The sequence below is a fragment of the Hippoglossus hippoglossus genome, chromosome 7 (genome assembly GCF_009819705.1).
Source record: "Hippoglossus hippoglossus isolate fHipHip1 chromosome 7, fHipHip1.pri, whole genome shotgun sequence".
NCBI lineage: Eukaryota > Metazoa > Chordata > Actinopteri > Pleuronectiformes > Pleuronectidae > Hippoglossus > Hippoglossus hippoglossus.
In genome coordinates this window covers 3,510,826-3,655,004 of record NC_047157.1, presented here as the reverse complement: position 1 = coordinate 3,655,004, position 144,179 = coordinate 3,510,826, and the positions used below count along the sequence as shown (strand labels likewise).

General features: G+C 41.0%; 4 protein-coding genes across 6 annotated transcripts; 3 read left to right on the top strand and 1 right to left on the bottom strand.

Annotated features, from left to right (window-relative positions):
* Positions 1 to 29,665: 29,665 nt before the first annotated feature.
* rbbp8l (retinoblastoma binding protein 8-like) lies at positions 29,666 to 40,562 on the top strand. Of its 3 annotated transcripts, XM_034589632.1 has the most exons (15): positions 29,752 to 29,879; positions 32,043 to 32,136; positions 32,290 to 32,332; positions 33,818 to 33,913; positions 35,265 to 35,377; positions 35,634 to 35,709; positions 35,879 to 36,060; positions 36,131 to 36,189; positions 36,635 to 36,720; positions 37,014 to 37,579; positions 37,694 to 37,737; positions 37,840 to 37,939; positions 38,040 to 38,104; positions 38,579 to 38,690; positions 39,498 to 40,562. In XM_034589632.1, exons 2-15 carry the CDS (start codon positions 32,076 to 32,078, stop codon positions 39,557 to 39,559), a joined length of 1,665 nt encoding a protein of 554 aa, XP_034445523.1. In that variant the 5' UTR covers positions 29,752 to 29,879; positions 32,043 to 32,075; the 3' UTR covers positions 39,560 to 40,562. The 3 variants fall into 3 exon arrangements, with proteins under 3 accessions (XP_034445524.1, XP_034445523.1, XP_034445522.1); XM_034589633.1 differs by having other exon boundaries at positions 29,666 to 29,879; positions 37,014 to 37,737; XM_034589631.1 differs by having other exon boundaries at positions 36,146 to 36,189; positions 37,014 to 37,737.
* A 3,878-nt stretch (positions 40,563 to 44,440) lies between these two features.
* On the top strand, positions 44,441 to 60,390 carry hck (HCK proto-oncogene, Src family tyrosine kinase). Its single transcript, XM_034589634.1, has 13 exons — positions 44,441 to 44,637; positions 49,725 to 49,858; positions 51,639 to 51,663; positions 52,142 to 52,238; positions 52,379 to 52,474; positions 52,790 to 52,893; positions 55,024 to 55,167; positions 55,812 to 55,964; positions 56,058 to 56,240; positions 56,944 to 57,020; positions 57,891 to 58,044; positions 58,381 to 58,512; positions 59,821 to 60,390. The coding sequence occupies exons 2-13, from the start codon at positions 49,730 to 49,732 to the stop codon at positions 60,021 to 60,023; spliced, it is 1,497 nt and encodes a 498-aa protein (XP_034445525.1). The 5' UTR covers positions 44,441 to 44,637; positions 49,725 to 49,729; the 3' UTR covers positions 60,024 to 60,390.
* Positions 60,391 to 66,511: 6,121 nt separating this feature from the next.
* On the top strand, positions 66,512 to 89,024 carry tm9sf4 (transmembrane 9 superfamily protein member 4). Its single transcript, XM_034589630.1, has 18 exons — positions 66,512 to 66,636; positions 71,025 to 71,135; positions 72,795 to 72,894; positions 73,066 to 73,222; positions 74,668 to 74,818; positions 75,551 to 75,674; positions 75,807 to 75,928; positions 76,429 to 76,540; positions 77,115 to 77,185; positions 78,193 to 78,325; positions 78,640 to 78,721; positions 78,839 to 78,914; positions 81,611 to 81,694; positions 82,061 to 82,236; positions 82,365 to 82,428; positions 83,760 to 83,879; positions 84,994 to 85,083; positions 85,967 to 89,024. The coding sequence occupies exons 1-18, from the start codon at positions 66,619 to 66,621 to the stop codon at positions 86,114 to 86,116; spliced, it is 1,941 nt and encodes a 646-aa protein (XP_034445521.1). The 5' UTR covers positions 66,512 to 66,618; the 3' UTR covers positions 86,117 to 89,024.
* A 9,976-nt stretch (positions 89,025 to 99,000) lies between these two features.
* Positions 99,001 to 102,778, bottom strand: plagl2 (pleiomorphic adenoma gene-like 2). The gene is made up of 2 exons (XM_034590442.1): positions 102,397 to 102,778; positions 99,001 to 101,175 (listed from the first exon to the last, which is right to left on the bottom strand). The coding sequence occupies exons 1-2, from the start codon at positions 102,741 to 102,743 to the stop codon at positions 99,723 to 99,725; spliced, it is 1,800 nt and encodes a 599-aa protein (XP_034446333.1). The 5' UTR covers positions 102,744 to 102,778; the 3' UTR covers positions 99,001 to 99,722.
* Positions 102,779 to 144,179: the final 41,401 nt, after the last annotated feature.

The window sequence follows — 144,179 nt, the reverse complement described above, 5'->3', positions numbered from 1 at the left end:
AGAGCATGAAGCAAAGAAAAGAAACACCAATACTGTATCTATTTTCACTCAGGTCATTTTTTTGTGTATTGAAACCCACTCCGATGGCAGACGAGGGATTCATAATCTCAAGATGCTTTCAGACATTTTTTAATTGTTTTGAATTGTGGAAATCTGCATTCCAGAGGCTCGGGACTTTCTCTGGACTTTCTCCCACTAGCCCCCTGGAGAATGCCAAATGAGCCCATGTGAGAACACAGTAGGAGATCTTCCGCAGGCTGAAAAAGTCTGCCTCTCTCTCCTGAACCACCCTTACCTGAACACTCTGCGGATTTCTGTGTTTTTGTGAAGGTGTCTGAGCGAGGAATCCCCTGCTGTGTTGTTCATGTGTGAAAGGTAAACTCAGAAAGTCCACACCCAATTCTCTGGACATCTCCCAGAGTTCATGTCTGAAAAGAAACTGATAGAGAAAGAGAATGTGGAGTGGATGAAGTAAGCATTTGTCTTCATCATGGTTTGAACTGTTTGACTTTTGATAGGAGAGAAAAACACGTCGCTCATCTGAGATACCATTGAGATGACTGGGAAAAAAAGAAGAAATCAGTTTAACACAAATACAATTCAAGCATTGAAGTATGACGGAAAAGAAAAATCATAAAGCAGCTATAACCAGTACTTTTTATGATAATGATGATACTAAAACAACATGACAGTATGAAAGAGGTCACTCAGAGTGATGAACCCACAGAGAATAATCAGCTGAATGGGCGTCTCCCCTCTGCTTTATGTAGCCTTACAGTGAGATTCACTGATCCAGACCAAGCAACTTTGAACTTTAGCTGCTGAACATCCACAACTCAATTTAACAGAATGGTTGGATTTTGTATTGGGGCACATATTTAAAAACTGAAACGTTTAACACTGAGGTAATCCTTATTTACGACATAGAATTTAAGTTATTGTTTTTACAGTGTATAGTACAAGTGCAGAGTAAATGCTTTACTGTCAGAGGCATTAGTCATATTCACATGCACACGCTGTCTAAGATGCACTGTGATGCAAAGACAAATGGATTTAGTTGCAGGCGCCCAAATGGACATCCATTACATGATCATATCTCCCATTTACAAAACTGAGTGTGTGTGTGTGTGTGTGTGTGTGTGTGTGTGTGTGTGTGTGTGTGTGTGTGTGTGTGATTGTGTGTGTGTGTGTGTGTGTGTGTGTGTGTGTGCGTGCGTGCGCGCGTGTGCATGTGTGGGTGTGGGTGTTTCAGTTTCAGTCTGTTTTAAACTTAATACAGGGATGAGTGCTATCTGCACTTTACGCGTAGGAGTGGTAAAAAGAGGTCACTCTTATTTGTGTGTGAATGTATAATGGTGGGTGACTGTGCATGAATGTGAGTGTGTGTGTGTGTGTGTGTGTGTGTGTGTGTGTGTGTGTGTGTGTGTGTGTGTGTGTGTGTCTTTCCATCCGTCATTGGCCCAGGCTGGAGAGGAGACTACTCGGAGCCCAGAAAGCAGGGGTCAAGTCCAGGCTTACTCAACCCCCACATACCCTCCCTCTCCCTTCTCTCGCCTCTCTCCATCACGCTCAGATGAGGGACGAGGGGGGTGGGGGGTTACGGAAGAGGTAAGGGGGAGGATCTGTGGAATGGAATGGGTGAAGACAAAAGTTGATGAGAGGAGGAGGAGGAGGTCTATGAACAGAGAGGGAGCCATAAAAAGGGAGCGAAAGGGGAGGGTTGAGAAATGGAAGGTTTGGGGATTATTCTTGGTGAGAGGAGCAGATATATGGGGAGAGAGAGAGAGAGAGAGAGAGAGAGAGAGAGAGAGAGAGAGAGAGAGAGAGATGTTACCTGAGCAGTGATGAAGAATTGGGAGAAAGAGACAGCAAATCATCAGGGACTTCTTTTTTTTTTAATCAGGTAACCAGGCTGATACCAACTGTTACATGACTCAAAAATAACACTCCAAAAGACACATAAAGACACATAATGTGAAACCTGAGCTCAGTTCAACAGAAACTGAACTCGCTGAGCTGTATAATTTAATGTGACTGTGGGATTTAAAAGGATAGAGGGTCCTTTAAAATAGGTTTTAGTGGAGGCCACAAGACGCATCCAAGAGGAGACGAGAGAGTAAATGTAGGGTAAAGTTGTAGTGTTGAGAGAAGAGTCCATTACTATCCTTTCAACACAGTTTATGGTATCCAGTTATTTATTTTCAAAGTGTGCCAGATGACATGATGTAGCATCATGTAATATTGTTGTATAGCATTTCCTTGCAGACCCTAAATAAAAATATAAGAGAAGGATTCTTTAAAAAAAAATGTATGGAGTGATGTATCCTGGTGATGTTTATTAGAATTTTTTTTTTTTTAAAGAGCAGGCCAATGTACTCCTCAGCAAACGATATTGAAACAGATGAATTTGTTGGGGACTATTTTCAGCCACAAATCAACATTCATTTGGTGCTTTGGTGATTATTTGGGGCAGCTAGATATGGAGTTTCCTATTTTTATTCGAGAGTGTAGTCTTTAAAACTCTGCCCTCTTTCACATAGCCCCTGCAACTGGAGCTCTATCGTCACGGGTTATTCAGGTGGGACGTCATTCTGAGGGCCAAGCTCCGAGGTATAATGGAACGCGGCATTACATCTGAGCTGACTAGACTCTAAACTGTCATGTTGCTTGTATAAGAAACTCTTATAGGGATCTGAAGCTATCAGTTTATCTGTCAAGTTCCTGATGCTTATAGGTGTCATTGTGGTCAGTAAATTATTCTAGACGTTAGCATTTCCAGTAACATAGTGAAAGCTGCTTAAATATATTAACAAGGCCAGCTCTTGGTAAATCATCCAAGCTTGTGTGTGTGTGTGTGTGTGTGTGTGTGTGTGTGTGTGTGTGAGTGTGTGTGTGTGTGTGTGTGTGTGTGTGTGTGTGTGTGTGTGTGTGTGTGTGTGTGTGTGTGTGTGTGTGTGTGTGTGTGTGTGTGTTAAAAATGCCAGCAGATCCTTGGAGCCTGCGTGCTAGCTATCGCTGACGCCACCCTGACATCGACTCTGAGGTGGTGCTCTGAGAACAGCGATGACGCCGACTCTGGAGGGCTGTACCTGGCACACATCACTCTGCACCTCTCTCACTCTCTCACACACACACACACACACGGATGAAGACACGCACACATATACTATCACCTCCTGTTTGGCCTGCAGGTCACTAACTCATCAGAGAGGGAATACCGATTAATACAGAGGACAGTGTTTCTCAAGAGTAAGAAGTGTTTTGAAAAAAAAACATTGGAAAAAACGTGTCAAAGCTCCAAAAATACTTCGACTGTTTTATTCCAACATGTTTAAAAATTTAAAATAAAGCTGTTGCCTGATGTTTATTTCTTGGTTCTTTTCAGTATACTGATATAGTAGTATTATTCTAATAAAATAGTTTAATCAAAATTTACGTCTGTAATTTGTCTTGATGTGGCTTTAGTGTATAATATCAAATTTTGGAATAAAACTCTAAAGAAAGAAAGTACCTTGTGCTTGTATGAGTCTGATATTAACAGGAAAGAGTCGTGAAAATATCTTGGCTATATATCTTGAACCTCCCCATCTTGGCTCGTAATCTCAACCGTCTTTTGACTCAGCACAGACCCAGAGTTGTACTTTTATGTACATTAGTTCTCAGCTGGGAAGTGAACTTGCATGTAAAGGTCTTGTAGAAAAATGTTTCTGTCATGTGAAGACTCGAAATTGAAAAGTGAAATAGTCCAGGCTGTTGACTCTAAAAGCACAGTCACAGTTTAAGTGCATAGTTAAAACAATTCTGTTGTTTAAACCTAAAACAAAGCTGTAAGGCTAAAACTGATACAAAACGCTTGCGTGGACAGAGATCGTTTTAGTTTGAAAACACAGTTTTCGAAAAAGAAAGGGCTGCCCGAAAGGGCAGGTTCTCTCACATCCATAATAATTTATGTAGCAGTTTATGTAGAAATTGAACCATACTGTCATTAATGCAGAAATAAGGGAAATAATAAAGCACATCACAAAAAGCTCCCTAACCCTATAAATCTAATATTCAATCCAACGTCTTTATCAGCAGTCACAACAAGCAGAAGCAACCACAGTGGAACTGGTGCAGATAATCTAGAACAGTCAAGTCCTTTCTTCTTTCCAAATGGTTATTTTAATTCATGGCTTCACTGTTTATACTGCTGGTTAAAACAAATCTTATCTGATACCCAACGTGTCAACTTTAGCCAACGCTGTTCCTTTGAGCTGCATTTCTTGTATGAAAGGTGCAATACAAATACAAAAGTTTTGTATTATTAATATTATTATTATTAACAACAGCTGAAGTGATGCAAGTTCTTCTGAGATACACTCAGACCCATAGTCTGATTATACAACACAGTCCTGTTCTTGTTAAAGTTTATGCAACAAAAGACAGAACAGCGTGATGAATGTTTGTCATGGGTCGGTGCTCAGAGTGCTTCTTGGCCAAGGTCAATGAATGATGATGTTTTCAGTAAAATGTTGATAGATCTCGGTGCTTGCTAAAGCTATTAACACAGTTTAGCTCTTTTGTTGTGTGCTGCACAATACACAAGGCTGTGGTATTACCCGTCCTGTGCTCCACTCCCACTTTGAAGATACATCAGTGGAGTTGAGCTGAGTGTGTGTCGTGTGTGTTGTGCGGCTCGGACAGGCACTCTGTTTGATCTTCTGATGAAGCCCCAGTTGGTGAAGTCATCCCTGCTGCAGCCACCGCCCCTGCACCTAAGCGCTGCACTAAATAATGATTATTATAGCCATTGTGAAGCACAGTCCTCTCTCCCCTTCGGCCCCTCTTCTTTTCTTTCATTTCATCTGCCCCCTCCTTCTTTATATCTATATCTGCTGTCAGAGATGACTTGTATTCCCCTCAGAGCAGGTAAACACATGATTTTAGTGGTTTCCTTTTCTGTTGTGCTTACTGTGTATCTCATGCTACACACTGTCTGTCTGTCTGTGGTTGTGTCAATATTTGGTGAGTTCCTTTTCGGATTGATATCAATTTTTTAATTGCACCCCTTTGTTGTTTCGAGTTCACCTCCTGGTCTTGCTTTCTCCACTCCTTTAACTTCATCTGTTTCTCTCTCCCCCGCCTGCTGTCTGCTGTTTCCTCCATCTCTCCCTCTCGCTCTAACTTCCCCGTCTCCACCTCCATCTGTCATTCTGGCTCATCTGTTTCTGTCTGAGCTTCTGAATGTGCACTCTGGATAACCCGCAGAGCAGCCTCCCCTCTGTTTCCTGCACCAAGATGCACCCTATTTATTTCATTGATTTTCATGAGCGAAAGAATGCACAGACCAAAGACTGACTGGCTGCGGAGGGTTTAGCCAAGTCAAGCCCTCGGGTTACTCAGGGAGGGAGAGAGTGGAGGATTGAATCTAGACTGAAACCATACTCACTTCTCAGAGCTGTTATTGTAACGCATTTGCACGTTGTTAATGGTTTATGGCAGGATTGGTAGTTTTCATTTGAGATTGAGTAAAAGAAAGACAGAACAGCTGAGTGTGTTGGTTTCGTTGAACCACAAGAGAACCTGCTTCTCTGAGATATATTTTTAATCCTGATTTATTTGATTAGATGGAGTCTCTCAGTGTGCTCACATTGCATCTGGGATCAAGAGTTCACAGAAACACCGAAATAATTTAGTGGGTGTTCAGTCCTGTATCAGAGTGTGTGAGGGTGGGGGGGGGGGGCTGGGAGTGTACAGGTTTTCACCAAACTTGGTCGGAATATTACTTTAGGGGATTCTCCAGATGATCAAGCTGATTGGTCAAAGTCGACTAAATGTTGGTCCAAAGCTGGCGAGGAAATTTAAAGCTCATATTGATCAGTGAGTTGTTTCCAATCATATGATGTCATAGGTTAAGTGACATCAAGAAGACGTCTCAAAGATGTAATGTCAAAAAAAGTCACAATGAAGAGTATTACATCCTCCACTAGTCATAAACATGCAGTAGCATCACCTGATTCGGGGAGGGGCACCAGCCCTATAGCATCAGGTATGCATAGGATGAGCATATATGCAGGAGATGCATTCCAAAATGCCAGGGCGAATATATACCAGGTGCACATGTGACACAGATTTAGGTTGTGTGTTATTTGTGTCCCCTTTTTGAGTAGTGATTCCAACCTGCCACTCTTTTACAGCTACCTATGAGACCACAGTTGTGTGTGCACTGTCTTGCAGTGTTTGTGTTGATTGAAGAAGAACTGTACACCAGAATAACTGGGAAGGCTGCCCACCAAAAAAAAAAAACAGGGTCACATAACCATGATGATGATGCTCCCGAACCTTAACAAATAGGCAATGTGACCCAAGCCACGATCTTCCCTTGAAGCTAACCAAGTTGTTTCTGTATCTGAACCCTGCTAAACATCAACCGTAGTGTTGCTACATCATAAAAAACGAAACTGATTCGTGACGGGGTTTGAGAGGCAGAGAGAGATGAAGTTGTCCTGCCAATGTTGGCGTGTGACCAGAAAATACTTCTCAGTGTTGTCGAGACTTGTAATGAAGGAGAAGCTTGGTTTGTTCATCATTTTACTGAATCTTTCACCACAACTATATGTAGTGGTAGGAATATTCCATTTCCCTATATACTTGTTGTCTCTGTATTTTTGTCTCTTTGCTGCACAACAAACTTCCCCTTGTGGGACAAGAAAGATAACCTAAACCTAAAGTGCAGTCTAAATCCTGCAGTGATTCAAACATTTTCAGACATAAGATGCAATTTTTTGATTTTAAACTTCCTACGGACCCACAATAATCTGCCTCCTGCAACAGCTCAGGCCAGCCAGTGAAGGCTGAGAGCACACACACGCATTCAGGGTCACGAGGGATGATGACCTGCTCAGTCATGTAATCACTGACTGGTGAAGGACCATAAAACGAACACAAAGGAACCAACAGAAGTCTGACTTTGTTTTGCGATCATCATCACCTCTTTTCCTCCCCCCTCCTCTTCATCATCCTCCTTCCTCTGCGAAATTAAGGACACACTCGACAGAACCTTGATGCAACACGTGCACATATGCATACAGATATTACATTTACTGTAAAATCCGTGGCATATCTTCTTTATACCAGTAAACAAAAGCAGACGGATAAGGCACGCACACAGAACCCAGCATCCCACCTCCTCGTAGCTGACACAGAAACAAAGGCTTATTGCTGCATTCTTCTCAGACATCAGTTAAACAAACAGATAAGTGACTTTACAGCAGCCAAGGGAGGCAGAAATAAATAGTTCCAGGCAGCTCGGCCAGAACAAGAGACGGGGCAGTCCAAGGAATTTGGCCTAATTATGCCAAACTAATTATTTCCTACAATTATTCATAAGTTGGTTACGTGTTGATTACGAAACCTCAGCTGCAAAGTGCACAAGAAAGAAAGACAAATCCCCACGGTGGTGGAGTTTTAATGTTGTGGCTTTATTTATGTGGATCAGCAGCTTGTTGGTTTGCAGGCCGTCGTCTTTCGTTGTGAATGCACTTGTGAGAAAAAAATCTTACTTTGTCACCCGTCTGTTTGTGAGAAGACAGAGTTATCACACTGGATACGTGTGATTTTTCATGTTTTATATAACACCCTTTGGTAACAAATACGTTGGAAAACCCTGTTATAAAGAAGGAATCTAATTTTATAAGACAAACTCAAAATCAGTCATAGATGACACACATCGAAAACCTTTTCCCTCCCTGTGTTAAGTAACTAAAGCTGAGGCAGAATGTGATGACTGATTGGTATTAATGCCTACATGGGGTGAAGTATGAGCAGAGCGTGCGCAGGGCAGAGCGGAGGAAACTCTGTGTAATGAGGGAGGTCGGGTATCAAAATACAAGCAGCCTGTCCATCTGTGCGTGCGTGCATGTGTGTGTGTGTGTGTGTGTGTGTGTGTGTGTGTGTGTGTGTGTGTGTGTGTGCGTGCCCATGCTGGGATTCCTCACGCCTGTCTCATTGTCCTGGGCCCTGTAAGACAAAGGGTCAAGTAAATGTTTGGAGAAGATAAGGCCACTCACCCTGACAGGCAGCAGGCTCCACTGCCCAGGAGGACCCAGACCCAAATACATCACACACACACACACACACACACACACACACACACACACACACACACACACACACACACACACACACACACACACACACACACGTATTACAATCCATCCCTCCTTCTCGCTCTCTCTCTCTCTTTAATACACACACCTTTATATTTATCTCCTGGAATTACCATTCTCTCCGCACCCAGTAAATCACCTGCTGAGTGTTTGATGTTTGACGTGCAGCAGTGTACGAGCCAGCGGAGAGTGTTCGGTGGGTAGAAGCCCGTCAGTTTCTGTCTCCAGCAGCTAGTCTGGTGAGCACAAGGCGCTCTTCTCTGCTTTTCATGTCCCACTGTGAGGGTTTTAGTGTTCGGAGCTCAGCTTTACATCACAGGTCTCTGATAAGGTCTATTAGGGGGCTGTGGGCTTACATTGTGGTGGAGGATCATGAATCCTTGAACTTTGATGTCGGTTTGAGTAATGTCCACTGAATATTCGTGTGGCGCAGGATTGTCCCGAGCCCTTCTGTCTGACTTCTGTGTATTCCAACAGGACCAGCTGATTCCAGATGTTTCTCACTTTAAATTCTTTATCGTTCATATTCTGCAACATAGAAACATGATGATATTGTAGACAATTTTACAGTAGGCTACTATAGGCTAAAATCACTTTAAATATTTTGCAGATGAGGGTGAATCAGAGCTGAAAATATGCCATTACTGCAATTTGGAACCTAATATTGCACCAATAAGTTAGTTAAATTCAACTAACATTGAATTAATATTAAAAATAATATATTATATATAATATTGGATATGTCAGATTACTACCTGTTTGCCATATTGTCTTTAACAAAACTAAGTTTTTTTTCCAAGTGCAATTTCTTTGACATTTTTGAAAGACCTACATATTCTTATTCAGATGCTCATCCTTCATCCTGAATAAGAGAGTAATGTGGGAGAGTGTCTTGTGTGTCTAAACCCTAGAGGACTTTCAACAGTGATCATCCCACTTTGCACATCTCACACATCATGGGGACAATTTATGCAAGTACTTGTGAGAATGTGTCCATGTGTTTCAAGGGGGGGAAAGCTGAGACCCCCAGAGGCTACTTTGATTTTGCGGATATTTTATTAATTTCAACCTAATCCATTTGCAACTGGGGACTTCAAGAATTACATATTAATTTAGGAATATGTTCCACTACAGCACAATATCTTATTAAATGAAATGAGGACCATTTTTACCAAATTGTGGGGCTGTCTCTGTTAGAGGGATCCTATGTCCAAGACTGTCCAATACAGTGGGGCCATAAAGGGGCCACAATTTACACAGAGTGGCCAAATATATGACCAATATCCATGCAATACTTCAGTAAGGTGAACATTTAAGACATTCCTTCTTTACTGTTAGCTCTACAATTATTGTTTTTGTTATTGTCAGAAAGTGACTTGGGGGCACTTCAGGGGCCAATCAGATTTCAGCTGGGCCACTGCCCCCCTGGCCCCACCCCTGGATCCATCCCTGATACAAAACGTATAATGATATATAATAACCGTACAATAGTTTACAATTCATTAAGCAGTAAATTATCATCATCACTTGAACAATTCAACTGACAAATGTAGTGTGAACGAACACTACATGAAAAGTTCCCTTGAGAACATTGTTGATGGCACAAGCTGTCGACATTTAACTCCAACACTCATGCATCGCACTATGTCAATATTAGGGACAGACTTCTGGAACTGCCAACATTTAGTATTAATATATTTTTATTATTTTACATTATACAATATGATTTGAATGAACTATTTGCTTTATTTTCTATAAGTGCTAGTTGGTTACATGGAGCTCTGGTCAAAATATGCTGATATTTATAGTCTGTGCCCTGGATGAATTGTACAATACGTGTATACACATTGCATAGAGAGTGCAAGGAACAGACTTTAAGACTTACCTTTATGAATACAAAAGAAGAAATACTAATGTTCGTGACCAAAAAGCCTTTTTAGCTTCTCTTTTCTTAGAGGACACGGGTCTCTGGAAACCTAGGGTTTAAAATCACTGACTGCATGTATGAGCTACAAGGCTCAGGATGACGGATGGTCCATTAATAAACGTCACACTTTGCGTGGCTTTTAGTGGCTGTTGCAGTGATGTACAGGCCCTCTGCAGCCATGGAGGGCATTTTGGTATATAGAGAGACGTTTCGCTTTTGTAACAAATTAGCCATTCAGATAAACAGTTCATTTAAGCCACGCTGCAGACATGTAGAGCCGTCAAACAGTTTACAGACCCCCATTCTTTCACTGCTCACACTGGTGAGAGAACAGAAGCTGAGAGAGACAAGCGCCATAGGCATGGAAACCACAGAAAAAGGAGCTGCTTGTCAGATTTCTCTCAACTGGCTTGAGTTATCAGATAATATTGCTATAAGGTATTAAACAAAGTAGATATTAAATGTCCCCTTTCTGAGATTGTGTTTTCTTTATGGTATGGTTACCAGCTTAGTGCTTGGGATAAAAGCTTGGAGACACCAGTGTATAAAACAGGAAAATAACTTGGTACCTGTTTATCACAGGAGACCACTGATTGTTTCACGTTACCAAACAGCAGTTAAGTTGTTCGTCTTTTTTAAATCAGGACCACAATTGTTCCTTGTTTTAACCACCAATAAGGAGACCCCCAACAGTTTTTAAAGGGATAGTTCACCGAATGGAAGGATGGACGAAGTGTTTGAGTCCACAAACAAAAACAACAGAAAAAAGGCTCCATACTGCTGCTTTGGTGTCATCCAAGTGTCCGCAAGTCCTGACATTCAAATTCGACTCGAAAAAGTGTCACTTATTCCTTGTTTGAAGAAGTGGTCGCCATTTACTTCAATTGTATTGGATTTGGCTGCAACGCTGTTTAGCCCTGAGACTCCAAAAGTATTTTGTGGAGACAAACACTTCACCCACCCCTCCATTGGAATAGTGGTGAGCAGATAATGAGTGGATTTTTTATTTTTCGGTAAACTATCCCTTTAAAGTCCTTCTTTTAAACTACCTGTGATCTCTCCCTAAACCTAACATGGTCACTTTAATCTCAACCTAACCAAACCTCTAGAGTGAGGTAGCCATTTTTGAGGACACAATGCTGTCGTCCTTCCAGTAACTGATGTGGTATTTGAGAGGGCCCAGAAAAACAACAGATTTTGTTATCAAATTGAGAGGATTTTAGTTCACGTCTCCAGACAGAGTGCAAACATTTATGGTAGCTTAGCTACAATATGACATAGCTTTTAGACTAATGTCATGAATCACAGACCATATATAAAAATGGACATGATGACAGCGCCCATAAGTGAAGCAAAAATATCTTGATTGCTTTCTGGTGGCTAGCTGTAGTGTTGGTCATAAACCTTGCTTCCTCCATGTTAGTAGATGGGACAAAAAGTCAATGAACAGGTCAAATACATTTTCGTCAAAGATGGTTTCTGTCATTTTAGGTAGTTAGTTCTTATCACACTATAACTACTGAAGATACTGCATATAAACATGGTTAATATATTAGCTTCTTTTACTGATTCTGTGTTGACTTTGTCTCTGCTCCACAACCTCTGCACTAAAGAAAGCGTTTGCTTGCACTTGTTGATTATGTTCAATAAAAAGAACATAAATGTCACTACTTTGAGGTCAATTATTGATCATTAATAACTTCAATAATGCACCATAGTAGAGGATTTCTTGTATCCTTTAAACCATCATGTAATCTCTGTTATGCTCAAGCAGAATTGGGATTGTAAGTGTAATGTCCCTAACCAAATTAATATTAAATCAACTCGAATGTGATCAAGGCCAATCATATAAATCAATAAATCCATTTAAATTGGAACTTTGTGAGTTGGATTTGGATCAATTCATCATTCGTGACACCCAACCCCATCACCAAGCCTGGTATATTTTGTGAAAATGAGTGAATTACTTTCAGTAGAGTCTTACTGATACCTGATGGCCTCTTTTGAAAATGAAGTGTGCCAAACATGTGAGTTCAGATGACTAATGTCCTGCAATTTACTGTCAAAACATTGCTGCAGAAGCGCCCACACTTGTCCAAGCCAATTACACAAGGCATCTGCATCAGTGGACGCCCGTTCCCTCAGACCATCTAATCACCTCGCAGATGATCCGTCTTCCCAGAATATGAGCTCACCCCCCCCCAATCGAAATAACACACCAGCCTCCCTGTTACAATGGAGGGCAGCAGAAGCAGACAGCTGTATTAAACAATGCCACCCACCCTCTGTGGAACCACTGCGAGCTTGCTCATTAGTGACCACTGATAGCTGAGGACTGGGAGTTTGTGGGTCTCCCCGGCTCTGCCTCTCTCTCTCTCTCTCTCTCTCTCTCTCTCTCTCTCTCTCTCTCTCTCTCTCTCTCTCTCTCTCAGCCTTTCCCTCTCTCTCCCTCCCTCCCTGCTGGGCTTTATCAGTGGACCTGGTCAATGTCCTACTGTCAAGTCTTGATGTGATTTATGTCATGGGCTGTGAAGTCGACTTATCTCCCTCCTCTCTAAATCCAACCCCCCATCCCCTCCTCCACTTTCCCCACCTCCTTCACCGCCCTCAGCCAGCCTGGCTCCTCCAGCAGGGACAGGGAGGAGAGGTGCGGGGGGAGGTGAGACATTAGAGGTGCGAGAGGAAAATTCCTTTGCTGACATCCACCTGTCCTGTAAATTATAGGCATTTTACTGACCCTCAGTACAACTTGTTAGTGTCCTGTGTGTGTGTGTGTGTGTGTGTGTGTGTGTGTGTGTGTGTGTGTGTGTGTGTGTGTGTGTGTGTGTGCGGGCTTGTTTCTAAGCCTGCCAGTGAATGTCCCCCTTTGTAAAACTGTCGGGAAAGGGGCTTTAAGTTTGTAAATGGTTGACAAAGATTTCTAGAAAAACAATGAGAATGTTGACACAAAAATGATGCAAGGCCATTGAAATATTAATTGTATGGTTACGTACACACACAGTTGTTCCCTTTTTGCCGTTTTCAGACATGAACCCCGGAGGATGTCCACAATATTGGGTCCAGAGTTTGCCTTTCACACATGGACAACACAGCAGGAGATTCTCTGCTCAGACGCATTCACAACAACACAGAACTCTCTGGGTGCAGGAGGTAACAGTACGTGTTTTTTCTGTTAACAGCACATCAACACCAGCGTCGGCTCTTATCCACAAAAACTCTCTTGATATCTTTGTGGGTGTCCTCCATCCTGAGATATTTGTATTCTTTTGTTTGTTTTTTCAGTTTTGAATCTGTCGCATGTTAGAAAAGTGATCAACTTGCTGTTTTCTCACATTGGCTCACTTGGACATTCTCCACAGTTTTTACGAGGGGGGCTGGCAGGAGAAACTCCGGAGCCTCTCACTCACATTCACTGACATTCAGCCACTCTGGAGAATGTCGGGAGATTCTCTGGAGTTCAGTGCATGTCTGAAAGCGGCTTATGATATCCAGGCTCAGTCCTGAAGAGTAATTGACATCTCACATTACTTATTATATATTTCCATTTGAACATTCTCTATATGTTTCTACTTTTACTTTCAGTGTATACATTTCCATTATCATAGTCATTACAAGTGACTTACTTTCTCTTTCTTAACTGCTTGTTATGCAACTGTTACAATTGCATAACAAATAATCTCCCTTCTGGGATTATTTAAGTTTTGCTGATTCGGATTCAGTTTTAAGTGCTGGTTACCATAGAAACAAGAAGTGTGTTATACTGACTGAGCTACCAAACAAACTCATGAGTTCTGAATAAAAATAGTCCTGATTTCATGTTGCAAACAGGCAATTAATTAACAGCAGGACACAGTTAGTGTGTAGCCTGCAGCTTTTCCTCAAACAACTCGAAGCTCCTGACTCTTTCATAACTGTAAAAAAAAAAATACAATTTGAAAATAGAAAAACTGAAATAAAGCAAGAGATTAAAACGAGGTGGTCTTATTTTACAGATGCAGTTTTGGTGTAACATCGAGACCAATTCCTGGCGCTTCCTGTGACTGCTTCACAATAAAAGCCACCACAATGCAACAGCTGCAGTAGGAAATGTAGGGTCAGCAGTAACTTTTACCACTGACAGAGCTGAAGGCGGCCGAACAGTAGACGGTGAAGCTGAAATCAGTGAGACATGAACCTGAGCTCGATCCAATCGCTCGTGCTCAGGAAGTATCCACTGTGAGAAAAGCCAACTCCACCAGCAACATTTAATACTATTATATGAGGAGGACATTTCCGAATGTAAATAAACTGATTGTATGAAAAAAGCAGAATAATGCCAACTATAAATAGTATCACGAAAACCTTCTGGACTAACCAAAGGGTGATAAATATAAGTGTGTGTGTCCCATCATTCGTCCACATTTCCCATCCTCATGCCTCTCCTCCCTGCGCCTTTGATGTGCTTTTAAAGTGGCCCGTGCTCCCTCTGCTTTCCCTCTGACTTGACAATTGTTTATTAGTTTTGAAATGGTCTTAGAGGATCTTATGTGTCTCTCAATGACATACTTAAAGAGAGAATAACTGGCTCGGAAACAAAGAGACAGTCAAACGATAGGAAGTGGAGGAGAGGCAAAAAATGAGGGAGCACTTTGGAAAACTGTTTATGACTTTTATCTGGGTTACTATGATGGAGCTTGCTAGTTGGACAGGCATCCTTACGAAAAGGAAAGACTGAGAAGGCAGGAGGGAAGGAAGAGAAATCAGTACGTGAGAGTGTGAAAGAGAGAAGGAGCGATGAAGAACAGAGGAGGAAAAGAAAGACATACAAGGAGAGAATGGGTGAGAGAGATGCAAGACCACCCAGGTGTCCTGCTCTTCGCGGCTGTTACAGTAGACTGACGGTTTCTGGTTGGTCCATCGCCAGCTTCAGGTTTGATCCTGTAACACAGCATCTGCAGCACCATGACTCTGCACATCTAACCTGGATAATTGTGTTCTCGTGATGGTGGATCTGAGTTAAGTGGTTGGATCTCTAGTATTTGTTACATAAAAATGAAGCGAGGAATCCAGCAACATGGAATGGAGAGTTATTTGGGAGACTCAGATGGTAAAATGGACCAAAGATTATTACTTTGCTGAAGTAAAACACAATCCAGTGGTCCTGCATGGGGATGCACTCAGTGACTAAAAGGGGCAATGTAGAGCTGGAAATGTGCTAAAGTTGTTGATTTGCAAGGACACATTCTCTTGGATTAGGTTGGTGGTGGGCTCATCAAACAGCTTTCACAAGACCACTAGCGGTGTGGGCACAGGAATAAAGAATACGAAAAGTACTGGAAGTTAAATAACAATTCCTGAGGTGATACTATTGAACAAACAGTGTAGAATAATTCAGTGGAATTATTTAAATTTAAAATTGTCGAGTGATTTGGCTGATTTGACCTCAGCTCTGGTCTTTTTTTGGTGGAGCCATGTTGGTTTTAATGTGAGCTCATAAAACTACGTGCACTAGCAAGAGTGAACAAGTTTGAATTCCCATTGCAATTTAGGTGCAACACGACTGCAACTAACAGTGATTGACATTCACTGGTTCTACACAGGCGTGACCAAAGTGGGTGGATCATGGGTGAGCAAACCTTTAATACATTAAACTTAACCAAAATGCAATGTGCACTGCAGTAACTGGGACTACAGTTAGTTGCTAATACTCCTTTAGCATCTGATCAATGTGGCGTCATGAGCAGCTATATTTTACGTGAGGTGGGACAGTTTTGTTCCTCAATTCAAAGTATCCTGTACATTTCAGTGGATGTTAATTGCTCTGAGGAAACAAATGTCCTTCAGTTCTTAAGCATGTAACCTCTTACTTTACACATACTTCTTCCCTGACCATCCTTCTTCCTTTACTTTCTCCTGACAGCCCCTCTCTAAACTCTTTCCCTCACTTTCTCCGACCTCTTCCCTCTTCTTTGCTGTCTGCCCCTCTTTTCCTTTTGCTCCCTCTCTTATCCCACCGCCCACCCCTCTTCCCTCCCCATTCCTCTTCTCTGCCATCTTCCACAGGTCCTTCCACTGATCGTTTTTCAGCTCGGCCTCAGCCGAGGCGGCAGCTGTCCCTTATCGGCCCTCGAAGAGCCTAAGAAAACAGCATGATGTGGGATCCTTATAGGACTAGATGGTGTAATTGCCTAATTGCTTTTTTTCTCCCGTCGAGGAGTTCTGCTTTTTGTCAGGCAGGCAGGAGCCCATAAACAGCGGCCAGCTATTCCCAGCATCTCCCTCAATGTCACCATTTTGTGCAGTTTGATTGGTTTAACTCCAAGCCAGGGCCTATCGCTCATTGGCTCCTCCCAGGATGAATGTCCCCGCTGACAGCCAATGGGGCCACAGCGGGGTAAGAAGGGTGAGTGAGAGAGTAAACAGCATTTTTCTGGAGTCAGGGACGTTTTTTATTTTATGTTGTTGGGAATTCCAACTAATGTTTCCAGTTTTGGTTCCCAGGGAACCAAAAGGCATTCATAATTGTAACGAAACAATGCAATAGTTAACCATTAATGGTAAAAACAGCTAGATCTGAGCACTTTGTACACACTCAAGTTGAGGGCAAAGCATCCACTGCTGGTTCACTCATGCACAAGAGTGATATGTTTTAGTACATTTTAAATAACAATTACTCCTTGAACTTTACAAAAGACGGTGAGATTGGAAGTTGTGGGGTGTTACTTGAAGGCCATGGCCTAGAAACAGGGCATAAATCAGGGCAAAGTCTCTGCGTCTCTCTATCTCCCTCCTCCAACGCTCCCTCTCTCCGAGCACACTCACTCCATCCAAGGCCAAGCAATTTGTCTGCAGAGGCACAGAGGGCCGAGTGAGAGAGGAGCTCGCGGTAGAAACATTTGAGAGAAGAATGCGTAATACTGGTCATCTCAAAACCATCCTTTACCCCCTACTCTCAGTCTGTCTCCAGTCCACAGGTCTGGCAGGAAACCCTCATGTGATAGATGCTCTCCGTCTCTCTCAGACCCTCTGTCCTCTGTCCATATCTATTAGCTTCAATGAAGATAGATGTGGACATTGTATATGTTCACACGGCCATCAATTTCAAACCATTCCGTTGGTGGCGGCAGCGGTGTGCAGGACTGAAAATGAAGTCGGATAGTGACGAAACAGACAGAATGTAAAACAGAAATAGACCTCTATGTTTTTATCAGCAGAGCCACACACTAATCCAGGGGAGGAAGCCCGGCATCCTGTCATGGACGCACACAGGAAACAGGCTGGTATAGACAGGAAGCCAATGGCAACACAACAACATGGCTCACACTGACCAGCCAAAAAATTGCTTATTGTAAACTACGGATACACAAACAAACAAATCAACTGAAAGACAGGAGTGCATTTGTGTGTCTGCCTGTCTGTCTGGCAGTGAGTCTATAAACTGTTAACAGGACGTAAATCTCTACATGAGGTCAGACGACCAATATTGATACGTTTTATTTCAAAGAACATCAGTTTAACATGCCAGGGATTTGATATTGTGCTAGGGAAGTTTGTTTTGCAGAAGAATAAAAATACACACAAAAAGTTTAATAAATCGATTCAAAATAATAGGGACCACATATAATGGTTCTATCAGTGTCAGTAACAGAATAGGGAAGCTCATGAGGGGCTTCAGCTTCAGCTGTAATAGACCTTTCCATTAATTCCATTAAGTTTTACATCAGTAATAGACATTTTGACACCTCATGACAAAAAGCCATAGGTGCAGTGCTTAAATTAAGTTTTACTGGAGGTTAATGCCCTGTCCCAATTCACCCCTTAGCCCTACCACTTGGCCCTAACCCTTTGTTTTGTGTGTGGCAAAACTATGTGATGAGGGGTAGTGGCCATCAAGCCTTTCAAACATTCCTTCAAACATAGTGGATTCAGGACCCCCTAAAACTGAAGGGGTAGACAGAAATTCCTGAATGCTCAACGAACAGACGAAGCAAATCAAGATGGCGACTGCTGTCCGTAAAATGCTCATAAATGTAAGTACGAAATCTTGCTAAATAACAATGAATTTCTTTTGAAATCCAGTGGAATATCTTAGTTTAATCCAGTAGCAAATGAAAAGGGGATTGAATCGTGTTACAAGCGTAGGGAGTGGTGTCCCCATTCCTATAGGGGAAGATTTTTTAGCCCTCTCCCTTTGTGGCTCCGTTTGGAGGAGGACACTCCCAGCGAAGGGCCTAGGGAAGAAGAATTGGGACAGGGTCTAAAAGTCAAAAATATATCCTTTCATCTGTCATTAACTATTCTGACAGTGTCTTTATTGATGCTGCTTTTACAAAGAAACTTTACAAAGCCTGTTAAACTTGCACACTTAATGCTGGCTTAGCTACATGTCCTTGTAGCCTATAAGTCGATTCTTTCCTCTGCACTGATGTTTCCAATTCAATGAATTCAATAATTAAAAACACAAACTACTTCTGTTCATTCGCCTGTATTCCTTAATGTTATGATACCTGATAACCTGTGACATTCATCCAACCTCTCATTTCCTCAACATTATGAAACTATTCAGTCAGTTTATAACTCATCATGTGCTCAGACAGTTGATTAATGTCTCTAAGGTTGACACTGCAGGAACATTGGTTATGTAACCTTTGAAATGAGCCACAACTTAAAGCTTACAGTATTATGCACCTGCACAGTGTTTTATTGTGTGCGTAGCGACTGTGTGTTTGTGTTTGTGTGTGTGTAACAGGATGTCTTTTAAGCCACATGATGAAATTCTCAAATTTCGCTCTACTACACTCAACACTGGTCTGGTCTGTGAGCTGCCCTTGTCAAAACCCTGAGTAGCTGACCTGTAATGTGTGTCTTTGATCCTTCTGGAGTTGTACGATTTAATTTTCCAAACAACTAACTTAGTAAGTTAAGTATGCTTAGAATAAAAAGAATGTTAGGTTAGTCTCACTTCAAATAAAAAGGAAACCGAGGTCCATGTGTTTCATGATTTTAAGCTTTGCTGTATGTTGATATAATTTATTTGTGTTACCCAACATATACACTAAACATAATGTTCTATGGTTCCTGGTTGCCTGCCTTCAAGTAAAACAACTGATTAATTTATTCTACAGTTAAAAAGATGCTAAATACTTTCCGGCAAACATTTAGCCTCAAAACTATTACTCTTATTGTGGGGACATTGATCTGTTTAGACAGTTTGTGTGTGTGTGTGTGTGTGTGTGTGTGTGTGTGTGTGTGTGTGTGTGTGTGTGTGTGTGTGTGTGTGTGTGTGTCACACAAGGAATGAGGCATCCTGAAACTCCTGGGTTCTTTCCTGTATTGTTACTGTATACACCCTTAAATTGATAGCTGCATATAATAAAAACAAAAATCACCCTGACACACACACACACACACATATCCGCCCTACTTACTGAATATCAAGATTTGTACCACAAAACTGGTAACGGAGACAGACTCACCCTCTTAAATACACAGACTCCTGTGTACACACAGTAACACATTCTGCACACACAAACTCAATGACACTTTCTTCCTCTTCCTCACTTTATTCTTGCTTTTTTATTTCACGCACCCTCCCTTTGACCAAAGCCTGTTCAATTTCTCTTCTGTCTTGCTTAGGTTTGAAGTATTTATCCTACCTCTCTTCTTGTTTGACGTCCCAGGTTTACTCATCGCTCTGGGTGGCCTGCATCGCACTGCCAGCCCCTGACGTTCTCTGGCTCAGCTATAGAGAGGACTCATTATTCTCAGTCACAGTAATATGTTCACCGACATCAGTGCTTTTTACACTTTGTTAAGCAATACAAGGAGATTTGAATCACTTGGGGCGTATGTTGCTCGTCATCAGCAGGGTGGATGTTCCTCCTTCCCAAATGGAGGACAAAGAGGTCCAGTGGCCACACACACACACACACACGCCGTTTTCAGATACTATCTTCGGAAATTCCCGCACAGTGGGGTCTGGACTTAGCGAAAATAGTCGCATTCGTTGAATGCAGCAGGAGCCTCTCTGGTCAGAACCATTCATTACAATAGAGAAGTCTCTGCAGCGTTCAGCTGAGGGGTGGTTCAGCAGGCAGAGGCAGGATGTAATAAATGAATGCCGCTGCAGAGATCTCTTTTTTTTTTACTGCACATCGACTCTGACCCTTATCATTAAAAGATCTCAAATCTCAGTGTGACGTAGACGTCAGTGATGTAAGGCACCTCTTTTTCATCCCTGAGATATTTGTCCATGGCGTCATCAAATCACCGATTTGCTGGTGCTGAATCCGCAGCAACTGACTTGGACATTTGTGATACATACAGCCCCTCCGAACAATTTCAGGACATTATCAGTGCACGTCTGAAAGCAGCGATACACACAAACACACACACAACGAATTTATTTTTTTCTATTCCTTTTATCATTTGGATTCATGCATGGTGTGCTACAGGACCCACTTCTTTTTAGTTGTGTCCATATGAGCTCAATTATCAATATAATTAAAAGTATTTTTTTCTGTTTGGGTAATTACATTTTTTTATAAATCTTATATAAACGGATGTAGACCTCGTCATAATATAATCCAGGAGCTGTTGATTTGCAGGCCAAGCTATAAAAAGTAACAGTTACACATCTGTTCCTTTTAATATGATCACCTCATGTCTCTCCTTCATCATCTCTTCTGCAAGTCTCCCACTCCTTCCTGACATTTTAAACCTCAGTTGAGATCGTCCTAATGGAGCAAATAATCATAACAACTCTTCCAAATCAATTTGAATGGGCCTGATAAAAATAATATGACGTGTGTTTTATTTAATTGTATCACAATCAAAATTATGTTTTTAATATTAATACAAAAAGTTTCTCTAATCTTTTTTTTGCAACGGTGTCACTATTCTGCTCATGGTTTTGGTCTTTCTGTTTGGTTCAGTCACACTGGACTTATCAGAGAAAAACCTCTAATAAAGAGAATAAATGGTGGAGAATATAGCAGCTAAAGTGTCTGATATTTTCCTCAGTCCAAAAATTACCTAGAATTATATTAAATAAAATGTTAATATGAAGTGATAATATTGTCTTTTTTTCCTTTGCCCTTAATTGGCCCAAAAAATCATTATTGCAGGTTCAGTGTTTAATTTCCACCACATCTCTGATTTTCAAAAGAAACTTGTATGAACTCAAAAGGGGATTAAAAAAAGAGCAAGAGAGGAAATCGGAGTCAAAATCTTTTCATGACTGCACCTGTTTACAGTTTTAGTTCCCTCTCTGTGTTCAAAGGTGAAGTGTTGTACCTTTGTTTTTTAGAGTGCACTTAAATCTGTGAGTGTGTGTGTGTGTGTGTGTGTGTGTGTGTGTGTGTGTGTGTGTGTGTGTGTGTGTGTGTCCTGGGCTAGTCTACAGTGTGTATCTGAACACGGGCATGGGTCCAGCAGACATACTGTAGTAGCCACATAGCACTAATGCCCCACCCTCTGGTCAATGCCCTGTTGTCCCACACCCACACAGTGTCCTTTTATCCAGGTTTAGTGACACATGCGAAAATGAAAACACCCACTCACACACACATGCACACGGTATGAATGGGCACATGTAGAGTGGGAAGTATGAGGCTGGTAGTGCAGTGGTTCTCAGTCAGAATTTACTGCAGGCACATGCATGCACGATGCAACGCTATCAGGCGATCAACAAGAGGACTGGCTGGCAGAGTTACTCCACACAGCCTTGTTTGATGTGATGGTTATCCACCACAGCCTGAGATGGGGCTGGCACCTGGGATGGTTGGTCATTCATATTCAAGAATAATGTATTTAGCAGATTTGTGGGCTCTGGTGTTAACTGTGCTTATGCAGTAATGGGATGAATCCACAGCTGTCAGTATATGTACATGGACATGGTCTTTATGGTTATAACAGAAACAAAACCTCCCAGGGTGGCACTGTGTAATTATAGATGTTTGATGGACACTCCCACTAAAGCTGCCTGCATTGTCTGTGAACTGTCTTATAGCAGTAGTGCACATCTTTTTTGTCATGACGACCACAGGACCAGTGTGCATTACTGGCCCACGACTGCCTGCAGTCAAAGGTCTGCAGAGCACACCTGTCAAAGCCACTGGGCCTTCATAAACAGGACCGATTTACAGCGTCAGCCATTTAAAGCAATTACAGTGCCTCCCTCACAGAGATGCAAACGGTTCGTCAGATTCACCGAGAGCCGCTCATTTCCACAGTGTCTGGTCTCGCGCTGCTCACCCATGCTCTCCTCCCCCTAGTGCCTGACATGGAGAGAGCTGCATAAACATTTATGCAGCAGTATTTTTTAAAGGCCCTCTGCAACGTCTTGTAAATCTGCCTGCTGCTTTGATGTCTTATCTGCTGGTCGTGTGTGTGTGTGTGTGTGTTTCTTGTTTCTAACTACCAGTCTAATCACTTTAGAATTTTATGGAATTTCATTTCTATATCTAGCAGAAATACTAGTTGCTATTAAAAACCTTCGACATAAATAAACATAACCTCATTCCTACGAATCCATCTTATCTCAGTACAGTGGAAACCACTTTAATATAATTTTCAAATAAACTGAAGAACAAATTATTCCTTAATTAATAAAAAGATTTGGCAAATGAAACATTTATGGCAACATCTATATTTTGACTCCTAACTGCTGGACCTTGTTGTATATTATGCATAAATCTTTCCCCATGTTTTCTGGCTTTCTCCGCTCCACAGAAATAATACAATATAAAAACAAAAATAAACTATTAAATCCTTTAAAATAAGTAATTAAAAAGAGAAACTGCATCGTCATAAAGCAGATAACATGCTAGCATGTGTTATATTATTATAAAGTAAAGTCTCTGACTATTATTAACTGAGCGGGAATGAGCACTCAGAGGTCCGCAGCCCCATACACATGCACATTGTGTTGCAACACATTCAAACCTCAGCCATTATTTTCTGCGATTTCTGGCACAGAGGTCTTTCTGTCTATTCACTGTACAACCTAGGTTCCTTTGTGTAATTGATGATGTACGGGTTTATGGTTTGGGTAATGTGATTTATTCATGTAGCGTTTGTACTCACTTCTTTCTCTCATGGGTGTGTCACCTTTAATATCTCCCCTGCAAACATGCACATATATGTTCCTACGAATATACATCACTCCAGTTTGTACTCACCACAGCAGACTGTGCACACATCTGCCATGGATGCTCCAACCCAATCATCTGTACAATTACTACAACAATGTAGTTCTTGTCAAAGTCACCCAGGTCCTTACACCTGCTCATTTCACCCGCAGCCACAATGTTGACTAGGAGAGCCAACAGTTTACTTCCCATCTAATATATCCCATGTCCTGGCTAGCACTATTGTGAGAAGATAATCATTATTCACCTCCTCTTTGAGTGGTCATAATGTTTGGGGTGAGCTTAAGCGGGATTTACACCTCAGCCTACAGAATCCGAACAAACCAGCAATTGTCCTGAGACCCAGAGTCAATACATTTAGTGTAGAGGTTACAGAGACACATTCTCCCCGTGGGAGTGTTTGATATGAAAAACAGAGATAGGCCTAATTCATTTCTCTTACAGTCCTTTTCCTTCTTCAGATGGGAAATGGATGAATTGTTTCTTTCTGATTAGTGCCCCTTTCGTCTGTTGCCTCCTCAACAGATTTGTTAAATGCTGTTTATGTAACGGAGGGAGAGAGATTCCAGTGATTTACAAGCCTGTGAGTGTTTTAGTGATGGTTGGTGCAGGTCAAGGTAATGATCATAAATAAGAGGTGCAAGAGAGGAGGAGGGTGGGGGGAGAAAGAACAAGTGAGAGAGAGACGAACATCATAACAAGTCAAAGGATGGGTTCAAATTCCTATAGCTCATGGGTGTCGTAACTTACAGCACCTTGTGTTGACCCACACAGAGCGCATTAAAAGTGTTTGGTGGGCTCGATAGCCAGCAGGGCCCTGCCCAAGGATCTGAGGCTGCGCTCCGGCTCCTAAGGTAGCATGCTAACGTTACATCATTACTGCATGTACTCACCACAGCAGTGCCTCGCATACCAACCTAGAGCTCAAATCAAGAAAAGATTAAAACCCAACAATCACCAGTTGACCTGCTTTTATAGATTATTGATGCGTAAATAGCAAGTCTTTCATAATTTGATATGAGACCACCAGTCCGTCCATTTCCACTCTGCCTCTCTGCACTTTCTCTTGATTGCTCTGGTGTTGTTGTTTAGCCAAGGCATGCTGCGTGATGATTTGATGTTACAGGGTTTAACAGGTGCTATGGAGTCATTTGTTTAACTACAGTGGTGAAGGCTCTTTGAAAACATTCAGCAGAGTAGGTATTGAGTACCCGAGAGGAAACACAAGTGGGTGCTGTAGGAGCTGGAGATAAAAGAAGGGACTTTTAAAAAATGGCTTTGTGGTCGGATACACATAAGCTGGACCCACAGAGATCAACATTGTCAGGAATAAACGGAGGAGAGGATGTGTCCCTTCACATAGGGCCCTCAATTGGTTGAGTGATATTAAAAGAATGCACAGGAATACACGTAGAATCCATAGTAACAGCAGAACCAGCAGGACAGACTAAGTCTTAAGTCACAGTTATTTGTCACTTCAGCGAAACAAATGGTGTAAAATAACAAGTGTCTAGAGTTACATGAAAGGAGTAATTTGTGCCAAGTCAATATCAATAGTGTGAGCTTGCTAAGCTTGCTGGACTCAGCTGTCATTGATGCAGTATTGTAATACTGTGCCAAATGAATTATCTGTCTTTTTAGCTTCATAGAGCGATTTTAAAACAAAGGCAGCAGTCCCAAACAAGTGGTGGGTCTGCCTGTCCTTTTTTGCCGTAAGCGGGGTGGCTGTGCAGAGCTGCACACACATATACAAAGTTGCCAAAAGACAACGCCCTTCGGCACTATATCAAAAAAGTAAGTAATTGTAGCAACCAAATTTATTCAAAGATTGTGCAAATTATACCTAAGAAGTGGCTGGTGAGTGTATATTGCATATATGTGATATACTGTTCTTTTAATTTCTCCAGGCTTCATCATATATTAACGTGGATTAGTCTGCCTGACTGGAGATCATCATCGTGGCTGTTACTGTCGAACTGCACTTCACATTGGAAGGCACAGATCACCAAACATTTGTCTGCTTGCAAATCTGGGCCCAAAAAACCCCTCTTTTCTACCAGTCCACTCGTCTCCAGTCCACTCGCTGCACCTGCCTTAATGGAAACACGGGTCTCCAGTCTGCTCTCTGCTTCTTCCATCTGTCTCGCTGCACCTGCCTGTGTGGTCTGCCATCAGTAGTATTGCCACACCCTCCTCCCTCCTCCAGTCCAACCATTGCTGCCTCCTCCTGTATCATCACACCTGTCTCCACCTGTGTTGCTGCACCTGCCACCAATTGGATGCCTTCTACCTGCTGTTTCTGTAATTAAGTATTGAACTATAAAAACCTGTAGGTTCATATTCAGCGAAGACATACTAACAAAAAACCTGGCATCTCATCTCCTTGTCATCACCACATTCAGGCACCTTCCTGTCCAGGTTGTTAAAAAGACATGTGGACACAACTGAAAGGTTTAGAGTGAATCAACACACTGCCAAAAAACAAAGATATTGCTCTTCACAGTGGTGTGGTTTCTTTCGAGTGTTGCCATGTAATGTCGGTGGCCTACCCTCTCATCTTAATCTCCAGGAGGATGTGCTGTCAGAGATGGTGACAAACAAATGGTTTGGACACGAGGTACCAGAAAATGGCTGAAAAACACTTTCTTATATCCCCCACAAAACAACTCCTGAAGACGGTGCAGCATTTGATATCCAATAAAAAACTTCCGACCACCCTCCCCAACAGTGTGATGAAGACTCATAAGAAGGACTTTCCAAGTCACCTTGTCCCACACGAAAATGTCCTTGGCCAGAATTAGTTGCTTTCGTTATTAACCTTTGATAAACGTCTCAGTTACAGTAAAAACAAAGTTACTAAATGGACAGATTTAACTGAATGTATCAGTCCAGACAGGCAAACACACACTCACACCCACATTCATACACTCGCAGACCTAGCTATGGTCTGTGTTTTTGTACCCGAAAGCCCTTGAGACAGACTCACCCTGTAAAATACACACATACTCTGATAGGATTGTGTTGTTGCAGCTTTCTGTTTGTTCATGTTAATCATGTTCCTCTTGGATTGGCTGTGCTGAACGGAGGACCAGCTTCACTGAGCTGAACTTCACTTCTCCCCTATCAGTTTATACCTGCACAGCCTAAAACTGGATGGAAAATAAATATTGCACTGTGCACAAGAGGTGACACAATCGACTGTGAGGTGGCTGCAGATTTCTGGGAGGAATAATTCTTTTGCAGCTATTTCATAATTTTCTCAGATTTTAAATATGCTCAGCTCAATCACCGACAGGTAAGGGAGTGAGTGAGGGGCCGCTGGAGAAGACCAAACTGGAGAGCTTGACCTTTCACCTCTGGGTCACTGCACACTCCACTCACAACCTGCTCGAATTCCCAAAACTGCTTCACCTTTCTCAACATGATGTTCCTTCACAGGTTGAATCATTTATTTATAGCCCTGCTTTAGTGGAGTATGGGAACGTTTTGAGTCATCATAAACTGAAGAGACCAGAAAAAAAACTAATTCTGCCCTGAGCAGACCTGTGTTTAGGTGCCTCTGCATGAAGGCTCGACTGGGCCCTCTTGTGGAGGAATGTAAAGATTACACTATAATGTGACAATGTGTTATTCTATTTACTGATCTCATTTCAAAAGAGGACCAGAGTGCTGTTGCTAGAATTTGGACTAAAATTGCAAAATTTGACCATTACACACTATTTAAATTTCACATTCTTTAATTTGTTCCCAATCCACATTACATCAGTTTGTGTACTAAGGTACAACTAATGAGTCATAAACTTCCAATTCATTTATCGGCCCCCCTTCTATTTATAAATATTTAAAACTTAAAAAATGTACCTGTTAACATAATCACTCTGATTTCAGGTTGGTCTCAGTCACAAACAGACACTGTGGCCATTTTGTGACTCTTTGTCTTTGTCTTTTATGTCTTTGTGGCAAGTGTCTTTTTTGTCTCGTTGCAGTCATTTGGCATGACCATGTGGTCATTTAGCTTTATTTGTACTTTCTTCATCTTTGTGGAAGTTTTTGAATCCCCGAATTCCGAATTGATTATTTGGCTTAATTAGGATTTTTGGGTGATTTGAATGTAAAAGTACATAAAAAAGTAAACGCCAATAATGTACATTCATATTATTAATTGAATTACACTTTGTATTAAGCTAGTGCTATGTTTGATGAATAATGTGCATAGAATCTACATCATTATAAACATTTTAAAGTTTAAAGATTCAAGATTTTTGACATTAATGTAGCAACCTTTACTGTTTTTATGTAAAGATAAATGGAAGTAATATAATAAATAATAATAATATAATAACTTTATTTGTATAGCACTTATCTAAACGAGGTCACAAAGTGCTTCACACTAAAGTCCATGGCAAAATGAAAGAGATCAGGAACATCACACTTGAACGGTTTAAGACTGACTGTTGTAATGAAAATAATTACAAATCGCATGTTAGAAATGCTTTCCTGTAAAAATAAGTTTTGAGCCTGAAGATTATTATTTAAGTTTTATTTGAATTTAACTGAAGGAAGTTAAGTAACATCCATTCCTTAATGGCGGACATCAATAAACCATTAGTTATTTTAAGGAGAGCGGTTTCCGTACTGTCTCATTTGCGAAATCCTGACTGGAATTTGTCAAAAATTGTATTATTCTCACACACAGCTAGCAGTTAGGTCAGAAACACAGGAGGGGTTTTGAAATGGGCCTACAATTTTGTGGGAGTGATTCATCAAGATTTGGCTTTTTCAATAAAGGCTGAATGGTGGCTTTCTTAAAATAATCAGGGACTTGGCCAGACGAAAGGGAGCAATTCATAATTCTAAGAAGGCTAGGGCCAATAGTACTGATTATTTATTTTGGGAGTGATGTGGGTAGGATGTCAAGAGAGCTTGAAGACGAACGCATGTGCAACACATTGTCGATAGAATCAGGAAGTGAAACTTCCTGAAAGTTGCTAAGTAGAATAGGACGGGCATTTCACTGTCGGTATGTGACCACACACACACACACATTATCCCTGGGAGTGCTTAAATATTCATAATTTGGTGGGCAAAGCTCTAGCAGCTGTGTTATAGCCACGAGACAACCAGGTCTCAGTTTGGAATAAAAGTCTGAATTGGATGAAGAAATGACATCATTCAGTATAAAAGACTTGTTAAAAAGGGATCTTACGTCTGGCCAGCAGAGGGGGATATGGGGACAGAGATTAGGTGATTGGACCGGCAAGCTGTATATATACGTTTTTTGTTTGGCCTATAGTAAGTAGGCCAAAACAACCTGTTGTTACCTATAGTTAGTAACAACAGGGACACTAAAACACCAACATGCAACAGATCCATTTTACCAGTCTGCATGGCTGCGAGCTGGACTTTTTCCTCGTGTATACAGTGTAACTTGATTCAGTCATGCTTCTGTTTGTGTGTTTAAAGGACAATTTCACTGCGCTTTGCAACACCCACAAAATGTATCTAAGCAACACGTTACTGAGAGCAAGAGAGGGAGAAGCTGTCGCCAAAGGTGAGACCAGCAAAGCATTCGTTTTTATCCGGGCAACTACTCGCTAACCAGTAATCATGATGCTTAACCCCAAATGGCCCCTGATGGCTGTGCCGTTCTCATAGAAAGAGTGCTGCCCATAGATTCACAGACCCTTTACCATTGTACACCAAATATGACATAAAGTTATTTTTGTACATGTTCCCTACTGTAACTTTATTTTGCCACAATGCTTTTCGTTGCACAAGGAAACGCGGTGATAATGGGAACATGTCATCATATGTCCCTGCTGTTCATCCGCTCATATCTAATTTCGGTGTAGAAGGCATCTGTGGCATGAGGGAGCGGCAGGAGAAGAAAAAAGAGCGATGATGAAGACGCTGCCTCAGCCCAGTCAGGCCAGGAATCTGGTTCAGCAATAATGGAGTTTATCAGATCAATCACGTATCATACTTTGTTTCCAGTCACTGTGGTTTTCCATTGTATTTACATAGAAGTATACGAGTCACTGGGTCAACCACACCCTCTCACATCTTAGTGGCTCATTTCAAGCCTAAAGCTGCCTACATATATGTACTGTGCAAAGACAGGGTTCAAGGTTTATTGTGGATTAAACATACTAGTTATTATCACACGCCATCGGATTAGGGAGACGAAAGTTTTCATACTATCTATCTCATTGTCATGCACTGACAGCCATGAATCACACCAACATTTTAAGCTTATTTATAAATATAATTAAAACAGAGGAAAACTTTACTTCAAGTTCAATTGCACCATTAAAGAATTCTGCGTTAGACATTTCTTTTCTATTCAGTTTTTGTCCCTCTATCCCCACAGGGCTTTATGGGGCTAGTTAAGCCGGTTATGTGGGATTTCAGCAGAACTGGAATATCAAGGGAGAACTTGCCCAGGCCTCACTGTTTGTGTTGCTCAAGGGTACAACTGCTCCGACCGGTTTTCTGGGGTGGAGAGATGCGAGAGGGGAGGGTGTGGGGCGTTCTCCCACACCTCATTCTCCTCTCTCTCTCCATTATCGTGCTTTTTCTCCTTCTGTCTCTGTATCACTTGGTCCATCTCTGAAGTCAGAGCGACAAAAACAGCGTCCTGCAGTGAGCGTCTGGAACAGTCTGCGGCCTTATGAGGTAAGACTATTGAATAGAATGGATAGACTGGCTGACAGGTGGGTAGAGTAAGTGCAGTTATGTGTGGCTGGGAGTGAGGCCGAGGCCTTTTCAGACCTTCCATGGTCATTTTAGTGTGTGTGTGTGTGTGTGTGTGTGTGTGTGTGTGTGTGTGTGTGTGTGTGTGTGTGTGTGTGTGTGAGAGAGAGAGTGTGATTATGTGTGAAAGAGTGTGTGTGTGTGTGTGTGTGTGTGTGTGTGTGTGTGAGAGAGAGAGAGAGAGAGAGTGAGTGTGTGTGAGTGTGTGTGTGAGAGAGTGTGTGGGGGTGTGTGTGTGTGTGTGTGTGTGTGTGTGTGTGTGAGAGAGAGTGTGATTATGTGTGAAAGAGTGTGTGTGTGTGTGTCTGTGTGTGTGAGAGAGAGTGTGTATGTGTGAAAGAGTGTGTGTGTTTGTGTGAGTGTGTGTATGTGTGTGTGTGTGTGTGTGTGTGTGTGTGAGAGAGAGTGTGATTATGTGTGAAAGAGTGTGTGTGTGTGTGTGTGTGTGTGTGTGTGTGTGTGTGTGTGTGTGTGTGTGTGTGTGTGTGTGTGTGTGTGTGTGTGTGTGTGTGTGTGTGTGTGACAGTGTGAGAGCTTTAGAGCCAGGTACAGCGGTTTCTTCACACCATGTTGTTGTAGAATTTACTTTTACAATACATAAAATATACAACAAGTCTGTGTAAAGCTGCTTGTCATTGGTAAGATATATGGAGACTTCTAATTTAGCAAACACAGTGCACAACAGAACAACTCCCAAACCATTTACATAATTTGAAAGTCTGATGACATTAGGGATGAGAGTTGTATTTCAAGTTTTTGTGTGCATAAGGTGGAGCTCAAGTGATCCAGACTGGTTGTAATCTTAAAATGTCTTAATTATAAAAACCTCAACTCATACACTGGACTCTGCGTTTAATCAAACAACAAACCTCTCAATGGATGTGTGTGTGTGTGAATGTGCGCGCGCATGTGTGTGAATAATGATCTAGAGATAGCTGAGCAGGCACATAAAGGCAGACAGGTCTTTTCTTGCTCTGCTCAGGTGATCTGAACAGCCACTTGCCTGACATATCCCGACATGTCGAGAGAGCCTAATCCACACTGATCAAAATGCTCAATAGTATTCAATGCATCTATTAGTGTTTGTGTGTGTGTCTGCGTGTGTGTGCGTGGGTATGTCTGTCTTTAGTTATGAGGGCCAATTTTGGTTCAATACCATCATTCTGAAGACATTTTGACGTTGTGAGGACATTTTGGCTCGTCCTCACAAATTAAATTGGCTTTTTGAGGGTTAAGACTTGGTTTTAGGGTTAGGGTTAGAATTAGGTTAGGGTTAGGCATTTAGTTCTGATGGTTAGGGTTAGGGTAAGGGGCTAGGGAATGCATTGTGGCAATGAGTGATCATGTGTGTGTGTGTGTGTGTGTGTGTGTGTGTGTGTGTGTGTGTGTGTGTGTGTGTGTGTGTGTGTGTGTGTGTGTGTGTGTGTGTGTGTGTGGCAGAGGTCACAGTGATCACTCCTCAAGCAGCAGCACCAGTAACACACATTAAACATGTCGCACGTTTGTAGTGAGACAATCAACCAATGATCTGATGTGATTATGCCACTTTATGGCCCCACTCTTTTTACTTGTCACCATGTGATGCACATTTATACCTACACAAACACACATGCACAAGCTGTAAAGGCTGTGTTCCATGTACTTGTAACACAAACTGCTGAATTAAGTCCCACACCTGGAAGGACCAGTCTAACTAGTTTTTATCATCGGCAATATAACAACGAAATTTGCTCCCACAATCGAGCAACAGAGGCGGCTTGCGAAAGTGCCGTGCCAGCAGTGTGTGTACCGTACTCTTTGTCCTCAGATGTACAAAAGACCTCAGGGTATAACGCCTGTGCACATAACAACTGATTTGCTATGTTTTCACTTCATTAATAGTTTGGAGTTTTATTTATTGTAAAAGTGCTGGAATTAGAGAGTGTCAAGTTGAGTGCAATCAATCAACTTACAAGGGAAGCCTGGAATATACATTTGTCTGCTACATCTAAGGTGAAGAATAAATTTGAAAGCATTCAGTAACATTTTGTGCTATCTATCAAGCACATGGGATAGCATTTTAAATCTGTCTATTTTCTTCTACTGCCAGACTCAAGGTCAAAGGTCATCGCTACAGCAATGGAGTGCTTCAATGACCTGCTCCTTAAACTGCAGCAGGTTCGCGAAAGAGAAGTGGAGGGTGAGTGGAAATTTTGATTAAAGAGCAGCCACGACCCGAAAAAACAAACAAGACTAAACAGTTGTAATTCAACTTGAATGAATGTGTTTAAGAGAGTTTGCAGAAACAATTTCACCACGAGTCTTCCCAACCAGATGTGTTTTTGACTTCTAGGTTGGCAAGTGAAAGTCCAAGAGCTGTCCAACAAGAAAGGCTGGTGAGTGGCTTCTTCACCTCCTCCAGAGGTTTGGATGGTTGCTGTGAGGGAATCTTTGACCATCCTCATACAGTAAATCTGTTCACCATGAAGAGACTACAGCCAGACTCATTCCACAGATACTCCCTTCTCTTTCCTAGTAGTACCCAAGGTCAGGTTATAGATAAAGGGCCAACTAGCAGTACATTGTAATATCTACGGTCATGGACTTTCATATCTAATTCAGATGCCCAGACAGAGAGGCACCAACTCCAATTCTTTTGTGTATTACATCAGGAGCTAGACGCAAAGGTTAGGTATGCATGCTTTCGTGGATGTGCTGTTGGAATGGGTGACGTAAGATGAGGGACATAAATTGAGATGCTGTGGGAGACATCTTCAGACTTGGGGGTGACAATTGCTCATGTTACTCTGTTAGTGTTTGTATATTGTTTCACCTTCTGGTCTCCTTGATGCATCAGGTCCACATTAAAATCGTCTGCATAAGACATCAGCCGCTACCTGAGTTCAACTTTCACCAGCTTCCAGAAAACTTCAATCACAGTTGTGACTAGACAACACTGTCAAGATAATCAAGTTTATCCATACACAGGTTCAACCGCTCTGTGAGCTCTGCACAGACCTGAAGTATTTGTGCACGAGGAAGGCATGCTGGAGTTGCACCTGGCCCTGTGTTCGTTCATGTCATGTTTGGCTTGTGAGGAAGCTCCTGTCGTAACAAGTCATTCAGTTTGGTGCTGAGTCACATTAACTTTGTTTTTTGTTTCTGCAGAGCTAGTGAGAAAAAAAACAACTGTCAAACAGTAGGATCGTTTTAGGTTCTTGATACAACTGGAGATGAATTAATTAAGAATCGCTTAGACGCTGAGTCGATTAGAGTCGCTTTTAAATGTCTTCAAAACAATGGAAATCAACGTATTACCCTTAGAACATTGTTCCACTTAATTTGGATCAAAATCTAAATGATGAATTTATTATGAAGGAACATCTATGTGCAATGGCATATCTAACATGCTAATGCTTAGCATGTATATTTATATCATGTTCGCCGTCTTAGTTTAACATGTTCGCATGCTAACATTTTGCGAATAAAGATTTGTAGGACTACAGCTGAGGCTGATGGGAATGTCATTAGCTTTGCAGGTATTTGTTCATGAAAGAAAAAAACACTGGACAAAGATTTGACCTAATGATGGTGTAAGGTGTAGTAAGAAGGTCACCAAAGGAATTACAATTCACTCCAAGGGGAATATGAATGTCTGAACATGGCCAATAGTGAAGATATTTCAGTCTGGGCTTGAGTAGTGATTCAAAACACAAACTATAGCTTCTGTGGATGAAATTCCAGTACAGTGAATCTCACTTACAGTGATCGCGTTTGACCACGCCAAACTGATCACTATAAGCGGTTGATTACCATAAGAGAATTGCGCATCCTCTGCTCGTCCTGACTCTGCTTGCTCTCTTTCTCTCTCATGAAAACAGTGACACTAAGCGAATGGAGGAACTGTTCACCAGAAACCAGCAGATGAAGGAACAGCACAGAGTACTCACAGAGAACATAAAGACACTGGAAAACAGGTACCGTTTATCTCATTCACCGTAGCATGTGTGTGTGTATGTATGTGTGTGTGTGTGTGTGTGTGTGCGTGTGCGTGTGCGTGTGTGAGTGTATGTGTGTGTGTGTGTGTGCGTGTGCGTGTGTGAGTGTATGTGTGTGCAGCCCAATAAGGGTATCAAGTAAGCAAATAAGGCCTCAATATGAATTTGGCATTGCTAAATAATCATGAGACCAAAAACAAGGAAAGGCAATGACATGATAATGGTACAGACAAAAAGAGTTGTAAAAGTAGGGAATAGTAGACAGGAGGGAAAGCTCATCAAGTTGTCTCTTGCACCAAATGTGGTCTCTGTGGGTGGCTGTGGCTGAGGGGTAGAGCGGTCCTCCTCCAACCTGAAGGTCGGCAGTTCGATCCACAGTCTTCCCCATCTGCATGCCGAAGTGTCCTTGGGCAAGATGCTGAACCCCGAATTGCCCCTCATAGAACAACAAAGTGCTGCTAATAGATGCACTGTATGAATGTGTGTGTGAATGGGTGAATGTAAAAAAAACTCTACTGTAAAGAGCTTTGAGTGGTCATCAAGACTAGAAAAGCGCTATATAAATACAAAACCATTTACCATTTCCAGGAGTGGGTGTAGTGATGGTCATGCATTTCATTTGGTATTTAATAAAGTCTTTTGAGGGCCACAAACACTGACAGCTTATTTCTTTATTTTTTCAGTCAACTTTTTTATTATTGATGGCCATCGAGACGTCAAAAGAATTTCCAAAACTCTCATAAAAAGTGCTACTGAAACAAATGACCAACTCTACCTTTAACTTGCATGCATCTGGTATTTAATAAGTAAGGCTGTAGCAGCAAAACTGTATTGAAATGAGCAATAGCGCGTTTTGTCACATATAAGTAACATTTTTCATTTGTAAAAGGAAACTTGTGTTATTTCTTCTTTCAAAACATACACATACTCTCACATAGTCCTGCTCCAGTGGATTGTCAAATTCAGTTGTCAATTGTGCCTTAGTAGGTAAAGAGTGTCGTCCACAATCCAGAAGGTCGATCCCCGGCTCCTCCAGTCTGCATTCTGAAGTGCCCTTGGGCAAAATACTTAACCCCCAAAATTGCCCTAAGAGCTGTGCCAACAGAACAATTGCTGTGTATAGAAGCGCTGGGTGAATGGGTGAATATAACTACGATGAGACAGGAAAAGCACAGTAAATAGTCTATTTACCAGTTCATTTAAAAGTATGTTTTAAAATTCACAGGCTGATGCATTTTGTGTGTGAAAAATTGAGCATTATATTGTTTTCAAATTAATCTTTTTATTGGTGGTGGATGTGATATTGTGTGGTCTTCTGCTGCCTGTGCAGGCTGAGAGCGGGGCTGTGTGACAGGTGTACAGTGACTCAGGATGTAGCCAGCAGAAGACAGCAGGAATTTGAAGCGTCACAGATCCAGAGCTTGCAGCACATCTCTCGACTGGGTATTCTGCTTATGTCTTTCTCGTCAGTGATCCAACCATACATATATCAATTTGTCACACACCACTTGTCTTTTATGTGATATTTCAGTCAGTTTAGTACCCCTATTGAAACATCATATTTCTTATCCACTCTTTGCCTTCTGGCATTTGGTGTCTTTTGCACATTTCCATCAGATATTTGTTTCACCCAAACATGTATTTTGAAGACATCTTTGCTGTTAAGTGCTCTGATCCTGACTTGGATTCTGTATTGTAGTGGGAGAGATGAACAACCTGAAAAGGGAGAACAAGAGATTCAGAGATGAAATCCGGAGTTTGAAAACAGCATTAGAGTAAGTATAAGATGTTTGATTATAGCTTAATGTTTTAGGGTGAGTCAACTTTTAATTTTTAATCAATTGTGGTTGTGTGTGTGTGTGTGTGTGTGTGTGTGTGTGTGTGTGTGTGTGTGTGTGTGTGTGTGTGTGTGTGTGTGTGTGTGTGTGTGTGTGTGTGTGGCAGAGGTCACAGTGATCACTCCTCAAGCAGCAGCACCTTCACAGAGGTCAAACCAAACAGCTCCCCGGACTTTTTGCCCTCTTCTGGACCTGAGGCACTCATCACTGCAGCAACCAGCAGGGCCAGCAACCAGTCATCAGACGGTGACGTTGGGAAGAAACCCGAAAGAGACCAAAGAACAGAGGGTGAGGATGAAGAGCTTGCTTTCTGTGTGAAAAATGTCATGCCCTCACTCGCACACATTCACGTATTTTGTTTCTGATCTCACAGAAGCTGAACACAGACAGATGAGAGGGATGAGCAGAAGCCACTATGTAAGTTTCCACTCTCTTGCTGAGCGTTAGATCAACAACAGTCTCATATCTGTGTCTTAAATGTGAGGGTGTAGCTGGGAGATGGTTAGCCATGCTAATCATAAAGTTCCTTGAGACCGAGCCAGGTCAGGCCAGGCTACCTGTTTCCCATGTTTCTGTTCTTTCTTTCCATCTGTTCTGTATGCTTAACTAAACTCCTGGCTTCACATTTTAGAAAGAGCGCTGTGTAAGCCCAAATATGAAAGTGTTTTTCTCCCAATGTCAGATGATTACCTCAATTTATGGATAGCCATAAGAATTTCCAGTAATCAATCAAATTTTATAGCACATATTTAAACAAAAATTTGTGTCATTGGGCTTAAGGAGGTGTGACATCCTCTGACCCTAACCCTCAACAAGACAGGAATAAGTTCTTTCTGCTTTCTGTCCATCTCCATTCTCCCAGGACGCATACAAGCCTCTTGCATTGTCAACTCTTGCATCACCACCATGGAAGGCAGAACACAGTGTGACCCGTGCTGGAGAGAGGAGGTGAGCCCGACAGACAAAGGAGATAGCAAAATGGGGTGTTGTGCCAGTTTATGAGGTGTGACTGGGCTCCAGCCCTTTGCTTCAATTGTTCATCTTAAAGACCACAAACCCAGGCAAGATCCACACTTTTACATTTTAATCCTAAAATGCATCAGTTGAGCTACATTTACTTCTAGCTCCCATACTCAGATCCCCAGGGACTTTTTTAAATGCCGCTCGCGCGGACTAAACTCTTGGGTACTGTGTGGACAATTTAACCTCTCCCTATCTGACCTCTGTTTCTCCTAAAATAGAGCTCAGAGTATGGAAGGAGTGGACCCGCGATCCCCAATTGCTCCTCAAGCTCTCCTTCCTAAAGTATCTTCTTCTCCCACCGGTGAAGTCAACCCCAGTAGACATGTGCTCCACACTCCTGTCCCCTGCCGGCCTCAACCAATCAAGAGTAGCGCTCTTAGTCTCCCCTGGCCCTTATCTGAATCCTCTGACTGGGTTTCTTTGGCATCAGCAAGAACCAGCCAGTTGATGCAACCTTCTTCAGAACCACGCTTTCCCAACCTTATCCCAAATAGCCAACATGCCAGTCCTAGGAGGCCGGCTTTTGGGTCTCCCTGGCCCAAACAAAGCACCAATCCGTCCGCAGTAAAAGAGCCAACTGTGGTGTTCAGGTTCAGGAATTTGTCAGACCACCCAGAGAGTCAAATTAAGCCCCAGGAGAAGAAGGACATTCAGCCAATTAAGAATGAGAGTGTCTCTGGAGAAGTGCTTAAGGAGATGCATGAAGGGCCTCTGGACCTGTCAGATCGAGGAAAGTCCAAATCCGGCCAAACGCCAAGAGATGATTCACCCTTAAACTTACAAGGTGGAGAGAGAGTACAGATGAGCCCTGACAATGCACTGAAAACAAATACACTTGCACATGTACCAGTTTCCTCACCTTTACCTGTCTACCAATCCTCCTCCTCTAAACCACCAGTCAAACAACAAGAGGAAGAACCTACCAGTGACCACAATCACAAGGTAATTTTTCAAATAGCTAAAAAATTAAAAGACAAAGAAATGGGTGCAAGGGTACAAGAAGGGACAAACAGGTCTGATGGTGTTATGATGGTCTCATCACAGCAGGTAATCAAAGATGAGGAGCAGAAAGAGGAGGTGAATGGAAAGACAGACCAGACCAATGAAAAGAAGGTGCCTGTCCTCACCATATCTTTACGTCCAGGTGAAGAGCTTTGATTCTCATGTATCTGAGTTGTGTTGGCATCCATGGATTTACTGTGCAGAGATCAATAATACTTACCCAACTCATGTTTCTGTAACAGTAGTAGTGCTGGAGACTCTGAATTCGGCTCTGCAAAAGCAAGAATCCATATTGTCAAATGGAAAGGTAAGGTCATTCAGTCACCTTTTTATCTTGTATCTCTAAAGTGACACAGATTAACTCCCGGGTATACTACAACAGGTGGAATGTGTAATTCACTGTCATAAATATGAGTTGCAGTCTGAGCCTCCCCATACCCACAACTGAACACATGTGCATTTATTGACAAGCAGACGAAGAACAAACCCACAACCGGCTACCTCTGAAGCTAAAGTCGGCTGACAAGCTTTTTGGGGTCTGGCTGTAAACATTTACTGCATTCAACTCAGAGTACAACAGTAGCATACGAAGAAACAAGCAAAATGCCGACCAATATCAATATTTGAGCACCATTTGAATCAGATCACATTGAATTGTTTGGCTAACTTGCTAAACCTCTATCAAAATGGGTTTACCTTGCTTCCGATGCTAAACTAGCGATTCAACAACTTCATTTGCACATTACAACATCACGCTTATGTTTCCTCTGCCCCGTCACAGTCATCAACACCAGCAGCTGAACCAGGAAGCAGTTCAGACGAGGAGGACGAGGAGGGGAGCCAGGGCTGCAAGAGGAAGAGGGCATCTGTGGAAACCGACTCAGACACAGACAGTAGGCATCAGTTCATATTTAATGACTTTGAGTGTCAGTCATCCGTTCTTCCTTCTTTTCTTTTCCTCTTGGGTGTGGTCTTCAAAACACAACACCCACCTTGTTGCACTTCTAGTCCTGTGGATACAACTATCTATATCTATATCTATATCTATATCTATATCTATAGATATAGATATATAAAGGATAGTTCAACATTTGAGGAATTGTGGGGGTGTGGGGGTGTTTGGGTGGCTTTATCAGCATTTAGATGGGAAGATACTTTGGATACCTGCACAGCATCAAGTTAGCTTAGCTTTTCTTATAGCTGGAAGCAGGGAGAAACAGCTAGTCCAAAGGGGAAAACCCTTGCACTATTTAGCATGCTATAAACAGTATCTTGTTTATTTAAGCTATATAAACATCAAAGTGGGGGAAAAAATCAAGTTTTGATTTTACAGGGAGTTTCTGTTGGACTTTTTTAACAGGATGTCACTACGCCTGGCCAAAGATACTCCTCCTGACAGCCTCCCACCCACACCTGACTCTTTCTCTCAAGAGGGCACAGGAATGCTTTTCTCAAATTGTCAAACTATTTTTAGATGGCTTATATTTCAATTAGAATTTCTGATAACCCAAAATATTGCATGTAAATCAGATGAATGTTAAAGGGTTTAATTACTTGATATCAACTACCTTTAGATATAGACCCTATATGTCCTCCTAAGACTGTATTTATAAATGTACAAAAGTAACCATAAAAAATCCAATATTTTCACTCCCCACAAAAAGGAGCTCTTCTGAACAATTTCCTTTTCGTCCTCGCAGACCTCCAGTACGAAAAAAACCGAGGAGGGCAGCCCCGGCAAAAGAAGATGACGTCACATTGACTTGGTGATCACACTGGAACCTGGGTTAAGTGATTGTTTTGGCCACTTGGGGGCAGTACAACATTCTGAAAACAGAACTGAGAAACAGACAACACTGACACATCATCCATCGCCTTATAGAATTGATAGAGGTAGCAAATCAGCAAACACCATTAAGTTTACTTATTGAAAAATGTTGAATTAGAGGATGCTAAACATCTCCATATAGCTCAGGAGAAATGCAGAGCTGGTGATCATCATCATCATTGGTCTGTTCATCAGGAGCAACTCATTTCACATTATACACACAGATTTGGGCCACTGTTAATAAAATGATTTTGTGTATTGCAGCTTTAATATAAAACATATTGATTAGAGTAGATTTCATTTTTCTCTTGACATTTTTAAACATCAGGGTTCTTTCTTGCCTTAATCATTTACTGCTGCTCAGTAAACAATTAAGGGTGGCAAAACAGATTCTATCTTTAAATAAATTCAAATGTGGTTAAGACGTTAGTGAGTATTTATATGTTGTAAGTAATTTTCTGATTAGCTTCTCACCACTTCCTTTAACAGATAAAATTGAAACACACTTTCAATATTACAGAGAAACCCCAAACTTCCCACATCGTGTAACACTTTGTTAACTGTAGAGAGAAACAACTCCCTCATTAACTGGAAGAAACCTCTAGCCATCTACCATTAATAATAATAAAAGTAGTGTCAAATCTGGATCCCACAGGTCTGGAGTCAAAGATACCTGCAGAATATGAGAGAGAGAATGAATTGTGTCTGTTTCCATAAAGCAGTCTCTTATTGAGCCAATAATGGCCTTGCAGAATGAATAATTATAAGTTTAATATATTCAAATGCCACAAATTGAGCCTTTAAAAAGAGACAGCTGTTATTGTAGCTGCTGAAGCTTACTCCATGTAGTGTTTGCAGTTACTGGTCCTGCTAAGAAATGAATACGCTATTTGGGACATTCCAGTGTTAAACAGTGCTTTATGTCATGTAAACATCATACTCATTTGATTAGTGGGTTTCTTAATTCATTGGTGAAACAAATACAAGTACAGTTTCCATGGTATTGAGAATGAGTAATGTTATTTTTACATCTAAATGAACCATTTTATTTTTAAATGCCTTTACTTGAGTGACACATTAACCTTGGCCAAGGCTCAAGAGTGGATGCAAATGTACATGTACCTAAGTATAAAGTTTAGCCGTTTGTCACTGTTTGGTGGAGAACTGAGAACTACTCCGGCTGAGAAAGTCACACATTGTGCAAAACGTACCAGCCCATTTCCCCAATGTGCAAATCCAGCTCCCCGTATGACCAGCTGAAGACGAGTGCAGTAACCAAAGGACAAATGGTCAGATTCAAATGACAGTGTGAATCTTGGCCTGTCTCCTCTCAGTTGGGGATTGCTCTAATCTTTTCACCACACAAATACAACTAGCATTATCAGCACTATCATCATCTAATTGAACAATTCAATGCCAGTAACCAATGGTTTCAGCTTCCATTTCCAACCAATCAGTGTTTGGGTCTGTTAAGTCCTGTATAGTCCTGCTCACCAACACTGATCACCCATACTCACTATACTATTCTACTATTTAAAGTTATTTCACTTTGCCGGCATTGCAGTCACTGCCTGGCTATTTTTGCCACAGAGCCCCCACCCCTCCCCTTCTCCCACCCTTTCTCTAAGTGACCTAAAAAGAAAAAAAGAAGAGAAAAACCTGTTCCTCTTCCTCTTTTTCAGAATGCACATATTTTGCAAGTATTAACTTTCCACTCACAGCTGCAACGGCTTGTCTTAGGCGGGGTGGATGGAGGAGATTAAAAGTGAGAAAAGTGACAGTCAGTTAAAGAACTTAAAGGGGATAGTAATTCAAATTCACTCTTTATCTACTCATCACTGTGCTGATGGAGGGGTGGGTGACGTTTTTGTGAACTATCCCTTTAAACTTTTGTGGCTACATCCCTGTAAGGTCAATGTGTCCCTTTTTCTGATATAAAAAATATATTTTTTCTAAAGGAGATGTCCTAATTAATGGGAAGAATCAGACATTTACTTGAAATGTAAAATTAATTTTATGTCTCTCTTTTCTTTTTCAAAAATGTGCACTTTTTACTCTCCCGTGTGTGACAACCCCAATGCGTGCAGTTCTAATGCATGTATATTGATTTCTAATGTTTCTGTCTGTCTCTTTAAAGCCATTAGAGTCCATTAAGTACAGTACTTGTTCAATGGTCAATGTACAAAACAGCCTTCCAGCCCCATATCTGTGTTAATTAAAATGTGATTGACTGTAATACTAAGTCTGTGCTTTTATGCTCATCTATCAAGCTGTGTTGCTGTGTGGTCCCATCGGATATTTTGTGCTCTAAAATTATCAAACAAACACTCAGCAACTTCTGTATGAATACACTTCATCTGATGCTGAAATAAATGTTCATTCTTAAATGTTGCTCCTGTTGCTTCTACTTTATATTTAATATAAATTTACTACACACCTCTGATGAGCATTCTGGGAAACACAAGTAACATCATGTCTGACATCTCGCTTAAGACATCATGAAAAACTTGTGGTGTGATGTAGAAACCATCAAAAGTTTGTCACATCAGTGTGATGTGATACAACTTTACTGTTACAAGACATGAGCGTCATAGACAAACCATTCTATTCACTGATTTAACTAACACTAAGACAGAGTCTCAGACGAAGCCACTATCACTACTACATTGCTACAACACAGCAGAGCATTTGATCGTTCCTGTTGAAGATATCACACATTGGGTCGTGTGCTTTAGTTGTATTTAAATCCTGGTACTCAGGAACATCACAGCAGCTGAAGAAACTGTTACATTTGTGGCTCTGAAGGACTCACCATCTGTCAGTCACGGCCAAATAAAGCCAAGACACAAATTCAAAGAGCGACACAGCTCCTGGTTTACGAGTCACAAGTAAGTCTAAAGTCTGGATAAGTTCAGACTCAGTCAAGAACAGCAAGTCTGAAGGAAGTTAGTACTGGGCAAGTCCCATATTAGGATTGATGAGACCCAAGTCAAGTCTATGTCATTAGCTTTGTGTTTTGTATTCAAAATAAGTCACATTTCACTCAACTCAATACCGTTTTAAATGTTAAACATTTAATTTAGTATATCCACACAAACACTGGCTGTGCACACATAGGCTTTTTCATCTTTGGGCTTCGGGAGGATGTCACGTCATTCCAAACAGAAAATGAAATGAATTGGCTAAAGTCTGTATAAAGTCACAAGTCAAAGCCTAGTCTAAGTCTGACTGAAACAGGAACATTATCTTACACTCTAAAAATAATTTGTACATGCAGGAATTATAAAAAGATTAAGAAACTAGGAAATGATCTACAGGGATGTAAAATAGTAACCAAATGCAGGAAATTGGCAAAAAAAAATGACACTTTGTCCCAGTGAGCAGTGAGCAGGTGCTCTATCCAGAGACAGCTGGGCTCACTAAACCACAGACAGTGAGCTCAGAGAACATGACCACTAAAAAAATATTTTTCAGCAAATGTGTGAATGAAGTCATTTTAATACCTTTAATAGTATGTGTGGTGTCCATTACTTAGCCAAAGTTTTGTCTTGCATGCAGTCAACCTGAGAGGCCTTAGCGCCTCTACATTGGAATGTTTTAGATGAGGGTGTTTATGTTTTGTGTTAGGAGGTGCCATCCTGCGACTGCAGCTCAGATAACAGCCTTCAGTCAATCTCCACTCTTAAGAAAATAATGTCTTATATAGTGAACCAGGCTTGTTAGCTGCTCCCTCTCATATATAATACCTCAACTTTTTTGGTTTGGCTGTTTGCTTGTGAGCCGTACCAGGAATCTTTCTCTGTTGACATAATGTGTCATAATAAACTCATATTTTCATGTTAGGACAACTAAGGCCCATAATCAACTTGATTCTGTCAAAACCAGAACTTCAGTTCTGTTTTTTGTCTTCATCATGCTGTTAGCCACATATGCTGCAATCCCCATATTAATAATTAAACTATCTGGATTTTCAGCCTGGTTAATGAGGAACTCTGTTTACCCTGAAGTTTGAATACAATGTGCCACAAACTGAGGCCTGTTTGCCAGTGTTACAGAATCATTGAGGCCGCGCCCACCAGGCGACGTAAGGTCATCTGCAGCTGTGAACAGCTGCTAAACACAAATAATTTCTCTTCCATGATATGATTTCTGTCAATCTTGTAATATCGTTCACCATTTTCTAAAACAATTACATTCTTCCTTTCTCAGTTTTTTCCCCTGATCTCATTCATGTCACTGTTATCCTGACCTCCCTCCCGTCATCATCACAGCCTGGGTTTCAAAGCAGACCTGGTTTTCTAATCCTGACTGTTGATTAAGGATTACAGCGAAAGAGCCGGGAGCTTCCTCTGATGTGATATTGCTGAGCTGCTGCTGTGGCTGTGGGGGAAGAACTGCCCCACCCCCCCCCCCCCCCCCCCCCCCCCTGCTGTGTGCCTGCCTGCCTCCACCCAGAGGAGGCACAGAATATGGTAGCTGTCAAACTCTCATTTGAATACATATTAGGGCTGTCATGCACATAATGCAAATCAGACTTCTGTCCATCCACCCATTTGTCATTTCCCGCTTATCCAACCATCGTCTCCTCCATCCAGCAGTGACACAAAGTTACATTTTGGATTAGGGGAGACATGTTCACAATATGCTGATAACATCAGCGATTTTATACAACAGTTAGTAACACAATGGCAGAAATGTGTCTTCGTGTAAGGAAATATAAACATATCACCAGCTAGTGAAACCAAGGGTGCGATTGGTGTGAGCTTGTTCCTCTTTCCGCCACCTCAGTCAGATGCGCACAGCTCCAACTTCCTCCTGCGCGTCCAGTGCGCTGCGCTCTGCTGCCCCGTCCACATCTCCAACCCTAACCCGGAGGAAACAGGAGCGACTGTGAGGAGGATGGGAGCTTCTTAAAATAAAAGAAATGAGGAATATTCCCGCCGCAGCTATCTGACCCTAGAAGACCGCACACCCGTACAGAAATAAGAGTCGAAGTGATTGGTCGAAGAGCGGTAAGTGTCCTGTCTTCGTGTGGGTCTGCCTGTGAGGAGAGGGAGTGTTGAGCCAAACTGTCTGAATGTGGGGAAAGAAAGACAGGCTGGGATGTTAATGTCTCGGACAGATTCAGTAAATAAAGTTATGCTTTGATGATGGACCGATGAATATACAGTTTTACAATGAGGATGCCCACATCCAAAAAGAGGAACTTCAGGGTCTGTGAGTTGAGACAACCACCGCCTACAAACGTCGCCGTACATGTAGCTTATAGAGGACTTGATGAAATGAGTGTGTGTTCCTGTACTTGTATCTTTGTGAGGACCATTTAAACATAGTCCCTATACAGAGTGAGGACACTTTGGAAAGTGAGGACATTTTGACCGGTCCTCACTTTTTCAATGGGCTGTTTGAGGGTTACGACTTGGTTTTAGGGTAAGGGTAAGGATTGGGCATTTAGTTTGGATGGCTAAGGTTAAGGGTTAGGGTTAGTATTATGTCAATGAGTAACCTAGCTAAAATACAGATACAAACGTGTGTGTGTTTGTTAGTCTTGACTAAAGCAGAAACCAACGGATACAGATTACAGATACATGAACAGATACGTGAATATACATTGTACCGTATATGAAGACGAATTGTTGCATCCCTTCAAGAGATATAGTGTGTAACATGTATGTTTCAGAAATGCCATATTCCATCATACCCCTGTTAAGTTAGTATCAGTCTTCTTGCATTTGTTTTACTGCCAATCAACCGACTTTTTACTCTACATGTTGTTGGTAGAGGAATACAGGGTTATCGCAAGCTCGAATTAAAAAAAGACACAACAGTTATGGTTGGTTGCTCAAGTGTTCTTTTGCTTTGACAGAGTAGCAGAATTTCAATACTGGAGTTAAAGTCCCCTTCCTGTTAAGAACATCTGCGAGAATTATACAGTGTATGTCGATGAATCGATTTATTATGTATTATTCAGTCAATATAATGTGAGAAAATATTGACAAACTGCCCATGAAATATGACTAAGGGGCCCAAGTTCATTTTCTTAAATGTAGCAAAGTGTAGCGTAGAATAAGAGAAAATAATAAAAAAACTGAAAAAGCAGGCAAAAGCTGAAACCAGAGAATTTGTAATGTTTTACACTGTAGAAAATGCACTAAACCTATGAAATGGTTATTGACAAACTTCCGATGAAATATTTCTAAGTGGCTTAAGGTGACATTTTCAAAGTAAAAGAGCAAATTGCACTGCAGAAAAAAGAGAAAAAGCAACAAATCCTCATGTTGGAACCAGAGGATTTTTAATTGAACTAGAGGTTAACATTATAGAAAATATATATGCATTGTATGCTCATATACAAAATACTGAATTATACATTTAAACATATTTGTTTTAGGCATATAAATAATAGTGCAGGAGCATGTTCATGTAATAACTACAAGTAGTAAGAAGACTGACATGGAGAGACTGTCTTTTACTGATAAGTATCATAATCACAAACCATGCATCTTTCTTTCTTTCTTTCTTCCTGTTGGTTGTGTGCCAGACTGGCAGGTGACGTTGTAGTAGCCTGAAGCGAAAAACCCAAACAGGGAAACATTCAGCTCAGCAGCAACAAAATCTATAAAAATATCCCCCTCATAACAGAACGCATATAAATTATTGCTGTCTTCTGTCTGTTGTGATACACCTGACTCTTATGATAACACATCCTGTGTAAATGAGGCCACAGTGGATTGGTGGACTTCAGCTTGACTGCCAGACAAGAACTAGCAGCAGCCTGGTGCCTGCTCACTGCTTGGACATGGTGCAGATAAACAAGGATGCAACATGATCGCTTACAATAATGTTCAAGTGCATGGAGATCATTTTCTTGATGGTCATGTTATGTTGCTATCCACAAACCCAGAAGGTTTTAGCTGGACGTGGTTGCCTTATGGTCCTGTAGATTTATGACCATAATATTTCTATAATATTAGTTATGTATAGGTTAAGTATGCACTCTATATACTTTGATCAAAAGAGATAACATGGTTGCTTTCATTGTGGTTGATACAACTGCTGTCCTGTTTTAGACATAAGCAGTGCTAAAGCATTTAATAAAGGGTAAAGCACATTCTTCCTCTTTTAAGATTGAAGTTGAATGCATGAAAACAGAAAATTAAACACACCCGCATATTTTTGCTGATACAGACTGACTTGGAGTGCTGTGACCAACGGCTTGTAGTGGCTCATTTAGCACATTTTAGACTGTTGCTGTGTGACTTACATTACTGGGTACATTCACTAATATTATTTGTCTTGTTTTGCATGGGCTTCTGTTATAGTTGATTTTAGTGTATGACCCAATGATGTCTGTAAAGGTTCAGTGGGTACGATTGCTTATATCTGGTAATGATGTTTTATATTGCATGTCACCTCACCATCCCCTTTCAAGCATGTAGGAGAGCCTTCAGGACTAAAATACGAAAGGCTCTCTTTAGAGACAGTTTTTTGGTTTGTTCCTTCTGATTTAGAAACAAGGCAGACTCTGAGAAAAAGGTATATTTAAGGTAAAACTTAATGATTACTTACTTTCAGGTGATTATACTCTTGAAAAGCCTCAATTCTGCACACTGGACATTTACATCTGCTGAGCACTAGGAGGCTGCTATAGGCAAGAATCCGAAACTCCACATTTTATGCTCTTTGGCCATATTGACGCTCAACTAATAGGAAATGAGGCCACCATTCTGATGATCTGAACTTTCACAAGACGCTGTTCCATTCTATTCCTCCATGAGAAGGTTCATGAAAAATACACATTCCTGCAGAGAGCTGAAATCCTCACATGGAATTTGAACACTTGTTGGTTTATCTATTGATAGAATTCAGGATACCAGGCTTTTAAACTTAGGAACAAATGATTTGGTTATTATATAAATTTGGGATTTCCACCATAAGACATGATCTTTCTTGGGACGTCATTGTCACAAATTATGCCAGACTTGAGTCAACAGACTGATGGCACGAAGCATGGATGTGAGATGTCTATTTTTAAGGCTGATATCGGTAAGTCACAAGTCCCAAAGAGGAGGAGAACAAACATGGGAGGAGAAACAGAAGCACAGAAATGAAACTAAAAGCGCAGTCAGAACAAAAGTTTTTTTCTCATAGATCTTTCTTTAAAATGTCCAAGAAGGGGGAAAAACTGCTGAAGTTTGCATGAAAACACTATTTTACCAACTGGAGTCCGTTTTCTTAGAGTTGTGGAGTTCTGCGATGCAAAAACTCATGAAACTTCAGCTGTTCCTTAATGACCTTCGTACACTCATTGTGCTCTAATGGGACTCTAAAGGCTTAATCACCTCAGTAAGACTAGTGCCATTCTACACTGGTGGTGTTGTCTGTAGTTTTGGTATTCTGCGCAGGGAAGAACTACGTGTGACCTTATTTCTACTGCTTCAGTCAAAGATTAGGCCCCTCTTCCTAGCCTGCTGTTTAGAGTGGTACAAATTTCACATCGTGTGGCGATGTGTTTCCACCTTGGTCTGTGTTTTATGCCTCGAAAGAAAGCTGGAGGTGTGAGAATTGTTCAAGGTTTACTGCCCCTACCTTCAGCTTAGTGCAGAGCAATGGGTTACGCTGTGTCTGTGGGTGGGTGGGAATTATTGAGGATGCAGAATTGAATTGAACAACAGTTTGATTTTTACAGAACCAAACAACCATCAGCTTCATGTTTTGCATCAGTAAAAGTATGTGGGCGAGCTTCGTCCTTCCCATTGCTGAAAAGAAATTGCACCAAAGAGTTTTAGACAGAAATCCAGACTGCCCAAAGGCCTCTTTTAAATTAAACATTTAAAGAGGAACACGGTTCACGAACAGAGCAAAAAAGGAAGCAAATACATTAACACCACCAAGTTTTGACCTCAGAAACTTCCTGTGAGAAAGCATTAAAATGAAACATTTTCCATTGCTGACACGTCAAGAGACGCTTGCAGAAACATTGACAGTGATGATGGTTCTTGTTTCTTGTGATTCAAAACACCCAACAGAGGATGCCAGTGGTAGTTTTGGTCATTTAATGGTGACATGTGACATCTAAAATAATCTTTTAATAATAATAATCTGTTTGTGTGATAACAGGGTTCTGCTGTGTAGTGCTTATGATAAACATTACTGTCTTTGTTTGGTGCAGTGAGCTGCCTCTCTGAGTTGAAGAGAGATAGGTTACAAAGTATAACCCTCTTCTGTCCACTGCAAGAATGTGAGCCAACATGCGCTATAAAACACAGCTTCTATCTCCCGTAACAGTTCCCTCTTTGTTTTTGGTTCTTTTAGACCTTGTTCCATGTAACTGCTTTCAAATTTACATAAAGATTCAAAGAGAAAACCTTCGAGTGTTTATTCTTGGAATATCTTAACAGTGCTCATGGTACATGACGCAGCAGTTTTCCAGCTGTTGTGTTCCAGATATCTTTAGAAATTCATTCAACCAGAATAAACACTAATGATGTAGAGAATGCAGAAGCAGTACTGATCATCCAGGAAGCTGACTGAGTTAGCTATGAGGCATCTTTGTCTTCTCAAAGATGTCCCTCTGGCAAGCAATATCTAATAACATCATGTGATATGCCGTTTTCACACCAGCTCCACCCAATATTATAGACATTTTAAAACACATTAACACTGAGTTATAGCTGAAGGGAGGTTATGTCTCAGTTCTGTGTCACTGAGCTGAAAGGGTCACAGTTTGCAAAGAAATCTGCATGTTCTAAACACGGTAAGCAGGGGATAAATCCATGTTCGATGCTCAATCAAAACAGACTGCAACATGATAGAGGGATCATGGGGCTGGATTTAAGGAAAGCATATGAACACGTGTAAAAAAGAGTATCTGAAATAAAAGAAGTGGACAGTGGCATTATGTGTAAGTATGCTGTACAATTCCTATACAGCATACTTTAAGTGTATGTGTGACCTCCAATGCATCCCATTACTCTAAATAATTGAGGACTCAGAGAACTTTGCCCGATTATTGCATTTAACAACCCAGTGGCCTTTTCCTGCTGCTGCTAACCACACGTGATTGGCTGTTTCTCCTCATGTCATCCTGCTGCTGAAGGCACCATGGGCTGTGTGGGCTCAACGAAAGAGCAGGAGCCTCACAGCAAAGAGACGAGTAACGATGAGCTGCAGAACCGCGTACTGACGGCCCACTATGTCAAAGACCCCACCGCAGCAAACTCAAGCAAAGCTGTAAGTGATAACATTGAGACAGTAACTCGTTTGTGTTGGTGTTCATCGTATAATTCAATTTCAGAGAAGTAAAGGTATACACTTTGCTTCATTAAAAAAAAGTTAAGTTCAAATACAAACTAAAAGTGGACATATTATATTTACTTTACTAAATACTGTACTTTCCATCACTGAACAAGATTTGAGATCTTAAGCCTAATTAATTGTATATTTAAACAAAAAGGTAAATTTTTTGCCAATAAAAATGGGCACACACACACACACAGTTGGGTCTCATGACATTACGTTGACCTACATTCATTCCCTGGAGACTTACTCTAACCTTAGTTAGCCATAGTTACTACTTGCCTAACCCTAACCCTTATCCTAGCCTTAACCTAAATCCACCGTTAAAACATATCTTCACCCTAAAATTTTGTAATTTACATTGTGAGGACTTGATTTTTGTCCAGTCCCCACAATGTTACTATAAACAGATTTGGAATACCTGGACCACACACACACACACACACACACTACTTCTATCTTACACTCATTAGCATGATGCATTTCCTAGCCCCTTACCCTAAACTTAACCATCAAAATTAAATACCTAACCCTAATCCTTACTCTAAACTAAACCTTATTCTAATCCGAACCGCAACCCTAACACCAACCCTAACTCTACCCAAACCTAATTCTGATTCTTACCCTAAAGTTAAGTCTTAACCCTTGAACTGTGGACCATGAATAACTGAGGACCATTCAAAGTGTTCTCACTTTCCCATAATGTCCAATGTCCTCACAAAGATATAAGTACAACTACAAACACACAGACACACACCCACCTTCACAAGTGCCCTGGCTAAAGATTAAGAATGAAGAAGATTATTGACGCTAGATGCAGAAACAGTGAATGTGCGATGAGGTGCAAAGGAGAAAACAGCTTCACTGGTTCCTGCCGCAGCATCTGATATGTACAGACACGTTTCTTTTTTAATTAAAGCCTTGTGATTCTTCGTGACTTACACCCTGAGCATGTTCATGTGGCATGTCGTTAGTTTGCATACTGACCGGACTTTCGATCTGTATCGCTACTGCATGTAAAGTGCGGTTCCTTTGGCTACTGCTTCCTGTGGGCTGACTGTTCTACCCTCTATGAAGAAAGAGGAAGTGACCGAAGCAGAACTAGAGTACTCAGGCAGGGGATGTTTAATCAAAACTACAAGATTAACTATCACCTAAGATGTATTATGTATTATCTCACAGGCTATCAAAGTTCACAGTCTGCTGCCTGTCTGGTACACAGTTCAGCTTAGTGGGCTACACCTTCGCACTAGCATTCCACTTTGATGAAAACAAACACTTTCTCATATAGGGAAAACCCAAACTCAAAAATCTAAACTAAAGTTGCACCAACAACACCCTGATATTTAAAGTTGATATGACAAACTCTTACTTTACTTCCCTCCTTTGTTTTCTGTGCAGCGATTCAGGCTGAATTTGGGTCGTAATGTGTTGTGGACAAATAATGATCTTAATTTGCTTTGGACTATCTTTCACACTTCAGGGAGAGAGTAGAATTCAAGTAGACAATTCTCTACTTTAAAGAGTATACTCTACATGCCATATAAAGTGTTGAATCAACTCATAAACATAATGCCTGATTTATAGATGTGAAGATATACTGTATATTAACAATAGAAACAGATATTTACTGTATGTGTATATGTGAATGTTTGATAGAACTGGCTGCTTATCTTTGGTTTACACCACCATGTCACTGTCTATCTCTCCACAGAGCAAAATACCAGCCAATTCATCTGGTGAGTCACCATTTTATTTACATACTGCTGTACTTCCACATAGGCAGTAATACAACCTTTAATCACCTGCATTAGGTTCTGCATCTTGTTTTTTACTGTCAATGACTAATGAGTTGTTATTGTCAGTCAACTGCAGGGCTGTTTCATACCTCGCACCATAGACAAGACAGTTTAAACCGTCTCATGTAGTTCAGTGCTGGTTGGACACAGAAATGCTGAAGCTCCGCACAACATGTGAGAGAGAGTGAGGAAGGAGAGTCAGTGTGTGGGTACAGAGCGATAGTCGCGCTCTCAGCCTCACCACACAGATGTACAGAGGCCTGACTGCTATTTATATCAGTCATACTGTACAAGGAAGTCAGTTACACAGTCAAAGTGGAAAGGCAGACGCAGTTCAGACCAGTGTCTACAAAAACAAAAAACAAGGATACTCACACACAGTGAACGCATGCTCACACTGTGCTTGTACTCCTCGCAGCAGGGGAATGTGTTGCCATGGCACTGTTTGACTATGAGGCCATTCACGATGGAGACCTCGGCTTCAAGAAGGGAGACAAGCTCAGGATCTTGGAGGAGTAAGTGGAACGTCAGCAGTGAGAATGATCATTACGTCTTTGTCGCTTCAGTTCTAAATATAATTGGTGGTTTTATTTGTCGAACAAGAAATATTCACACGTGTGTCTTTTTCCCACCTCCTGTCTCTCTTTCTCTGTAGGATGGGGGAGTGGTGGAGAGCTATGTTAATAAGTTCAGGTCAGGAAGGCTACATCCCCAGTAATTATGTAGCCAAAGATACTCTGGAGATAGAGGAGTAAGTGTACTCACATCTAATGTTTTTCTGAATATGAATATGAAATAATGTAATTAAATGCCTTTGGTCTTGGGAAGATGCAGAATTAAATCACAGTACATTATTACTGCTATTCTTGCAATTAATAAATGTACTTTATAGTAGCAGTGTCATGTGCTATATTTACAATAGGTTTTCATGTACTGTACTGTGAGTGTCCTGGATGAATACATGAGGAAAACAAAGCATACTATGATTACATGGAAAATAAAGGCTTGCACAAGTTGAGCCACTTGAGAGGTTTCTGTACTAAGTGATCTGCTTCCTGTTGTTGAGGTGGTTCTTTAAGGGCGTGAGCAGGAAAGATGCTGAGAGGCAGCTGCTGGCTCAAGGGAACAAAGTAGGATCCTACATGATCCGAGACAGTGAGACGTCCAAGGGTGAGTAAAAAGTAGATGGCTTGTTCTGTGGAGTCTTTTCTTAAGTAACCATGAAGAAAAATGATTGACACCAGGGTTTGAATTACACAGTGGCTTTATGGTGAACGTTGGCCCATTTTATTTTTATATTTCAGGAACATTAATGTACATAAAATAAAATATAATCTCTGACATAAGAGTGAACAATTTTGAGAGCTCCCCTAAATGTCTCAGGGAAGGCTTCTGTCCTTTTTCAGGGGAGCAGAGCTCCAGCTAGCATCCCCCCACCTGATTGACACCAAATGTTCCACCTGACAAATCATTCAATTGGATTTTAGCAATTACTGCTCCAACAAAAATGTTTCTACAATACAGATAAACTTTATTTCATTTCTTGTACCTCACACATTTTAAGCCAGTTATGCTAGTGTACAACACAAAGTAAGAGTACTACATACAACAGAGTAATGATTTTAAAAATTAACTAGTGCAATGCACATTCTAAACTTGTGTTAATGCTCTGGAGCTACTTCAGAATTATTCCTTGTCATTAGTGAAATAAAAAGTTCTACACTTGTTGTTGTTTGTGTGCTGGACACTGTGTGCAGAACGTTTTATAAAAAGTCTTTGGTGCAAAGTTAGGTTAGAAAACTGTGATCATCCTACCTGGTTTATCTTCAATTAAGATTTGACATCCCATTACATAGCATATCATTTAGCTGACGCTTTTATCCAAAGCGAATTACAATAAGTGCATTCAACCATGAGGGTACAAACCCAGAACAGCAAGAATCATGGAAGTACAATTTACTCCAAACAAGCCAAACCACAAGTGCTACATGTAAGTGTCATATAAGTGCAACTAACTTTAAATATAAACACCAGAGTGGACGATGGCGATTAGACATCATCTTCTTAACCAAGGTGTAGTCAGAAGAGATGTGTCTTTAGCCTGCGGTGGAAGATTAGTAGACTTTCTGCTGTCCTGATGTCCATGAGGAGCTCGTTCCACCATTTAGGAGCCAGGACAGCAAACAGTCGTGATTTTGTTGAGTGTTTAGCTCGCAGTGAGGGAGCAGCAAGCCGATTGGCCAATGCAGAGTGGAGTGGACGGGCTGGGGTGCCACACACAAAGGAAACAACATTAAGATACTTTAATGTACACTTTTATCGTCGTGTGTGGTTTATATATAAGTCTGAATGATTTACTTAATAATACTTACTTACTTAATACTTTTTGACACATTGCATGTTGACTATTTCAGAGATCTCCTAAACAATAAACACAATCTTCAAACCCCAATTCACAACTTTTCAAAAATATAATCTCTGTAATTCCACTCGATAAAAAGCATTGCAGCAACGAATCAAACACTGTGCTTTTACTTATCTGTGCAGTTTGTCTGTGTCTCAGTCCCATGTGGTGAAATGACAATAATCAAAATGATCTGGCAGCGATGCAGATGGAGCTGTGCTAAATAGCTGTGATAAACCCACTGTAGTACCAAACAGCAGAAAGACAAAGTTTGCAGCTACAGTAACTGCTGCACATAGTGCATCATCTGTCGGTTTGTGCAGTATTTGCTCAGAGTTATTTAAAGGCTGAGCACTATTCCAACTGAATTAGGTGGGTAGTTTAAGGGGAAATTTACATTTTGGGCACACAGAATTAAGTTTAGCAGTAATGAGTAGAAGTACTCTGCCTGTGAAAACAGTTGTATCATGTTTTCTCTGGATTTAAGCCTCAAGTTCTAAACTACACAATGTTCACATGGGCTTGAGACTTAGATCATGGGAAAGGTAGGATCCAGTGTTTTCAGAACTTGACTTATAAGAAACCAAAAGTCACGGTATTGGAGTTGGACCATTATTTTCTTTGTTTTTTTGTGAATATTTATGAAGTATAACACTTCATCACTGGAGTGGCTCTTTCAGAGTCCCGTGTTGGTCTGCAGACAGTCCCAGACGTTTTTCTACCCTTACAAGAATAAACATCTTTGTGAAATATAGGATACATTTAGTTTGGTAACATATAAACGTTATATTTTTTAAGACTTTTAACCATCTAAAAATATAAGCCAGTGTCAGTGAAAGCGATATTGGTGGTGTGTATCTTGTGTATCAGATTGTTTTCTTTCTATTTTACCACAGGCAGCTACTCTCTGTCTGTCAGGGACAACGATGTCCAACATTCAGTCAAACATTATAAGATCCGAACACTGGACAACGGAGGATTCTACATCTCTCCTCGCATCACCTTCACCACGCTGCAGGAGCTGGTCAACCATTACAAGAGTAAGTTGACCACTGTCTTAAATGATTATGAAAGGAACAATCGAGGAATCCAAAGTCATCTTAAGGGGTTAATTGCAAAACACAACACACAACACACTCTGGAAAATATCTCTGACACTAACTTTATAGAATGTTACAGCCATTTTACCCCACTCTCATGAATGCAATATGGCTGTAACACTGACAAGGGATTTTATTAATTTAATACAAGCCTTCAATTGGACTCAAGGATGAACTGATTAGAATTTGGTGGTCAAAGGTCATGTAACCTCACAAGACACATTTGCGGCTGTAACTGAAACATTTATACTTTAATTATAACACAATTTCATACAAATGTCTAATTGGTAACTATTTATATCCAAAAGGTCAAAGGTCAACTTCACAGTGACATCATATACTTGGCATTATTTAACACCATGAATCAAAAACAGACGGGGAAATTGTGGCAATATATCCTGCAATGTGACTGGTTGGTGGAGGCAAACAACCGTGATGCAATTAGTACAAAACTTATATTGAATTGATTTGTGATATTATATAATTTTCCCTAAAAAAATAAGAACAACGAGTTCTGATCAATAATGTAATAATGTATAAATAAACAAACTAAATCAAGAAATTCAACTTTCTGTTTATTCCAGAGCAGGGAGATGGCCTCTGCCAAACCCTGACCAACCCGTGCCTGAGCCCCAAACCTGAGAAGCCATGGGAGAAAGACGCCTGGGAAATCCCAAGATCATCTCTCAAACTGGAAAGGAAGCTTGGTGCCGGCCAGTTTGGAGAGGTCTGGATGGGTGAGACAGATCTGAAGTGTTTTAGAATCCAATTATTTTGGGTGGCAAAATGAAGTTAGTAATTAATTTTCCAATGCTAATTTTTGTTTCAAGCTACATACAATAAGCATACCAAGGTAGCAGTGAAGACCATGAAACCTGGCACCATGTCAGTTGAAGCCTTTATGGGGGAGGCCAACCTGATGAAGAGCCTTCAGCACGATAAACTGGTCCGACTCCATGCTGTGGTCTCCAAGGAGGAGCCTATCTATATCATAACTGAATACATGGAGAAAGGTGTGTGGGTGTGTGTGTGTGTGTGTGTGTGTGTGTGTGTGTGTGTGTGTACAGATGAAGTACATTAAAAACATAGGTGCACAGTTGGTTTGTTCTTTTGACTTAGGTCAATGCTAGCTGTTCATTCATTATTTATTTATTTGTTCATTTATTTAGCTTTTAAAATATACATACTACACTAAAACCTTATTTAAGAAATCACAAGGCAGTAATTTCCCATCAGGGGGAACTTATGTCCCAGGGGGACCTTTGTAGTTGGAAGGTGTTAATGTGAAAAGACTGTGGAGTAGCTCAACTCAAAGAGAAATTAAAACTGAATCTGTATATCTAGTCGGCTGTTACATCTGAACATCTGCATTAGAGAGTGTTCAAAAACTTTGTAGCTAACAGACTTCCTTAACAGTTAGTTTGAAGTAACAGCTACGAGAAGTAATAGTTTGGGACTCTGCCTCTCCCAAGTGGTAGTGGTGCAAATGCATTCATTGTGCACTTGCTTTACACAACTGTGGCCATTTATATATCTCCCAATTACCAATGGACATGAAATGTATTTAACATTAAATATACCAGCTGAACCTTTTTATATGTATATTTTTTTGCAACCAAGTTACAGATATTTTCTTATAGGGTGAGAGTTTGTGTAGTGCCTTGACTTTTACATGTTGCATGTGTTTCTTGATGTCTTTGTGTGTGTCGCCTGCAGGTAGTTTACTGGACTTCTTAAAGAGTGATGAAGGAAACCGTGTCCAGCTCCCCAAGCTCATTGACTTCTCTGCCCAGGTGAGAGTCATCTTCAGTCCATTCCATACATCAGCTTGTCAGTCCAGATCTTGTCAGTCCAGATCCTCTGGTTGTTTGGAGGTTTCTTGGTCAGTAGCTGCAGCATTGAAAACTGAGGATGTGTAATTCTGCGACAATCAGTTTTTTGAACATTGATGACTGTACTTGTATGCCAGACTGTCCACATCCATAAGCAATGAAGAGCTTCATTTTATATGTATGTGGTGGTAAAATGCAGTCCAGGGTGAAATAATGCTGAAATAGTGGAATATCACTGAATAATCATCATTGTTGGGACTGAATTTTAACTGCATCCAGTCACTGTGATCCAGCTGCAGAAACACAGTGCGGGTACTTTCAGATTTGCAGTTCCATTCCAATCTGTGCCACCTCTTAGAGAGTAACAGCTCCTCGCTGCAGATGGAGACATACAGTATGTGTAAAAATCTACAAGAGGATTTTTTAACTGGGAAAAATAAAATAGAACATATTCCAGCATACATCTGGCATGACTTCCAAGTGTGAATGACTTTGTGAGTTTATGAGGGAGATGGCCCCCTGCTGCACGAAGAGGGAAAAGGAGGGTTAGAGCTGCCTGTTATCATTCAGTTCTGCCATGAGCAATTTTTTGATGTGAAATGATTCATCAGATAAGAGAGATTGGTCTTATCTGGCGCTAACAAGTGTCCATTGCTTTAACTACCAGCGCTGTAGAAACAGATCAGCGTATACAAAGTCTATTGTAGTATGCCTGCGGGCATGAAACTGTCTGTAACAAGGAAATGCTGATAATGCTGCAATTTCATTGCCAGTGACAGTTATGATGGGAAACAATGTGTTTACTCTTAAACGTTGACTTCTTGTCTCCAGACTGCAGAGGGCATGGCCTACATTGAGCAGAGGAACTACATCCACAGAGACCTGAGAGCTGCCAACATCCTCGTCAACAAGGCTTTAGTTTGCAAAATTGCTGACTTTGGCCTTGCTCGTATTATTGAAGACAACGAGTACACAGCCCGGGAAGGTACAACACAATACTCTCTGTCTCACGTTGTGTATCCACATCAGCACAAGTTATTGAGAAACTGTGGAAGTGATGAAGTAGAAGCTTTCACTGTTTCATCAGTTCAGGGAAAAATACTTTGTGTCATGCAGATGTCGTATTACGGGAGGGACAACAGGAGGGACAAAAATAGTTGAGTGAAGATGAGAATGACTTTAGGCTAACTTAATGGGCAGAGGAAGTTAAGTGTTTGAGGGGGTGTGAGAGCAGCTAGGAACCTTCTTAGCAGTGTTATTAGGAGCCAAGTAATGCCTCAAAACCATTTCTTAAGAATTTGAAATTTCCCCCAACAACTAGGAGCCAAATTCCCCATCAAATGGACAGCCCCAGAGGCCATCAACTACGGTTCTTTCACCATCAAATCTGATGTCTGGTCCTTTGGCGTCTTGCTGATGGAGATTATCAGCTATGGGCGCACTCCATACCCAGGTAGGTGGAGCAGGAATGGATTTCAAGAATGCCTCTGAAGGGAAATGGACCTTATACTTATTCTTTCACAACAATTTTATCCAATTGTATACTTCCTAAACTCTTAACTTTAAAAAAATGTTTTTGTTCAAACTATTTTGTTGATTTAGTTTTATTATTTTTCTCGTAGATGCCTCATTGTTGGTTTTTTTGGCCTCTCTAACCCAGGTTGACAGTACATAGATTAAAATCAGAGGAAGATGGTCTGAATTCACCACATATTTCTTTTCGTCTCCTGAAGTACTAGAGCACTCAAAGAAATTATTATCGACTTAATTTATTTCAATTACATTTAAAATGTCTATGTAACTCTTTATTACATAAGTTATCACATTTAATGAAGTGTTTTCTATCATGTTGAGTTGGTCTGAATAAATCAAATAACTTGAGAGTGATTTGGTTAAATAAATACAGTGTTTAATGTATATATTTATGTATAGGTTTACTTAACTTATACATGGGGACAACAAGAGTAAGGAAAAACTACCCAAAAAAACTTAGAGCCACATGTGAGGGATCCCTCTCCCAGGACGGACAGAAGTGCAATAGATGTCAAGTGTAACAGAGAACATCAGCAACATTGATTCGAATAAACAGTTTGTAGCATAATGGAAAGTGAATGAATTGAGGAGTTATGTCAGTTATGGTAGAGTATCTGAGTAGGTATATTGTATATCAAGCAGTCTAGTTGAAAATAATAGTCCACGATCAGCTGCCAACACGATAACTCCACTCCTGCAGGCTGCATGTATATTCATTTTATGCTACCTCATACTTCGACTCTGATCCATCTCAGAGGGAATTATTGTTTTTTCTACTCCATTAAATTTATTTGACAGCTTTAGTCCCTTTTAAGAAGAAGATTTTATATGATAGATAATATAACTGACTTTTAAAATACAACACAATGTTGAAGACTTCACCTGCATCAATACGGTCTGTGCCTGATTACTGCGGAGAATTCGTTGCTGTTGTGAACGCGTTAGCTAAGAACCACTGCTGCATCGTGCACGTGTGAAATGCAGACTTAACCAACTGTGGAGAAAGTCCAGACCCAGTTCTGCAGAGATCCTGATCAGTTGTTTTGATATTGGAGTTTGGCCCAAAGTGCTGATCCAACTGAAAGGCATGACAATAGTATCCATACAGCGACGAAGCATCCAAGCCTAAGTCATCTAACAACAGACCATAATTTGTTTCTCTTTCGTTGTTTAAGAGATTGAGGCTCTGCAGCCTCTCCTCAACACAATCACCTGCTCTTGTTTTCAGGGATGACCAACCCGGAGGTGATCCGTTTCCTGGAGAAGAACAACAGAATGCAGCGCATGGAGAGCTGTCCCCGTGAACTCTATGATATCATGCTGGAGTGTTGGAAGAACAAGCCTGAGGAACGTCCCACCTTCGATTACCTGCAGAGTGTGCTGGAGGATTTCTACACAGCCACAGAGAGCCAGTACCAGCAGCAGCCATGAGACTAAACATCCACAGACAAGTTTTCTCTCAGTAATCTTCCAGTCAAACTTAGCAGCAGTTTCTACATTCAGCAGTGCAATTCAGAGAGTCCTTTAAACTGCACTGCGGCCATCTATTTTTCTCCTTCTTAATCACATGATATACAAGGGACTGTACAAAGCTTATTGGGGAGATTTGTAACTTCTATTTTAATATATCTTGTCTTTTTTATCTAGCTACAGGTATCTCTATCTTATAAAACTAGGCCCTAACTAGCTTTTTAAAATATTTTATTGGGCCCCTCTCCTGTTCAATGAGTTAGAGCATTATAAAGGTATATAATCACAGTGGAAAGCTCAAGACAATAAAACATATAGATACAAAATACACGATAAATACTGTCTGATTATTATTACTGTTAATATTAGAACACCACGTCTGGGGCACATCACAATAGATATTGCAAGACTATATTCTGTATAGGTTTGGTCACAGGCTAATATGCAATATCAGCTGTACTGGATATTCATCTTTACAATACTGACCATTAATCATTTGTCAGTCTTGTCAATCAGTAGATCAGTGCATTATGTGTACATTCAGATACTGATATACTGATATATATAGTTTCTTTGTTACATCTGCAGTCTTTAATATGAAAAGTGACCCACAACAGAAAGCTTAATATAACTTTTTTTTCTCTACTCTATTAATTGTTATTACAAATTTCACAAATAATGTGGAACACTCTATTGCAAGATAAAGCTGCACATGAATATTCACCTGACAGCACTCATCTGATATCTAGAGCAGAGGTTCTCAACTGATCCAGCCTCAGGAGTTATTAAATCACGACCTAAAGGTTTGAATCACTGAAATTTGTTTCCCAAAGAAATAGGGCAGTGATACAAAATGCCCTTATGCACAGTTAAGAACATGAAATAAAGGGGAAAATGCAGAATTAAAGGACGTATACTATATATGCGCATGGGCCAGACTTTGACTGACGACCCAGACAATTTAACACACTGCAGCATCTTTACTTTTTTTATATATATATATATATCTCCGTCTGGAACACTGCTGCCCTTGCCGTTTGAATACAGTAGCTCACTGCAGTAGCAATAAATGGAAAAACTGAACAGGTTGGCAAGAGGCGAGTTGTTCTCTTAAAGGAAGGCTATGATTTCTCTTCTCATTCCGTAAAAGAACTAGAGTGCCTTTCCCCTGGAAAGCCCAAGAGTACCTGGCTGCGGACGAGATGGCAGACCTTCGTCCTCAATGAGCACATGCGCAGTACATGTCCGTAAGCACATGCACAACAGACATCTTCGCGCTTGACAGGACATAATGCCATTTTCATCCCCATGAAGTGGCACAAATACTCTTGTACATATTTAACCAAAGAGTAACACACAAATTTAACAAAATATACAAACTTCATTCATTAGAAATGTATTTTAAAAGTCAACTGACACTCTGTTCTTTGCATTCGGTACCCTCTCATTAGTTTTTTTTAACGGGCCAATATAAAGTTAATTCAACAAGTCTTTAAAAAGTCTCTTTATGTACCATTGAAATCAAATTTAGTTACAAACTATTTCGTATAAACACTGGTCAAACAATGTGAATATAGGCTATAGATTGATAGATCATTTTTCAACCTTGGAGAATCACAAATCTAATGTCCACAACTTCTTATTAAATGCAATTTAGAATTTTATTGGTGAATAATAATAATTAGCAAGGGCAAAGCAAACAACTCAATCAGGTTAAAAATGATTTTAAATGGATAAATAATTTAATGATATGAACCTTGGACACTAGAATGACCTATGATCATTCCCTAGCCACGGACTGTAGGTATTTCTAGTTGGAGAATCATGACTCCGTACAAAGTCCTCATAATCCACATCAAGAAACCATGTCCAATATTCCGAATTTGAATCTTCATCAGGTTGATACAATCCAGTATAAGAAGTTAACCCTCTGATCCTGAGGTGTGTTGGCGATTGTGTTGAACTCCACAGTTTCAGCTGAAAAGTTGTTCAGTCGAAGAGGAACTCAGACAAAGAACTCACACTTCTCACATCTTTATTTGCATACTTTGTGGCCATGTCCCCGTCCATCACTTCCCTCCCACATACGGTTGACACACACACTCTTGCTGAAGCAGCCACACTCACATCCTGTGTTAACTGTACCATTACGTCACACCAGATGTTCAGCAAATCAACTCTTCACAAAACAGCACGTTCTTCTTACAGTGACCAGGCAGAGGGATTTCAACTCTTCTGGACAATGTATATAAGTGAAAATAGTAAATATGCTTGGATAAGCCCTGTCTCTGCACAAACAAGACCAGAAACACTGGGATACTGAGAGTACTTGTAACATTTCCACTATATCTACTACCACAAACATCTTGTCTCTCTTGAACTGTTCATCTAATCGTATTCACACTTGGTATGTCTATTGTAAATTGCCAGAGGAAGGGCAGTAGTAAGTTTGGTGCAATTTGGACGTGATATGTTCACTGTTGATATCATTTAATAAACAGGCGACCAGTGCTCTGTAGCAGTCAGTGTGCTCACAGTCAGTCTGTGGACAGAGCTGAACATCTTTAGTTCTACGACCTCAGATAAACTACAGAATCGCGGCCAGATCATTTAAAAAATGTGATTAATTTCATTTCCATAGGCATCAATATTTGTAGAATCACTTCCTGGTTGACAATTTGTCTTCAAAGTAAAAGCACAACTTTTCGTTTTATTGCTGCAATGCTTTATACTGAGCAGAATTACATAGCTTTTAATTAAAAAAGTTGTGAACTTGGGTCTGGAGATTGTGTGGATGTTTAATAGACCTGTGAAATAACTAACATGCAATGTATTAAAAAATACCACCAGTTAAGTCAATTATTCAAACTTTTATATAAGCCACACACGTGAGCAGTAATAACTCTATTTCTGATTCATTTTATGAAAAACATTGACTATAAAATCTTCACTACAGATAAACCACAACCAGATGAACACAGACTTTTCTAACTTCCCTCTGCACCATAGACTGTTTATAAAAAGCTCTTAACACAAACAATAAAAAGTGACAGTGTATTGTAGAACTGTTTGAGGAGGACACACTGATGGCAATGAATAATTCTGAAGTAACTCCAGAGCATTAACACGGGAAAAGAAAAGAAAACTGCAGTAGTTTTCAAAATTCTGACGACTTCCTTGAATTGGAATTGATTAACTATTCTCCCATTTTTCCACCCTCACTCACTGTATAATTGTTGTGCAGTCCCTAACATTGGAACACCTTCTGTGTAACATCTTACGTCTGTGTGGAGAGGCTATCCAGTACATGCTTTTGTAAAAGCACAACTATCTCAATACGTATATATATATATATATTTGATATTATTCAACATAGTACACAAATCCAGTCAAAAGACTGGATTTTGCTGTTCTGCTCCAACACACATTTTGTATCCACAAGGTACAACCACAACACAGATGTCCACAGTGAATGATGTGCAGTAATATGTGCAGTGTTCAGCTCTGATAATGTAAGCAAAGCTGTTAAATGAACAGTGTTTGACAAAGTGAAAGAAAAGTGGATACTGTGACCTGTGGACTTCACAAAATGCAAGACAAATGGCGAGTATGTTGAAATCCCTCATTTAGTTTCCATAGATATGTTTCCATTATGCTGTAGCTTGATTCCACATTACTCCTTGACAGTGCCTTTTGCAGGGATTTTTTTCAGCAGACAAAAAGTTAATATATTTGATATGCTCCTTATATAGAGACGTATATAAGGAAATAGAGTTATTTAGGAACAGGGTATGTGGAGCCATATTAACACTTGATTGTTGATTCTTTTGTCCCGTTATAATGTTAGTGTTATGCATACATACATGACATCCTTTTTGTGTTTTGGAAAAATAATGAATGTGGAAATAGTAGACAAATGTGCTGTACATCCTTGTATCTGAAATGTAATGAACTGTTCAACTGTAAATGCTGTGTGGTTTTCTACACTGTTTGTGTTTCTCATATTGTTGTAAATAGTATTGGCTAAGATTTGTTGCACAATCACTCAGTGCTGGCATGATCACCTTTCGGACAAATGGAGAAAATTGAATTAAACACAAAGCAAATCATGTGATGTTAACAATGTAAGTGTTGCTGTGACACACAAAGAGTTGATAGGTGACAATATTGTTTCAAATCCCAGCTCTGTACATAATGTACTATGTAAGGTTCGGAATATTTGTGTGTTTTTCTCCATCAATAGAAAACCCTTTGTTTAGTATGTTAGACGCTTGGTTCAGTGCGACTGTGATGAAAATGTTCTAATAAATTGTTTGAGAAAATCGATTACAACTATTTTTTATAAATTCATACACTACCGTTCAAAAGTTTGGGGTCACTTAGAAATTTCCTTATTTTTCAAAGAAAAGCACTGTTTTTTTCAATGAAGATAACATTAAATTAATCAGAAATACACTCTATACATTGTTAATGTGGTAAATGACTATTCTAGGTGGAAACGTCTGGTTTTTAATGAAATATCTACATAGGTGTATAGAGGCCCATTTCCAGCAACTATCACTCCAGTGTTCTAATGGTACATTGTGTTTGCTAATCGCCTTAGAAGACTAATGGATGATTAAAAAACCCTTGAAAACCCTTGTGCAATTATGTTAGCACAGCTGAAAACTGTTTTGCTGGTGAGAGAAACTATAAAACTGGCCTTCCTTTGAGCTGGTTGAGTATCTGGAGCATCACATTTGTGGGTTCGATTATACTCTCAAAATGGCCAGAAAAAGAGAACTTTCATGTGAAACTCGCCAGTCTATTCTTGTTCTTAGAAATGAAGCCTATTCCATGCGAGAAATTGCGAAGAAACTGAAAATTTCCTACAACGGTGTGTACTACTCCCTTCAGAGAACAGCACAAACGGGCTCTAACCAGAGTAGAAAGAGAAGTGGGAGGCCCCGGTGCACAACTCAGCAAGAAGACAAGTATATTAGAGTCTCTAGTTTGAGAAATAGACGCCTCACAGGTCCTCAACTGGCAGCTTCTTTAAATGGTACCCGCAAAACGCCAGTGTCAACGTCTACAGTGAAGAGGCGACTCCGGGATGCTGGCCTTCTAGGCAGAGTGGCAAAGAAAAAGCCATATCTGAGACTGGCCAATAAAAAGAAAAGATTGATATGGGCAAAAGAACACAGACATTGGACAGAGGAAGATTGGAAAAAAGTGTTATGGACAGACGAATCAAAGTTTGAGGTGTTTGGATCACACAGAAGAACATTTGTGAGACGCAGAACAGGTGAAAAGATGCTGGAAGAGTGCCTGACGCCATCTGTCAAGCATGGTGGAGGTAATGTGATGGTCTGGGGCTGCTTTGGTGCTGGTAAAGTGGGAGATTTGTACAAGGTAAAAGGGATTTTAAATAAGGAAGGCTATCACTCCATTTTGCAACGCCATGCCATACCCTGTGGACAGCGCTTGATTGGAGCCAGTTTCCTCCTACAACAGGACAATGACCCAAAGCACACCTCCAAATTATGCAAGAACTATTTAGGGAAGAAGCAGGCAGCTGGTATGCTGTCTGTAATGGAGTGGCCAGCGCAGTCACCAGATCTCAACCCCATTGAGCTGTTGTGGGAGCAGCTTGACCGTATGGTACGCAAGAAGTGCCCATCAAGCCAATCCAACTTGTGGGAGGGGCTTCAGGAAGCGTGGGGTGACATTTCTACAGATTACCTCAACAAATTAACAGCTAGAATGCCAAAGGTCTGCAATGCTGTAATTGCTGCAAATGGAGCATTCTTTGACGAAAGCAAAGTTTGAAGAACAAAATTAATATTTCAAATAAAAATCATTATTTCTAACCTTGTCAATGTCTTGACTATATTTTCTATTCATTTTGCAACTCATTTGATAAATAAAAGTGTGAGTTTTCATGGAAAACACGAAATTGTCTGGGTGACCCCAAACTTTTGAACGGTAGTGTACATATAATAGTTAACAAATAGGAAATTACTATTATTCAAAGAATGTTGTGGAGAATTTTTGATTTTATCATTATGCTACCAGCAATGATTAATGGTCATTCAACTTGTGCATTTTGGGTGCCTCAAATAAAAAAAAAGTCAAGTCAGTTTTATTCATTAAGCACATTTCATACACAGAAGATTCAAGGTGTCAAACAGGCACATTAATAAACACAGAGATACAAGTTAAAGAAATCTATTTAAATCAGAAAGCACAATTTTCAAGTTAAATGAAAGATTAAAAGGAGGCAAAGAGATTAAAAGAGGTAAAATAAATAAAAAAAGGACCAAATCTATATGTATAAAGAATTAGAAATAAGTTGAAGGAGAAAAATAAAGCAAAAAAAGTAGATGGAAATGTGTAATAGTAAATAACAAATACATTTAGAAATAGAAATAGGATAAAATGCACTAATGGTATGGCCTTGTAAAATAGTTTGGTTTAAAGGCAACTTTGACTTTTCAATCTGTCTTAAAAAATAAAAATAAATGAATTGATCGAAAACCGACACCTCGCGCGACGTCACTAATGACACGTATTCAAAATGGCGGCCGCGGCTATGGTGAGTAAAAGCGAACTCTTTTCCTTCAAACTCCACATTTGCGCTCCTGTGTTCCCACAGTACCTCTCCGCTGTGGTGGATCGGGTCAGGTTTCCCCCACAGCCTGTAAACACTGACTGGTTAACTACTCGCTGGTTTACACGAGTTCTCTGCTGTTTGAATGTTGACGATCTGGCTAACTGCTCGCTGGAGTTAGCTAAGTTAGCTAACGTTGCCTAGCTTGAATGTCAGTGAGCCGTGGTTAAAACACTGAATTTCGTCGTTCGTCCAGTTTATTGCAGTGCACTGACTGAGTGTGGGTGAACACACGCACAGTATTCGGGCTGTCATTCAGACTACAGCCAGGGCATATTGGCTAAGCTGAACTTTGGCTTGACGTTAGCTGTTAGCAGTGGAACCAGGCAGCATCGATTTGAGGTTGTTGCCGGTGTTCCAGTTTAACTGGGGATCTTGGCAACTGGTGATTTGTTGTCTTTATTCCAGATGTTGCTGGTCGGTACTAGACTCGGTCGCAGGTTCGTCATTTTCACAAAGCGCCTGTGTGTGAAGTGCGGTGATCTACTCAAATTGTCGTTGAAATAAACATCAAACAACATAAATCATATGGGTAAACAAATGAATATGGTACAAAATACTTGAACGGGATTCGAAACGACATGGTAAAGCAGTTTTAGCTTCTGGACTGATGACGATCGCAAAGAGATTTCGTTTGACGCTGGTGACTATTACAATGAACACACCCCAAGCCCCAAACACGTGTCACATTAAAACATCCCTCAACGAGCTGGAAGCTTGTGCGGTGCTTTTGTGAGTAAAGTTGGTGAACGTGCTTTTATTGGATGTGTTGAGCTTCATGTGTCCTCCTGACGCTGCTGGATTCATCTACACGGGTCACTCACTGGATAAGTCTCCTTATGATGCCAACACCATGTTCAGTGTAGAAGAGGAAATGATCTTCCACACATTAACCCTTTGATACACAAGCTATGCAAACCCCTTCTACTGCACAACATGGGTCAAAAATGACCAATATTCATTTCCTGTGTTATTTCATGCATGGCTGGGTGTTTCTTTGCTATATTCATTAATAGCTTATTATTCCTTCTTCGTTTTGGAGGAGGCTTCTTTGATCAAAGGAGCCATCTCCATTTAGGAGAGCTGGATTCCAAGACACCCCCACAACTTCAGTTTGATCCTGTGAAACATCAGCTAGTCTAGGTCCTCAGCATCAGGGATTTCAGACTCAGAATCAAGGCCAAGAATTGTCTCCTCATTTTCCACATCCTGTTCTTCATACAGCATCTTTATGAACATGTCAACCGTAAGCAACTTCACCAACCATAGGTCTGAAATGATTGTGACATGCCATGCTAACACTCTGGATAAAGAAAATCAAAAGCATATTTTCAAATGCATATCAATCATATGTTGATCTAGCTATGGTTAGCTAGCCAGAAAAGAAGCTAGCTAGCTAACATCTAGTTAGTATTGTACATATTATATTCTCACTTGTAATCGATTGTAAAATAAGACTTGCATGCATCAGATGTGCAACGGCAGCTGTGTGAAATGAATGGTAGGTGTTCCGTAGTGAATACATACTGTATGGGTCATTTTTGACCCATGTGTGTGAAAGTGATGTAGAAATACAGAATTTACGTTTGTTTATAAAGTAAGAAAGAAAAAGGAAAATAATGATTTGTGGTAATCAAAAACAAGTCATTTAATGAATACCCGGAATATCAAATGATAAAATTCATTTATTTAAAAAATATAGCGAAGAAATACTCAATACATGAATTAACACAGGAAATGAATATGGGTCATTTTTGACCCATGTTGTGGATTAGAAGGGTAGTGATACAAAAATTAGTTTTATTCAAAAAGTACCTGAATACTGAATGATGAAATTCATTCACTGCAAAGATATAGAAAATATAAACTGAGCCGGGTCACTTTTGATCTATGTTGTGTATCAAAGGGTTTAAATCACGTCTGCTGACTTTAACCAGCAGCGACAGGAGAACACATGAAGCTCAACACATCCGATAAAAGCACGTTCACCAGCTTTACTCACAAAAGCACCACACAAGCTTCCACCTTGTTGATTGTGAGGGATGTTTTCCTATGACACGTGTTTGGTGTGTGCGCATTGTAATGATCACCAGCGTCAAACGAAAGCTCTTTGCGTGGAGCTGGCCACGCGTGAGTATTCTTCATAACTCCCTGTGTCTACTATGATTAATGGTCATCAGTTTGTGAAGCCTGGTATTAGGTCTGCAGGTTTTATTCTGTGTTCGGACTATCACCAGATAACATGGGCGTTACCTTAAAGCACATCTGGTGTTATACAGCTGACAGAGTAAAACACGTTTCATTCAGGTGAAGCGCACCGAACATCTCAGCGGCTCGGTGGCGTAATGACATCGTCATCAGGCCAGAAGCTCATAGTGCTTTGGCTCGTCGTTTCGAATCCCGTTCAAGTTTTTGTACTATATAATTTTTTTTACCAATATGATTTATATTGTTGTCTAAACGTGATGTTGATACGGACACATTATATTAACTCTCGATGGGTTTTTGTTTGATGTTTATTTCCACGAGACCTTCAGTGTATCACCGCACTTCAGACACAGGCGCTTTGTGAAAATGATGAATCTGTGACCGAGTCTGCAACCGACCGACAACATCTGGAATAACGACAACAAATCACCAGTTGCCATGATCACCAGTTAAACTGGAACACCGGTGGAAAGTGTTGAAATATGTCACAATGACCACAACAGACCAGCAACAAAGTACAAACACAACGGGAGGACTCTCTTTGTTCTTTAGCTGTTATCGTAGTTTGCAATAACACAATGGTTGTTTAAGTCATTAGCCATGCTTACTAACTTCCTTTAGTGCTATCTCATTACTCAGAGTATCATTAATCCATGTGCACCCTGTTCATCGTGTGTCGTTTTGAAGAACTAAACCACAGGGCTACAAAGGTTTTTTTAACACACAACAATAGAAAGTTATTAATTGAAACCACATCTCTTGGAGGCGTATCATGATGGGATATATCATTAAACTCCCCTCCCTTCGCATTATTATTTGTAAATGTACCCATGGCAGCAACTCCAGCCTCGTTTACAATAGGGTTTAACAGTAAGGCAGATAAGTACAGTCCATATATCACTCAGTTTAGATTGTGAATTGGATTTAAGTGTGGACTCTGTCACTCTAAGGCTTTTAATGTTGTTGTCAAACCCTTTTGTGCTGCTCTGCTGCTGCTTTATCTTTGGGATTGTTGTCCTGTCAGAAATACAATCTTCTCCCTGGTATTGGTTGTCCAATATTGTTCAATGTTTTTGAAAAGCGTATGGAGGAGTCTGTCTCTCACACAGCCTTAGGCAAACATGGGCGTGGCGGTTTTAGGGTCTCTCTGAAAAGCTTCCATCACAGAATCACCTGGGCGACAGATGCTTAGTGTTTCCCTTCTCCGTTTGGAAAACTGTAGCTTTGTCAGTGTCCACATGCTGTGGCCTGTTTCTTACAGAAACAGCCAATGATCTGCATTTGGCAGATTAACATGCTTATAGTGCTATAGTTTTTCAATTGAGGGAAAATACTGGGCAGTACTCGGTCAGTGTCTTAGAAATATCCATTAAATCTTCCTTAGACAGTGCTTTATAATTATAGTAGTTATCCTTTGCCAGGAACTGTGGTGTGAATACTTTGGTATGCATTTTATATAAGGCAATTTCTAAAAAAATGTAATCTAGACAGCTAGCTACTCTTTATTGATTTGAATGAATCTCTCTCTGTCAGTGGACTAACTTTGTGCTATGATTTTGACACACATACATACATACATACATACACACACACACACTTTTTGCAGGCAGTAGTTTCAATGCAGCCCAATGGTGTGAAAATATTTATTTAAACACTGAAGAACATTTTGACATACTGCACAGTAATGACAGTTGCTACAAATGTTCTGAGCACAACATTACTAATGTTACTACCTTTGTGAGCGTTGTGTGTGTAGAGTGCTGCAACACCTGATACCAGTTGTATCAGTTTGGAAACAGTAATGGTAACATCTCAGGATATGAACATTGTGATGACATGTTAATATTAAGAACAAATGAAACTCACTAACCTTAAATTCTGTGTGCAGATCCAAATACCTGTCTTTGAGGTGCCTGGCTTTTAGATTTCATCATTATTAGTGTCAAATCCATATGTCATTGTTGTCCGGGGGGGGGGGGGGGCCTTAGCCACCGCGATTCCTGTGTTCTTATTGTTCAGCCATCAATTTGGTATCAACGTACTTTTATTAAGTTAAATGTCATAAGCTTCTATGTGGTCAAAATATTTGGTTGTGTGTGTGGCAGGAGACGTGGTTGGCCTTGCTGCTGTTGTCCTTGTTGCCCGCGGTGCGGCCCTTCTATGTTCCCGGAGTTGCTCCCAGGGACTTCCACGAGGGTGAGACAGTAGATATTAAGGTAAGATTCAAATTAATCTGATCAACATTTCACAGATTAGCAGATACCTTGTGATATGGTTGTTTATTAGTTGCCACCAGTGCCTTAAATCATAAAGGTACTGTGTCGAACCAAGCCAATGTCCTGCTCACCAACATCGAGGTTAGGTAACTTTTTTTAGTTTAATTTGTTTTGTCTAGACTGTGAAATGATGCATTATTGCTTTTTAGTCTGTTTTATGTTCACGCTAACTTATTACACATTAACAAGAGCTGTATGGATGAGAATATATGGTCTAACATAGGCCTCTCACAATAACTATTTTTCTTGGACGATATATTGCCCCAGAAATAATGTCAATACATGATAATATTGTCATTTTAAGACCTTTTTGTGTCCCACAGTCTCGGGCATTCATAGTTCAATCCTTGTATGTAGAAAGTCCATTTCAGTCTTCCCCACAAGCAAGACACAATTCAGTTAAGTCCAGTTAAATCAAGGCAGAAACAAACACAACAAAACTAGTCCACTCCAACGACTCAGGAAAGTAAATTGAAAGGGAAGCCTCCTTGTAGCAGTTTAATAAAACAGTGTTTACGATATGTACAGGGCCCTCACAGTACCGTTGATGGTCAGGTCGATTAGTCAGTCAGGCATACCCTGGCATCTGCCTTCGGGAAAACTCCACAGGGAATAAATAATCCACCAGATGATTTCTTGCTGAAGGCCAATTCATGGTTCTACGTCGAAGCTACGCCGTAGCTTACATGTAGACGTGTACCCTACACAGAGCCCTACGCTGTACCCTAATGTGCAACTCCCAAAAAATGTAAAATGCGTCCAGGAGATGCAGACCACATAAACTGGGATTGGTCCGCTTGGTAGCATCGCATTTCCGGCAGACTCTGCGCCATTTTTGAATTGACTTAAAGGAATGAACACGACTTAATTCATTATTGTGGTCGTGTCCATTTAATGTACGATAAGCCAATAATGTAATTATCGTGACAGGCCTAGTCCAACATGTAACACATTTATTGAGCTTTGGTGACTTCTCACACTACATGGGCCCATGTGGAGAATCACACAAGCACGACACACACAAACAAACCACAGCCACTTCTCAAACCACTAAGAAGAGCACAGAGTCTGGGGCCTAAAATGGTGGATCTCAGTCTAGACCAGGCTTCCCCACCAGCTGAAACACTGAAACTAAACAGACAAAGAAATACCCGACTTGGTTTGACACAAACAAAACAGGTTAGACAGGAAAGCACATATGAGCCCTACCCCTGGCTTTTGTCTTTCAGCATTCACTAAGAAATGGCTGTCTACTGTAGTCCTCCTAATAATGGGCAGCCATTGGTTAAACTTAAACCTGGACTTATTTTTTGTTGTTTGTTTGTTTAACTGCAAAATTTAATTTAAAAGTATGTAACATTATATAACACTAACATTTACATACACCTTCATATTCACACACAAATATTTCTTGTGTCAGGCGTCACTGTAATTGGGAAGTTACCAGTATTTGTTTGAGGGTTATTAATAGGCAGATAGTTTGCATTACCATTGATCGTGTTTAGAATCAGTTACCAGTGAAATTCAGATCAAGTAGTTTTGCATATCACAATGCAGTATCTGTGACCCACTCAGTCAGTCAGATGATTTGTTTTTCAGGCAGTGAAGCTGACCAGCTCCCGGACCCAGCTTCCTTACGAATACTACTCACTCCCTTTCTGTAAGCCAGAATCTGTTTTCTACAAGGGAGAGAACCTGGGTAAGTGGACTGCTGCAGACATGTGTGGAAATTGATTTGGGACGTTTTTATACATTTTTCACCTCATTTTACCTGATCGTTTTCAATGTTATCTTGAAATGCTGCAGTTAAACAAATACAAGGGTTTAATATATATATTCTGCATTTTGTTTTATTGTTTTCTCCTTGTAGGTGAGGTGTTACGTGGGGACCGTATTGTGAACAGTCTTTACAATGTTGAGATGAACAAAGACAAGAAATGTGAGATGATGTGCAGCAAGAAAATCCTCAGCGTAAAAGAGAGCAAGCTGATTGCTGAGCGAATCCAGGAGGAGTATTACGTTCACCTGTGAGCATGTCTTCACTCTTGTTATTGTGGAGAGTCTTTTTAAATGTTAATCTTAACATATTGCTTTGCAGAATTCCATGCATTACACCCATTCATTATCTATAATGCTTCTCCTTTAAAGGTCGCACGGGAGTGGGCCAATCCATTATACCCCTTCTCACTAAAATGAATGCACATATGCAGGGTTTTCTTAACATCATAAACCTGCTAAAAAAAGTGAAGTGATTTCTACGGACTTAATACTAGGAGGCCAGGTGGATAAAGTCTGCAGAAACTACAGACTTCTCACTCTGAAATTTGTGTTGGAGTGAGAAGTCTGTAGTTTCTGCAGACTTTATACACATGCACCTCCTCCAGAGAAAATACGGAGGAACTGCGGAGTCCAGTGTATGTCTTTAAGCAGCTTTAGTGACTTTGTGTGCCACATTGGTTTTTCCAGTGACTACGGGGGATTTTTACTTAAAGGGGACATTGTATGCCCATGTTACCACAAGTTGATATGGTTCCTTGGGGTCTTAATGAAATGTCTGTAACATACTTTGGTCAAAATACCACAAGGATCATATAAAACAGCACCCTTTTTACCCTGTCTAAAACAGCCCTCCACAGAGTGACCTGTTTTGAGTGCCTGTTCCTTTAAATGCTAATGAGCCAGCTCCCCCCTCCCCCCTCCCCTCTCTATATATAAATTACATATTTTGTATGATATAAATTATCAAATATGCATCCCATACTGTGTATTCCCCTTCTGTTGTCCTGGAGTTTTAATTTTCCCAATCACATAATTAAATGTCCCCCTCTGCCCATCCACTACAAGCACACAAGCAGATAGACAGAGAGAGAAAGAGAGGGGTGGGGGGGGGGGGGCTATGAAGACCATCATTTACCCCCGAACCCCGACATTCAACGGGTACAACAACAAGCGGAGAAAGCAGAATCGCGGGCTGACCTTATATATACAGTCTATGGGGCTGGCCATAGACCGCGGAGAAATGCGCGTCCCGTGTGAACAGCCAGGCGGCTGCGCACTTGAGCGCGGCGCTGCGTGTCCGGTGTAAACCCGGTGTAACGAGTGTGGGGGGGATGAGGTGGGGGGTGAGCCAAGGCCATGTAGGGAGACTTCCAGTGCCTTGTTACGACACAAAACCCAGGAAGCTCATTCCAGTCACTCAAGCATGACGTTTCTGACTTAGAGGAACCATAACAAAACGCGCAAGTGTTTTTTTCCCAGAGTTTTTGGGTTGGTAGACATGCCAGATACCCACATTAACCTGTAGAAGCACTAACAAAGTGGAATTTTCATGATATGTCCCCTTTAAGTCACTTCAAACACAAGCCGAAGCTACTGCAAAGCACATTTTGCAGCGTAAGCCTGGGTTCTCTAGCATTTGTGTTTTTTTGTGTTCATTATGCAAACTTATTGAACCCCTCCCTGTGCTTTTCAGTATTGCAGATAACCTGCCAGTTGCCACAAGGTTAGAGTTCTACCCAAACAGAGAGGCAGGAGGTGAAGAGGAGCAGAAGAGAAGAGAGGATGTGGTGAAAGATGTCCAGTTTGAACATGGCTACAGACTGGGCTTTGTCGACAACAACAAGGTAGATTTTATATAGCATTGTGCTGCCATGAGCACATTGTTCAGAGGTGGAGAGAAGGCGGAGAGTGCAGGAAGCAGATGATCAGGAGACTTCAGTTATAGATTGTGTTAGCATGTTATCTTTCTGCATTGTTTACCTTCACTGCTCTTATTATGTTTGTGTCCTACTTGTCCTACATTTAAATAAACTAATGAGTATTTTTATTTTGTCTGTGGAGATTCTCAGTGATCCAAGTCATGGTATATCCAAGTGCTAAAAACAGGTCAACTGGACTTGGTTACATTTTTAAAATTTCTTTGAAACTCTTGCTTGAGTTGGAGTTTCAACCAAGTCCAGTTGTTTTTAGCACTTTGATATATCATTATGTTGATTTTATTCTCTGCTCTTCTTAGTGGCTTGAGAAGTGAGCGGGATGTTACAATGTTTCAATCAAACTTCAATGACAATTATTGACAATTATTTATTTTTTTGTCATATCTGATCAAACCATTCCTACAACACAAGTGATTTGAGAATTTTTAATAGATATCACTGAATACGTTTTTTTATCCAAACTTCAACTTTGATTGTTGCATAATTAGTAATGTTTTAATTCATTAGAATATTTGATAGAGAAACACATTTTCACAACTACATGTTCAGGGGCTTAAAGGTTAACTCCTACATTTCTAGAAGATCCTGGGAAATCTTAGGATACTTATTGTCTTGGCCTTTCTTTTTTCTCCCTCACAGTTTTATCTACACAACCACCTGTCCTTCATCCTGTACTTCCACCGGGAGAAACTGGAAGAGGGGGAAATTCACGACTACAGGGTCGTGCGGTTTGAGGTTGTACCCCAAAGTGTAAAAGTGGAAGGTAAGTGTCAGCACACTCTGATCCATTGTGATTTAAAAACTCCTCGCATCAAAGGAAGACACACATGTTGCCTCCAAAGTGGCCAGTAAAGTAAATATTGTAATCACTTGTTCTGTATTTATTCATCCTCAGATCTGAAAGCTGTGGAAAAAGACAAGACTTGCACCTTGCCAGAGGCCAGTGGCTCTGCACCCCAGGAGGTCGACCCAACCAGGGAGAACGAGGTTCTCTTCACCTACTCTGTCCACTGGGAGGTCAGTGATTGCTGCACAAATTCTCACTAACCAGGAGTCAGACCAGTCTGAACCCGAATAAATTCCCAAAAGTAATAGGACAAAAGGAGTATTACAAAATATAGTTTTATTAAGTTCCTTCTTCTCTACATGTTTTTGGGCTGTTCTTCTTTTAGGTAAATCCTATTGTATCTATATAATACCTTGAGGGTATTTTTTCAAATTTGGACTCAAGGGTGTACTGGTTGGAATTTGTTGGTCGAAGGTCATGGCCACTGTGATCTATTTTAATACGTTTTTGATCATACTTATGATAAAATACACTTAACACCTTTAATCAAAACAATAGAAAATATGAGACTGTCCAAGTAATTGCAGACTATAGTTAGGAAAAATGATGACCAAGGACGAGATCACATGATAAAGTTTAGGCATTTTTTCAAGCTGTTGACTTTTCTAGGATTTGGAGTTAAATAAAGTGTGGTGGAGGAACCACTGAGCCCCTTGTCTCCTGTGTGCAGGAGAGCGAGGTGAAGTGGGCGTCTCGATGGGACACTTACTTGACCATGAGTGATGTCCAGATTCACTGGTTCTCCATTGTCAACTCTGTGGTGGTCGTCTTCTTCCTTTCTGGTACGTCCAGTTTTTCACATATTCTGCTCTGCTCAACTCTTAAATGTCCATATCAACATAGTACAGCACTGAAAGTCCTTGGGCCCATGGACCCTTAAAGCCTGTGAGTGTATGTAAGTCCATTATATCTATAGATCTATATTTTATCCTGCTCAGATTACTATGACATTTTGTCAGTTACTGAATAAAAATGTCATGTCACTTTTGTAATAAGTAACATAATATTTTGAAGTACCAAAGAATGTAATTCATTTGGATTATTTCATTAACCTTGAAGATATTGCACAGGATCATTTTGATGTTTTGATGACACAGACATTCAGTGGTGTCACAGGTTCTGATCCCCATCATCATTTCCTCTTTAGCAATTGTCTACAAAGTAAAAGCACAAAGTTTGTTTTGTTGCTGTAATGCTTTATATTAAGCTGAATTTTACAGAACTTTTATTTAAAAAAGTTGTGAACTTGGGTCTGAAGATTGCCATACATTTAAAAATATACTCGTTTTTTGACAGCATGTGAACTGTTGCTGTTTCAATTTTTCTTGCTGAATGAAATCTTTCTTCTTCTCTCAGGTATTCTGAGTATGATCATTATCAGGACCTTGAGGAAGGACATCGCTAACTACAACAGAGAAGATGATATAGTAAGTAAATACCCACTTGCGCTGTAATAAAATACAATAACAATGAATATAATGTTTTTCAGTAACAATATAAATAAAGTCCAATATATATATATATATTAGAGCTGTCAAAATTAACGCGTTAACGCATGCTCAGAATGACCCGTCCCAATTGTTTAAGATAAAGTTTATCTTTGAGTTTGATTAAAAAAAAAATTCTAAATAACATCATCCTACATTTGCTCAGAGGCATAGCAAAGAGACAGCCACATTTAATTATGGTGTGGTATGTTTTAGATTGATTTTATTCAATTTTTTAATCTTAATAACTATCATTTGGACTTGTCATCAATAAAAAAACTAATGTTAAATGTATATATCCGCCTTCTGTCATTTATCTTTCCGTTTCCACAACAATATACAGAAGAAATGGGGATTTTTCGGGCATTTAGAAATGGTGATTAATCTGATTAAAAATTTTAATCGTTTGACAGCCCTAATATATATATATATATTGATTTTTATGCTTAATCAAGCATAGTACAAGTTATAACACATACAATTTTTTGGGATTTTCGGCCTCATATTTGTGAAATGTTTCACTTTTATTGGGGGAGTTTGTGTGTGTCTCCCCCCCCCCCCCCCCCCCCCCCCCCCCCCAAAAAAGTTTTCATCCGCCATTCACTGTCTGGTAACTTCAACTGTCTCACTGGAGTAGAAATCATATTTTACGATTTAGAAGGAATATCTTGTTAATTATTGATATTGACAGATATTAACATTTTGATTGGGATGATATTTTAAAATACTATTTCACCCAGCCCAAATGCAATCAAAAACAGTGGGCATGCTTCCAGCAAGTCTTTGCAAAAGAACACTAACCATGTCTTTGAGAAGTTGCATAGATCAGAAAGAATACATTTTATGTCAACTGATTTGAGTTTTTCTGAAATCAGATTGGAGTTCTTGATGTTTATCAGATCAGTATATTCCAGGCACTTCATAACATTTCCCTGCCCCCTTACCAGGAGGACACTATGGAGGAGTCGGGATGGAAGAACGTCCACGGTGACGTATTCAGGCCGCCTCAGTATCCTATGATCCTCAGCTCTCTGCTGGGCTCGGGGATCCAGCTCTTCTGCATGATCCTCATCGTCATCTGTAAGTGTTTCTCTATCATTGGTTACTTTACAGATAATGACTCGCACCTCTTTCATTGTTCATGAGGTTAAAGAAACATCACTCGGTGGTTGTAATTCGAACAACTCAAAGAGTGTGAAGAGTCTTCTCTACTGTCCACTTCAGTTTCAGGAATCAAAATCTCCTAGTTAAACCTCTATTCTTATCAGATCAATTCATTAAATTCTAGTTCTGCAATAGGATCTTCAGTTGCAGGAGCCAGTAGCTGTTGAAAAATTTGATCTAGGTAATCTATGAAACATTCAAACTGACCTTTTCTCCTCTGTGTGTCACAGTCGTTGCCATGCTGGGCATGTTGTCTCCATCCAGCAGAGGGGCCTTGATGACCACTGCTTGCTTCCTTTTCATGTTCATGGGGTAAGAGCCACATTTATCTCTCTGACAGCCATGAAGAAATTCCCAAATATCTTCCTATTTAAATAGTGCATTTCTTTAACTGTACACTGCTTTTTCCTGTGCATGTGTTTCATCCAGTGTGTTTGGTGGTTTCTTTGCTGGAAGACTGTACCGCACCCTGAAGGGTCATCGGTGGAAGAAAGGAGCTTTTTGTGTAAGTCAGTAATAAATCAACCCCATAATGTGAAAGAAACAAATATCTCTCATAATAATAATAATAATAATAATGAACTTGAGTAATGCAGTGTATATAGGATTTCTTTTAGCAGCTGGAGTCCCCCCCCAAAAGGAGGGTGATCTGACCCCACCCCAAAAAATAATAATAATAAATATTAAAATCAATAGTGGTGTTATTAATTTGATTATTTTGATGCTCTCCACATAAAGGCACTAAGGCTTGTGTGGTGAAAAACTGATTATAGCCTGTACACTATCCAGGTGGCCCCACTGACCGCTCTTGGCAGCGCCACTGCATCTAGGCATTACACATTACTCCACTCTGACAACAAGAGACTCTGCTCCTCTGATCTTTTCTAATCTCACTTACACATAGAATTTATCTTTATAAAAACCTGCTGAATTCGTGATTATGTGTTCATGGATAAACGGGGCATCGCTTCTTCTGAAACAATGAAGTTAAAACACTGCGTTGCGTCATAATCTGCAGGAAGAACTTCTCTCCTATATGCAGGATTGTGTGTGTGTCTGCTCGTCTCTGTCCCTCTTCACACAAACCGATGATCACATTTATTTAGTTATTAATCAATGATGTTGGATCATGAATCCAGATCGTTCCGGTCACCCCTAATGTCCTGGCTGTGCGGGTCACGTTACGTCTGGAGTTGTTTGTGGCAAACTTCTTTTTTTCCCCAATTTGTTTAAAAACATGTCTCATAAATTCTTGAGCGAATCAAACAAACACAAAGTAAATTTCAAGCACAGTTCGTGTCCTAATATCTTCTGATCACGGTTGGTGTTTATTGTTAACGTGCTTAGTGAGCGCAGGTCAGCGGGTAAGTCAGGAGGAGGAAGGGTAATACATGGGGCAGGGTAATACAGCACGGTACAAGGATACCAGGCCTATAATGTATGGGCCACCGTGGCAAAATCAACGTTGTGGGAACCCTGAAATGAGAAACAGACGATACAGTTTAAAACACAAGCCTTGGTAGCAACAAAATCAAAATTGAATCATTTATTTGAACGTGGGGGTTCATATTCAACCTCTAATGACATGTTCAAATTCTAAATATGCAGTCTAGTTTGTTTCAAGACCTAGCAGAGGGTGATCACTGTCAGCTTTACCTATTGAATGCCATCTTGACCCATCAATCGAAGTGAAGTAAGCACTGTTACGCGCAGTCATCCTGTCCAGACGATCATGAGCATCTGAGACGTTGTGTGTGGAAATACAATGATCAAAGAAATTAAGGGAAAACGTAATCATCACAGAATAACACCAAGTCAGTTAAACTTCAGGTTTATCAATCTGTCCATTTGGGAAGCACAAGTGATGTGAATCTATTTCACTTGCTTTGGTGCAAATGAAAGTGACAACAGGTGCAAAGGAGAGGCTAAAGCAGGACAACCCCCAAAAGGAATGGTTTTACATGTGGTGGCCACAGACAGCTGCTCTATAATTATCCTTCCTAGTTTTGTGTCCTGCTGGTGTCCTTGTCACTATGGTAGCATGAGGCGGTACCTGCAGCCCAATCAGGTAGCACAGGTCGTCCAGCTCCTACAGAATGGCACATCCATATGTGCGGTCGCAAGAAGGTTTGCTGTGTGTCCCAGCTCAGTCTCAAGAGCATGGAGGAGATACCAGGAGACAGTTACACAAGGAGAGCTGGACAGGGCCTTAGAAGGGCATCAACCCAGCAGCAGGACCAGTATCTAGTCCTTTGTGCGAGGAGGAACAGGAGGAGCACTGCCAGAGCCCTACAAAATGACCTCCAGCAGGCTACTGGTGTGCATGTCTCTGACCAAACTGTCAGAAATAGACTCCATGAGGGTGGCATGAGGGCCTCCTCTAGTGGGACCTGTGCTCACAGCCCAGCTCTGTGGAGCTCGATTGGCATTTGCCGGAGAACACCAGAATCGGCAGGTCCGACACTGGTGCCCTCTTGTCTTAAGAGATAAGAGCCGGTTCACACTGAGCACATGTGATGTGTGAAAGAGTCTGGAGAAGCTGTGGTGAACGTTATGCTGCCTGTTACATCATCCAGCATGACTGGTTTGGCGGTGGGTCAGTGATGGTCTGGGGAGGCATATCCTTGGAGGGTCGCACAGACCTCCATATCATAGCCAACGGTGCCCTGACTGCTGTTAGGTACTGGGATGAAATCCTCAGAGCGATTCTCCGATCTTACACTGGTGCAGTGGGCCCTGGGTTCCTCCTGGTGCAGGACAATGTCCAGCCTCAATCGTGTAGGCAGTTCCTGGATGACAAGGCATTGATGCCATTGACTGGCCCTCATGTTCCCCTGACCTAAATCAAATATATTTGAACAAAAAATCTTAAACATATCAACAGAAAGCTGCTTCACTGTGCTTTTAACAGTTTGTATGTGGCACGTTTAGTAAGCCAGCACTGAGCCACCTAAACAAGCAGTATGGAATATACTCCAATCTAATGTGAGAGATATGACAATGCCAGGCTACTTCTGTCCTTAAAATCAAGTAGAAGAATTTCAAAGTAAAGAATTCCTCCTGAGTTAATCTATTCATTTATTTTTCAATGCAAACCCAATGTTTGTTTGACAATTTGTATGTGTAAATGAAGGAACATTGTCCCATTGGTGTCACTGTGAACAAAGAGGCTGAGCTCATCTTCTTTTCTCTCTTCTGCAGACGGCGACTTTGTATCCTGCAGTGGTTTTTGGAATTTGCTTCATCCTCAACTGTTTCATCTGGGGAGAACACTCCTCTGGAGCGGTGAGTCTCATGCCTCACAAGTACTGTGCATTCATTGCAAATAAGGAAACAACAAACCAGGTGGTTAATTACTGGATTTTAATGGGATTTTAATTACCAGCCTCATCGCTTTGTTAAAAGGAAAGATTTTCTAAAAATCTAAAACATGTTAAAATAATTTGTGCAGGTATATTAGAGTTCAATAGCAGAAATAAAAGTTGAGTAAAGAGTAGCAGCTACGACACATAACATCCTCTGAGCTATTATCAGATTTATTCCAAATGAAGAGCATGTACGTGTTTTGTTTTAGTTCATGTTCAGTTTTAGAGAATCAGTACAGTGTCATGAATTGTTAAACATGGTCCTTTTCTTCTCTTGCCTCATCAGGTTCCCTTCACCACAATGCTGGCTCTGCTGTGTATGTGGTTCGGTATCTCCATGCCCTTGGTCTACCTGGGCTACTACTTTGGCTTTCGCAAACAGCCGTACGATAACCCGGTACGCACCAATCAGATCCCTCGGCAGGTCCCAGAGCAGCGCTGGTACATGAACAAGTTTGTCGGGTGAGTTTTCAAGCAATCTAGGTCTGATCTTAATCTTTTATCAGTTACTGGGATGGCTATGTTGAAGGGTTTGAACATTCAACTTGAGGCGTGCTGTCTTGTGATATAGAATCTTTTCTTTGCACTAGAATCCTGATGGCTGGGATCCTGCCATTTGGGGCTATGTTCATCGAGCTCTTCTTCATTTTCAGTGTGAGTACAGCTGCTTTGCTCTTTGTTGTGATCAATTCAAAACCTGCTGACAGTGCTGCACACATGTTGGTGTTTGAATTTCTGTGTGTCAGTACTGTGACACAGATGAAAGTTTTATAAGTTTCATTGGGACTTTTTCAAACTAAAACAATCTTTGTCCACATGAGTGTTTCGGCTCTGAATCTGTTTAAATCCCTGTCTATATTAATAAGCCTGAAAAAGAATGTGACCACTTACATACACTGGGCATGTGTGTGTGCCAGTTAGGGATGTCACAATATGAAATTTTGGTGCCATGACAATTTTCAGAGGAAATGTCACGGTTTCCACGATCATCGATACTAAAGAAGGAAAAAGACACACGACAAGCAATATATAGCTAATTTATAGCGTAACATTTGGCTATTTAAAAGTCATTTACGTAAGCTTTTCTATTAAGTTGCCTTATTGTGGAAGATTGGTCAGTGAATTTGTGTTTCCTGTCGTCATAAGCAGTGTATCTGTTTGGGACTTTAATTGTTAAGGGTCACCAACGGAAGTTGTTAAAAAGTAAACGGTCATATTGTCCTGGTTCAAGCACACATTCTTCATGTCCTTATTATACTATTAACTCTTTATAGGTGAATAAAACTCTCGGCTACACTTAAAATGGGGGGGGGGGGGGGGGGGGGGTCAGCTGCTTCGGAGCTGGTCAGAAACCGAAAGTAGGCTGTTACATCAGTTCCCTCTTAACTAACGTTTCAGTGGCTCACACACAAAAGTGCACTACACAGACATAAAAAGTGACTTCTTCCTCTATTGCTTGGCTTTTCTCAGACCACATTGCATCACCACCATCTTTTCCATGATGCTCTGTTGACTACAGACAATGCTTCCTTTTAGATCAAACATTTTAATGACAGGGAAGGAGGCAGTATATTTGTGTATGGATGACATTTCCCCTGCACAAAGTCAGTCAGCTTTCCAGCCAGTGGCACTGTTGTCCATCTTTCTGTCTTTCTGTCTACCTGTCCCTCTCCATATGCTTTCTCAGCCATTGATCTAGGCTGGCTGCTTGAATTGCAGGGTATTGTTTTAGGAATCTCTCCAGCATTAGATAGAGAGAATTCCAGCGAGTTCTCATGCCGAGAACTAGTGATTGTTGAGGCAGTTCTGACACCAACATGAAAATAACAAATACAAAAAAGAGGTAGAATCATAATCTAAACCATATATGTATATATTTAGTTTTTACAGTGATGATATATATATATATATATATATATTCACTCTCTTAAACCACATGTTCACTGAAATGTCATTAATGTGTGTGTGTGTGTCGCCCCCTACAGGCCATCTGGGAGAATCAGTTCTATTATCTTTTCGGCTTCCTGTTCCTGGTGTTCATCATTTTGGTGGTGTCCTGCTCTCAGATCAGCATTGTCATGGTTTATTTCCAGCTCTGTGCAGAGGTGAGTTCAGCTGGGCTAACCAACACTACTCATTTAATGGATGAAGTAATAAATGAATAGCCTTTTGTTTGCCCAGTCTGACCAGTGGGAGTTACTGAAGACTGGTGTAGACTCTAACAAAACACAGACTAACTCTAAAAGACTCACTATAAACAGAGTTTAAAGGGGACATAGCATGCAAATTCCACTTTGTTAGTGCTTCTACAGGTTAATGTGGGTATCTGGCATGTCTACCAACCCAAAAACTCTGGGGAAAAAACACTCGCGCGTTTTGTTATAGTTCCTCTAAGTCAGAAACGTCATGCTTGAGCGACTCGATTGCGCTTCCTGGGTATTGTTTCGTAACAAGGAACTGGAAGTCTCCCTACATGGTCTTGCCATGCATATTTGATAATTTATATCATATAAAATATGTAATTTATATCGTTTAAAATCATGGGGGGAGAGGGGGGAGCTGGCTCATTAGCATTTAAAGGAACAGGCACTCAAAACAGGTCGCTCTGTGGAGGGCTGTTTTATACAGGGTAAAAAGGGTGCTGTTTTAAATGATCCTTGTGGTATTTTGACCAAAGTATGTTACAGACATTTCATTAAGACCCCAAGGAACCATATCAACTTGTGGTAAAATGGGCATGCTATGTCCCCTTTAAGAACAGTGGCTCGCCTAGCAACACTGCAAGTCTGAAAAAAAACCATAATGTAACAATGTTTGTTCAAAATGAACATCTGACGATGAGAACGTAATTTCTTATCATAAAACACTCCCAGAACAACATCTAAGTTAACAACATATTTGTGTTGTTTTACTTCTCCTGAAAAAAACAACAGATCTCATGTCTAGCAAAGAAGTGTAGTGACTTTGAAAAAAAGCATGTAAGGAAAGGTACAAATACTGAGGTTTTACAGAGTTAAAGAGCATACTATACAAACATAGTATAGAATAATTGTTTCTGCTTTAGGAGGAAAAACTGGTTGACGTATTTCATATAACCAGCTCCCAAAATGTGTCCTTATTGAGGGCGTATCGCTATTTTACTATTTCACCAAGAAATCCATATGAATTGTTAACCAAGAAATCCATATAACAGTTGTCTCCATCTCTCCTCACTATCAGGACTACCGGTGGTGGTGGAGGACTTTTCTGGTTTCAGGAGGCTCAGCTTTCTACGTCCTTGTTTACGCTGTGTTCTACTTTGTCAACAAGGTAAAGAGTAAAACACATGTTTGATTGCAATGCAGCTGTTTAAATCAATGTCTTAATGGCAAACCCTCATTGTTTCAGCAGGACCTTTTACGTTTGGCCTGAGTCTTTAAATAGTCTTCGTTATAATATTATGACATTGTGTTTGACTCTCATATGTAATCATTATTTTCTGCATGCCATGTTTTGATTGTCTTATGTTGTGAAGTTTTAACTTTATTTTGGTTGAGGCTTCAAAATAAGCCAACTGGGGTTTTGCCTCCCCCTGCACTGTATATTATTATTTGTAATTTTCTTCTGTGCTAAATACACATAAACAATTCTATACATCACCAAATCGTGCTATGAGCTTGTTATCTTAAACTGAGATTAAGGTGAGATGGAACAAAACTTTACCTTCGGCAGATGAATGTGAAAACTGCACAGATACTACTGGTCAAGATTCATTTTCAGATTTTATTTAAGTTAAGTTTGACATCTACATGTGACATCTAGAGGTGAGGTTGCAGATTGCAAGCAACTAAAGACCCTAACATCACCTTGTCCCTTTCCAACTTAAGCCAAGTGTGTACTCACCGTTACAGCCTCTGTGCGCATCGGGGAGTGCCAACGGAAGCAATGTAATTTCTTGCGAATGCCGTTGCACAATTTCATTTTGGCTGGTCGCGCACCTACCAACTTTTTCAACTTTGCGCATGCTGCATCAATCTCTACAGACATCTCTGACTCCTCAAGTCACGACGGAGCTTACAGAGTCTCAGAGGGCTCGTGAAGGGACATTGCAGATCATACAGAATTTTCTTTTTAAACATGTTACACAAAATGTATAAAAGTGAGCAAAAGAAACCCCTAAGAATGAACTCCTCCTCTATTTATTCCCTTCCAGCTGGACATTGTGGAATTCATCCCCTCTCTCTTGTACTTCGGCTACACAACCCTGATGGTGCTGTCGTTCTGGCTGCTCACAGGCACGATTGGTTTCTACGCAGCCTACATGTTCATCAGGAAAATCTACGCTGCAGTCAAGATCGACTGAGTTGTCACCACCGCTGCTGTTTTTTGGGGGTTTTGTTTAATTTTTTGTCACATTTCCTTTTTTGTTTTGTTTTTTTAATATATATTTTTATCATTCATGTCAAACAAGCACTGACTTGTGTTAATAGGGAACAAGAGGGGTGTTTTCATGGTGCAACAGCCCAACCCACTGGCGTCACGGGGAAGAACAGCATGTGGCAGAGCTAAACCAGCTGTCTCTCTCTCTCCCCCCCCCTCCCTCGCTTCTCTCACCCTCCTCTCTCCAGGACAGAGGCTCAGAGGCGATTCTCCTCTGATGGGACAGTTTATGTCTCCTGCTGTTTCACCTTGCACACAACACAGTGGGCCAAAGCTTGTCTAACGTTGGTTTCTGCACATTTTCGTCTCGTCTTTTCGTTTTGTGATTCTAACTTATCCGGGTTTTTTATTTTTGCCATCCCAGAATTTATCTCTGACTTAATTTCTCATCACCATCGTCATCTCCTGTGAAGTTATTTTCATCTGATGTCTTCACATACCTTTTGTCTTTGCTTTTTCCACTGTTTCAAATGTGACTTCGTGGAGGAGACTGGACAGATCAGGGAAGGATCGGAGAGTGTAATTGTGGTTATGTTAACTTTGTTGTGTCTTAATCATATGGATGGAAAAATTGTGCTGGGGAGTCCTACCTTGTAACTCAAGAAAGGATAAATTAACTGTTCTTTTATTTTTTACTTCAATTTCCATGTCCTGGTGTGACCATGTTAACCACCTCTGTAATCAAATATTAGCTTCTTTCTCCAAATCAAAGGGTCTTTAATTAAAGTCAAAATACTGGTCATACAATACATTGTTCAAATGATATACAACAGCTCTGAAGCCGATGCTCTGAAGCAGCGAATTGAAGCCACTGGATTGGGAGAAAAGAAAAGGCTGCGGTTGACGCAGAAACGACAAGGAGCAGTAACCAGTTGGGATAGAAAGTCTACAACACAAAGCCGAGTTTGAAGCTTTTGCGGTGGTTACGTACAGAGCGCTCATTGAAGTGGTCCGTCTGTACCCGGAGCATCGCTGGATGCCTGCTGAACTATGCAGCAATGGAGAGAAGTGCAGAATCGCTGGCTGTGGTGCTGGTTTCAAAGGACCGCTTTGTCGGGAAATATCATGTTTGAAACTGATGTACGAGGCATTTTGTGTGTAATCGACAGCGAGATCACCTGTGTGTCTCTACCAGTGATGGCAGAGGGATTCTGACAGTGCTTTGGTGTCATGAGATGAGCTTTGAAGTGTTATCCACATTGTTCTTATCAGATTTGTACAGCCGATGTCTTTTTGTAGACTCATAACTCATCCTTGCATCTTGCACTTTTTCTTTATTTTTCAGCTGAAAGACTTAAAATGTGTGGAGCCTGATAAAATGTGACTTTACAAGCTGCTCTAGTTAACGGCTCCTCATTGGCAATCAATCTGTTAGCTTAGCATAGCTTAGCATAAAGACTGGGCGGAACAGCTGATGTAGGCTGCAAAAGTAACAAAATCCAATCACCGGTAGCGCAAAAGCTAACAAATTTAAAAAATAATGTTCTATCTCTTGTTTAATCTGTCCAGATATATCTTGTCATGTCTTGGCTCTGCTAAGTGACTGAAGATGGTTTTCATTTTAATTAGGAAAGTTTGAAGGTGCTAGACAGAGGCTAGCTGTCCTCTTCGCAGCCTTAATGCTAAGCTAAGCTAATCTGCTGCTGAATAGCTTCATTTTTAGCATGAGAGTGACGCCAGTCTTCTCATGTAACTCTTTGCAAGAAGTGTATTTTGGAGAAATGTCAAATAGATTTTCTCTTGACAACTCAGTTGAATTCCACTACTCTGTAAATCTCGAGTCTGTCTCTGCTAACAGATGAGACGGGTGCTGCAGATCACTGGCTCACTGTTGCAGGTCACTAGTTGTTGTTAGAGGCCAACATGTTAGTGCTTATTCAAAGAGAATACTCTAAAGACTGAATGTTAACACAGACCCGGGAAGTACATTGTTTTTATCAAGCGTCGCTCCTTCTACACATATGCATCTTTAAAATTGAACTAAGCTGAACGCTCACAACATGCAGTGCTCCCTGAGCCCCTCCCCATTTATTGGACTTTATCACAGACTTCATGGGGACATCAGACTAACTTAGTGAAGAATTGAAGCTTCACTCTGTTTTGAGTTTTTTTTTTTCCAATATACTGGTGGCAGGTGTTTTTGCACAGAAGTAAAGGTGACATGTTGTCGTGAGGCTTTACAGAGAAGGAACAGGTGCCTGCATCAACCCTGATTCTCCAGGGCTAAAACAAAGAATGAATGAAAGCTCATCCCCCTGAGCCCTCTCCCCCTCGTCATTAACACCTAATGAGCGGCTTGAAGAGAGCGAGACGTTGCCAAAAATATTTAAGTTACCCCTGCCACTTGCTTCAAGACACACCAGCCTCTACTCAAATGAGTGCATTCCTGTAACGACCATGACTTCCCACACCATCCGACAGCATCATCTCTGTACCACTGTTCCACCCTCTGTATTATGTCAGAGTCACTGAGCTCTGACAATCGAGCTGCTGTTTTTGGCAGACACGGCTCTCCTGCTGTTGGAAGTGCACACGACAGGGGAGACTTTTTTTACAGACAGACTTTAACGTTGCCCGAGTCATGCGTACGTATGTATGATCGAGGGGTTTACGATGTAAATAATAGAACATGGCTTTGTATTTGTTTGCGTTTGGCTGTTTGTGGCGCTCTATAATGATTCCTATCATCGTTTTAGCCAAAAGCATGACGCTCATGATGACTTTGAAAGGAACCTGTTTCTGTTACTTCTCTCTGTGTTGCTTTTACAGAATGTACAATAACAAAATGTACAATGACAAAAACAATAAAGTAATGACAAGTTGAATATGAAGAAGAGCTTTCTGTTGTGGGGTTGGTTTATTTTCATAAAGGGGCACCAAAGCAGATTTTCCACATGCAGTGTCCATTTGTCTGCACAAATGCCTGCAGGGTGGACAAACTGGAGGGACTGGCCTCGGTTAATTTTCGAACCAAAATGACAGAAACTAAATATATTTGACGTGTACTTTGACCTTTTAGTTTGGTTCATGTCCCATCCATTAACATAGAAAGGATTTATGAACTATACCGCAGCGAGTCCCCGAGGGCGATTAAAGGGATAGTTCACCGAAAAATTATAATTCACTCATCATCTACCCGACCCGATGGGGTGTTTGAGTCCACACAAAACTTCTGGAGTATCAGACGTAAACTTTGTAGCAGCTAAATCCGATACAAGTGAAGTCAATTATTACGTTCTTCAGACGTAATAAAACAACAGAAAAAACATAACTGCTCATGTGGTGGCACCCAAGTGTACGCAAGACCCGACATTCATATTCAACTCGAAACAACGCCATTTACAACATTTATAAAACTTAAATGTCTACTGGAAGTAGCTAAACTAGCGGAAATAGTGTGTCCGAGGTTCCGTGAATGCACCTCGTAGGAAGATAGCAGTGGACATTTAACCCTAACCCTAACCCACATGGTGTAAATGACGCTGTTGAGAGTTGAATATCAATGTCGGGGCCTGTGTGTTTTGGTATAGTGGTGAGTAGATGATGATTGCATTTTCATTTTTCATTGAACTATCCCTTTAAGGTGTTTTGGCTTTACATTAACATGTCATCCAGATTTGTATACATTCATGGGTTGAGGTCAAGAGGCTGCTAACAGGTAGGTCATACAATACTTACTTACTGGCACAACTTCCCCTGTTTCCATGGAGGTGAAAACTGGATCCACAGTTACAGTAAACTCAATAACTTGTTAGACTGACACGTCTCAGCTTGTAGCCTCACCAGGGTCATCCACGTAAACTGCTTGTTTTTCTGGTGGTGATGAAATACCTCAACAACTTGAGTAGGCTTGTTCCCACTAAATGTTTTGTACCTTACATCCAAGCTACTCCTTCAAATTAAAGCTGCAGCTGCTTTCAGACATGCATTGAACTCCCAATAATCGCCAGACATTCTCTTAAAGAGTTGTATGTAAGAAGACAAATGTCAGACTGAGAGGCTGCAAACATTCTCTGGAGTTTCTTCTGCAAGCCCCCTAGAAAGAAATTCTCGAGAATGTCCAAATGAGCCAATGTGAGAACATAGCAGAAGATCTTCTGGAGGATTCACCACGTGGCTTTTCCAACACGTGACAGATGCAAAAATTTAAAATAAAGCAAAAAATACTTCAAAGTGCCATACACCTCCTAGAACAAGAAGTTGTCAGGAGAGTTTTTAGAGATAAGGTCCGACGCCAGTGTCGATGTGCTGTAAAAAAAAAAAGAAAGGGGATCCCTGCAGCAGAATTTATACGTTACTGAAATCAGCTAATGTTTATCTTTTTAAGGAAAAGGACACCTTTGTTTTTAGAACCTTACCGTACGTAAAATAAGGGACCTTACACATTAATATAGGATTGTTGTGGACCTAAAAATGTTAGCTGCACTGTTGTTAGCCCATGCATCAGATACCACCACTATACAGTAAGATACCTATGATGGAGTATTAGGGCCTCAGTGAAGGGGGACAAAATTTCACATTTCGAGACTACGAATAATTTTACGACAATAAAGCCGTAATTTTACAAGAATAAAGTAATATTTTGAGAATAAAGTTTTAATTTTACAAGAGTAAAGTCATCTGAATAATATACGAGAATAAAGTTGTAATATTACGAGAATGAAATCGTAAAATTTGAGAGAAAAAAACACTGTGGTAAAGTTGGAAAGATTTGGACATTTCGGATCAATATTTAATAAACGAAACTTCTGCAACCAGCTACAGATTTAACTTCATCAAAACAACCAATTTTTTTCAATTCAATTCTATTTGTATAGCACCAAATCATAATATACATTATCTCAAGGCACTTTACATAGAAGGTCAAGACCTTAAACATTTTAGAGAAACCCAACAGTTGCCACAATGAGCAGCACTTTGGCGACAGTGGAGAGAAAAAACTCCCTCATTAACTGGAAGACACCACTAGAACCAGACTCCATGTGGGCGGCCATCTGCCTCGACCGGTTGGGGTGAGCATGGAAAAATGGGGAGGAGTGGAGAGGTGGGTGGGAAAGAGGGGAGAGAAGTAAGAGGGAGAGATGGGGGGGATGGGGAGATGAGGGGGAGAGAGAGGAGAAAGAGACAGACCAGGAACACTTGTGCAACATCAGGTATCAGCTCTGACTAGTTATAATGAAAACAATAACAGTGTAAAGATGTGATTGATTATTAATGATAGCAGCAACAATTCATATAATAATAATAATAATAATAATAATTAGACTTTATTCTCTAAATGTCTGAATCTTTTTTGTATCCAAAGTGGCCCTAATAGTCTGTGGTAGAAACAAAGGCGTGTGCTCTGTTGACATTGAAGTGACCCCGAGCCACTGCGGTTGCTGATTAATTGTTTAGACTCATGCAAAAATGACGACGTGTCCAGTTTCCAAAACAAAGGCGATTTATTGCTTACAATCGGCAGGGTTTCCAAAACAAACAGAGCACAACCACTTTCTCTGTGATTAGTCTATTTCCCCAAAACATAGATAAAAGATCAAAATACTCAACATACTCGTATAAAGATAAATATGAACCCATTTGTCAGTAAAATCAATCCTCGAACTAAATAAGAACTGATTTGACATAAGCATTAAGTATCAAATACATTTATACAGGTCAGAATAATCATTATTGTGGGCAAATGGAAGATCCCACCTGAGACAATACCCAGTCACTTAATGTATAGGGGCTGAAAGTTGGCTGGAATATCCAGCCACACCATTACATAGCTGTTTGCAGGATGCGTAGTGATGAGGTAATGTATCATAATTCTCATTCTCATCTCATCCATCTTGTTTGTAAGAGACGTGGAGTTAGCTAGGAACCGACTCGGGAGTGCTGGTCTCTACGGGTTAGCCTTTAGCCTTTAGCCTATAGCGCGTAGCCCGGCTTGCTTAGTTCCCTCTCCCTTCACCTTAACAGAGGCTTTTCCTGACTGCCGTAAATCATTGCTCTGACTTTGTGGGTAATCTGCCCCGACCACAGACATTGAGAATAGTTTATAGAAAAAGGCAATTTTCTCCCTGATTGTCTCCTTTGCTGTTGGTGGTCGTAAAAAGGCAGCAATATTAAAATCATCAGCCTCAGCTGTACTTTGGTTAATTAGCAATGTTAGCACACACATGACATCATCAGCAAAGTATGATTATCCACTCTGGGCCAATAAACAATTACATCATTGAGCAAAACTTTCTATGAATCCTGTCATAAGGTTAATAATTACTTAGCTAGATGATGAGATGACAGTCCCATTGGTTGTAGCTGGTAGTTGCAGCTGAAGAGTTGCATCCTCTTGCACAACATCGACGTCATCGCACAGCAGACAGAAACAAGAACTCATTTTTCCTGAAGCTCCCCCTACTGTGAACAGTTCAAGGTTTTATCAGTGACTGGAGACAAGCAGTTTGCAGGATGTGGGATTTAACCAGACAGTTCCAGTGGAAGACGCTAAAGACATGTGTTGTGTGTGTGTGTGTGTGTGTGTGTGTGTGTGTATATATATATATATATATATATATAGAAGGTTTGCTGAATCACTGTGCACCATTCTTTCTGTTAATGTGTTTAATGCAAACCTCCCAACTTGGTGGATGTGCCGCTGGAAATCCCTTTAAATGAGATGTCTTGTGTGTGTGTGTGTGTCTGTGTGTATCAAGGTGTTAATTCTTGCCTTCTGGTGTTTCCGAAATGTTCGGAGTCTGCAGGCCTCTGATCAAATTATAAAGTCTGTGGTGTGGTGTCTCGGCTCTCTCAAATCCTTTTTACGAACTCTCTGGGTTCCTCCAAAGAAAATTCTACAAACCCAAAAGAGTTTCTATTCTTGAGTTATGGCACAGTTGGCATCCCATAAGTGTATACGTGAGAGTCAGCCAAGTTGATGTAATTATAGTTTAGCTCCATAGTACTATAATTAGGGCCGTCCTGACACTCAGCTCCTCATGCAGGCGCACTGGTGCAGCTCTCTGAGACGTAGTCCAGACCCTGGTCCAACATGTGGGTTAGACACACTGTGGGGACACCAGCCACCAGTCAGATAGTCCTGATATATTCAAGGACGCCACTGTAAACTGGTTTTTTTTTGGTGTGGTGATTCTCTTTCAGCTTTATTGCTTTCGGAAATCACATCCAAAAACTGTGAGAATAAAATGGGAGTCAAGCCTCCCCAGGGCAGGTTTGGGAATGGAGGTCAAAAGATATTGCAGGAGTTATGAAAAGGAGAACATGGAGAACACATAGTACAGAGATAGTCTTTTTGGGGAAATGTTACTGTGTTTACCACTTTCTCTGAGTCCTCTCATATGTATCTTGTGTAGACTGAACTCCGGAGGATGTGTGGAGAATTGAGTCCTTCTCATGCACAATGCGGGAGATTCTCCGCTGAGACGTTTTTTCAAAACTGAAATCTCTGCAGGGTGAGGGTGAGGGGTGGTGCAGCAGGCAGAGGCACGATGTAACATATTAACTCGGCTGCAGAGATTATGTGTTTTTGTTTACAGTACATCGACACCGGCGTCGGACCTTATCACCAAAATCTCTCTTGACATCTTCTGCAGTGTCCTCTACGTTTGTTTGGCACCGCTTTTTCATCCGGATATATTTGTTTTCTTTACTTGATTTTTGTCTGTCTCGTGTCAGAAACATCATCAGCCCACCTGATTCTGCATCATGCTTTTAATCGTGACTCGGTCCTCGGCCGTGGAGTCTGCTAAAACCTAATAGTAAAAATAAAAGGAAAACTCCTGAACTGAAAAGAGACCAGGGCGGCACGGTGGAGCAGTGGGTAGCAGTTGCATCACTGTAAGGAGATCCTGGGTTCAAACCCTGGATCAACAGAACTGACTTAGATTTATTTGGATGAAAACAGATACATGTGTCCGAGATTATACAGTAACTCTGGAAAACTACCCTGAGAGTTACAACCTTTTTAATTCCCAACTAAGGTGTAAAATGTTGCCTGAAATAAAATTCAAAAGTTTGCAACAAGAATCAAACTATCAACCTGAAATATGTCAATTTCTTCCCACTGCTGAGATTTCCAGACAAAACACAAATGACATGAGCAGTGTCCTCCACGCTGGTTATGTACAAGTTATTCTGCCACTCAGCACTTTAAATGATATTCAATCACTTTTTTGAAGAGGAATTTTACATTTTACAAAAGAAAATGAAGAAATATTCCAAAGTAGAAAAAAAATACACACAAGGTATGAAACCGCTGGTTTGTCTTTTAATCATTTCAACATAACACATGACAACTCAAAGATACACTGTACTGTACAATAAGTCAATAGTTCTGTTGTTGTGTTCATCATCTCTTTGGATCAACCAATATACAAATCTGTCACTTTTACACTGCAGCAACTGATTGCATGTGAGATATGTAACAAAAAAGCGAGACTTCTTCTCGTTTTCTTCCTTTCTCTGAAGCACATTATTTATATAATTCTCCCTGTAGTTGATAAACTCCATGCTATATAAAATAGTGTCAGTGAATGCAAAATATTCTATTTTCGTTCACCTTATTTCACCTTTTTTTTATTCCAGACGTGGCTGTTATAGCAAGTGATAAAAAATAAAGGGCTATGTCACTAAACGAGATACACAAAGAGGTTGGAATGCAAGACTTACATTAAGCTAGAAATATATAAAACTACACGTGGATGTTGTCTGCATCAGACAGTACCCAGTTTCTTACTAAAAGCAAAAAAGAGAGGGAGAGAGAGAGAGAGAGCATTATTAAAAATCAAATCAGTTTTCAGCTTAAACTGATGAAAAAATTCCCTTAACTTTTTTTATGTTCTGCACCTACTAGTAAAGAGGAAAAGTTGAGGATAAGTGCATCCCTAGTAGGTGCAGGTCGAGGTAATGGATCTACAGCCGAGCCACAGAACAGAGCAACATGAGCATCCATCTCATATCAAGTGTTTCTGACGCGCACTGGTTTGGTGTCAGCTTTTTTTCCTGTTAGCTTGTGTATGGAAGCTTATTTCTGCCAAAAAATAAACTTCTTTTCAACTAAATGAAAAGCTTAACTTAACTATCAATTTTGATGCCATACATTTAAAATGATAAAGTAGCAGATGAGAAGTTAAAGCAAATGACTTTAATTTCCACTCACTGAATTTGCTAATGATGTCTTAGTGCGTAGTAATAGAAAACAGAAATTTGACTCACTAAATCCAAATGTGTGTTTGCAAAATTTCAAAATGCTACGTCAAATCTTTGTCTTCATTACATACGTTTTTATAAACCAAATCTAAATTATGATACCAATAATATTTTTTTAATTTTAAAGCGAATTTCAATTTTGTAAATAGGGATTATTTAAAAACAGTCAATAATCTTGATTTAATACTGTATTTTATTAATTTGAGGTGATTCGTTTTTTTTCTTTCAGTAATTGGTTTCCATACACATCGGGATGGGATTGATTAATGACTGACCCAGTCCTGGGTCAATCTGAAAATAAAATAAAGACAATAGCTGTGAGTTCTGATGGTGTCGGTGTTTCCAGCCACGAGCACAGCCTGACCACACACTTTCACTTCCGTCTTAAAAAATATAAAATTATATTTGTTTATTTTTCGCCTATTTGCTAAGTTGATCCACTTCACAATGAGAAACTGACAGTGTCCTCCTCTGCAACATGGTGGCCTCAGTCACACAATCGAGTCATTAAAGCAGGAAGTTGCTCCTGTTAGCAGGGACCAGGGCGGTCTGCTTTAAGTGCTTATAATTTGGGGTCACTCCTGACACGATGTTTGTTCAGTTACATTGTATATAAATGGCCTGCAGGTGTGCCTCGGTTGCAACAGTCTCAGTGGAAGCTTGTGGTCAGGTTGTGGCTTCGACGCCCCCTGACAACCATCGTTTGTCATCGCCTCAGAATAACAGACACGTCGCTGCTGCTCTCTTCAAGAACTTGGCTGCAGAGTTTGATTCTATAAATTTATGAGAAAGAAGGCAAAGCTGGTTTCCCAAAACAAAAGCTTCAGAGGGGAAGGGGCAGGGGGCTCGTATGAAGAAGGGTATTAGTGAGAAGTCTATCAAAAATACTGTTATTCTTTTGGAGAAGAGAAATACACAAAGGTTGATAAAGTCTACACATCAAACTAATGGCACATACATGTACAGGATCAATACAAAATTAAAAAACATATGAACATATAAGCTGAAATTTTAAATGAAAAAAAAAATACTCTTTTTTAAAGGTTGAAAGTGCTAGAATTCAGATTAGCTCACAGAAACCCAGGGAGGACAAACTTAATACATGCCCAAAACTTTTCCTTAACCCTTTTTTTAGGATTAAATGAATCTTTGTTACAAAAATATAAATGCTCAATTTGATTGCTACAAATCTGGCTTGAGCCAGGAGGATTTTTCTTAAAGACACATTTTTAAACTCATAATAAAGATCAAATTTGAATCTTGGCTCTTTTTTTTTTTATATATATCAGGTAAATTTATCAGAAAGGTGCCGACAGCGAATTTATTTAGGATCAATGACAAGTTTGATCGTTTGACAAGAGTCATCATCAAAATAATGACCTTCCAGGGGGAGACTAATAAGTGTAAAATAAGGTTCAAATTAGTTCAGAACTCTGAATATAAAATCTACAATTTCAGCGATGAAGATGTGGTTAAACAGTCAGACTGTCGGGAAGCTTTTACAACATCATTGCTTGGTGATTCCGAATTTTCAGTTGCTCCGAGGGGAATATTCACCTGTCTAACACGCAGGGGCCGTCAGCTGCTCATGGTTGGGCTTTTCATATCCTACAGTATACAAATCGGATTACAAGCAATTGTGCAAAAGTGTGAGTTTCTTCTCCCGAGGTTTTGGTAAGAAAAAAAAAATAAAACAAATAAAAATGAGGTGATGTGTTGTGTTGTTTTTCGAGGTCCTGTTTTATACAAACAGAAAATAATATATCATATGACAACAAACAAAACAAATATATGACTATGAGCGATACTGCAAGTCTCGCAGTCAGTCGCGTTTCCCCCTGCAGTGCTTTGAATGTCAAAGCCTCGGGAATTTCAGTGACTGCATTCTTCCAGATATCGCCGTATTTTCAGACCCTTTTCCTTTGACTCTACAAAGCAGCTGAGAGAAGAGGAGGAGGAGGAGGAGGAGGAGGAATATGGGGGTGACCGGGGTGGGTTGGGGGAGGCCGGGGCTGCTGAACACTTCATCGGGTCTGTTTGTGCATGTTTTCAGCTTGCTGTTCATCTTGCAAAAGATTGAAATGATCTAGTGGTCTACAGTTGTCGTCCATCAGCAACCGTGGCTAAAAGCAGCAATATGTATTTTATTTTTCCTTGTTTATATGCTATCTTTTTTTTCTGTTTCTTTCTTCTCTTTGTTCTTTTTCAGTCAACATTTAATGTCTGCTAAAGGCGGAGTGAGCGGGGCTCCTCCTGTGACGGAGGACGTCACAGGTGATGCAGGAGCTCGGCCCTGTGTGAACTCGTGGATATGTCACTTGTGTTTGCCATGCCACGGACAGAACAGTAGCTAAAGGAGCACCTGTTTCACTTTGAGGTTTAGGGTTAACTTTGGGCTCAGGTTTTTAAAGGCTGGTGGTGAATGGTTAAAAAGGCTCTAAACTCCGAGATATCCAAAACCACTGAGCTCGGAGTGAAACCTGCTCTGGGATTTACATATTCTACCAGATAAAGACCTACAGTCATAAATCCATAGGCCATCCACGTCAGCATCCCTACAACACAATCTAGTTCAAATCCTACTTGATTATTAAGCCACTAACAGCCGTCTATAGATATTTCCCATCCACAGTTCTGATCCACTATACTATCTCAAGTACATGTAAAGGTAAAGACTGGATATGACAGAGAAAGCATAAGGGAAAAAGCTAATACTTCATCCATTTGTTTGATCAAAAAAAATGCAAGATACACACAAATGTAAACCTGCCAGACATCATAAACATCATCACTTAGTTTTAATACATCTACCTAAAATACACCTTACTGAGATAAAAGCAATTATAATATTCATTTTTGAGATATTTCGTACACTGCAATAACATTCTTTACCACATTTTTCCTCATCTGTCACTGTTATTCTTGTTCTTTGCCATTCACATATGTCAGGGTTCACCATTAATATGATGATGATGATGCATCTTTTTAAAAGACTGCGTAAAGATGTGTCTGTGTTATATTCCAAAAATATAGCCTATGTTTTAGATATGTCAGGCAGCCAAGAGCCGGCTGCAGTATGTCGTTATCGAGGGAACTTTAAAAAAAAAAAAAGATAACTGTTAGAGGGAAGACGGGTGAAGGAAGAAGAGTCCTCACAAAAGAAACCAGGTGGATTCTGGGTCTTTGAAGGAACCACGAGTCTCAGGCAGTGAAAACCTCTGGAGGTCACAAGTGAGGAGACTAAAGGTTTCCTGGGGAGATTCCTAAAGGTGAAGTGCCGTCTGCTAGAAAAAAGTGCTTCTCTTGAGGAAAAGTAAAAAAAAAAAAAAAAAGAAGCCAGCATGATGATACAACCATGTCAACCAACTCACACACTTTCACATTTCTTCCTGTTTTTTTTTTTCAAAGTGTGTGTGGGTCTCTGTGTTTGGCAGCAACCAGAGGAGGCAGGTCCTCGGTTTTTTTTTCATTTCGTGAACTATTTCCATTGAAACTGACCTGACTCTAGGAGCACATCAGTTGTTCAAAGAAAACAATTAGGTCTTCTATCAAATTGTTGTTTTAATCTTGTTTGAAGAGCACTTTTTTAGAGGCACTTTTGTGGCTCGAGCCTGGCAGTTTAAGAGGAGGATTTTAGAGCAAAGGTTCAATCGTTGGCTTGATTTCTATCTCACTTCATTCCTTCACTGATCTCTTCCTCTCTGTACTCGTCATGACAGCGGCTGGTTCAAAAGTCAAGATGAGACACATTCTACAATGTTCTTACATTTGGAAAAGAAAAATAAAGTAAAACAAAATATCCACTTCAAACTATATTTTTTCTGGGTCACAACAAGACAGACAATCTTCACTAAAAAATATCTTTGACTTTTTTTAATTATTACATGATAAAGTATGCAGTACCATGCCTTTTGGCCTACTGATCCTGCCCTCTATACTACTAAATAGGGGATGGAAGGGGGATAAAAGTTGAGGTAAATGGAAATTAAAAAGGAAAGGTTAATACATCGTTATAACTATAGGATAAGGGGGGGAAAAGCCCAAATAAAAGCTGCTTCATCTTCTTTTCTCACCTTTTCATTTTTTGCTCAAAGGGGTTTCACTTCCTTTTCAGGCTCAATCAAAAGCTGCTGTGCACTTTCATTTAAGGCTTCTAAGTGTTCATTTGTTTGTTTATTAATTCAAATTCTCCAACCTTTCAATCAGGCTTTGTGAAGCGCCACACCCAAAATATCCATGCTGAGCTGAGCTGAGCTGAGCTGAGGCAGGCATGGAGGCCGTCATGGCTGCGCAGGGCTGAGCCGAGGGCCGGCTCTCTCTCACTGGAAAGCCTGGTGGAAGCGAGGCAGTGTGGTGGTACTAAGGCTCGAGCTGAACATTGGGGGGAGGGGGTGCATGGGTCCGAGGCCCAGACCCCCACTGGAGCTCTGCTGCTCCTGAGGTTGCGGTTGCAAAGAGGTAAGAGGTGCTGCCGCATGGGGCTCGGCAGCGTGCAGAGATGAGGAGGAGGAGCAGGAAGAAGAGGAGGAGGTCGCAGATGAGGTGTAGCCCATTACCAGCCCTCCCGTGTTCATGGGGGCGCTGTAGGGGGGCAGGTTGAGGGGCAGGAACCCCAGCAGATGGGAGAAGTCCATGTTAGCAGCACACAGAGACTCAGCGATCATCGCAGGACTCTTGGACAGGAGGTGATCCCCGCAAAGCTCATCCGTCAGGCCCGAGGTGGGCTCCAGTCCGTCCTTGGGGGGCGAGGCAGCAGCGTGGGGCTCTACAGAGGAAACCGGACATGGCAAGCCACTCTGCAGATCCATGAGGAAGCTCTCCATCTCCACTTTCAAGGGCTTGTCCAGCAGGTATGAGGTAGATCCCAGCTGGTATTTGTGGGCTGGCTGGGGCTGGTGCTGCTGCTGGGGACCCGGAGATTGGTGGTGGGTAGGCAGTGGAGGGGAATGGTGGTGGTGGTGATGGTGGTGATGATGGTGATGGTGATGGGAGAGTGGGTGAAGAGGTCCAGGGGATTCCATGTGGCAGCCCATGCCCATAGTTGCAGACAAGGAACTGGGCATTAGGGACGGGTGTGGGTGACCCACCCCCGTATTAGACATTGCCTGGAGATGGTGGGGGTTGTACATGCCCATTGGAAACGGGGCCCCACTGGGGAAAGGTTTGCCCATCATTGGATCTTTGTTGGGACCCATGCCGCACATCATTGGACTGAGCTCCTCCTTCACAGAGCAGGGCGGGGATCCGGAAGCTAAAAGACCTAACATGTCTGGTGGCTCTGTCTTGATCTTCATCAGCTCCTGCGAGTGGCTCTTCTTCACATGGCGTGTCAGGTGGTCCTTCCTGCCAAAGCGCTGGGCACAGTACTGGCACAGGAAGTCCTTGCGGCCTGTGTGGACCACCATGTGCCGTCTCACATCCTTCCTTGTGTAGAAGCGACGGTCACAGTGGTCACACGGGTGTTTTTTCTCCTTGGTGCCACCTGACGACTTCCCGGAGTGGCTCTTGAGGTGCTCCAGGAGAACAGGCGTACTCTCGTAGCTCTGCATGCACACTTTGCAGGTGAGATCCCCTGCCGTGGCAGAGTGCATAGCCATATGACGCTTGTATCCCAGCTTGGTGTTGTAGTGCTTCCCACACTCCTCACACTTGAAGGCCTCCTTGTTGGGGTCATGGGTCTGCAGGTGGTTTTTCAGGTGGTCTTTGCGGTGAAACATTTTCTCACAGAATGAGCACTGATGGGTCTTCTGTGGAGAGTGTGTGGCCATATGCCTGCAAAGGAGCAAAACAGAGACTGAATGATAAAGAAGCTTTAGGACATGTAACATTCCTTAATGTTCCCTAATAACTTCCTTTCAGCCGAACCACTTGTTTTCCATATATCAAACACTTACAATGTTTCATAGTCAGGACCCCAATTTTTTTTTGATTTTGCAACTGTGTTAGCAAACAGTAGCTTAGTTACCCATCAAAAACGTACCAATCAGTATTGGCATGTTGTTTGTGTTGCCACCTGATGGATATAAGTCCAATAGTTAGCTTTGTCTTTGGTCTCCAACAACTGCTGAGGGAAATATCTGGCTCTAAATGCTGCACTGTGTTCACTAGCTTGTTGCTAACTCTTACTGTCTGCTGTTTGGAGCAGAGCTAACAAGTGAATGGTCAGTTTGTCTGAGCCTTTTCACTGAAAACAGCTGCCTGCTGCCTCTGAAAATGGTGCCAATGATGCTAATAAAGTTGTGGGTTGTGAAGCACTGAGCTGAAAGACACTGTAGCTGTTTTCAGACATGACCTCACAATTGGCTCTGGACTTTCTCCAGAGTTTGCCTTTGACAACCCCCTAACCCTAACCCATAAACAACACAGCAGGAGATTCAGACAACAATACAGACATGTCGAAGCGTTCAGGTGAGGGGTGGCGCAGCCTGCAGGAGGCAGGATGTAATGTATTATTCCACTGTGGAGATCAAGTGTTTTTCATTAGCAGTGCATCAGCACTGGTGTTGGCCCTTAAACTCTCTTAAGTCAACGACTTAAGAGAGTTGTTTTTTTTGCGTATTAGAAACGTCATCAACAAACCCACTCGCTCGCAATAAATCCTGCTGAGGATCTCCTGCTATGTTCTTACATGGGCTCATTCAGGCATTATCCAGATTTTTTACAAGGGGGTTGGTTGGAGTAACTCTAGAGCCCGGCGAATGTCCCTAGATTATCGGGAGTTCAGTGCATGTCTGAAAGCATCTTAACAGTATTGAGCAGAACTGCAGTGTGGTTTCTGAGGCTTTGTAACTACCATCAATCCCTTTCCCGTAGGGATCCAGGTGATCCATTGTTAGTAAAAAAATACTGATTATACTAGAATTTTTTTCGGTTAACTCATAGAAATAATAATTATTTCCTTTCTGAAGTGGCTAAATGTGGATTGCGAGAAAGCTGAAGAATCTGTGCATCACACTGTATTTCAAAGGATGTGACCTGATCAAGGCTTAATACCTGAAGAGTTTGTATTTGGAGCTGAAGGCCTTGGGACAGTGTGGATGCGAGCAGCGGAAGGGTTTCTCTCCCGTGTGACTCAGGGCGTGGACCCGCAGCTTCTCCTCTGAGGCGAACAGAGCCCCGCACACCAAACACTCGTTCTCGCTCGCTCTCCCTATCTCTTCACCCTCTCCTCCCCTCTCCCTCTCTCTCTCTTTCCCCCTCTCTCGCTCTCGCTCTCGCTCTCTCTCTGTCCGTGGCAGCGGGGCGGCGCTCCCAAACAGTTTGACGGCAGTCCGTCGTCCCTCTTCCTCCAGCGTCAGTGCGGTAATACGGTGTGAGGCATCGGCGGCAGCAGCTGCCATGGCAGCCCTAGAGTGCCGCTGCCATGAAAACTCACTTGTGGCTCCCCTGCCTCGCAGGCTCAACGTGGGAAGTTGTGGGGGTTTTGTGGGAAAAGAAGGCGTCTGACAGCTCACAGGAAGGGCTGAAGATCAAGCAGTAACATGGAGGTAAGCCAAAATCTGTGATGAGATAGAGGGAACACTCTTTGACACTTATTGTTTTCAAGCTTGCAACATCGTAATACTTTAAAGCCTAAGTTTTACCTCTTATAATTCTACTTGTCTTTCTTTTGTCTCTGCACTTCCCTTCGCTCACTATGCGTCAGTCTCTCCTCTCCTTCTCTCTCCTCTTGTCTTCTCTCCTCCTCACCCAGTCCCAACAGCTATGGTTGGGGGTGAGTGGGAAATACAGCTCTGCATCTTTATTGTCCTGTGAGGAGAGAGCACACACGACGAACACAAGGTTAAAAGTGACTCCAGTCTCCCACTGGTTTACAGCTTTTAAATGAGAGTGTAATAGATTAATGTGGACAAATCAAAACCTCAGAATCCACACACAAAAAAATCGAACCTCCCCAGCCCTTAATTCAACATGCTTAGCCTGAATCATAATTCCACCTCAAAAGCAGATGTCCTCTGAGCTCACTAGGGGGAGCCGGACGACAGTCTGATGGACGTGACAGGATTAGCAAAAAAACAGTTTTGTGAATGATGACTCTCACTCACAGTCACAGCACAGTACGTCTGTTTGTATAACAGTATGCAAAGACTTAATGTAATTACACAGCCTTATCCCTCATTATGTGTGTCTTCAGATGACACCGCTGTGCACAAATGCAGCTTTGTGTGCGTGCGTGTGTGTGTGTGTGTGTGTGTGTGTGTGCACATGTATGTACTTGTTATGAAACTGGATAAGGCTCCTGAAATCCTTAGGAAAACACACACAAGCCTCAGGGAAGAGAGAGGGTTGTGTCGGGGGTTGAACAGTGTTGTGCCACAAACTCAGACTTCCTAGAACTAGCACTACCTGTCACTCTAAATTCAACAAATTCCTGACAACAGCAGTGAAAACTGACGCAAACAAACCACAGAGTCACAAAAAAACACACACACACAGCGTAACTGAAAACTGTGTTGAAGCAGTTACTGTTGCTGTTTATTCAAATGAACCACACACACTCATGTTTCTGAACTCTCTGCCCCTCTCATCTCTGCGTTCCCTTATTTACCCTCAGTGACCTCTGCGACCCCTGCTAGCTAACACAGCAGCTAAGTCCAAGGTTGAGCGGACACAACACTGATCGCCATGTCAGCCGCGCTCCCAGCGTCAGTCACGTGAAATGAGTACCGTAAACACATGTGGGCATATGTGACAGAATGCACACACACACACACACACACACACACACACACACACACACACACACAGCTCTGTAATGGCATCCTTTCTGTGTGAGAGGTCAATGAGTTAAGAAAGGCAGCAAATACGCTGGAATCTGCTCTTTGCAGATGCTTGTTATTTTCACATGTTTACATAGAGATACTGTAAGCTGTAGGTGTGAACACACGTGTCTACATGTTGGTAAGTGTGGCTCAAAAATACACATATGAGCGTTGTGTGTGTGTGGTCATGTAAATGTTTTCTACACAAGATACACTTGCGTGCCGATGGCTCACGCATGTCTTTCAGTGTATGTGCATACATGTGTTTTTGTTCCCACAACGTGTGTCGTTACAGCGGTGGTTAAGAGGACCTGACACCTGTAGCGTAGTGTAATGGTCATCACCCAGCGGGGAGGGTGCAGGGGGGTGACACCCGTCCCATTGACCACCCTCAGGGAGCCCGGCTCTATTGTACAGCCTACCCACATCGCACATTCCTGGCCCGAACCATGCCGTGTTGCCCTGCCTCTCTCCTGCGCACACAACAGCACATACAACACGCAGAGTTCTGGTCACACCGAATGCAACATCATGTACCCCCCCCCCCCCCCCAAAAAAAAGCCTGTATGCTCATACACACACACAAAGGCACGCACACAGACAGGCAGACACAGTACAATGAAGAGGGTCGCCACCGTCAAGTCAGAGAAATAAACCAAATGGAGCTTGACCACAAAGGAGGCACCATGACAGACCACGTGGAGATGAAACCTCACGCATGGACGCCCTCAGGCCTGAACACGCCAAAATGACTCATCCTGACCTCTGCAACATCATCATGTTTTCACTATGCACTTTCACTATTCACTACACATCGGTAAAATTACCTTCACATCGCTGATGCTTTGTTACTACGATGCAGACAAAGTGTTACAAATAATATTCATATAAACCAGTAATTACTCATCTTGACCATGTCAAGCAGTGAATGCTGCGGTTGACACACACAAAAATCAAATGTGATTTTATGTTGTGTTGTCAGTGGTTGTGCGAAATAAAAAACTGTAGACCACATTTAGCAAATTAGTCAAATAAAGAGTAGAAGTAAAATGTTCTGACATTTTGACTCATATGGTAAAAGTAAAGTACTATTAACGTTAACATCAGCACAGTTCTACTGAGGTTCCGCATTAAGTCATGACAGTGACAGAGAGCCAGCACGAACAACACTGGGACAAGAAACTGAGGCAGCTAAATGGAATTCAGCCGTTGTTTGGTTTATTATTTCCACCCGTTTTAAACTCTACATAGATCTAAAACAATGAGTTATGATTAGTGTTGTATTCATGTTTCCTATACAGAGAGCTTTATCAAGTAATAAGCATTGCTTAGCTAAACCATAAATGTGGCCTGTTTTCTCATTTCAGTTTTGATGGGCCGACATCTAGACTTTACTAGTTTAGTAGCGTTGCAGTAAAAAGACAGCTTGAATCGAGTGGAATTTGATATGTATAAGTATGATGTCTAAAGGGAAATAAAATAAAATATATATAATAAAATTGCTGTCTGTTAAACAGTTTTGCTGAACAGCCTGAAAGTTATAAACCTTTTCCAATTCGGCCTTTCTGCACAAACCACTGTGCCTTTATAGGGCTCAGTACATCAACTGGCCCTCTACAACTCATGGAGCTCATGATGTCTGGGCTTGGGGATCTTTCTTGCACGTGTCACTGCTGTTCACTTCGCACGCCGCTGCATGTTCCTCATTATGTTCCCTCAGTGTTGTGTTTGCAGCTCGACTGTGATATACAGCCCCATCTCCTCCACACGCACTCACGCTCCAACAGCACCAAAACCCACACGTGTCTGTACGTGACAAACATTGAAATAGAAACAACAACATTTACATAAGGTAATATTTCACATACAGTGATTCCTTTCTTTGTATTCTTGTAGTTTCCTTACTGTTGTCAGCATTATTATATGTATTTTAAACTGTAAAATGTAAAATCTCTTCACTCGACAGTGTATGATAGGAGGGATGTTGCTCTCTGTACTTTTGTTGTGATTCTACATTTTTCTCAGCCTCACTCACACATGTGTTGAAGTGCTGGAAAGATTGAATAAAGAAATTGAATGCTAAAAACTAACAGTGTGTTTCTGTGTGTTTATCGGTTGCTTAAATTATGCTTAGCTGAACTTCAGGCTGACAAACTCATTACGTGAAGGATTAAATCTGTTGTACTAATGCAGAAGATGAGACAGAATTCATTCTCGAGAGCTGTTTAAACGTACGATCCATGCAAGTCCTACGAATATTTACATCATCAAAAGAGCCACATAACCTATTAGATTATAGGCCTATCTATTCGCTGACTGTCCATCCCCAGGTTTTAAACAACATCCACACATACTTTGCTTTCCTTCTGAAGCGTGTGACAAACTGACAACATAAAGTTATGTTCATAGTGCTTTATAAATGGAGCTCTAACTTATTCAGCTCTAATTCTAATCGTCGAAAGTGGGGGATCAAAATAAAACGAATGGATTTTTTCACTTCAAGTAAACGACAGTGAAAACATGTTAAATATGATCTGACACTGACTCCTCAACCAGCTGATCGGGTTGTGAACTAATGTCCGTTGAGTTGAAGTGATTAGTCGTATGATAGTAAACTGAATATATTGGAGCCTTTGTCTGCATAAACAAGCACATTAAGGCATTCTGGGAACTATTTTCACACATCTCATGGAATAAAGGATTAATTGATATATCAAGAAAAAACTGGTGGTGAAAATAATCTGTAGCTGCAGTGCTATATGTCAGAAAAAGGTAATGACTGTGTCGCCTGTTACATAAGTCCAAACATATTATTCTGGTCGTATAGGTTCTAGGTCAGAGCACACAGTGCCTCGTAACCAGGGTTTTCCACCAGCACAAACAGCACAACTGCAGCCATTTCCAACCACTAATCACACTTCACCCTCCCAGTAGTGATCACAAAGTATCCAGCACACTGCTGCACCAGGGAGCTTCATTCCAAAATGGCAGATGCCGCTACGGCAAACACTCCACAGCACATTCACATGGAACCTCTGCTTACTTCCCCTAATCAAAAACTTTGAAAGCAGAATTGAACTGCCACTTTCCAACCGCCCGGGTGTCTTTGGTTTCTGTCCTGGATGAAAGAGCTTCCACATTCCTTTCCTGAGGGGTCAGAGGTCAGCCTCTGCACTGCCTGCCTGCCCGCCCGCCACGGCTCCCGCATGCTGAGTGAGTGGTATTAACCCCTTCACTGCCCCCAAAGCCATCACGCAGCAACATGGGAGACGGGCTTCAGTGTTTGCGAGACTCTTCATGCTGCTGATGGCCACAGTGCAGAGCCAAACCAGGCTAGACCAGAGCAGGCCAGTATCCTCTGCAGGACCACGGCCCACATGGCAGGACGCTGTGGCTACAGAAGCTTCTTGACTTAACTATACGAACAAACTAAATATAGCAAGTGAGTTCATCATGCGGAGCTTAGGTGACAACAGCCGCACTCATAGGGAGGGGGGGGGGAGTGCTCTGGGGGGTGAACATGTTGCAACAACATTTGAGCTAAATAATAGAAAATGTCATGAACCTTGTGAAAAACGTCTGATTTATCAAAATGCAATGCCTCTAAATTACTCAAAATTATTGATTCACCAAAAACATTTTAAGTAACGACATTCATTTGTTGCCTGGTTTGAAAAGTGCACATGTAACTACTCGTGTTGTAAATGTGTCGATCATTTTTTTAAACAATTACATCGAAGCACTAAAATGTTCTTTCTCAGACGTGGTGTGTTGTCAGTGTATTGTTGTTTCAACTTTTATTAGAAATCAAATGGTTTTCAACACACATTTCTGTTTAGTGCTTCTTTTGTGGCATATTTTGTATATTTGGTCTTGTGTGTGACTTATTGCCATTGCATAATAATAATAATAATAATAATAATAATAATAATAATAATAATAATAATAATAATGAAATAGATTCTCAGGGGATTTCCTCCTTGGTCAGTCTCTGAGGGAGACAGTAGTGAGGTAAACGAGCGAGGGATAAAGGGATAAAGAGGAAAAAAGGGAGGGAAACAGGATTCATTTGCAGTGGTGGAGTCAGGGGTCTTTGCACCAGTCAAGTGACTCCAGAGAGAGGTGCGGGAAGGGGGTAGGGAAGCTTGGGGAGTTGGTGGTTGGGGGGGGGGGGGGGCAGGGTGGTGGTGTAGGTCATGCTTTACTAAACACATTGACCAGAAGTGGCAGATGACGACAGCGTGGCCGCCACCAACTCACTTCAGACAAGTCCAAAAACAATAAATAAACATTTCCAGCAAACCTCATTTCTTTAAATATTATATTATATTATATCAGATGAGATTATTCGATTTTTGGGGTGAATTGGGCTCACTACTCAACATGGAACAATTACATTTCTGGTTCTCGTGATGGATAAATAATTTAACACTTCATTCATTGTCAAAACATTTGGAGGATTGTTTTTTCAATCAAATAATTTATCAGTAATTAATTGATAGAACAAGGAAATGTGTCCCGTCCAACTTTTTAGATTAAGGAACAAAAATAAACAATGTTGTCTATCAATAAATAATTAAGTTGACAAATCATGTATTAATCATTTTCACACTTTGGACTTCCACACTTCATTGCATGTGCACAACATTTACAGAAGAGCAAAAGACTAAGTTGATTAATTCATAGAAAAAAAAAAAAACTTATTTGGCCACAATTTTGATAAGCCATGTATTCTTCAAATGAATTACCAACCACACAGGTGACACATGTGTTTACAGCTTCTCACATGTGAGGACTTTGTTATCGTGCTTTGGTTTAGTTTTATTCACTGAATTATTAACCTAAACAATGATCAATACTGAAAGTAATTGGTAGAGGCAGTCACATTTAGAGAACAGCTCTGGTGCTTCAACGAAAGGAACTTGAGGGAAATGCAGGAGAGCGCAACCTGTAAATAAACAGGGTTTTAAAAGCACTTTTTAATTGGCAGCGTGCCGTAATTAATTACTGTCCAATAGAAATGATTTTAATGTAGATATTTTTGTGAATGATTGAATGAAGACTGTGTCATTATTATGTGATTTAAAATGACTTACAGGGCGAATTTATTATCCTTTAACTTGGCAGCAGGCCTGAGTTTTGTTCCGCACCAACAACACAGCTCAAACTCTCTGTCTGTTTCAACCTCCGTCTCTCTGCCTCCATCCTTCCTCCCACCTCCCCTCCTCCACCCCCAGGTTTCAGTTCCTCTTCAGTGTGTTTTCTGACCCGGGGTGCAGCTCTGCACACGGAGGGGCGGATGGAGGGGTGGAGGGGGAAGAGGAAGGAGTCCTCGCCCACAGCCAGAGCTCAGCTCTGCCAATGCCAAACCCTCACCCATCCCGACAGTTAGTCCCAGCCGCCACATCGCGCCGGGATGTGGCCGTGAAACCAGAACTGCTGCCCTGGCTAAACATAGCCCAGGCTGTGGTCTGTTTGGAGGGTGTGGGGGGGGGGGGGGGGGGGGGGGGGGTCAGGCAGGGCTCATCTAACTGTCACCAGGGAACACCTTTACTTCACCACTGCACGGACTTCTTCTCCTGACTTCACCCTGACACTTCCACCCAGTGAAAATGTTCCTTAATTGTTCCGATAATGGCCACTGGTTTCCAACATTAAACTGATCCTCTGACTGAACACTAGCTGCACACGAAGCAGTGGATTTTTGACATATAAAGAAGTAGAAACAGTGTTTTGCTTGGAATAAATAAATAGAATAATTAGATACTGTTTGCTGCTGGTGTCTGGGGGTTCTGTGAGCATTTGAATCATTCCATAGTTCATTACTGAGCTATTATGGTTTATAAATGTACACCAGTTTGTCATCAAGCGTGATGTGGGATGGAAACCTCCAAATATCAGAAAAAATATGTAGCATGAACAGTGACTCACTAGAAACTATTAAATGGATATTCCTGCAGCGATGAGAGGTTTATTATTATTATTATTTATTTTAAATATTTACTATGACAGGTTACATGCAATTTGTATGAGGAAATAAGGTCTGCTGTTGTTTGGTATAAACTCAAATTTGAAAGATAATGTCTCAAGAAAAACAGCTACAGTGAAGAGACTAATGTTGAATTAAAAGAAGTCACAGTTATATTCACGTGTAATTCTATTAAACAAAGACAAGGGAAATGTTAATTGTCTGAGGAGAATGGGTGTTTTTTGTTCCAGGTGAGATTGATGGCAGCATCAATTTCAAATATTATGATTGATCATTATACAGTGATTAAAGGCCTAAACTCCTTGATAAAATGCCAATATCTATGAGGATTAGACACAAGACTCCAGCCACTTGATTTAAAACCAAATGTACTTGCGCCCATGTGAGTGCCCATTGGAGTGTTACTCTTACAATGAGGTGTGGTCAGGCACCATTTCAATAGTGAGGCGGAGGAAAGGATGGAAATGATGAAAAGGATGGAACGTATTACCAACACAAGCCTGGTCTGAACCTTCACGGGTATCTGAAGGGCACATTATGAAGACATTTGTCTATAGTACACAATGCGTGGACACAGAGGGGTGCACAGCAGATGGTAGATGGTCTTAGCAGATCGCCTCCTCTGTCCAGAAGCCTTATCTCTTACCACCTGGCAAATCCACCATTATAGTCCCAATCCAGTAAGATGAAACCTGGCTTTTAAAGGCCAGGTTTACTGGGACATTATATATAACCCTTGTGAACCTGCCACTGTCACCTTATTTACTACTAGCAAAAGTGGATTTGGATGCAGCCTAAATACACTTTACACCATGTGCTTAGATTGTTATTATGGAGCCAAGCAGCTGTGTAAGTTACAAATTTAACATGCTCATAAAAACTCATGATAAGGAAAGGTTTACGGACTTATATTAGCCTGAAACAGCATTGGCAAGTGTTGTATTGTACATGTGTATATGTCTCTCAGGTGGTCAAACCACAGAGCAATTGGCTGACCCCCAGGCAGATGAATATGTGACTCCAAAGCAACAATCAGGCATTCATCAAGAGTACATTACATTCATAATTCTACATTGCAATGATGTTTAGATAGCATTTAAACATACGAATGTAATCAACAGAAAAGCCGGTGTTAAGGACTCTGTGAAGGGCACTGCACAAAACACCACAGCACAGTGAGAGTGTAGCCTAAGACGTCATACGGACACATTAAAGTTAACGTATGACAACACCGCTAAACTTGGAAGGAGAGAAGGAGATGTGCTTCAGGGCGAAGTGCAAACACATGTTTATATCTCCAAAACAAGATGATCTACAGAGAATGTGAGGTCACAGCCATCCATCTGCAGCACAACAGAGGAACACATTGATGGTGCAGCCGAAGGCATCAGCCACGGTATCACTAGTAAATCTTCTACAAACTGTCAACACACAAATGTTTGTGGTACAAGACACAAAAACAGACACAGACGATGGCACAAAGGCACAGTATGACGGTGGAAGTGTATATTACACATTAACGTGCATTATTTGTGCGTGTGTGTGTGTGTGTGTGTGTGTGTGTGTGTGTGTGTGTGTGTGTGCGTGTGTGTGCGTGCGTGTGTGTGCGTGTGTGTGCATTTCTGTGTGTGCTGTGTTGAGCCGGTGAGGAGGACGCAGGGGTCAGTCAGGTTGTTGGAGGTGACACTGAGTCCACTCTGCCCATTTTACACTGGGCGTGTCTGTTAAGCCATTTTCAGACATGACCTGTGGGTGAAATGCGGAGAATTGGCTATGTTGTTTACCCAGAGTTTGCCTTTCACACATGCACAGCGGGTGGTTCTCTGCTCAGACGTGTTCACAACAGGAACAAATCCTCTGCTTTATTCAGGCGAGAGGTGGAGCCGCCGGGTGCAGCAGGCAGAGGCAGGAAGTGACGTATAAACTCAGCTGCGGAGATCACATTTTCACATGCACAACACACAGACACCTGTGTCGGTCCTCATCCCCGCAAACTCTCTTGACATCTTGGTCGGTGTCTTCTACGTGTGTGTGTCACCGCTTTTTCACTTGGAGATATTTCTTTTCTTTTTGTTTTTCATTTTTGCATCTGTCACACGTTAGAAGCATCATTTATAAATATAAATATTAAAATAGTCATCATCAATTTCTTTTAAAATAATGTTTGGTCACTTGTTCAACTATCCAAGGTGCCTGACAAGATGTATTCCCATGTTCGTAAATTTGGAAGGAGAAAGCAGCGGGTTAGCCGTCATTTTTATGTTAACAAATTGCAAAATCGCAAAATGTCCAGCCCCCCACAGAGGCTGTTTCCAGAAATACAGAGTGGTTGTTTTCAGCATGTCCTGCATTAAAGGACTGAAGATTAATAATAATAAACATAAATTATCCCTATGTGCTGATGATATAATCCTATATATTACTGACCCAGGAAATTCAATACCAATCTCTCTGTGGTACGATAGAATAATTTGAAAAATATTCAGGATATAGAATAAACTTTAATAAATCCAATACCTGTCTCCTACATACGACACCAACAGGAAACAATTATAAGTCTTTTCCTTTTCACTGGACGCCACAAAGTTTAAAACATTTGGGAATAAAAATTACACCACATTACGCTAATTTGCTAAAAGAAAACTATATCCCCTTAAAAGGATTTGTGTAAATGGTCCACTCTACCACAGTCCCTGTTAGGAAGAATAAATGTAGTAAGAACGAATGTTCTTCCAAGATTTAATTTCCTTTTTCAAATGTTGACATGTTGTTCATCGACAGATTTTTTCAACTCTCTTAAATGTTTAAACTTGGGTATAAAACAATATAAAGATTTGTTTCATACAAATATACAATTAAAAGCCTTCATTGACTTAAAATCAGATCATGGTAATCCAAACATTTTATGACCTTCAATCTAAAGGACGTCATTCATCTTTACAGCCCTTATTGAAGATTTGGGGGGGTGGGATTTAGGGATGGTCTTGGATGAAAATATTTGGCTAAGCATATGTGAAAGAATGCATTTCTCATTTACAAGTAACAAAATCAAGGAATCCAACTTCAAATCCATACATACATTCTATCTTACTCCTACAAAGACGCATACGATTTCCAAAGAACATTTACAAACTAGAGAAGGAACAGTTATGCATCTATTTTGGCAATGTGACCTGTTAAAATCAATTTTGTAGATAGAATTTGATTTAAACCCCTGTTTATATGTATTAAATGTAATGTGTGGTCTCCATTGAGATGATTAAAAATGCTGATTATTTATTACAATAAAATGTTTTGCTAAGAAATGCATACTTTTATTTTGGAAAAATTAATCTCCTCCAACCTTGAAGCTGTTTTTGGATCAAATGTTGTCATTAGAGAGATTAACTCTGGAGAAGTGGAGACTTTTGGTCACCACTATTTTCTCACTTGGAAAACCTTTCTAGAGATGTTGAATAATGGACATGGAAACTTTTTGACCCTGACAACATACACCATAAACTATTGTTATAAATAATAATAATAATAATAATAATAATAATAATAATAATAATAATAATAATAATAATAATCATAATAATAATAATAATCATAATAATAATAATAATAATAATAATAATAATAATAACTTTTTCTTTATTTCTTTCTTTGGGCTGTCTTCTCTACCTGAGTGCATGGGGTGGGATGGAGGTTATGAATGACTCAGTGTACCTGTAAGCTTGTAACCTAGTTACCTATTCATTGTGGCCATTGTACACTTATATATAAATAATAATAAAAATATATTTTTATTAAAGTGCTCTTTAGTGTTACATTAACACTGTCACATTTACTGTGCATAAATAAATACAACAAATTGGAAAAACTTCCCAAAACAAAAACTTATTTACAACAACTCATTGTCCCACTTTCATCCCCCTCCTCCTCTGTTTCTTCTGCTTCTTCTCCTCCTTCGCCTCCATTCTGTCCAACCCTCTGTCCCTCACTCCTCCTCTTCTTTCTGCCCTGCATGCCAGTTCAAACACCCAGAAATCAGCCATGCACTCCTCATCTTTCCCTCTTGTCTCTTGCTGTTTCCCTTCCTTCCTCTCCTGCTGTGGTCGCCGCAGACGGCACGCGTTTGGGAGGCACCTATCAAAATAAGCAGTCTGTAGTTTCATGCCTTCCACTGTGCATGTGCTGCTAGTGTGTGTAAGCTGGCACACACTGTAGAACATCTCCCACCAACATTAAACCACATCAAAGTCGAATGTCGTGTTAGCAAAAACACAAAAGAGCAACATTATCATCATCATTATCGTCATCCTCATCATCCTCATCATTATCATCATCATCATCATCATCATCAAGCCACGACTGTCCTGCTTATCATCATCAGCCTCACTCCTCTTTCTCTATGTCCCTCCTTCGTTCTGTTAGTCTCTCTCCAAGGCCCAGGCGGGGACCATGAGACCAGGGGAGACATCTGTGTAACACACATCCTTCCTTTAACGACTGTTGGGGTTTGGTTGAAACAAATTAGAAAATTAACTGGCTCCACAAACCAAGATCTACAGGGCGTCTCTATTGACGCTAATTTAATATCAACCACAGTTGGTGGTGGCTGTTCTTTGAAGAAACTCTGAAGGTGCATGTGCATGTAGTACACACATCATCCTCCTATGTGCTACTTTGTGCAGACTTCAGTAGAACAAGCAAAGGCGGAATAACAAGGGGTTTTCTTAATGGCAGTATCAGGCGAAGCAGGATTTGTGTGCATGTGTGTGTGTGTGTGTGTGTGTGTGTGTGTGTGTGTGTGTGTGTGTGTGTGTGTGTGTGTGTGTGTGTGTGTGTGTGTGTGTGTGTGTGTGTGTGTGTGTGTGTGTGTGCAGAGGTGATTCTGGGGAAAGCCCTTCTGGCAGGGAGTCCTGACCGTGACACGGAGCTCCACAGCAGCCGGAGATGTGGGCACAGTGCCAGTGGGCGTCACGCCAATTGCCCTCCCTCTCTCTCTCTTTCTCTCTCTCTCACTCACTCACTCTCCATCATGTTTAAAGAGCAGGGCTTTTACGGACACTGCAAACTTGCACACTTTCCCACAACCACTGGGTTCCCCACTTGCTGTATATACAGTAAACATATCCAATAATCACTGTATTAAACATGAATATATATTGGGTCCACAATTAGAATACAGACAGCTGATGACAGCAACAAAGTTAAATGGGCAATCAGAGGATTTTATATTGGTATCCTTCTTGAAGATGTCCAAACCATTTTATAAATCATAGCTATTTTATGACATATAATCTTGGTCAGGTCAATAATGTGGAGCCACACGATATGTTCACGAACCAGAATGATTGTGTGTGACATGTGTGAAAAACAATTCAGCGTGAGTTGTGTCAGTGGTTCAGCGCTGTCTGCACTGTCAGATGTTTCTTAAAGCAAAGTTACCAGCACTTATGAAGGTGATATGACAAAGTGTTTCACTCGGTACATCCTGCGCTAAAAGCAACAATGGAAATGGAAAGTAAGTCAGATTCTATCTATCGCTAATGAAATGATTGGCCATTACTAAGCACTTAAAAAGGTGACATGATATTATGACCTTATAAAGTCGATCCGTCTGTCTGCAACCAGTGGTCCATATGAAACAGATACATAGGAACGCCATCAGGCTCTTTTTTGGTCTCCTCCAACTCAAAAGGGAGCTATCTGGCTCTTCGGCTGCCACAAGCTCCACTATGTTCACCGACGGCTGTCTGTCTGTCTTAGAGAGGTAGTGAGTAGTGGGTTTATCAGAGTGGTGAGGCTGAATTACAGCCAAAACAATGAGCTGAAAGATTCTAAAAGTAAAGCTTAAGGGGAACTGGTTCATCACCAGGAGCTACCTATTTCATAATACACACAGTTATACCATCCATTGTTGGAGAAGAAATGATAAGAGCAGCTTAATATTTAAGAATTTTCCAATAATTGATGTCCATGACAGTGACCTGGCTTGTAATCAACAGGGCTAAGCTACATACTAGCAGCCACCAGAACTTTTACTTGTAAAGGAGTATTTTCTACAGTGGGGTATTTTACTTTTACTTGTGTACAAAATGGGCATCCAGAACTGACGTTAAAGTTCTTCATATTGATATTATTATAAAATTCATAAATTAGTGTGTCTGCGTATGATATTATACATAGCTCTTATTTCTTCTCCCGTCCCTCTTGTGAGATAAATCTTGATCTTTTTAAGATTTTCTCAGGATTCACAGTTTCATCATAGCTCATCATTTTCTACACCAAAGCAAATGAGTGCAGGAAATCATTTATGTGTATTTGTTTTCTGTGTGTGTATGTATGTGTGTGTGTGTGTGTCATTGTATTGTTTGGCGATTCTTCACACTCTTGGACATTTTGTTCTCTTGCTGTTACACTTAATAACTGTTTCACAGCCCCTGTTCAGCTTTTGGCTGAGGTTCTATTTCATGTCCTGATTTAAATGTAGACTGGCGTATGTATGATGCTATTATTTGCATTTCCCCTATTTCCACAGCCATTGTACTAAGATAAAAAAATGGTCTTTTCAACTGCATACTCCTCAACAAGCAAAACGCACACACTGATGATTTAGTTGCTCTGGTTGGAACATATGAAGCCTGTGGTTGGTGGGAGCCAGTCCATCCAGCCACTGGGACTCGGACACTTTTGTTTCCCGTGGCTGCCACCGGCTCTCTCTGAATCAGATGGGGTCAGCAACAAACAATCTCTAAGTTTGGCAACGTCAGCTCAGCTTAAAACAACAGGCATTGTTTGACGGGCTTTTGTTTACAGAAATCTACAGGTTTAAACAGACCCCCACAGCCTTTACCCCTTTTTTTCCTCTTTCCTTACCCTCTCTCATTCTACAGCTGATTTTCCTCTGGTTTGTTTCTTGTTTGCTGGAAGCCCCCGCGCCCAACCACACTCCCTCTTTACCCAGTCTCTATGTGTTTTTGTAAAGGATGTTCAGGGTTATGGAAGGGAAAAGGAGGAAAGTAGTGCGTGTGTTGGGGGGGGGGGGGGGGGGTTTAAAGGTAGAGACTTGTAAAAATAACATTCTTGCATAAACAGGGCCTTGAAAAATGGGCAGTGGGCAGCTCGCATTCCTCAAATTTTTTTGAAACTTGATCACGTTGCGAGAATCGGGGGGGCTGCAGGCACCTCCAGCAGATGACAGCCATGCGACAAGCGAGGAGGGAAGGAGAGAGATACACACTGAGAAAGAGAAAGAAAGAGAGACAACATAACAAGAATGAGATGAAAAGAGAAGAGAAAGCAAACAGCTGACCGGAAAAGAGTGAAAAAGACAACGAAGGGCAGAAAACAGCAGCTGCTGCGTATTTCAGTCCAAAACAGCAGTTTGATATTTTGTGCATTACACAGTGACGCCCCAGATTCACAGGCCTGACAGAATCATATTAGACCAGGCATCCGTTCTGGTGCTGCAGCGACATGGAGGGAGTCTCTTCTCTCCAGTGTCAGAGCTCACAGATGAGTCTTTGTACTGAAGCAGAACAGTACCTACTGGGTAAGCGAGCCACGCAGTCTGGACACAAAGGAAGAGGAAGCTACAGTAGATCCACAGCAAAACCTGTGCAGCTATAGAGCTGAAGCTAACTATCTGTATTTGTTTTCTTAATTGATTGCTTTTCCTGTAAATATTTAAAATTTGAGATGATTGATTGTCATAGAAGTGGGATCATTTTCAGGTTTATAGGTTAATCGAGTATAGCTGATTTCAGACATACATTGAACGCCGGATAATCTCCTGACATTCTCTGGAGGGGCTGTATGTGTGAACACAAATGTTCGCGTAAGAGGTTCCAGATTTTCTCCTGAGTTGTTCCTGCCAGCGCCTGGTAAAAGCTCAGGATAATGTCTGAGTGAGCCCATGTAAGAAAACAGCAGGAGATTCTCTGATTCACAGCGAGCATGTGGGTGAGTTGGTGATTTTCGAAAAACACACAGCAGGCACAAAACTGAAAAGGACACAAATATGTCAGGATGAAAAAGCGGAGCCATACATGTAGAAGACACAGAGGAAGATGTCAAGAGAGCGTTTGATGATAAGGGACGACACTAGTGCCAATCTGCTGTAAACAAAAACACATCAACTCCGCGACAGAATGAACTGTGTGACAGGCAACCTCCGGAGAAAGTCCAGACCCAATTGTGAGGACATTCTTCGGAGTTCATGTCTGAAAACATCTTCCCCTGACTGACACTAAATGACACCAGGCATGGCGTGACATGAAATCCACTTGCTATGTCAGTGTCATTGTAAAACCCTGTGTTTCCTCTTCCTGCCACCTTTCTTAAGTCTCTGCCAACACAGTGTTTATGCCACAGAAGCTCTGGCCTCATGTTACCTCTGTAATAAATGGTTCCAAAGGGTTACACACAGTGTGGCCCTCACAGCTGAGGTATCAGAATAGTAGGATTGCTCTATAGCTTTATAAATCAAATACCACTTGATTAAGAACATTTTGTGTAGATAATATAATCTGAACATATCTACACTGTGACATTTTGACCATCAAAAATTAACTCCCGGCTAAAATAGGAATACAAATCAGCTGTCTCTCATCATTAATTGATATATCAGCCATTTTCAGACATAATAATGTCCGCACAACTTCCGCCCAGTTTTCCTCTCACATATGAACACTGTAGCAGGGGATTCTCCACTCAGACGCATTCACAACACCAGGGAAATCTCCTGAGCATTCAGGTGAAGGGTGGTGCAGCATGCAGGATGCAAAACGTAATGTATAAATTCCGGTACGGAAATCACATGTTTTTGTCGACAGTACATGGACACACCATGGATCTTGTCTTTACAAGTTGACATCTTCGTCTGTGTCTTCTATGGATTTATCCTATTTGTATTTTTTGGGGGTTCTTTTTCATTTTTGCGTCTGTCGCGTGCCCACTCTGCCCTGCATAGCACAGGGCAGAGTGGGAAAGCAGTTTTCCTGGTTCCACAAGGCACCTCCACATGTATAAATATTTCTGACTGTCCAGAATGTGTGTAAGATATGCTTCTTTTATATTGTCTATTGACTATTTGGACTAACTGTGTTTAAGCTTTGTAAACCTGCACATGGCAATGATAGTTCAGCTATGTCCCAGCTTTAAATGTAAAGCTGACGATATTTTTTAGTTTTTCATACCGAAGAGAAAAGACAAATGTTTTACACCTCCTGACTTCTTTTTTCTCAAGTCTACTGGTCTCTCCTGAATTACCTAGAAGAACTGGGCCACTGTTGTTTTTAGCGAACAGGAGAAAATACAACGTTTGTCAGGGACTATTTTCAGCAGCGGATGGATCCACATTTGGAGCATTAGTGTGTATTTGGGCCAGCAGGATGGTGTATGTGGGATAGAGTCAAAATAAACTGCAGTGTGTGTGTTCATGGTGATGATGGAACATGTCACCGAGTGCAACAGTGTGACTCACCGATGTGTTTTTAATAGTTATGACAACAATGGTGCTCTGTGGCACAGAGGAGTAAGCTGTAGCTATATCAGGCTGTGATACACACACAGCACTTGTTAGTAGGATACATTAATTTAATCTTTATGTGTTAACAGCAGGAAAGAATATAGACTGCTGCCAGCCTTATACCTGAGAGCTTTACACACGTTTGCCAAATAGTACATGTAATAACCTGTAGACTTGTGGACAGAGATCAGAAAGAGAACAGTGTGACACCAGTCCAACATGGTGGAGGTGGTGTTGTGCGTTGCTTCATCTATGGTTGCAAAATTTAAAAAAAAAAAAAAAAAGAAGAAGAAGAAGGTTGTCTGTTAGCTTCAGTTAACTTGCATTTACATTTATTTTTACATGTCAGTGTGATGTCACATGTGACGTGGTGTAAATGCTACATCCATGCTAAAACTTGTTCGTTTTAAAATACATCGATACTGATACAAATACACTACTTGAAAACTACTGGCAGAAACTTTGAGGACTGGGTCTAATCATTTCATCAGTTCAAGAAAATAAACCCCTGATCTTATTGTTTTGTTTGAAAACTGCATTTAAGTCTGGACGGACAAAAACGGAGGTGTTTGGAAACGATGATATAGACTGCGTCTTTTCGGTCACATCGACTCGCCAGGCTCCTGTCACATGACCCCCTTCCTGAAGAAAACAACTGGCATTAGTCTCTGCTACCGGTGTAGAACGCAACTAGGGTTATCGATTACAAGCATTGCTTGTCCAGCTGTTGCGCAGTTAAATTCTGCATTTTACAATGATACAACTGTTAACATGTGTTGGAGACGAGCTGTTATTCCGGCAATCTGAGACAATTCTGCAAGTAACAACCCAAAGCTTCCTGTTTACACCAGTACGCCCATGCCCAGAGATGTTTTTTGTTTGAAAACAGTGTAAGTATTAGTATGGATGTAACCTAAGCAACCACCTGGAGCACTTGGACTAACAGGAGGTGAAATGTCGAAGGTTGCATTCACTAGTCGTGGAAAGTCAACTGATGGGGTCCCTCCATCAAGTGTTTGAGTAGTGGGCTCAAACAACAACTGGTCATGTCAGAATCAACTGAGGTGAATTCACTTGAGATTACAGTTTGCTAAGAGTTGGTATGAAATGAAGGAGTGCTCATGCAGAATCACTTCAGTATCAGTACAACTATCTTGAACTGGTTAACATTTTTTTTACTGAACTCATGGATTGCAGGGAAACAGTGTTGTATATTCTCCAGTATTATCAATCGGCCAGTTCAATACAAACACGGTGCGAGCTAACAAGACCTTGAGATGTGTAATAAATGCATTATGGAGAGAGAAAGAAAGAAAGAATTGACAGGGAGTCTCTTTAGAAAGAGTGTTGAGCTCAGGAGTTATTCATTAACACATTTTAACACAGCACTTTCCATCTCCCTCATTTGAATGACTGGGAAGCCAGAGGGTGGTCTTCCACCTCACTACCTCTCCAACACTTTTCGTGTGTGTGTGCGTGTGTGTGTGCGTGTGCGTGTGCGTGTGTGTGTGTGTGTGTGTGTGTGTGTGTGTGTGTGCGTGTGCGTGTGTGTGTGCGTGTGTGTGTGTGTGTGTGTGTGTGTGTGGAATGTAAGGAGCTCTGTCTTTCTCTGGGAAAGGTTTAGGTTTCAGATGGAGGGTAAAATAGTTAACAGATTGCCCAGCATCCGTAGGCCAGCTCTTCACTGCACGCCCATCCTCGGCCCCTCTGTGCCTACTACCTCCACTCCCCCGTCATGTGCAGGGGCCCCCATCAGCCACTGCACATGTGGCAGGTCTTCAACTGCAAATCACAGTGGGACTAAACATTAGATGAGCTAGTATGAGCCAGTATAAAGTATTGATTGGGTTCTTGGCGGCCATGCTGTCATCTAGCCAAGAACCACGGGAGATCAGGCGGCCATCTTCACGTCCTCACAACAACCAGCACACAGCAGGTGGATGACTTCACACCTGGTCTAAACAACTGATGGATGAAAAAGACAATGATTGACTAAAGCTCACTGTACTTGTGTTGATAATTTGGGTAATGATGTTGAGTCATGTTGACTGAGCCTATCCAGCCCATCTGAATCACCTACGGGTCAGAATATAATCGCCGTTAATTATGTGTATGCAAGATGGCTGCTTTGAGTATCATGTGGTCATTTGGTACGTAGATTGTGCATGTCCTCAGAAATTTACGGGAAACCTACGCAACGTGTAAGCAAGATTCAATAGCCGCACCTTGAAAGGGTCAGTGGGCAGGTAGTCAGCAACAGAAATGGCGGAGCCGCATTGGCAGAACGGTAGAAGTAAACTCGCTGTTTTCACGATGTGTCTGATTTCGGGGTCTGACGTACCACCTACAAATGAGCAATCATTGCCTTTTCTGCATACGTATGGTTAAACAGCAAGTATATCAAAGGCCAAATATGAAGTACCTCCATTACAGTGGTCGCTCCCCCTCAAGGGGTCCCATGACAAGTCTATTGGGTCAAGTGAGGAAGGAATAATACTACAGTTGTCTGCTATAGACCTCAGTGCTGCACATTTAAAGGCTTTTCACATTAACAAAAGGTAGGTTTACATGGAGCCTAATGTTCAGACACAAAAACCAAACAGAAGAAAAATGATCTACATAAACATAAACTGACCCAAACCAATCGTACATGGGGATGTACATTTCTCCACTTCCCCAAAATAGCATTTTGTCATCCAAGTCATTTGTATTTTTAATACAAACTCTTAAAGAACAGAACAGATAATAAAGATATAGATATAGATACATCTTCAGGGCGCTGATCAAGCACCTGCAGAGTAAAAAGATAGCTGGTGAAGATGAAGATATGATTTATTTTTTCACTCAGCTGTTCAGATAAAATGTGTCTGCGGATCTAAACACCTGATCTTGTTCAATCCCATCCCATGTAAACTGTAAACACGATTTAGTGGTCAGTCTTCGGTGATAAATCAAGTGCAGGAAATGTCCTTGATTTTAAAATGCATGAAACCAATGACCAGCAGTGCCTCCTATCTTCCATTTGACTGACATGAAACCTCTTTGTGGTCCTTAGCAAAACCATTTGGCTTTATCTTATTTTGTACTTGGAATCTGTGAAAATATCAAAATAAAACAGTTCATTTCAGACCTGTTTAACATTGAACTCATTTAACCAGGGCTTTTAAGAAGATTCTGCCTTATTTTAGCAGCTCACACGTGGAATCTGGTGATTTCGTTCAGTTTTGAAACTTCAGAAAACTTTTCTTCTTCCATTTCAACCTGGTGTCCCAGGAGTAGCAGGCAACTTCACTTTGACTTAATAGGTACACACACACACACACACACACACACACACACACACACACACACACACACACACACACACACACAAATAGCTTCTACTGAAAGTCACTCGCTGGCAAAATGAGACCATCCAACCAAACAGGCCGAGTGAAGAGGAGGCTGACGATGCGACCGGATTGGCCAGGCCACACTGGGGCGGGGGAGACAGGAGAGGGAAGCGGGGAGGGACAAACAGGGAGGGGAGGAGATGGGGGTGAGTAGCAGGGAGCGAGGCAGCGTCACGTGACTGAGTCCAGCAGAGAGTGTTATAATAGGCCCCCTCTCGGAGTAGAGAGGCAGAGGCTGGATGTGAACCAAAATCCCTCTACCACACACAGGCTGGCCATTGTTGGCTATTCACTGGACTCCATCTCGGGGCACTTTATCATTCAATTAGGACAGCTTTCACACCGCACACCACAGAAAAGAGGCCTTCAATCAAACTGAAAACTTCACACTGGCCCTGGAGGGGACGCAGAGAGGGGACTCGCAGTTGTCACCCCACTTTCATTTTTCCAACTTGTTGTTGTCGCTCACCGAGACTTGGAGCCGAAAGACAGAGAGAGCGCAGAGAGAAAGAGGGGGAGAGAATGGATGGAGAGATGTGAGGAAAGAGGAGGAGAGTGGAGGAAGTCCCTCTGAGTACCATTACATGTTTGGTAGCATGTGTGTTTACGAAGCTGGTGGAATGCATTGGAGTGGGTGAGGGGTTAAATTTGGTAAGTGGGAGGGGCGGGGGACAGAGAGTAAGAAAAGAGGGAGAGTGAAGGAGAAAAAATGGGGGGAATTCAAAGCTCTGAGAGGAGAATGGCAACAAGGAGTATACTTGAAGGAAATAATGAGAGAGAGAAGTACGCTTGAGAAAGGAGAGGGAGAAGGGGAAATGTGCTGTGAGGGAGGGGCGAGGGGAGGGGGGTGGGCAGCTCCGCAACTGATCAAAACACGGCGGTAAGAGTGGGAGGCAGCAGGGGGGAGGAAAGGAGGGCGCAGGCTGGTAAACAAGTCAGAGGAGGGAGGAAAGCAGAGGAGCGAACAGGTGAAAGAGGACACGGAGGAAGACGTGTGTGGCACTAAAACTGAGGCTACATCCACACTACTACGTGTTCATTTGAAGACGGTGTTTTCAAACTAAAACGATCTCTGTCCACACAAGCGTTTTAATCCACGTCCATTCTAACACACCTGAACACGTATATCACGTGACCACTCAGGTACACTGGGGCAAGCACATGCTGCTGTAAACAGGAAGCATTTGGTCGTTAGTTGCAGAATTCTAGCAGATTGTTTGAATTACAGCTCGTCTCCCACACATTTAAACAGTTGCATCATTGTAAAATGCAGAATTAAATTTCACGACAGTTGCTAGCGAAGACAACAGGGTCAGCAACGCTTAGAATCGATTACTCTAGTTGAGTTCTACACTAGTCGAGGCTAATTCTGCTTGTTTTCTTCCGGAAGGGGGTCACGTGTTAGAAGACTGACAAATCAGCTAAGGCTACGTCATGACCGAAAAGACCCAATCAGCAAGTGGTTGGGAGTGTCATCATTTTCAAACAGCTGCATTTCTACCCGTCCAGACTAAAACAAAGGAGCAGGGACCAGCAGCGTTTCCAAACTTCTCTGTTTCAGAGTAGTACTCTATGTGGAAGTAGCCTAAAGCAAAGCAGGGATCACAGAAGATTGTAATGTGTTTACACTCAGTGACCCATTTATAATGCACTGTAATGTAGTTATATGCAGATACAAGTGTTTAATGTAATGTATTAGTCAACTATAAATCCTCTCCTGAATGTTATGTCCAGTTATATGGTGTACAGTACGCCTTTGGTTTGTAAATCTGTATTATGAGTAAATAAATCCATTCAAACACACGTATGGATTTGTTCAAGTGTGTTTGCAGCTTTGTTATACTGTTATTAATTCATTAAACACAAGTTAAAAATGCTTCACTTACAGTTACAGTTATAAGTTATAAGAGTATATGCATTCCACTCATCACACACAGGGGATGGCAGAAACTGTATTTGAGATTCTTTTGTTATTTCCAGGCATCTAAATGAAAATGTAAGATACAGTCCACTTTGTAGTGAGTTTGCTATTATATAGCACTAATGGGAGTTACATCGGTTTACTAGTTATATATATACGCTATATAGTAGACTCATAGAATCCCACAGTGCCTCACACAAATGTGTGTGCAATCCATGGTCACTAACCGAGCAATACCACCATGCATTGTGCTTACACTGAATGAACAAGAAATGACAGAGGGACAGAGCAGCGTGAAATTGTAACTCGTCACACAGATGTAAGAACAAGATTAACTTCATCTTTTTACCCAAAACTTAAAAAGCATTGAAACAAAGCATTAAAGAAACACATATAAGCAGACCTGCAGCTACAGTTACAAACTGTTATTGCCGTCATGAAAACAGAGTCAAAATAAGCTATAATAGAATAAGACGGATAAATAATGAGAATTAAATTTACAGTGCAAGAAAGAATAAAAATCCTGAAATTTGAATCAATAAAAGGCAGCAGTAAAGCATTCAACAAAATGTTTTGTATTTATTCATTACGTTCAGTAGCAAAAACAATTGACATTGATATGGCGTGTTTCACTTGTGTGGTCATTGCAAGTAGTGAAATAATATATAATAACTTTAACACTTTCACTGATAACACTTGTGAACTCTGAATGAAGGACTTACACTTGTGATTATTTATTTATCATCATTTATGTAATTTATCTATTACACTAGTGTTACAGTGGACTGTAACAAGAAACCAAGCATGCATACAGTAATGACACGCATGAATATTTAACAGTGCTGACAGAGTATTTGCATGTAGAGACCAAATGTCAACCATGCTCCTCTCTATATTTAAACTATTATCACAATACTCTTAACCACCAATCTCAACCAGGGAATCGATCGATAATCTAAAATCAGTCATCTCATTAATTCCTTCATGCTCAAATGTTGGGATAAACTCCTCATCTCCCTTCTGCATTTCAGTCAGCAAACACTCCAGCTGCGAATAATGTTCTTTTGTCTAGCGAGGGAGTTAGAGGTTTTGCTTGGCATTATTTGGTGAGTATAGGGAATTGTTGAGCAGGGCGGGGCGGTGGAGGCGTTATTAAAAATCACTTCAGAGGAAGGAAGAGGGGATGTGTCATCAGACACTGTGGCAACATTCTGCTTTCTCCCACTTTCTCCCGTCTGCTCCCTGCTCACTGGCTCCTGAGTATGAATCAGGAGCAGCGCAATCATCTGTCACTACTACTGTAACCATATGTGAGGGAGTGAGGGAGTGAGGGAGTGAGTCAGGAGTTAGCGCTCTCTCTCCGCGCAGATCAGGTTTCGGTAACTCACTGACTCACAAATTCGGCATCTCTGGACTGTGCTGGACAGATCCAGGTCCATATTCCAGATATTACTGTTCCGGTAACACACACACACACACACATAACTCTGTGCTGAGTCACATGTTGAACCTCAACATGCATGCATCAGTCCTTTCTCTGCATGTACATACTAGACTGTCTGGTAGTGGTGCATTCCTCGGCTACAGCGCATGATACCAGAGCACCACAACACTTCCACTGTGGCTCCGATCGCAGTCGAGCACAAGAATGGATGATAACAGGGAAAGTGATGATTGTGAAAACAATTATATTTTCTAGGGCTCTGGGTTTAAATCTTTTTTTAACCCAGTTTTTAATTTGTTATTTGTCAGGCAAATCTCTCCCAGAAAGGAAAATCCCAACACAACCAAAGAAGACCTAAAAATGAGCTAAATCTGGATAAGCTTCTGTAGTTACATGAAGGGATTTAAAAGACTTTAAATTAAAAGCAACAGATGAGATTAACGTTGGAGGTTCTGCGTCATTTCATACATGCATCTCTGTCTGTGTGTGTTATGAGCAGCCTCAGAGTACGGATACTTTTGGGAAACACAATTCTTGTTCTCAGTCATTAGTCTCTAACATTAGAAGAAAAATCCAAAGTTTCAAATGCTCGTTACACTTATTTACTGTTGGAAAAATACGTCACTCTGTCAGGCAACCATTGTTGATGAAAATAAGTGCTAATTATTTCACAAAATGCTATTTTTGATAAAGATTCATCTTCTGGTGTTTTTTTATTAACTATATAGTATAGAAAATATCAAAAATTATTTCAAATTAAAGGTCTCAACCTAATTTTCGTTTCCAACAAGGAAACCTCTTTGATGAAGTATTATAGGCGATGTCAAAAATCATTAGCGCTAACTGTCATATTTGACAACCTAAAGCAAAGAGTTTGGTATTTCCTGAAATTAATTTTCTATGTCAATCAATGATTTTCTTTTTTCAGCCCTAAAATAATTATTACATCTCAGCTACAGTCTTTGATACAGTCAGAGTCAGTGTGTGTCAGCCACCGTTAAAGCTGAAATGATTCATCGTCTTAGTCGATAACAGTGAATTAATAAGCAATAATTTGGACAAATAAATTCATCAGGTTAAGCAGCTGCTTAATTTGAATGATAGTCAGCAGAATATCTTTGTGTTTGAACTGTTCTTTGTTCAACACCAGCAGTTTGAATATGTCAGCCTCGGCCCTGCAAACACTTTTTTTACATTTTCTGACATTTTAAAGGGCCAATGACTAACAGATTAATTTCTAAAATAATCAGCAAATTAATTGTTAACGAAAACAATCATTCCAGCTTTATGGTCGCTCTGACCGTGAGCCAGTCAAAGTCATTCTCTGCTGTGATACAGGCCCCTGATTGGGTGACTGTTGAACTGGCTCTAACACAAAATAGTATAAATATATAAAAAAAAGAAATAAAAGTATAAAACACAAAGGATTTCTGTATTATAGGGAAGTAACTGAATTATTAAACTAAACCTAAACATTTAATTTAACTATATTTACTTGCTGCTCAAGCACAAAGCTAAAAACAATCAAAGATATATACTTTTAAATTCATATTTTAAAAAAAACTTAGTTTAATATTCCCAACAGTTGCACACTTGTTTAAATAAAATAAAACTCAACAAAATAAATATGAATGGTTAATATGACACCTTCATGCAAAAGTATAAAACAACACTCTTGTTTTTCTAAGTAAGCAGCATCTGTCTTTGCAGTTACCTTACTTAAAGCCCATCATTGTCGTAAACAATATTTATAGAAAGGCCACAATAAAATGGTTTGATAACAAAATTTAACACAATGCAACATCAATCTCCGCAAACATGATGCAGCAAAATTTCTGTAAAATGGATCTGCCGATTCTCTGAGCAGATCCATCATGCAAGCAACGCATGCAGTGGTAAGAAGAGCCCTTTAAACGCTGCGCTCCATCTGTAATAACCATGAGGATGTCAGTAGATCATTCAAGGAGTATGTTTTTTTCCAAGCACTCAATCCTGCATGATGACAGGCCAGCACAGCGTTAGGTCACGTTTCATTGGTCCAGTACAACTCCGCTGCGTCTTAAATGGCTCAGGCCAATTCAGCACAGCTCTGATAGTCAGTTCATCTCAAAGTGTTTTCATTTCCCCAACATGGGCCTGAATTGGGGACAAAAATCCCAATTTAGGGAAGAGAACAAGATATGAACTAAATTAAGGTGCCGAGTGAAGATATTTATATGAAGTCGGCAAACGTATCCTCTTTTACCTGCATCTTTAATTTATAACTTATTCTAAGGCAGAGCCTGAACATTCACTCCACCTTGGGGAAAGTGATTGCTGAATATTCTCACAAAATACATCTATTTGGGATTCTGGAGCTTTTGTTGAAATTGCACAAACTTGCAGATGGAGTTTGGCTCTCTTGTCTTGGAACTGAAAGTTTGCTAAACCCGCCTCCCCCGGTTGGTTACTATGCTGTGCTGGTGAAGCGTTGGGCAGCAGTGTGCATAGGGTGCAAGAGAGATGATCAAATGATTGTGGTGTGGTGGGGTTGTTTTAAGACTAAGCAGATGATCAAATGATTGTGGTGTGGTGGGGTTGTTTTAAGACTAAGCAGTACCAACAGTAGCAAACTAATGCACCGTTACTTCCAAAGCCTAGGAGCATATCTGCTCAAGTATTTTGGGGGGCTACAGTTTGTGTTAAAGCAACTTTCAAGAGAAGCATATGCAGTGTGAAGCACTGTCAAAGTCAACGTCAACTGTCAACGTGTCAAAGTAAGTCCAGGAAGCTACTCTTTTCTCCAACTTACATTAAAGGTGAAAATCTTTAATAATCACTCTAAACTCCACTAGTGAGTTGGCCATTTTTGCAGTGCTGTCTGAACATTTAGTGACATTTCTTATATCTTATATCTCTGGACTCATTGAATCCCACAGTGCATCGTAAAAAAGTAGTGTACAACCGATGGTCACCAACCGAGCAATATATATCACGCACTGCACTCACAGCGTTGACAGGACCAAAAATGGAGAAGAGACGAGAGGAGACAGGGCAGCTCATCTCAGCCCAGCCTGTCCTACAGTGTGAGTTGTGGCAGTACAATGTGTAATAAGAGCAGAGTGGCTCATCACAGCATAAACTGCAGCTAAAATAAACATTTCAATTTATTGTGGGATTTTCCACAGGCTGATGTTGTTGCGACAATAATGTATAGTTACCAATGCAGAGAAAATACGCCATGTGTTTTTTTTTCTTTTAAAGATGAGCTCACTATATAGTCCTCTCCCTATATAGTGAGAAGGGGATGAAAGGGTGATTTCTGACACATCCAAGGTCTTACAAACTTGTATTACTGCCATACAACAAGATTTTCTTGAGGACGATGTTTTAGAACAAAACCAATTATATTTGGTGTCCAAACGATTTGATGTCCAAACCAATTATGTTGTCTGAAAATTTATATTTAAGACATTTTTACAAAGTTCCCATTTTCAGCAGAAGATCAACCAGCAGGTATGGACCTAAGTCAGAATAATTAGATAACTGCTAAATTCAGCTATTGACAGTCGTCATTGTAGTCAAAAGTGTCTGGCTGGAAATCACACTGCTTTTAGCTCCCAGAAATTACACTTTAGATTTGAAAATCTGCCTCTGGTACCACAGTGAACTGTGAGAACAGACAGTTGACAGTTGTAGCAACAGTAACTAAAGGGGGTCAGGGCTTCGTGAACAGCGACCTGTTTAGTCAACTGCTGTTTCCAGGGTCAGGAATGAACTGGACCTTGCGGTGAGACTGCTTTATCACGTCCCTTACAGTAAGCATGGAACAGTGGATCAGCAAGCTGAGGTGCACGCAGCACGTTTGAAATCCACCAACATTTCTACCACTGGTCTTTTCACCTCACCAAACTTGTCCTGAAAATGTAAACAGGAAAATACCACAAATCTGTTTGGCTCTTTTACTGCAACTCACTTCATCTTCCTACTTATGTTTATTTCCCATAGTCCCCCTTTGACCTAATCTGCAGTGGATCATCTCTGAAACCTGCAGGCTGCACTTTCTTCCCAAGTCAGTCAGTGCTTAAGGTTAAGTACAAGTCTATCAGTGTCTGAGAGACGACCCCCCCAACACCGACGCTGTGTTTACTGCAGAGAGAGAAAGGCCTATTAATAAATCTGTTGCAGACAGCCTGGCGGAAGTGGCCTGGGGGCTGTAAACTCAGTTTGGGAGAGAAGGATGGATGAAGGGCAAAACGGAGAGGGATGGGGAGACGGAGTATGAGAGAGAAAGGGGGATGAAGAAAAAAGAAAAGGAGAGAAATTAAGATACATGGAAAAGGACAAAGCAGGGAGGGAACAGGGAAGGGAAAAGAGGGAAAGGAAAGAGGGTGTGTGCGTGTGCGTGTGCGTGTGGTGTAAATCATGGGTGCCGGTTGATGGATGGATCTAGGTTCTGAAAAGCCACAGCTGCCGCGCTCTTCCTAGAAAAAAGATCCACAAGCAAAAGTGGCAGTATGTGGTTCAAGCATCTAGCATCCTCTTACTATTTCTGACCGGCATACTGCACGACCCGTCAGAATGTGTGCTGGTCCAGGAAGCCTCTGCCAGACTGTGGGTAAATGAGAGCATGTGTGCCAGTAATATTACTGTGCTTATGCATAATAAAAATGAAAATGTGAAGGTTTTTTACTTAAATTAGCCTTGTAAATATCTGTGTGTGTGTGTGTGCGTGTGTGTGTGTTTGTGTGCGAGCGCACATGTGTGTGTGTGTGTGTGTGTGTGCTGCACTGAACATTTGTATGTCTGTTTTCAATCAGTCTATTACACAGTAAAGCATCATTCTTCTCTATGTCACTGCTGCCAACTGTAACTAGTAAATGTATATAAAGTGCTGCATTTAATGTAAAACGGAGCAAAGGGTGATGTTTTGTGCACCCAGCACATTTTTATCCTAAAATAAAAAAATCCTATTAATTTAAAGTGAAACAGGGAAACAAAAACATCTAATATCCGAAGTTGATTTTCAGATCAAGGATAGAAACCTGCCTCTAGCTGCTTTAGCAGCAAATACAAATTCATCCAAATCCTATTTCCTGAAGAAGACCACTATGTGCCGTTCAAAAAGGTAGTAGAGTAAGTAGAGTACCTTGAGTTCAGATAATCTGGTCAAACTACCTTTTCCGTAGCCACAATTGGATTCTCAACAGCCTAAAAATCAACATATTAACACAGTAACACATGTTACATAGCAATTTCTATCTAAGGCTACATCCACATTATTATGTTTCAAAACGCATCAACTCTGCTATGGATACAACTGGCCTCCACACTACTGCAGAGTTTTAGAGCTGCTAAAATGGAGAAGTTTGGAAATGCTGGTGAACCAGAGACTGCTTGATGGCAGTGGGCAGAAAAAGAGATGTTTGGAAATGATGACGTAGACAAGCGCTTGCTGATTGCATCTTTTTGATCACAATGTAGCCTTCGCTGATTCGTAAGGCCCCTATCATATGACCCCCTTCCAAAAGAAAAAAACCAGCATTAACCTCAGCTACCAGTGTAGAACACAACATAGATAATCAATTACAAAGGTGGCCGATCCTGTTGTGTTTGCTAAAAGGTGTTGTGCAGTTGAATTCTGTATTTTACAATGATTCAACTGTTTACATGCAGAAGAGACGAGCTGTTATTCCAGCAGTCTGTGACAACTCTGCAACTAACAACCAAAGGCTTCCTGTTTACACCGGCACACACATGCCCTGTGTGTATCAACTTTAAGGCACCTTAGTATGAACGGGGATTAAAACTACTACAGAGCCAAAATGCTTGATTGTTGTTGTTTGAAAACATTGGCTTTAAACGAAAAATTATTTGCTAGAATTAGCCTATATAAGTTAGCCAACTCAGGCTATCAGACCACATACGACAATAGCTGTAAATCTCATATCAATAGCAATATCTACTTAATTCTATTCTAAATTATATATCTTTTAATTCTATTTTCTAAAGTTAGCTTTGATAAGCTTGTGCTCAAATCAAGTTTGAGCTTTAGCAGCAAAACTCCTGAGTGTGTTGAAGTGGGAAATGGGTTTTACTGGCAGTCAACTTCAGTTTTTAGTCTGCCCATATTGGAACAGCGCTACATGCTAAACATGGTGTAACAGCAGCACAGGTACAGAAGAGTCATGAGTCACAGACTCGGTAATGACAGTTTGGGAACATAACAATACAAATCTAAAGTTTGCTAATGTAACAAACATGAGCCCCCGTAAAAAGCTATAGTGTTCATACCAGACCATGTAAGTCTGGAGCAGCAAATCCCCTGCATGGACTGACGGGAGTGGTTTCTAGGAAGATACATAGTCTCACTTTCACAGTCTATGGTCACACAGTCTTTTTGGCTACATAATGTAAAAAAGATTGCAAGTAGCTTGCTTGAAATAAGAATTGTAAGGATAAAACACAACAAAAGGAAATAAACAGGGGAGAAAACCCAACTTGATGCATCAGCTATGAGGGAATAGAAATGGGTAATGATATATATATATATATATACATTTTCATGGTAAATATCTGATAAAAGAATAAATAATAAAAAACAAAAAACTGTAAATCTGGCCGAGCATTCAGTGCCAGTATTTAGGACTTGATACATTCAGTGTTGTGGTTCAATGCGCAGCCTCACTAGGTAAAGACAAATCACTTCTGAAGAGGTGCTACTTTTTACACATAATAATGCAGGTGAGCTGCTGAAACAGCCAATGCATTTCTCTCCCTCAGGTTCTTACTTTCTTCCTGTCTGTTGCTGCATCCCTGGCTTCCAGCATTCCTCTCATCCTCTTCCCTTCTGTTCTCCGCCTGACACACAGTCTATTATCTCTCTCCTCCTCTCCAGCCATCCTCCTCTCACACTGACCTGAATGACCAGCAGCCACTTTGTGTGAGACCTCAAATATTACAAATAAATAGCTTTTTCCCTGCTTGTCACATGACACTGAACACACATGTGTGTTAACACTCCAGTGTCCATGTGAGTACACAGAAAGCTCAGATACACAAACTACAACCACGCGCACATACACTGCTTCAGCGTTGCCCCGTACTCCGTTCAGGTTCTCAGGCTCTCAGCTTGCACCCCCTCCCGCTGTCTTGAGAAAATAACAAATAGTACAATCTCCTAACAGCCCTTTAGCGAACAACATCCATTCTAGCATGAACCCAGTGTCCCTTGCTCCCTCACCCATCTCCTCAGCACCCCCACCCACCCGTCTCCATCCCTGCCTCTGGAAGGTGAAGAAGTACAAAGAAAGGGATCAGAGCTTTTCCGATTCTTCCCTGGTTATTAACTACCATTTGTCCCCCTCAGAGGGCTGTCCCTCCCATTAACCCAACTGATGCTCTTTTCTCATGGAAATCAGCCTGCTGTTGCTGCTGCCGCCGCCACCGCCTCTGCTGCCACTGCCACCGCTGTCGCTGCCTACAGAGGTGCAAGGAATTGTGGGGGATTTTTTTCATAGAAGAAGACCTCCCTCTAGCTCAAAAACATCTCTCTCTCTCTCTCTCGCTCTCTCTCTCTCTCTCTCTCTCTCTCAGGCACACACACACACACACACACACACACACACACACACACACACACACACACACACACATCTACCGTCTCAAAAACAGCCATGTGTGCGAGCTCTCACAGGCAAAACACATTCACTCAATCACAAAGGCAAACATGAAACGTGCTGCCTCCGACCACAGGGGCATGGAAGTAATGGAAGGCAATGCATGGAAGTTAATGAGAAGAAGCTGGCTCTGGGAGCGTGGCGCAAAATATTTTGGAGAGAAGAGCAGCTAAGAATGCTCGGGCACCAGGAGAACACACATAAATCATCAGGAGTTTATGGCTGTGAAAACAAAGTTGCATTGTGGTTTTTGCACTACATAAAAATGAGATATTAAAAATGATAGTCTGGAACGTTAAGTGTTTGCTCCATTTTCTGTAATTTTCTTTAATGATCTATTTTACCACACAGGGAAAGACACAGGTATGAATAAAATGTTCTGACATTCACAAATTCACCTCTGATCTTTTAAGGTTTGATGGAACTCTTCCCAGGGCTTTGCACCTCGGTCCCTGCGTCTAAAAATAAAACAGGTGCACTAGCATGTCACCAGCCTTCCTTGATGTTTGAGAAGTCTCCAGAGGAAATTAAAACTGCTAATGTCCGTGCAGCGGATCCAAAGCTAACAGGGCTGTTCCGGCGAGAGGGTGGCAAACATCAACACATGGGTCTCGACTTGCACTTCAACTGGCAGCAACAAAGGCATTGTCTCGTGACAAACTCACTTCCATTTCCTTATTATGTAGCTGGAGGCCTTGATGGGAACACACTTGTCTCACAAAACAAATGCTGCAGCAGAAACTGTGTGGTGGTCGCCTGCAGGGGCGAAGCGGAGGGAAAACTGGCCCTAAAGTCACACCTCACCAGACCCCATTGATCTGCAACTTTGACATTGATCCTTTTAAGGTGTTGACGAACTTTTGGGGCTTTTAGTGCAACATAAAAGCATGCACTTTATTAGTGTTGCAGCCTTTAGGTCATAATTGACCTCTTTCATAATTTATTCACCACTACATTACTGATTGTCTCTTTCTTATCCCTACACACATCAATAGCCCATCATTCTCTTTGTGGAGGATTCATTTTCTTTACATTCTGTGCTGTCTGTCAGTGAAATGATGAGTTCACGCTAATGTTGCGTTTATAGGTTATTTGTACCATGAGGAAACCTGGCACACCATTGTATTTTTTCTGAACGCATAACCCAAGATTTACATTTGGGTGCAAGGCTATTTTGATGGTTTCTTTCTATTATTATTATTATTATTATTATTATTATTATTATTATTACTTCTGTATTTTAACTATTTCCTCTCTTGTTGTGCACCACTTTGTACTTTGTGTTGAAAAGTGCTCTATAAATAAAGTAATTTTTTCAAGCTTTATGGCCTAAACAATAAACAAAGTTGAAGATTTGATAGGGTGTAGTAAGACCACATGTTTAACTCCTGTACAACCACAGGAAGTCTGCTGATAGCTTAGAGCCTGCAACTGACGTAATGAAAACAATTATACAATGTCAGTGGAGGAACAATAACACCTAAATACCACATGAATGTTATAGAGAAAGCTTAGAAAAACAACACTCAACGTAAACTCCCATTGAAGCAGTGTCTAGCTGTTTCTCTGTCACTTCAGATTACTGCTCTTTTCCTCTTATTTCCACACTCCTGATTGAAAACAAATGTGTGAAGGGAAGAAGTCCGCTATCAATAACAAGTGCATAAACCGAACCCCCACATTGTGACCCCTGCCCCCCCTTTCTGCTGGGGTCTTGTTATTTACCCGCTTCCAAGGAGAAGCACACACACACACACACACACACACTTGCAGGCAAGAGACACACAACATCCGATCAGCCATAAACATGACACAGGCCATGTAAATAACCCAGTGAAAAGGCCAAACACAGCCATGTACATGCAGCCACCGACAATGGCTGCACAGCTTCAGCTGAATTCCACCCACAAACCTCCCGACTTCAGGATGCACGACACCGAGCGGCACAACACGGACCTATCCGACTTTTATCAGACTTTTCTGCTGTGGCACAACAACACTAACAGCATGGGACGTCCCCAGAGCCGCCCTCTCCTCCGGCGAGCCACACCGGACCAATGCCCGGAGAGGAGATCGCACAAAAACTCACCGGATCGCAGAAAAGTCGCAAAGAACATCAGCCGTCAAGATCAACTTCTCACGAGCGGCACATTTATCGACCAAAACCGAAAGAAAAGCGAAGAAGAGGTGGAGAAATGTCCCGAGCAGCAGAGGAGGCGTAATTCAAAATTAAATGTCCAGATCCTTCCCAGGCTGCCGCAAAAAAAAAAAAAAAACAGCAGAAATTACGCAAAGTTGGATCGCGCGACAGTAACAACACATTCACAACAATTCAAGTGTCGCGCACGTCGATGTGTCAGCGTGCGCGAGCTGGGAGTTGATACAAAGCCCGTAAAGCGGTTTCAAAGACTCCCGTGCACACGCATCAGGACGTGCAGTCGCATTATGCAGAAGAGAGAGAGGGAGAAAAAAGCGAGCAGTTAACCCACCTAAAAGTTTCCAGCACCGCATTAGTCAACCTCACATGGAGCCCCGGGAAACGTCCATCCCCCGCACCGGAGCACGAAACCCGCCGTGGGAGAGCCGCCGCCGCCGCTCCCCGCTCCCCGCTCCGCTCGATCCGATCTGCGATTATTTTCACCGATTTCTTGCTCCTCCGGTTATTAGTCGCTATTCGGGCCTGAGAGTGCGCCTGGCTCCTCAGGCTGCAGCAGAGTTATGGGGCGGTAAGCATTGTGGGAGTGTGACGTCAGGCCACTTTCACAAACTTTTTTTTTTTTTTTTCAGGCAGGGACCGTGTACTGGTTTATCACCAGTCCTCCCAGTCACAAGATCCACTTCATACATGTATAAACACACACCTGCGTATATGTTATACACGTTCTTCTGGTGAAAACGATATCTTTAGACATAATCGTATACATGCGATGTGTTCTGTAAGTTGTACAACTTATGGCATCAACATGTGAATGGATTTCCTCTTGTTGCTTATAGCCACATGTATTATACCATTATATATTTTGATGATTTTATTTTATTTTTCTCTCTTGAGAGCTATTGCATTTGTTTAATATAAGGAAATACAAATTTAAATAAAAAAAATGTATTCTTGCACCATTTTTGTAAACATGCCTTATTCTATCATCTGTAGTTATTTGCTGCTATTATTGCTTCCTTGTCTCTTATTTTACAGTGATATATATAGTGATATATTTCTATATATATATATATACATAGTGATATATTTATATAGATAGATAGATAGATAGATAGATAGATAGATAGATAGATAGATAGTTAGATAGATAGATAGATAGATAGATAGATAGATAGATAGTTAGATAGATAGATAGATAGATAGATAGATAGATAGATAGATAGATAGATAGATAGATAGATAGTTAGATAGATAGATAGTTAGATAGATAGATAGATAGATAGATAGATAGATAGATAGATAGAAAGGTTGTTGAAACTTGAATTAATGATTGTGTTGTCATCCTTTAAAGGTAAAAAAAAAGATAAATCCGCTTCAGTCCTGACGTGTCAGCCTCATACAAACATTCATTAGATGTGAGAGGTGCGTTTGTTTCGTCCCTGGGGACAAGCCGGTTTTAATGAAGTTGGAGGAGAGAAAATCCTACTCGCAGAAAGAAATCAGTGAATTCGAATGAATGAGTCACCTCAGCTTATTCACACGATTTTTCACAACGGAAAAGTGTGAAAAACACACTTACATCGACAATATATAGGCTACAGGGAATATATGGTGTATAATACAAAAGTCTCTATATATATAATATCACAATAGTAGGGTTTTCGCACACTTTGAGTTACATTCACATTTTTCTTCCATACAAAATATTATTTTAATCGGAAAAATAAATCGCTTAAACTGTCGGTGGGCTAAATATATTTTTTCTAAACATGTGTATATATCAGGCGCTTTGCAATTCAATATGACTTATTGGTTAATAAATGTAAAAGCGCAGAGGAAGAAAACGTTCAGCCCATCAGCAGGAATGCGGCTGCTCGCCCCCACGTGTTGGTGGTGGTCGTCCCGTTTCTCTCCCACCTTGTGTTATTGTTATTTTCTTTCCTAGGGGTGGGGGGCGGGAGGAAGAATTACTTCCAGGGCACATCAACTCGCTTCCTCATCACCCTAAACGCCCCCCACCCCTCCACACGCAGGCTTGCAGCAGGGCCGCAGGGTGAGTGTGTTTGTGCATGGAGAGAGAGGGAGGGGGGTGGGGGAGCAAGACTCTTCACTAGTGCTGCCTTCAAGTGCAGCCCGCCGCCTCACATTTTACACTTATAGATGAAAAACACCTGTCTGTGCATTTATATACTTTTTAAAGTATTTTAAAAGAGGCGCAGTCCTTTGTTATGCTTGCTGAATTATTTAGTCAATTAATAACATGCTCATGAAATATAAAAGCCTAATACATGTTTTAGGACGGTGGGTCTCGTACTTTTGCACGTCAAGGACCACGAAACTCATATAGACCACGGATCCCCAATGTTAAAAACTTTTAGAAACTTTTAGATGTTTGATTTCAGGAAGGATATGGTATTCAAGACCAAAATAGTCACACAGTAGGTCAATCTGTGACTTATAAATGAAATTATTGTGAAAATAAATGTTTCCCTCAAGACCCTTTGGGGGTCCCTGGACCCCATTTTGAGAGCCCCTGTTTTAGGAGAGCTAATGGTTGGTGTTTTAATTAAATTGATGAATAAAAAAAACAATAGCCCAAACTATACGCTTTACCTACTTTCTGCAGCAATAATTAATAAAAACGACACTAGCCTACAATTACCGTGAAGAACTCCAGTTATACTTATTCATGTTTTGTTTGTTAACCATTCGCGCCCTCGGAGTTGCCACATTTCCGACCGAACCTGAAAGCATCGACGGTTTGTTGGTGTGTTCCATACAGAGGAGAGAGAGGTGGTGGGAGAAGCTCCTGTTGTTGGTGGAGGGAGGGTCCTGGGGGGGAGGGGGGGGGATGCCTGTGACACCTCAGCTGACTTCACCTGGACCTGCAGCTGTCAGTGAGCCCGCTGCTGCAGGTCCAGCTGTCCGCACCACTGACACCGATCCCACTGGATGGACCTGTGTGAGCTCCAACATCTGCAGGGACACACCGCGGCTCTGCTCCTCCGCTGCCCGGCCTCAGGGAGCCTGTGCGAGGCTCTGACATCCAGCAGCTGTCGGGGAAAACCAGGATCCGAATCCAACGTGCTGTAGATCTAAAATCACATCCGGACCTTGTTAGGACAAGAGGGTCTTTCAGCTTTCAATCACTCTTCAAAAAGCCTTTTCTTAGAGCAAATATGAATTTTATCGAAGCAGTCTGATTAAAAAATGCTATAAATTTAATACATTTAATTAATAAAAAAGTCTTGCTCTCAAATAAAATGAAATAGAAACTGTGTTTGAAAAAAAATGCAATTATTTAAGATTGTTCTTATCAGTTGTCAGGTGGCACAACTAATAATCGTCAGGTGATACAACCATGTAAAAATATTCATTTAAACCAATGAATAATAGGTTAAAGTAAACAAATGGTTGAAAAAGTAATGTAAATAGTGACTGTAATGAATGCATTAGTCGTTTGTATTTGTGTAATACTTTTTTCACCTTTAAATGTAAATTTGAATGCTGGATACCTGGCCAATAGAATGCACAAACCTTAAATTAGAGTAAATACAAAACAGAGCCACAAAGTAATAGTGTGTTAGGCAGTGTTGACAATCTAAGGGATACTTGCCAAAGATTTCCCCTGAAATAAATTGTAAGAATATATATATATATATCTTTATAAGTATTTGGTTGCACCACCTGACCTTTTTTGAGTGGTGAAGTTGAAATTGTTATTACAAATGAATTTAAGCAGTTCAAAAACGTATTTAAAGAATAAGACTTGTTTGAGCACATTTTAGAAGTTTCATTTGTCATTGACACAAAAATAAGAATAATCAAAGAATTGAATAGCATGGTTATATGAGCAGGGTTTTAATTATTTCCCTACAAATAACTTAAATATATAAATAACAAAATCTGATTTGCACATTTAAAGGCACATTCTTATTGTTCTAAATAACTTATTATTAAAACAATTAAATAACTACTCATATTTAAACTACAGAGTTGTCCAAAGTAAATAATAGGCTAAGAATGAAATATTAAAAATTATTTCATGATGACGCTGTTTAAAAAAAAACAAAGTTTAAGAAAAACTAATCATTTAAATCCAAATATTAGTCTTTATACATTGTATTAACAGACAAACTCAAATATTTGTTCAAACTGATGCTCATCTCACTGAATTTCTTGTAGAATTACAGGGTTAATAAATTCAACATTATTATACAATTATTACACTTAAACTCTTTTTAATTCAAGAATCAGTTGAGAACTAAATCTACTTAATCTCCTCTGTCTTTGACTTCTTGAAATTGACATGAAGGAAAGCAAATCATAACGTTTCTGAATCTTAACAAAAACAAATAAAGATCCTTATTTTGTCTGTAAAAATGTAGGCCTTCAAAGGAAGTGAAAATTTGTCACATATTTTCCATAGTAAACTGGTACAAGAGGTTTAAAATTATATGGAAGTTGCACATTGTCTCTGTTCAGTCCACAGAGAAGATGTAGCCTGGTGGTGTTTTATTACAGTGACATTAATGCCACAGAGACTTATGACTGTCCAACATAAATGATAGGTCTGAGAATCAATATGTAAGAAATACCACAGTGGTGTATTTCAGAGAACTCCTCTCTCTTCAGACCAGCTACAGTCCGGTGCCCTGTTTTTAAAGTTGTTTTCCTCCAGCAGCAGCTTCTCATGTGAGGATGCTGCAAAGCAAACAGAGGAGGGCGAGGATGGAACGATGGAGAGAAACAGACGGTGGAAGATGGACGAGGCGTGGGCGAGGGAGACTTCTTTTATTATGCCCCAGTTTATTTATTTAGATGACAGTGTGGTTGCTGCGACCACATGGGGGTTGATTGCAGTTGCATGTCTGTTAACCAGAGTCTTATTTAAACGCCATGCCGTGGCACTGCACTTCCTCTGATGTCCTCTCTGCCTCTGTCCTGGGTTCAGACCGGCGATGGGGAAACATGCGCGTGCAGAAACCTCCTTGAGAGCACAGCAGCAGGAGCAGCAGCCAACCCCCCTGCATGTCTCTGCCTACCACACACCTAATCAGCCCTGATTAGATGCACTGTAAGGGACGAGGGAGCCGGCCCCTCAGAAGTTATGATGACAGGACCGAAGAAAGCAATGGGCTCGTTTAAATAAAGCCTTCATCAGGCTTGAGCGGAAACATCTGTGTCTGCTTATGCCTGCTGGGTCTAACAGTAGTAAGATCTCCAACTATTCCTCTGGTGTCATCCCAATTCCCCCCTCTCTCTCTCTCTCTCTCTCTCTCTCTCCTTTAACACCCACCTCCCTTTATGGCTCTTCTTTTAACACCATCAGCTTCATAGTCACACACATCCGTGCCTCAAAAAAAAAAATACACACACTCATCAAGTTCTGGCAAACACTTCTCATCCCCGTCTTCACATTCAGCGAACACAAAGGCAAATTAGTAAGAGGGACAATTTGTTCACATCTGGAGTGTATTTCCCTGCCACCAAAATAAGCAGCAATCCTTTTTTCCCCCTTTAGTGTTTGGCGTGGTGGGAAATGACTATGTGTGTGTTTTTATGTGTTTTGTTTAAAGCAGATGGGCGGTTTACATTAGCGGAGATGGGCGATAAACAGCTTAGAAAAGGATGGGGCGGCTGGTGGTGGACACAAAGAGAGTTCCAGTCGTACAGACACGGGACGGAGGCATGAGCGTTTCCTTAATTACAGTTGCGTAAAAATAGGTTGCTGCCCTGTAGTGTGTTTTAATGAGCCTGTGTCTCAGTGTGAGACTGCGTTTATTCTGTTGGGTTCATGGGCTGACAAGGCCGAGGAATCTTTTTATTGAGTTTTTTGGGTGTAATTCAAGCCTTAAACGCCCAGTGGCACAGCACAGCCGACACCAGAGTGTGTGAAGTTGTATGAAAAACACCCTCAAAATCCATGTGATCACGGTTTAAAACACAAAGTGTCACACAAAATGCAAATACCTGGTGAGACACATGTCAAAGTTAGTGGCGCTGCACTGAGAGATATGCAGCCGATGATGACATCCTGTGTGTGTTGTGCAACTGCGGAGCATCTGGTGGGTGATAATCTCAGAGTAGAGCACAGAGGTGTGGAGGTCTATCTCAGCTGGGACTGAGTTCCCCCGTGATGATGTGGGGTATCAGGTCACAGACAGCCCGCCCCAGTGCTCTGCGGCAGGTTGATAAGGTGGATGGGTGGGACGCGGAGTGGCCCTGTCCAGCCACACGTCCACGTCACGGGGGCACGGCAGCTGCCAGGGGGGGGGGGGGGGGGGATCCTCGCTGAGAAGGAACTGGAAATGAGGACAGGCACTTTGTCAACAGTGTTTTGATGATTAATAGTTCTCTGCATCTTCAAAAATATTTACACTTAAGAAATATGCGTTACTTTACTTGTTCATTTTCATATTGGGTTTTTATCCTGAGTGGACAAATAAAAATAGACCTTTTTGTTGAGTTTTTCCCCCACTTTTCAAATTCAATTCAATCTTTAGAACCAAAATGAGTATATTTCCTGTTTAAATTAAACAAGCAAAGTTTAAACATGTTACTTTCATATATCCATGTAATGCTTCTACAGGGGATCCTAGCAGAGAGAAACACTTTGTTTGAAAAAGTTTTGTTTTGGCTAGATCAAACTCTAAATAAATCTAAATAGATAAAGTGTTCCTGTGTGTTAGTTCTATTTTAGGGTTAGTCTTTATCCACGTCACTAAGGCACACCCCACCCAAAGTGGAGAATGTTTTTTAAATGAAAAAAGGTGTCATCATCATTTATTATCTAAAACCTCGAGAGACACGTTGAGGTAGAACCCAAATTAAACCAGCATCCTAGCAGAATTAAAAGCAGCAACAGTTACAATCAATCGCATCATTAATTAACTGCCTCAACAGTTTTAATGAAATCAACTTAAAGTTTTGTTGTGGGTGAGGAATACGGCGTGAAAATGATTATGTGTATCTTTGGCACCTGCAGGATAAGCCATGTTTGTGATGGAGTTTAATGTTTCCATCATTCCAGGGCAGCAAGTCTGTGGAATGTGATTAGTTTTGAGTTCAGTTTTCTGAACACTTCCACATTAAAATATTGTGTATTCATATTTAAAAAAATTCTTTAGTTGTTTTTTTGCCGTTAACTTTTCATTTTGCTAAATTCTGGTTTTAGCCACATCATCAAAACAGGCCTGAAAAAAGAGGTTATCCGAGCTAAGGGGAAAACTATAGAGGTTAAAAAGAGGCATTTTTCAGCTCTGCTAGATTTTGTCTATTTTCTCTACATATCCAAATGTTATTTATTTCTGATAACTGCTCACTGTGTTCAAGAGATAGAGCTGAAATCAAAATGAATATAAAAAGGTCCGTTGAGTTATGGTTTTGTCTTAACACATCTAAACATAAATAAATCTAAAACAATGTAACTTTTTTGTTCATTTTATGTCAAATTCATTCCATTAATTCCTTCCCTTCCATTTCAGGAAGACACTCTGATGCCACACAGGAAGAGGACTACAAATTAAAATAGGATCTTTTTAAATGGCGTTTTGTTACTTTCAACTTGTTAAATTATGTTCTATATATAATTTAGACTTTTCAGCCAAAAGGGACTTTGTTACTTTTTGTGCTGCTATGGTTGAGTAATTTCGTTCATCTACACGACACGCTGCTGTCAAAGGGGAGTCCTGATGAGAGATTACTTAAACTGAAAATATGGATTTTGTCAAGAGATGGACAGTTTTGTTAGTTTTTTTGTTTCAGCACGTCGGATTTCAGATTTTTTCTAAAAACTTAATAAAGATTTTTTTTTCAGGAACATGCTTTACATTGCACTTTGTTTTGTTTCTAAAGATCCATTATAGAAAACCTGTGGACTAGGAGGATTTAGCATTAACTCAGATGTAAATGCATTTGGTCTCTGCATGC

What these genes read in the sequence shown, in the direction of transcription:
- rbbp8l (XM_034589633.1), top strand. Translation starts at nt 32,076, where the DNA reads ATGGAGTGCTTCAATGACCTGCTCCTTAAACTGCAGCAGGTTCGCGAA. An exon ending in TCGCGAAAGAGAAGTGGAGG is followed by an intron (nt 32,137 to 32,289) that starts GTGAGTGGAAAT and finishes TTTGACTTCTAG; the next exon opens with GTTGGCAAGTGAAAGTCCAA. An exon ending in GGATGAGCAGAAGCCACTAT is followed by an intron (nt 36,190 to 36,634) that starts GTAAGTTTCCAC and finishes CCATTCTCCCAG; the next exon opens with GACGCATACAAGCCTCTTGC.
- hck (XM_034589634.1), top strand. Translation starts at nt 49,730, where the DNA reads ATGGGCTGTGTGGGCTCAACGAAAGAGCAGGAGCCTCACAGCAAAGAG. An exon ending in CAGCAAACTCAAGCAAAGCT is followed by an intron (nt 49,859 to 51,638) that starts GTAAGTGATAAC and finishes ATCTCTCCACAG; the next exon opens with AGCAAAATACCAGCCAATTC. An exon ending in AACTGAATACATGGAGAAAG is followed by an intron (nt 56,241 to 56,943) that starts GTGTGTGGGTGT and finishes TGTCGCCTGCAG; the next exon opens with GTAGTTTACTGGACTTCTTA.
- tm9sf4 (XM_034589630.1), top strand. An exon ending in ACAACAGAGAAGATGATATA is followed by an intron (nt 77,186 to 78,192) that starts GTAAGTAAATAC and finishes CCCCCTTACCAG; the next exon opens with GAGGACACTATGGAGGAGTC. An exon ending in TACATGAACAAGTTTGTCGG is followed by an intron (nt 82,237 to 82,364) that starts GTGAGTTTTCAA and finishes TCTTTGCACTAG; the next exon opens with AATCCTGATGGCTGGGATCC.
- plagl2 (XM_034590442.1), bottom strand. Translation starts at nt 102,743, where the DNA reads ATGGCAGCTGCTGCCGCCGATGCCTCACACCGTATTACCGCACTGACG. An exon ending in TCCAAATACAAACTCTTCAG is followed by an intron (nt 101,176 to 102,396) that starts GTATTAAGCCTT and finishes GCTCCTTTGCAG; the next exon opens with GCATATGGCCACACACTCTC.